General features: G+C 41.4%; 4 protein-coding genes across 4 annotated transcripts; 3 read left to right on the top strand and 1 right to left on the bottom strand.

Moving 5' to 3' along the window:
* Nucleotides 1-2,574: 2,574 nt before the first annotated feature.
* Nucleotides 2,575-18,350, top strand: fam53b (family with sequence similarity 53 member B). Its single transcript, XM_071462567.1, has 5 exons — nt 2,575-2,744; nt 9,366-9,597; nt 10,465-10,519; nt 12,479-13,242; nt 17,229-18,350. Exons 2-5 carry the CDS (start codon nt 9,508-9,510, stop codon nt 17,589-17,591), a joined length of 1,272 nt encoding a protein of 423 aa, XP_071318668.1. The 5' UTR covers nt 2,575-2,744; nt 9,366-9,507; the 3' UTR covers nt 17,592-18,350.
* A 5,972-nt stretch (nt 18,351-24,322) lies between these two features.
* lhpp (phospholysine phosphohistidine inorganic pyrophosphate phosphatase) lies at nt 24,323-44,523 on the bottom strand. The gene is made up of 7 exons (XM_071462568.1): nt 44,356-44,523; nt 43,880-44,067; nt 43,107-43,260; nt 42,959-43,022; nt 42,767-42,859; nt 40,529-40,620; nt 24,323-25,117 (listed from the first exon to the last, which is right to left on the bottom strand). The coding sequence occupies exons 1-7, from the start codon at nt 44,484-44,486 to the stop codon at nt 25,021-25,023; spliced, it is 819 nt and encodes a 272-aa protein (XP_071318669.1). The 5' UTR covers nt 44,487-44,523; the 3' UTR covers nt 24,323-25,020.
* Nucleotides 44,524-45,197: 674 nt separating this feature from the next.
* Nucleotides 45,198-53,614, top strand: oat (ornithine aminotransferase). The gene is made up of 10 exons (XM_071462565.1): nt 45,198-45,350; nt 46,982-47,195; nt 47,345-47,569; nt 47,666-47,761; nt 48,156-48,283; nt 49,095-49,217; nt 50,975-51,103; nt 51,273-51,386; nt 51,568-51,712; nt 52,300-53,614. Exons 1-10 carry the CDS (start codon nt 45,348-45,350, stop codon nt 52,458-52,460), a joined length of 1,338 nt encoding a protein of 445 aa, XP_071318666.1. The 5' UTR covers nt 45,198-45,347; the 3' UTR covers nt 52,461-53,614.
* A 37,005-nt stretch (nt 53,615-90,619) lies between these two features.
* LOC139608542 (carbohydrate sulfotransferase 15-like) lies at nt 90,620-122,980 on the top strand. Its single transcript, XM_071462424.1, has 8 exons — nt 90,620-90,861; nt 108,658-109,246; nt 111,484-111,823; nt 115,590-115,733; nt 118,684-118,840; nt 119,909-120,065; nt 121,575-121,722; nt 122,472-122,980. The coding sequence occupies exons 2-8, from the start codon at nt 108,806-108,808 to the stop codon at nt 122,669-122,671; spliced, it is 1,587 nt and encodes a 528-aa protein (XP_071318525.1). The 5' UTR covers nt 90,620-90,861; nt 108,658-108,805; the 3' UTR covers nt 122,672-122,980.
* Nucleotides 122,981-129,802: the final 6,822 nt, after the last annotated feature.

A 129,802-nucleotide genomic window follows, 5' to 3' on the forward strand; every position in this document is an offset into this window, starting at 1 on the left:
CAGTGACTTAAGGCCCCCTCACCTCACTAAATATCCCAGATTTTTACCCCTACAGTATTAAAATAGCCTGATCTAGGATTATTAGTTGTTTTTATTGGTTTACTTTATCATATAAACATTATAATCACTGTTCTGAGCTAAGCTGCCCTTTTTTCTTCTAAATAACTCACTCACACAGTCCTTCATGAACCGTTACTGGAGGAACAGCTGCACCTCTTTCAGATGCTGTGGAGGTTTTAGCAATGTGCATGCTTTGGCAAAAACATGGCTTTAGAGCCTCTTAGAAGGGATCTTCAAACCCACAGAGCTGTGCCAGTTCAATTAACGTGGCTATAAACATTATAGGCAAGGATTAGTGGGATAGATGAGAAGCGGTGAAATTTAGATGGCGTTCCATGTAAGCCATATGCTCTTTTTATGTCCTGACTGTAGTTATAGTATCCCATTGAGTAACGCTGGAGAATAATTTCAACCACAAGTTAGTGGTTAAAAAGTTAGTGTAAATGCTTGTACTTCTGCATTTTGACAAGTGGTGTCAGTGTTTTTCTTTTGCTCAAGTGACACCCTCTAAGCAAACATAAACTTTTAAGAGTTGACTGTATCTGGGATTTGTACCCACCTAAAGAAAGTGTCTGATTCTAAGAATGACAAACAGAAATACTATGTATACAATAGTTGTATTCTTCATTCATCTTTGGAATGAATGAACTGGACTGATTGCATTTGTTTAAAATAATGAATGAAAACAAATAATTAAATCTTAAATCATAAATGGGCTTCTGTTAGGAAAGGGAAGGATTAACTGTTCATTTAAGTTGAGGAGAGATGGCTCCTGTAACAGGAGTGCTTTAGCCATCTGTCTGCAGCCAGTGTGAAACACAGATGGCATTCAGCATTCTGCATGGGGTCTCAGTACTGGGACTTGGAGGCTCACCTCCTATTTACTGTTTACCATATGGTAACTACAGTTAAATTAAGACAGTCAAAGAAAATTGAGCACAGCAGCTATTACACTTTAGTTCGATCTTGTAACCTTAATGTGCCACTGTGATTGGTGGATACTGCCCCCTATGGTTTTGACAGTCGCAACACACACTGCCAAAGTTACTGAATTGCAAAACTCCTACTCCTGTATTATAAGCTGCTTTTATCATCTGCAGAGTCATTAGTGCTCTTTGGGACAACAAAACACAACATGCAAAGTTTGGTATGCCCTATATTCTACTGAATGCTGAAGGGGTTTTGGTAAAAACAACTTGTCACCCCCCCACACTGTACCCTACATAGTGGAGGAGACAAATCCTTGGTGCCCTTTAACACAAAAGGCAGACAGTCTAAAACTGAGAAGGACAGTACGACAGTCTGACAGTCTGGGGGAGATTAGTGGCACACAACAGATGTTACTCCTTGATTAACAATGGTGTCTGCCAGGGGTGAGCCTCAGCTCCCCACCCTTCTGAGCCCCACTGTGTTAACTTCAGCCCTCACAAAATAAATCAGCTTACTCTACGTGATGTTATGGGATGTTATTTATCTTTTTCAAATACACATTAACTGTAATTGGCCTATATCAGGCCTATGATTTAGCATTATAACCAAGTGTGTCAACCATGTGAGCTCCCAAATACAAGTTTAAATGTGATTACAATACCCAAACATGCAGAAACTACAAAAACACTCTGCTATTACACATGAACAAGCTGTATTGAGGTGGCCACCAACTCACATGCTCACATGATGATTAACAAGACAGAAAACACTACAAAAAAAGGCTCTAATGTTTATTTTCTTGTGAAATACCGGTTTTTCCTACTCAGACTTGCAAAAAGCATTCAGATTCAGTTTTTCCACAAGATTACTGGGACAAATCTCTCATTGGTGGATAGATTTTAAGTGTTTGGAAGACAAAAAAGTCTGAAACCACCAGCTTAAGTGGTATTAATATTATACACATGTGACTATACTGTAGGTACAACCATTGCACGGTGTGTGAATACCAAACATGGATGGTTAAATAATTATACATTGTATGCTGATGTACACTATGATAGAGGCAGACTTTACTTCCTGGAAAGAGAACATCTGTTTGTAATGACTGTATTGAATTTATTTAGGACTAACCCTTATTATACTGTGAGGGGGGACCAGCAATGTACATATAACACACATCTCGCCCTGTCTCCCTCTATGTGGCTCTGTAAATCACACACAGTTGCCAGGTTATCAAGTTACACCACTGTATATTGTGAAAGTGCCTTGTCTATATGCACAGCTCAAAACTGTGATTACTTTTCATTACTGCAGGGTGGCTCAGACCACTAGTTACAAGAGCAGGGGGGGGGGTGGAGCTCGACATAAAAAAGTAGCATAGAGATTAATATTTTTACTTTCTGCCTCCACGAACTTCGGCTGACAGAAACAGAAACAAGGGTGAGTCCAATAATGCGAGTAATTCGCGTCAAACTGAAATATTCAGTGGCACAAGCGACTCTTCAGAGACACTCCCGCCCCTGTCAGAAGTGGTATCGCCCCTGTATGTTGTCACAGGCTCATTAGCGTGCAATCTTGGACAGTAGTGCACTGGGGCAATGTTGTAGTTTGCAGGAGCAGGACGTGAGTGAACTGCTCGCCTTGCTTCCTGCCCGACGCCTTTTTCGCTCATTCTCTCCGCTAAAGCAAAACTAAAACATGGTCCAGCGAAACTAACCAGCTGCCGGAGACCAGAGGCGCTCCCCGTGATGCTTGTGAGTTGTAGTTTTTTATTTATTATTTTTTTTTTAAGTCAAATAATAAGTTTGTGTGCTGGCTAACTTCAGGGGCTGTAGCTAGTTCATATAAAGGGTGATGCTCTCTTGGGGTTTTGAAAGTGAGTGATTCGCATGAATGGGGATTTTTTTTTTATGATGACAGACGTAATTACAAATGTCCAGTAACAAAGTAGAGCTCTTTATGGAGTCCATGGAGTTAGTTAGCTTAGCAACTTATCCTCATGTGTACTGGATTAGCTATGTCCCTTTTGTCTTGTCTGGGTTATTACTTACATAAATGTTGCTTAAACTGATTTTGATCTGCTCTTTCCCCTTTTTATTACACGTGTATTACCATCCAATAGATTGATAAAGACATCATGAGGTGAAACTTTGTCAGGAAGGTTAATAAAACAAGTGTCAGCAAGTTTAAATAGGTTCATACATATGCAGAGTCTTAAAAATGATCCCTGGTTAACCAGATCTCATGTCACTATCATCTCGATGTAACCGCAGAAAGTGTGCTTAGCTTGTTTGCCATCTGCCAGTAAATGTAAACTCAATCAGATTAGTTGATAAAAGTAAACAAGTGTTCTTTAAATTTCACAAAGAGTTATAAAAAAAATATGTGATTTGGCTAGCTTTGAAGTGCAAACTGGGTTTTCACTCATGCATGGCACACATGACAAGACAGACCAGTGTTGTTTTGTGGAAGATGTATGAGACCTTTTTTAATACATTTATAAACAAGCACGGGATGCATGCCTTTATACCAGAGACCACATTACAGTATTTGGTGACCGTGTAATTTGTAATTGAATTTCTTAAGACCTCTATCTTGTTTGTCGCAGTTTGTGCCAGTGCACAGGAATGTTGTTGTCTTATCTTCACCCAGCCAACCTTCCCCTCAGGTAAGAAGACAGGGCTGGCTGACACACAATCCAAAAGATTCTGTAGTTTAAGTGCTCAGCAGGATCATAAACACAAGAGCTTGTTAAACCTGAACTCCTCGGTGTCCCATGGCCGTGGTTATGACTGCTAAAGTTCATGAGTGGCCTGAACATGCATAAATTATAAGCTAAACAGAGAAAACGGGAGGCTTACTGTTCAAGCACAAGTGTGTTATTTTACTTTTTGAGAATGTACATTTCATATTTTATCATCAGTGGCTTGTGGCCTTTCTCTCGAGTTCAAAATCCTGTTTGCTCTGTAGCCTGCGTGTAACATTCTGTGAGCTCCCGTCACACCAATTTCTTTGCCAAACTCATTTCCCTTTCATGAGGGATTTTGGAAAAGGGGTTTTAGGGACTGTTTGTGCTGGTTACTTGGACAAGCTCAGTTTTCAGGGCCTTTTCTTCTGAAACTGAGAGGCATCCACCTGGAGGGCTGGCAAGCTCATCTGAAAAACTGTTGAATGGTTTTAGCTGAGGTACAAAAGAGGCTGCCTATCAGAGCTTGAAGATGATTCCTCTTTCCTTGGTCTTATCGCTGAAAACATTTAACCACGTTTTAAGGTTATCTAAGATCCTGTGTAGTGTAATACCACTGTTATGACATTGTTCAATCACACTTATGTGGAAAAAAAAAAAGTTTTGTTCCAGGCTTTCTCTTGTTGTGTTGTATGGTCAGTGTAAATGCAGTGTGGGGGATGGACAAATTCCTGCATGTAAAACTGAAGAGTGCCCTTTCCCCTCCGCTCTTAAATTTGATTGAAAGTTAATTGGCCTGTGTCCTGTGGATGTGACTTACTCTTATTTGGGTCCATTTACATGCAATGTTATTCTGCTGTGGAAGTAGAAGGATGTTGTGTCTTCAACCCTTTGTAATTAAGAGAGTTTGTTAGATTTAGCATTCAAGTGGACAACATTTCTCTCCAACTTGGACAGGTTTGTTGAAAGCCTCGATTACAGAGCTCAACAAAGCTCTTGTTCTGGACAAATGTATACAGTGCAAGTGATTATGTATGAGATAATTAAACAGCAGGCCTGCTTTAAAACGTAGGCCTCCTTGGCTGCCATGCATAGCCATGCTGAGCCTTTGTGTTTATGGTAAGTGGGCAGCTGCATGCTTGTGAGACCTTGGCTGTACCCCAGGCCCTCAAATGAGCCCGATAACTACTATTGAAGCCTCCCGGCCATGCTCATTTCTGACTATTCACTCCCTGCTTTAAATGTAGAGTGTGCCTCCTGTTTGACATTGCCTAATTTCTGTGAGCATGCGGACAGCTGTGGGCTAGCCTGCGCCCTACATTGAGTTTCATAAATTTCTTTTCAGTCAGTCGGCCATAGCAAAACTTGGCGGCACCTGCCCTTTGTGGCACTTAATTAATGACAACACTAACAATGAAAGGTTTGGCCGTCCAACATCTTGAATTTTCACAGTGAAAATGATGCAACAGTGCTGCAGAGTAAGCAAAAACTGGTTTGCCGGTTTGTCGTTCAGTTATCCGGTCTTTATGTTCCCTGCATTTCTGTCTGCCTTATATGTCATGTTCTGTCAACACAGCCACCATTATGACATGGGAAACTGCTCAAATGTGCTTGAGTCCAAATATGGATTCTGCACAAGCCATGCAACTCACAGAAGTAGGCCATCAGAGCCAATGGCCTGGGGAAACAAGCTTTTTAGGAACATGCATATTTTCTCCCAAGGAATCCTTCTTTTGGAATGGGACAGCCAAACTTTTACCCACCATTCCTTTCACAAGCAGTATGGTAATGAAGAGCAGCACAAATCCCTTAGTTAGGTTTCAAATCGGGCCGTCTCAGGTGCTCAGCAGATGCTCGGATTACTGAGACGGCCACAATCCTGGGATTGTTGAGAGCAGGATGCAGATCCAACTGCCATGCCTGCAGGAATGTCAAAGGAGGATGTCTGAGAATTCAACCTAACATTTAAGCTCTTATGTTAAGTTTTGTAACAACTTACACAGATAACTTTTATAAAAACTTTTAAGCATGTGTAATAGCGCCAGAAATAGATCCAAAAGGGTCTTAAAAGTAGTCAACAAATTGTGTTATTAAGAAGCCTGTATGAGGTGCAGCAATGATATCAAAAAGTGTTTTCCACCAGCTGTCCCACCAGTGCTATAGAATAGATTAGCATTAACTCTAATTGTCAGTCAGACACAAAGCTGCCAAATCCTTATGTAATGTTGGCCTAACCCGTGGGATTACAGTCTAAGCAATGTATGGAAAAGCTGCTCTAATTGGGAAACAGAGCTTTCATGGGTGACCACAGTTTAGACGCCTATTGTAATGGCTAAGCTGACAGTTTGTAGTCTTTTTTGAACTGCACTGAGATTTAAGAGTCTTATAAAAGTGTCACATATGATAATAGCATTCTTGTGTCTGAACTTGTATAGAAAGTAAAGCAGGGTCTGTTCAGGCTTTCCGAAACTGAGCTGACTCCAAAGCAGGCCTCCGCTTTACATTTGACCCAGTCCTCTCTGTGGTTTCCTCTCTTGTCCTATCAAGGACTCATTTAGGCTTAGTGATAGTTTGCTACTTCTGACACCCTGAAGTAGTGATGATTGAAAGGCTTTTGGTAACCTCAAAAGGAAGCGTGGCGTCCGATCAGCCCGTCCAAGGCAGCGTTATTGTTGTCTGGCAGGAAGGCCTGCGCTGCCACTGTCACTTCGTTGCAGTCAGTCAGCAGCCTCTTTTGCATGTGATGGAAACGTCCTGCAACCTTCTTCCCCTTCTTAGCGATTAGACTTCTCAGTTGTCATGGTGGCTGCTGCTTCAACCCAGATAAAGAGCTATCAAGCTGCAGAAGCGAAGAGACTCCCACTGATTCCAGATAATACCGGCATCGTTATGAAGGTGATTCAGGTTTTGACGTCAGAAGGGGAGCAGCGCCCCTCGGGCAGAAATTCTAGAAACCTCATTCGGCAGATTATAGCTTCATCTGCATCTTTATACACAGCAGTTCATGCAGTATGAGTTGAGTGCATTGGGTGTATCCATTAAGCATTGGAAACCATACCTTGGCTTTTATATTTGGTTTACGGGTTTGTCTGTACAAGAGAAAACAAGCTGCCCTTTACCGGCACCTCTCAACATGTTTTCTATTCACAAACTGTCACCCCTGTGGGGCAAGGTTAGGCTTCTATAATTGTATGTACAACTTATGTCATGTAGCCAAGGAATGTTTATAATTATGGTATAATCCTCGCCCATTTAAAGTGCTCAGCTGAGATTTATGGGATAAAAATGTAATGCCCGAGCTTGAGAAAGATGATACGTTTTTGCAGTTCCCTGTAACTAAAAGTAATGGATGGTGTTTACAGTTTAAAGTTCAAATGTCAGGCTACAGTTCCATTTTTCTAGGGAAGGAAAACATCATTTAGTGTATTTTTTGTTAGGGTAAACATCATGTTAAAGAGCTTTCTTGTCTTTGCCAGTTTAAATTCTATGGGCGAGGTTTTTTTCTCTCTGTGTCAATGCCATCTGCATCCATCACTGAGTCATTAAGGGTAATATATAAACAACTGTTTCCTCTCCCCCAGCACGTCTCGAGTTATCTCTACTGTGAAACACAGATCTGTGTGGTTAATGGTCACGCACAGTGTAAGCTGGCCCGCCCTAGTCCAGCCCCGTGCTTTGATTCGTTCTTTTCTGTTCACCATGGCCATAAATTAAAGCTGCCAGACGTCCTTGAACCGCGATGATCTCCTCGTAGAACTCGGCTAAAAACATCCTTCTGTTGAAGCTGTTTTCCTGACGTGATAAGTGTTAATAATGGAAATCATAGGCTGAATGCAAACACCACCTCCAGTATGTCAGCTCCCTCTTGTCTTGTGATGCTGCCCCCCCTCCCTGCACAGACACAGACACACACACTCCACCCCACCACCCGCAACCTCTGATGTCGCCTCTTTTGTTTCCCACGGTGTCTCATCTTCTGCACAGAGTGCTCTTTTGTTTCACGTACACCGTCTCTTTCTGTTTCCCTCTTTTTTTCTGCATGCAGTTGTTCTGTCATTCAAACAGACACTCTCTGACCTTGCAGGCATCATATGACCAGCGTGTGGCCACTGCACTTCGTTTCAGTCCCCTACCTGACATAGGGGTGGGCATTTCTGGTCGTACAGCTCTAAAGTCTACATTGTTATTCTTACATATTAGAATAGATATGCGTGGGGTCAGGCCTTTGGACCAATCCTCTTGTCATTGTACATACCTCCTTTGCGTCATTTGCTCCTAAGAATCACACAATCATCTTTGATCAGTATATGACTTGGGACCATCATGTGACTAAGCCTTCCTCAAGCTGCTCTAAATCATTCACAGTCAAAATGCAGCTGCCAGGCTGCTGACTAGGACAAGCGGTAGGACCCACATTACCCATGTTCTTGCTTCCCTCCATTGGCTTCCTTTAAAAGTTCAGTTACATTTCTGATCTCGTTCCTCATTCCACATCTTGGTCTCAAATCTTGACCTTTCATACATCCCCTGCTCAAACTGCAAAACAAAAGGTGGTCGCGCCTTTGATTGTTTGAGCACCAACCCTCAGAGGACGTCTTCCCCAATCTATCAGATTTGCTTGATATGTGGCCTGTTTTAAGTGGCTTCTAAAAAAACCCCATCTTTATAGACACGTCTTTTTTATAGACCCCCATTCTTGTCTCATGGTTTGGTTTTGGTTTGTTATAGTTTGGTCTGTCTTTCATTGTGCTGTGTTTTATATTGTAACTTATTATTTTTTGCTTTTCATTGATATTTTGTGTGTTTATGTTAAGCACTTTGTAACTGTGTGTTTTGAAAAGTGCTATATAAATAAAGCTTTATTTACTTACTTAAGTCAAACTGACCTGGTGGTAGTAAAAATCTTCTGTGATGATTATATAGATTTTCATCTGTGATTAATCAGCTGTTTTACTGTAATTGTGGTGCAGCACTAATGTGAAGAGGGTTGTTTTGATAACCGCAAGGTCAGCTATTCCCAGCCAGCCCCTGAGGATTCAATTACACAACTTTGACTTTGCTCTATTCCTCTCAGTGTGCTCCAGTGTGGAACACTTTGAGGAAACTCATTCTCTCAGATGACTGATAATCCTCCACATGGACAGGCAAGAGCAAAACAAGGTATAGAGTTCCACTTTTGGTGACTCACTGGAGAGACCATGTGGAAGTGAAAATGCAGTGTAATTTCAATTTACAGACACCTACAGCATGCCTACGTCAGAGTGCTTGCTGGTAATGTTTGTTCGCTCGCTTGAGAATTTAAGGAGCTTGTCAAACCACTGAACTCCTATCTTTCACTTTTGTAGAGGTTGAACAGGTTGCCCATGTGGAGGGTAGATTCAGAGGAGGTAGGCGCGAAGGGTACCACTGAAAAGTTTGGAGCTCGGGAGGAAGCTATAGTCAGGTTGGATTCACAGCAGTTACAATGGACTCTATTGGCGTCACATAGTTGTTTCTGCAGTGAATCCAGCTTTCATCGTCCACCAAGGAGCAAGCTACAAACTTTTCAAATCATCACACGTTTCAGAGCCTCCACCCAGGGGATCTGTTCTCCCCAATCAAGCTGGATTGCTCTCTGCTTATATGGTCAACAGAATGCCAGAAATGTACTGAATTCTAATCCTGTGCTCATCTTTGTGTGTCTGATCAGGATTGGGCCGAGGAGTGAAGCACATTCCTTTAGGAGCTGAGGGCTGCTGTCTTAAGCTTATGAGAAACCAGCCTGCTCACACCATGCCCGTCAAGATGGCCTCCAGCTTTTCTTGCCCTCACTGGAACAACTTGGTACAAGGATGTGTGTTGCCATGGTAATCATTTTCAAGAAAACACTGGAAAAGAAGGGTGCCGACGATGTAACATCCAAAAGGACAGATTTGGGCCCGGTGAGAAGTTATTTTCTACTTGTACAAGCATTTTTTATTTTTTTTGTGAAATGTGTCATTTTGTGTTTATATGAAACCTTGCCAACAGGCCTCAACTGCGGTTGTCAAGGGGGAAGACGACAAAGTCCTGTTCTAATTCAGGAAATTGTTACCGGCCACTGATCGCTCCACAGCAGTTTTATGGCTCCAGATTTTATTTTCCATTTTGTCAACTTTAATCAGAACTTAAATTTGACTTTTAGCTTCCCTTGAGTCAAATTTGTAGGAAAATTCCAAAGTCTTGCCTTACTGAATCTCAGGAAGTGATGTTAAAAGAGCTATATGGATGTTGAAGCTGAAGTGACTTAGGAATGTTTTTGTTACAATTACTGATAATTGCATCATAATTGCGGCCAACTGTTGTCACCAGGGTTTTTGTCATCTGGTATTGAATCCTCCGTGTTCCATTTACTTAAATCGAAATAACAATAGAGTATTCTAGTTCTACTAGGCTGAGCAACTCTGACTCATTTTCTAATCAGCATCCATGCAGCAGACTCTTCTTTCTGCCAGCACAGAGTGAGAAAATTCCCCAACTAATATGGGCCGAGTTTGCCCTCTCAGCCACGTGAAATGAAATCATCATGCTCTGGGGCTGAGCGTCAATCAGAGGCATTTATGGTGGAACTCCCTCTTTGTTGATGGCGTGGTCTGCATCGCTCAGCAGCAAAAAATGTGCTACAAAATACACCCTTGGGACCAGTTACACATTTGACGTTCCAATAGTTTATGATTTTTACTTTCATTTATTGATTTTTTAAAAGCTTTTTCTGTGAGTTTCTGTTTTTTTGGCAAGCTGACGCTGAGTCCTTTTCTACATTTCTACAGTTCCAGGCACAGACCATGAGCCAGGGGACTGCACTTTTCTCTTGTGGACTCATGGGTAAGACTGTGTCATCTCTCTCATCCACGTACACATTCACACATGTATGGATGAAACAGTTAATTTCAGTAGTAATTAACCAAAGTAGTAATTTAGTAATAGTTTATTTTTCTGGAAATTCAGTCAAGAAACTGTTAATAAATGAAATATGGAATTGTCAGCTTTAAATACCTATAAAACAAGGTACTTAGTCACATTGATGCCAGTTCTTGTGAGGTTAAAATTGATATAAAATTGTCTATAATGGCCTAACAGCAGCAGACATATTAAAGGAATTGCTGCTTTTCTATGAATCACACAGTATAGCAGTGTTGCCGAGGGTTGAAATGTCATCTCACATTATATTTTGTCATTTCCCCAAACCCTATGTTATATTTCTTCTTTGTCTGGGCAGCTGTTGTCAGTCCGTGTGCCTTACATCCCAACTGTAACATAACCTGTTATTATGTACTTGGCCTGTCCAGGGCAGCTTAGAGGGGCCAGAAATTGTCCGGTGTTTAGTGACAGCGGTGGTTTGGAGGGAAATGTTGTATTGCAACATTTCAGGGAAAATATTGGCAGAAGTCAGTCTTTGCTAAATGTGGTTGATGGTCACACAGCATTATGTGAAATAGGCCTGAAAGGTGTTTCTGCCAACCTGTGTTAATGATTATGTGTCAGCGGCTTATCTCTGTCAGGGATCTCCCGTCACTCCTGAGTGCTTTGGAACTGTGGACATGACTTGAAAATTAGGATATGGATACAAAACCTCATATCCTTCATTTACCTTGCTGTAGGAGGAACAGCCTTCACAGTCACCGTATTAAAAGGTTAAAATGTATTCTGTCCTCATAGTAACTTGGCACTGAGTGTGTAAGACTGGCAAAGTCTTGGCACAGAACGCTGCAGTACCAGTAGGTGTTGTCAACGCTGCCCTTTGTTCCTCGTCCTGCCCGTGTACTGTAGATGGTATTTTGAGGATTTTATCTCCAGTAGAGAAGAAAAGACCTTTTGCATACCAGGGGTGGGCAGTGGCCTCGATGTTTAGTCTCTAACTCAGAGTTGACTGACCAGTTCAGTTGGCTGACCCATTCAGCAATTCAAGCGAGTTTCTGTTGTGACAATAACAGGTGCTTTCCTGGCATAGTAACTATGGTGCTGGCACAGAGACAATCAGTAACTGCAGGTCGTCAGTTGGTCTGACACAGATCTCTTATAGGACAACAGGAAACATGATGATGAACTTAAGTCAGAATTTTTACGATGGGTTATTGACATTTTTATCAAGCGTTGCTCTAGCAGAGACAAGGTTTGATATCGAGTCAGTTACACATTGAGCTCCGTTCCCTTTCCCAATCAGCTCACAGACTGTGACACAGCCTGGAGGACAGGATTTATTTTTAGTGCTAATTATACAAAGCAGTGAGTAGCGTCAATACAAAGTACACATGCTGGGACCAACACACTGACTGAGACTGGAGCAGTGTCATGGACGTTCGTGGCTCTATTGAATCTGATATTGTGTTTTGTTCTGAGGGGGTTTGCACACCCTGCACGCTGAGTCTGATGTGTTGTTGTTTAGTTTTTTAAACTCCAAGTGTAAATTTGACACTAGGAAATAAAATGAAGCCCCCGAGCAGTGATGATAATGATGTCACTGCTGATGAAAAATAGAAAGTGGGAGGGAGAGTTTAACAAGTTACAAGTAGAGCTGCAGAGTTACTTGAACATCTGCTGGCAGATGTCGGGAGCCTTGATTGATACATTAATAAAAATGCTGAGTTTGTACATAAAAAAGAATTGGACTGATTTCAATCACACACACAACTACACAGTATGAAAAACCCTCAAAATCAAGACTTCTGTTTTGGTGTAAATTACAGACAGAAGTCCGGAAATTATTTTCTATATTTTGGAACAGGGTCTTAACCCAATTTTGAAAAGTTATTGAGTTAAAATAAATCTGGTCCTTTCTTGCAGAGACAAGTCGGTGGCATGAGGTCGGTCATAGCTGTGCCATACAGCAGAGGCCAGTTGGAACCAGCCTGGAGAGCCTGTGGGACGTCCTGCCTGAGGTGCGCAAGAGCTCAGCCCACTGGGATTGGGATGTTGGCTCCACTTCAAGCACAATCACCAGCTTGTTGCAGGACCTCAGCCTGACTGAGGCTGCATCCTCGCACTCAACCGCACCCCCCAGCAAGCGGCAATGCCGGTCCCTGTCTTGCTCAGACGAGCTTGGCGGTTGCCGCTCCACCTGGCGCCCTCAGGGCTCTCGTGTGTGGACGGCGGTGGAGAAGAGGAGGTGCCACAGCGGGGGCAGCGTCCAGCGCAGCAGCGTTGGAAACATGCAGCTCGGCTTTCCAGCCATGCAGCGCAGCTCCAGCTTCAGCCTGCCCGCCCGCTCCAACACCCTGGAGCTGCCCTGCTTCGCCCAGCGCCTCCCGTACCCTTCCGCTTTCACTGGTCTGACACCCTCCTCCTCTATGCCCCTGTCCTCCGAGCCCTCAGCGCAGCCCCTCTACCTCTCTCATGAACAAATCTGCCTCCCTGAGCCCCGTGGACCCTCTCCACCCAGCTCCCCTGACTCCACTCCAGAGCTGGAGCGCCGTGGTGGACAGGGGGGTCTCCCCCGCAGTCGCTCACAGCCGTGTGTCCTCAATGACAAGAAAATCGGTGTGAAACGCAGGAGACCAGCTGACACACACAAACAGAGGCCTTCACTGGATCTGGCAAAGATGACCCAGGTTGGTGCTTAGAAGTGTCACACAGCAACAAACTGCTTTATTTAATCAGGACAATATCCACTGATGAAGTACTGCAATCTCTGCTGCAGTTTGTTTTAAAATATAATAAGTACATATGCTCTTGATGCTTCAAACAGTCTGTTTAACAGTATATTTAATGTTGCATCTGAGCATGTTAGATAATTTATCAGAAGCAACTGCTAGCTGCATTCTTTTATTGTTTGAACGTGCGTTCTAAAAGATCACTGTCCAAAGCTTAAGACAAGCCCCTCAGGAAATGGTCTTGCCAGCTGGAGGCTCTGTTAGGTCCATCAGTCTAACTAACATTCGCTGGTTATCCTCTGTTGTTGGGGCAATTTGCTCCGTCCATGTTGGATAAACAAACACTTCCAGCTAAGGTCACGCCATTGTGTCTGTTCTCCCTCAGCACACCTCAAAGTATTTCTGCAGGCATTGTCATGAAATGATGGTGATCGTTCATTCATGCAGGCCTGTTCTGGGTCACATTCCATTATGTGGGTTTGTATTTTTACTCGCAGAGCATGAAGCCAAGTATGCGCTTTTTAATGTGTTACTGGATAAAAGTGGGAAGCAAGAGGTCAGTCAGTGGATTGGAAGAGTTTGTACTCAAAGAAATGATCTGATGAAAGCACTGGCTTGAGCTGATCCACTTCTGATGTTGACTATGTTTCAAAAGACAAGTCTGTTTTATCTGCACGTCCTGGCAGACATTTGTCTTTTTGCCCCACAAGCACACACATAGTAAAGTTTCACACGTACACCGGCTGGATCATAAACACAGAGCTGGACTTGGCCCCTATGAGAAAGTCACCCAGAGTTCAGCAGTGTCTTAACAACAGCGCTGCTGTGACACGACAAGACGACGCCACACGCACTCCAAACATGGACGAGGTCAGCGCGGAGAAAAGAGCCCTAGGCGAGGCAACCAACAATATTTTTACAGAGGGACGTCAGGGTGCTGAGATTGTTAGCACTGGATTTTTCCTGCTGTTTGTGGATTGTGTTCCACGCTCTGCTGTTATACTGGTTTTCAGCTAAGCTCAAGGAAACCATTGATTGTATTATATATAAGCTTAAATATTTTTTTGTTTGTTTGATTTAAGATTTTTTTTAAATTTCTCTCAAGTGACTCTGGTTTAGAGGCAAACCCCGGAGAAAATGAGCTCTAGACATTTTGGCCAAGTTGCACAACTAAACCCATAACCAGTGCTAATAATTCAATCAGAGTTATTAACTGACCATAATTTTGAAAATCCCTTAATTATTTAAAGAGGACTTGTTGCTTTTCTTCTTGTTTTTTTGTGATTGTAAATTTTATATCTTCAGGTTTTGGACTGTTGATTTGTTTAGAACAACTAAAGAGTCTGACGTGTTCAGCTGTGTTGCGAAGGTTCAGGAAATCTCTGTGGAAAAGATGTTCACTTGTGATGATAGAGTAAGCTTGCTCGGCACTCAGCTCAAGGGCTTTATCGCGCTCACACGCGTCACCCTATCAGTATTCAAAGTCACCTTACTATTCAAGGATTGGTCACAGTGCTGAGTGTGTCTCTAAAGTGTCCTCTCATCCATACGCCACAGAGGTGTAGTTTACCCTGGGAGAAATCGCTACCCTCTGCGTGGCTCACTGCGGCTCCGTGAATGTCAGGAAGTGGAGCAGCTGTGGCAGAGGTTATAGATCGTCGCACAGGAGAGATGCGAGTTGGGTAAAGAGATATTGATTTCTGTAAATTCAGCTCAGTGGGTGGATCACTGCCACAACCAGGCCTCATGAGCTATTGATCAGCTTATATTGACGGAGAGTCAAGGTCAGTATGGATGAGGGGACTTTCTGCTCTTCTCTCCATTTCATTGGGATGGGGGGGTGGGGCGGTGGGGGGGGTGTTATAGTAGCAGGCAAAGTGGACACCAGCAGCACTTCTCATGACCCCGCTTTGTAATGTGGTGCAGAAAGTTGTGCGAGGACACTGTGCTCCAAGTTAGAGCTTTACTCGGTTTGGCTAATGTTGATGCCACTGTTTTGCTATATCCCAGACTACTCACAGCCTTATCAGTCTGGTCCCATGGTCTGGGCCAGAAATCTGACTGTTGAGAGTGAAGTGCAAATGCAGAGGGCAGCAATGTGACACCAGCCTGGTGCTGACAAATGTACCCGTTTGGCCAGAGCCAAGAAAAACAGCAGGGCCCCTTTTGATCTACTGCTGCCCGCGGCAGAGACCTTTCTCACTGCTGTCCACTTGAAAATGTGGATCATAACTTTGATTTTCACCTCCCTTCTCCTCCTACCTTATTCATAGCTCGGACTACCTTGGTCTCTATATCTGCAGATCAGAGCTTTTGATGGGTAATAAATCAGGACTGTGTGAATATTGTTGTGCTCACAATAGAGCCGAAAAGAGTAGTGGACCAACAGATAATCAATTTAGCATTTTAAGTAATATATCAAATAAAATCCCAAACATTTATGGCTCTAGCTTTTCTCAAGTGAAGATTTTAAGCTCGTCTCTATTTAGCCATGCTAGTTTTCAGCCATGCTAGTGGCATAGCTCAGTTCTGGTCAGTTGGTGCACCACTGTGGTCCTGACTGAAATGTCTCAACAACTACTGGATGGACTGCCATAACATTTGTGTCGTAACTGGCTTCTCCTTTAGCGCCATCATCAGCTCAGAATTTCTCTGCTAATTAGCAAATATTAGCACACAGGTACACTAAACAAACATGGTTAACATGGTAAACATTATACCTGATAAATATCGGCATGTTAGCATTGAAATCAAAGCATTGCTAAGCCGCTAGCATAGCTGTCCTGTAACATAAACAATTAAAAACAGCTCAGTTAACCATTATTTGGGAAAATTTTGTTTTATTACATCAATGAGTAGCAGAAATAATCACTACTACTACTCGTTTCTTTTGAATGTAGAACAACTCTATGTTGTGTTATTAGGGATTTTCTTTAATTGGAAGGATCCAAATATTTGCCCTTTCTGTATCTCTTATCATTATAAACTGAATCTCTTTTGACACTTTGCGCTCTTGGAAGTTGGGATGGGCCTTTGTCGTCTTTTTTTTTTCTTTTAATGAAACAACTTATTGAACGCTACAAAAAAAAAATAGATTAATCTTTAAACTATCAGTTAGTTGTAGCCATAGTTTGTACACTTGGCTGTAAGCTGCATCCCCAACAGTCCCATGCTTGTCAAGTATTACATAAGCACACAAGTGACAAGAGGTTTCACAGAGGCCCTATTCTCCCGTGTCCTTCTGGCCTAACACCGTAGTGGTTAGGCATGAGGCAGCTGTCCTGCCTTCTCCACATTAGCTGTACAGAATTGGATAAGCCTTCGGTCATAAAACCTCCCGCTCCAGCATGCACAGCTGTCACAGGACATGCCTGCAGCAGTGTTGGCACATGTGGATTTGCCTATGGAAGTTTCTGGGTTCCCCAGATGTATGTGTTCATTGTGCAATGCCAACGAAAGGCCAGCGGAGTCAAAAGGCCGACATTACTGATGTCTGCCCTCTGGGTATCTGGCCACTTGCTGCCTTGGCTCCTGTTGGACCTCAGCTCACATAGCCTCACTCATCCAACTACCAGTTGCTCCAGTTTGTAATGCAGGCTAAATTTATACCCTTCAAATTTTTGACTTTTTTATATTATAGTGGTTGTTGCCCAGTGTCCAGCTCTGACCTCACTGACTCACCCACACTATATGAGTACAGTAGAAGGATTGTTTTCATAAGACGGCTCTATGCGTTTAGTTTTGTTTGTGTGCTACTTAGGACACGGGTCATAGCCCCAAATGAAGGAAATGCTTTTGATTTCCTCTCCAAATATGTCATCACCATGGAGACTATGGACTCCTACCAGACCAAAGATTTGGCATATTTGTTTAAGTGTATCCTTGTTTCCGTGTGAACATAAATTTTATGCTTCTAAAAAAATTACCTTTCTTTCCTTCCACAGAAACTTAGGAATTTCCACAGTCTTAGCTGCCCTGGAATCACAGGCGAAGACAGCTGTGAGTCCAGCCAGGCCCTCCACATTCTGACGAGCAACGCTCAGTGCGACGCCGACGACTCATCAGCAAACGAACACGGCTTGGAGGACGCCCAGCCTCAGACCAAAGAGGGCGACATCACCGGGAACGTGCCGTCGGACCCCACAATTGAGGAGGTGGACTGGAACTCCACAGGCTGTGGCGATGTGACACCGGGGACAACGAATGGGAAGGACAGTGAGCCTCTGTGGGCGGGGCTGTGTAGCATGAGGAAGGACGTGTATCAGCTTGGAGGCGAGCTCGACATTGAGCAAATTGAGAGGAACTGAGCTGGACTGCCTTCCTCTTGGGGGAAGCTAATTTAGGGGACTGAAAGTTTATCACCAGGTGGTACAGTAAACAGTACTGATAGTCTTAAGGACAAAGCAAGTGGAAAGCTAATGCAGACCCAGCACTTGTCTTTTTTTTTTCTCAAGGAGAGACTGAGCAGGAGCTTCGTGGGCTAAAGGCCCATTTTTGGGGACTTTTTGTAGTCAGAGGCTACTCCCCCACTGTGCGGTATCTCAACTGTGTCTCAGGAGAACAAGGAAGTCGGGAGGATGGGTTCGGGTGGAGGAAATAGAACTGATATAAAAATGATGTATTAATGTTGGCTCAGAGACTGGGGTCTCTAATATTTCTCTGTAACCCTGATTGCCTTCACTGTACTATGTTTGGAGAGAATTCACAACAGGTTTGTACAAATTCTCTGCACTAGAAGGAGTGTCCGTTCCTCTGACGTTCTTCAGTAGTACGCGGGTACATGATGGACAGAAATGGAGACTACTTTGAGAGCTACTCTTAGTAAAACCCCTTTCACTCTTACCGAGCAACAAGCTGCACGCACACACCACCTGTAAAGTATATTGAAGAGCTTAACATTTCACACAGTAACATCAGGCTTCTCTGTGAGATCTATGCTCCCGTTTGTTTGAGAGAAACTTTGTGATGCTAATAGCGTTAATATTCTTTCTTTTTACGATTTGTAACTACAAAGTTATGTAAAACATGAGCATATTTCTATACAAATAAACACAGTTTTAAATGTGTCATTTGTAAGTACTTTATTTCAGCCTCTTCACTCACAAACTTTGGGATGCCAGCTCCGGACTATATTTCTGTCTATTCAGACAGAATATGAAGTGAATGGTGGATGTGGCAAAATTGCAAATGAACTCAAACGACAGCAAATTCTTACATATGAAATTGTGAAGGTTTGTGCTTTTAGATGTACAGGAAGAATGTTTGTATTAGCTAGTGGTTGAATATAATATGACATACTGAATTTAATATATAAGTATAGTGTATAGTGCATATATACAAATATATACATACACACTACACACTACTGATACATTATATTCAGTATGTCATATTCAACCACTAGCTAATACAAATACATATATATTATTATATTATCATATAATATAATAATAATATATTGTACTTTGAGATATTTATACTCTACTTGAAAACTCCCAAAACATACATGTTAATAACATATAATATAGATAACATAATAATGTTAATCTGTAATACTCTATATAATCAAATACATGGCACATAACACATTAACACAAGTACATCTGTCTGATGAAACTGTGTTTTTACACTGCGGTTTTTCTACTTTCCCTTAAGTAAAGAATCTGAATAAAGGAATTCTTCCATGAAGGTTACTAGCAGAGCACAGGCATTAACAGCAAGGTCATTGTTTGAGACGTCTTTAATGCAACAATGTAGACTGACCCAATTAAGTAGCAGGAAAAGACAATCACAACCGTAGTAATGGTACTACTGATGAGCCTGTGTTTGTGTGCTGAAGCGGGGAGTGAGTAGGGAGGACGCCAGGCAGGGGTGGGAAGTCCGGTCCCTGTTTTTTTTTCTGATGGCGGGTGGAGTGGTGGAGCTGAGCGGCGGTTCACCCCAGAGACCTCCCTCCCTCCATGCACTGGGAAACAAAAGGGGCTTTTTCTCTGAGGAGCAGAGTGACGTGGGAGGCGGCTGTGAATGTGGGCCATGTGTCAGGGCTGCTGCTGCTGCTGCTGCTCTGTTTGTCTGCTTCCCCTGACCAATTCTGGTGCCTGTGCACACCGTCATTAACTTTTTGATTCACTAGTCCAAGACGCAAACCCCTTCTCGCTGTTTGTTCAGACTTGCGACGATGCTTGTCATTCTTTGAAAGCATTAAGTATCACTGAGGTGTTGTAAGTCCCCTCATTAGAGTGGCAGAGTAATTTGAAGATTGCTTGACGTGCTCACAGGTTCAAATATCACACTGAGCATAACTGTGGGTTTCAACTTACCTACAAGGCCAAAGCATATTCTTATAATGGACTGGATTATTATGCTGTTGCATGAGAATGTGTATGCTTGCGCAGTGAGGTCATATTTACACTCTGCCTGTGGTGCATGCGCGCCGCTCCTTTCCACCAGTTAAGCCCTTTTCGGGTAATGAGTCGAGAAGAAAATGGCTAAAAAGAAACCTTGTAAACGTGCTGTGTGGCAGACCGACACACGGAGGGCCCCCGGCCTTTAATCAGCGGAGTGACAGAAGTGAAAGGAGGCTGTGTTCGGAGAGGAGATAGGAGTACAACAGGAGGGGCGAGCCATGCCAATGTTCTGCGCAACACTCGTCCACAACCCCCACCAGCACCCACACAACAGGGTGGTGGGTCATTCTTGAACTGTCACTGGAGGTTATGCACGCTCCTGTCTGCTCTAATGATCATTCACATCACACTTCATCCAGTGTTTAGGCAGCAGATGTCCCACAGTAGAGGAGATGCCCAAGTTTCAGATGCATTATTGGTGCATAACACACTTGTATGCTTTCCTGTAATGACAAGGTTACTTTAATGGTATTTGCCTCCACATGTTAACAATTAATATTTTAAAACTGAATTTTAAGTCATCTATTGGGGGTAATACCATTATTACAATTCTTTACAAAGTGCTATCATTTCTTTAAATGTATATATTAAAACGACTGCAAATGGTTTGTGATGTTGTTGAGATGTTCCGTTTTCACAAAGGAAGAAAGAAAATCAAACCTCAAAAACAGGAAAATAGAATTTTTGAAAATGACTCTTTTTTTCAGGAGTGGAACATCTCACATAAACGAAATCAAACAGAAAGAGACGTGAAACTAAATGTTGGCGTTAGCTCTTGGGTTTGCTGCCTACCTCCGCTTGGCAGCTCAAATGTGGTCAGGACGAAAAGCAATTTAGCAGTACCACCCAGCCACAGAACATTTCCAGTTCAGCAAGTGTTGTGTGAATTACTGGCGAGCAAAAACTTCACCTTGAGCTCTAAAAGAAGTCAAAAACCCTAAACTGCCTTTCTACTTTTTTTTTTTTTTTTTTTTTTGGCCTGTGTTCATATGCATTGAATCACTACACCACCATATTTGCAAGTAGTTGCTGTGTTGAATTTCACCCACACACTTTGTTAGATTCATGCAAGACCAAACCACAAACTAGCGTGAGGTACAACTGTCTTTTTAAAGTTCAGCCAGTGTTATGTCTGACGAGCAACAGCCTCCACCTACATAGAGGAGATGCATCGAGGTCACACAAGCCTTCTCGCATAAAACAGGCATCAATAGATCTAAAATTCAGTCCAGGAGGCGTCTCTTCAGCGAGATGACTAGGATCTAAAGGGTGAACACTCCGACTGAATCCTTTGCCTTTTACAAAAGGCAACTGGACACCCTCACAGGAGAGATCCCCAGCAGGGACAGACAGCTTTAAAATTGAGGTCAGCTGTAAGCCTTCAAACCTTTTGCAGACCAAGACAGTTAGTTTACACTGCATGGTGACATACGACCACCCTTTCTGCCAGATTATACATACGCACGCGCTTGGGTATGACATCATGGGGTCATGCTTTGTCTGGGGAGCCAAGCCTCTGAGGCTTTAGTGGACAGTTGAGCAGGGGTCATGCCCCTGGAGGGGCCTGTGACGGCTGTGGCCATGTCAGCAGAGCACAGACTGCTCTGTGTATGAACTGAGACACTTCTCAGATTGCTTGTAAAGACTCTGAGGGAGGAATGGGGTGGGGTCGCGGAGGAAATTCAGGCCTCTGCTTCCAAACCCGACAACCTCTGAAGTTTCAGGGCCCTCCTACGCCACCAAGTGCTGTCGGCACGGCTGCCCACGGGGGAAGGAGAGTGATGAAATGTGGGGAAACCATGTGGCTTGGCGAGTACGAGCAAAGAGGCCTCCACATGGAGCGGTGCTCCACACACAGAAGGGAGGGGACAAATAACTGGCTGCTGTCAAAACAAGCGCATGTTTCCACGGATAGCGGCGCATTTAGGGCTGCAGGTGTGCGGCGTTGTCTGGTCAGCTGACCCACCATTTCCTGTCAAACAGGAAGAACCAAATGAGAAGAGATGAAAGTTCAAGGTAACACACAGCTGGCAGTTGTTAAGGTGGGTTAATGCAGGTGTGTTACAAGAGCAGCAGTGTGTGTGCCATGTAAGAGGAGCCTAACCCAAACAGATGACATAAAAACCTATATGAATGTTTGCTCAGAGACACACTCCAGCACTGTGTGTAGAGTCTACTCTGTAAAGATGTGGAATGATCTCAGTGGCCCTAAGATTTTACTTTATAATCATATAGAATTAAAAAAAAAAAAAAGTTTAGTTTCTTATGTAAACACAAGAAAGAGTTGATGCAGCTCACTGATTCTGTTTCATGACATTGTTTTAAAAAAAAGAACCACAAGTTTTTTTTGGATTAAGTTACAACGCAACTTTGCACAGTAAGCGCAGTGTTGGCGCTGGATGCTGGAGATTAACCAGGACAGATTCAACACAGAGCCACATTCTCCTCTGCCTCCTGACAATCACACGCTGGAGGGCTTTGCGTCCCTGAGGTGTCAGTCAGCATCAGATGAAAATGAGATCATCAGCTTAATGACCCGGGGACGCTCTCGCACACGGTCATAACTGTGTCCTGGTGTGAGTGGAAGCCCATACTAAGAGATGTACGTCTAACTCAAGTGTGCCGTGAATCAAGTCAACTTCATGGGAGTGATTTTTGCAAGAAGTTCATGACTACGATTTTTCTGAATGAACTGATTGTAATGTATTGTTTAGTCTTTAAAATGTCACATAAAATAAGAATGAATGCTACTTTCAAGTTCCCACAGTCCAATGTGTTGTCTTCCAAATCCTTATTTTGTCTGAAAAACTGTGAAAAACCCAAAGGGATTTGTTTTATAATGATATGAGACAGAGAAAAGCTGTGAATACACAGGTTTGATGAAGACTTCTTTGCCAATATGCATCAGCTTGAGGCATCAAATGGTAAAGTTTGAAGTAATTTGTGCTTTTGCAATGACTCTATCACCGTTTTTATGTGAAAGCTTACGTTAGAGAAGCAAGAACCTATAAAAAAAACATTTTATATTTGATAAATTACTTCAAACAATGATTAAAACTGTTCTCTGTTCATTTTCCTGCTGATTGACTGAAGTGATTAAGAGGCCAATCGCTTCAGAACCGTGTTTACTTGAGAGCAAGTACACTTAATGCATGTCAGCAATGAGGTTAACCACGGTCACGTAACACATTATGACAAAACACCAAATGCAATTTGGACACAAAGTACAAAGGTGACAAATTAATGTATCAACTGGAAAATCAGCACAACAAACAGCTCCAGGCAGTCAGGGATTTGACTGTCCATACTGTCCTGTGGCTGTGAGGTCATACATGCCCAGACATGTCTCCTGAAAAGAGGCCATCTCTGTTATTCCAAAGATAATCTTGCTTTGCAGTGAAGGAATCAATATGCTGCACTGCAGGAGGAATATATCAGTGTTTACCCATCGTGGCAGCTTGCAGAGGTAAACTGTTGCTAATTTGTAACTTGTGTGAAATGGGTGGATGACCTCAGGCCGGCCTTAGAGGTGTGGTTAACGACCAGCTAGCTCTGGGGTGTGTGTGTGTGTGTGTGCTTGTGTTAAGCACCTAGTGATGATGAACCTGCCAAGAGGAGGTGCTGAAAACTGTGGCCTACATTCCTAAAAATTACTCCACTTCTATGAACTGGAGAATGACAAATAACCAAGTTAAAGCCAACTGAATTCATTCGAGAGTAGTCAAAAGCATGTTTAATAGCTCCATGCAAGGCCGACGGGCAGTAATATAATGGACAAACCATGGAGTCAAACAATGTGTAAGCTGTTAGAAACTGGGTACCAGCTGCTAGTACTTTGCCATGTACATTAATACGTATTTCCAAATCAGAAATAGGAGTGGTGCACCCAGCTCTACCACTGTTTCATAATCCTTCGTAGCATTTCATTACCTCTAATTGCCCAATAACATTCAAGCTTGTGTCAGCTAATGGTGAAGTGAACCAGAAAGACCTCAATGAATCACTTGGCAATGGGCTTTTGTTCTTGATGAATCTATTTGGTACACTGAAACCTCGGGGCAGCGATGGAGAATCGTTTGTTTTACGCCCCACTTCCAGAGGCCTCAATGATCCAGCTGGCACACAGGAGCCCAATAACCAATTCCCCCCCTTCATCATCTTATTTAACCTCACTATAGATACTAAAATGAATGCAATACGTCTAAGAGGTCATTATCAGTGTAACTATGACAGGACAGTCCCCATCAGAGGCGGTTTAGCAGTCAAGTAAATAAAGATAAGCAGTTGAAGTATATGCGATTCTTCACCGATGATGGAGGGCTCGTTTCATTTTTGTTTACAGAGGGAGAAACACGAGCTCGAGCACCAGTGTAATTCATCACACTCGGCTGAGTTCTGCATTTATCATCTCTCAGACCGGCTCACTTCCCATTTTCAGCCATTTGTTTTTGTAGAACAAAAGCTGCTCCGATACGGATTCCAGTTTAAACCAGAGCCAAGGCTAAATTTTCCCCAGTGCTTAGAGACCTTGGGCCTTTTCTTTTTTTTTCTTTCTTTTTTTTTTTTAAGTTCTGTGACAATGGCTGAGACAAATTGGCAAATTCAGGGAGACAAATGTTTTCAACAGCTCATAGACTACTAAAATAACTTTATTTATAATAACCAAAGCCAAATACTCACATTACTGACAACTCCCGGCTTCTTTAAGATTGTGCATGTTTTGTTTTAAGGGAGTGAGTGACAACAACATTACTTACATATAACAGGCTACTTACATTAATCAGTGCATGTTAAAGTGATCTACACCTGGCTTTCCATTGTGCATTTCCAGTTTGACAACAAACTGTCTCTGCTTACTGCAGCTCCAAGAAGAATCTGACCGTGTAACATTAGAGTCTAAACACACAGCTTTACTTTCCCCTCTAACTGTCAGTCAGCAGCTGGTTACAGGCACATTCATGTCAACTTGAGGTATCTTATCTACGCTAGTCATGTACTGGCAGATGCACAGTGCAGCTCTAAAGACTATCTCTTGCAGACCTGGGTAATCCTCCGAGTTTCATTGTAGTTCACACTGTGTAGACCACCAGATGGGTGGGTGTTTACCATATTTGACAGTACAAGGAGTTGTGACGGTTACAGGATATACAGTATTGTATGGCATTTTAGTTCAGTGCCGTTTTCACAAGTTTGTTGAAATACCTTGATGCAACACACCCTTCCCCTCAGAAACGACACTTAGAGCTATATGAAAATACTACCGCAAACCAGCCTGTGTCACCCAGGGTCACAGTAAGTGGAGGAGTTCCCAGTGTCCACTGCCTTCCACTCAGTGCCCCCTCTGACCGAGGATCATGTCCACAGCCCGGGCCAGGTTGTCCACAGTGCCGTTGGCCGTCACCGTTGGGTGCCTCTCATCACTGGGCCTGAGGGAGGAGAAGCAAAAGCACACGCTTAAGGACACGCAAAACAGGAAGAAACAGGAACAAACAAGTCGCTGCACAAGGCTCAGTAAACAAGAGGGACCAGCGGTTTGATGCTATCAGCCACATTAACAATACTGAGTGTATAAACTGGAAAAGAGCAGGACATGATGGGCTGAGAAGATTCAGGAAAGGCAACGCTTACACAGAACCGAGCAAAATTACTCTACAGGCAAGCTTAAGGGGAAAGTTTTGGTAATAAATAGCATCTATGTCCCCTCTGAATGATCATAAGAGCTCACTTATGACTTATGATCAACAGCAACCTAATAAAAATTTGGCTTCTCCATTAAATTTTTTGCCGTGTTGCTATCTCCGCACTTCAAGGTGTGTGTGCAGTTGCTTGCCAAAAGCCCCTGCAGTGCATGTTTTCTGCCTCTATCACCAGCGGTCACACAGTGTTCCAGACCTTTCTAGTACATCTGTAGGCAACTAAAATAGACCAACTGGGGACTTTAATGAGAACTGCTAATTCGAAAAATACCCGATTCTTAAAATAAAAGCAAGAGAATAATTTGGTGACTTAGGTCAGTGGTTTCCAACAAGGGAGGGTAGGACTTAATTGTAAGATATGCAATATAGGAATACGAAGGAGGCTTTTCAGCCACGCTAGCAGCAAGCCTCTATGGAAATACAGTTTCAACAATTGAATATATCATATTGAATAATTTAACTTCTACAGGCCACATGAAATGAGGCCAAAAATGTCAGGAACCACTGACCAAGGCTGTGATCATAATCTGGTTCCAACCTGGTTTCCTACATAGTGGAAAGTCTGTAGGAGGTATGGGACAGCCTTGCCTATCTCCCCCTCCCTGGCTTTTGCCATAGTTTGGCTCAGTGCCCAGTGATGGATGCAGATATGGCTGTTTAATCAGCTGGTAGGGGAAATGTGATCCATTTGGCGTGGCACCAGGCCCAGGCCGGCATGCAGGACCCTTTTCCTCCCCATCACATCAAAAGAGAGGAGACGCCCACTTCATTCATCTGCAGGACTGCCCACGACTCCTGCTCATTTATGAAGTGGTGCCTATAGATCCACCCTCGGCGGGCTGCCTCGACCGGGCTCTGTGTGCTGCCTCTGTTCCCCAGTCACGGGTTGGAGCTCCAGATGGGGAGGCTTTGTCTGGCCCAGGGTGTGCGGCACACACCACCATTAATCCTGCCCTCTGAGAGCTTGCAGAGGACCATTGCAAATATTTGTGAGCCGCCCAAGTGTAGAGACAGAAAGAAGAGGCCTGTGAGGGTGGGGGTGAGGAGAGGCGTTGAATACTGAGGCGGCGGTGAATACGGGGAAGCGGTGCCATGTGTTTACGCACGTCTGTCAGCCACCAGCGCTTGGGTTATGTGAGATGGTCTGCTAATGGTCGAGGTGTTATGTCTCCTGTGCTGGATTACTCCCTCACCCTTTTCTGCCCGGACTGATTGAGTTCACTCACGCACGCACAGTCACGAACACACAAGCGACCTAGTCACATGGCTCTTATGTTTCAAACGGTGAGGCCAACAGCATTGACCACACTGTCTTGCCAACCTGATGCTCTTTTAAATCTCCCTTTGCCTCTGCCTGTTAGATATGCATGCATGCATGTGTGTGTGTGTATTCATTTTGCTGCTTTCCTCCCATTGCCATGAATAATGTAGAAGTAACCAGGTCAATGTGACCATGCAAAATTCAGCACAATGCAGCTAGTGTTACTGATGAGGTAATCTGCAGCCCGCTGCGTGTCCTTCAGGTCAATGCAATATCAATACACGTGAAGAGATAGGTTTGGTCCCCAAGCTCGATGGACACTGCACAGCCTTCATGCAGGGGATGAGGTCAGCTATGAGGCAGGAGATGAAAAGCAGCCAAGAATTTAGTTCAACACAGCTGCTACCATGTTGAAAGACTAACAAACTTCACCAGAAAGTTAGTAGAGGATCGCAAGGTTTGGGTTTGCGAGTGGGAAAAGAGCTACAGAAGCAGTATAGAGTTTTGGATGGAGGTGAAGATGTCACCTTTGGGAATTTGGGATTTTTCAAGTTATGTATGCTGAGTATATTTTAAAGGACTAAAATAAAACCTTCTCTTTCCACACCACATTTCAGTCAACATATAATCTGATTCCCCATGTGCTATAAAAACAGGTACATTCACCTCTAATCCCCTACAACAGCTATGACATGACAGTGGATTAAACAGCTGTGCAAGCTGGACACGAGAACATGGGTATCATGTATATACTGCTCAGGCAATATAAGATCATAGTGGCTTAGAGTGTCATATGAAGAGATATATTACATGATACTTGGCTCTATAAAACACAGAGATATATTTTTTTAGAAGGACAGGCCGTGCCTCCGTGAAATGAAAGTGGATACCAATGACTCATACACCGAGTGCGCTTGTGTGTGAAAGTCAGCTGTGCATAAAAGACAAAGATAGATTAGGACTGACACAGAAATTTAGGAGAAAGGAGGTTGTTTAACATTGGGATTCTTTGTTTTGTGCAGATATATTCAGTTCATTGTCGAGGTGGCTGACCGCGGGGTGAAAGGCACGGCAGCCTTCCTATCACATTAATGCTTAACACACTGGGACAGACACAAAAGACACACACGTGTGCAAAGAAGGAAGCAAAACTGTCACACACCTGATTTCGATTTACACTTCTCTCTTAACCTCTTCACCCGTGCCGAGTGTACCTTTTGCCTGCCACAATGCAGATAGATCAGATAAGGCATGCATGGAGGCGCAGATGAGGAGTTCAACCTGACATGACACTCAGAGCAAGGTTTTGGTCTGAAGGCAGTGACAGAGCGAGCAGGCAGAGCAGCTTTTGGGAAACGTGGCTGGAAACAAGTCTGGTTCCCAGCAGCTGGATTTCAACACACAGAAATATCTTGGTTTTTTTTTTTTTTTTTTTTAGCAAACTTTAAGCTTTGAAATAACTTTGAATTCCTGTTGTTGGTATTGTAGATCTTCTACTGGGTGCAGGCAAAATATTGCAGACTACTCATAGAAACTACAGCTCTGGTAAGCAGCCTTCATTTTTAAGTAATAAGCAACAAGTAACAGCCCCAAAGAGGACAAATCGTTTGTGCCTAAACTACAGGTGCATTGGTTTAAGCAAAAGTATTTCAATGCAATGCAAGTGGGCATGTCACTGAAGACATAAAAATTATAATTGCACTAAGCTTTTACGATGTTATTTCCTGTGTAAAATCCTCTGCCCCAAATACATGAAACGGTAACACCCTCAGTATTTTGTAAAGTGTGCCGTCACCTGGCTTTACAACTTGGAATGACATTTATGAGTGCTACAGAATCGCTGAAAGGAAAAGATTCAGCCTGCCAGTGAGAGACGGAAAAACACTCAGCCCAGTTCATTGTGTAGAAGTGTGTTTTTCATACCAGACTAGTGAAGGCACCATCAGCCATAACACTGCCTTTTCTCACACTGAAGGCAGACTATATCACCATAACCCGAAGGAAAACACAGCCCGGCTATAACTACAGCCTTTATGTTCAGCCAAGCCTTGTGACATGAGATACTAACACACACACACACACACACACACACACACACACACACACACATACACTGGTGGGGGGGAAGGGGAAGGTGTGTGGCTGCATGTTTTCTGCTGCTCCAGTGGTGTTGCAGGAGTCTTGGCCTTGAGGGTGAGAGTGTGATCACAGTTCGACCCCTTCGGTTATAAATAAAAGGTCATGGGAGAGATTGATGGGAGAATCAGAAAGAGCGGAGGAGAAAAAGTAGAAGACTCCAGCCAATTGAGATACTCCAGCCTGGTTTTATCATCATCATCATCATCATCATCCACTTCAGCTTCACTTTTGCTCTCTCTTTTCTCATCTACCTGATATTTACAGAGCTGCAACAAGACACACATAACCCCCTTGAGGTAATACAGCTGCAGCCTCTCATGAAAACAGCCTAACTGAACTGGGGAAACCACCATGTTAAATGTGTGTTATGGCAAAACAATTGACAGATGCTAAGCTGGAGCCTTCACGTCCTCTACTGAGTTTGCGGCCGTGTAGGAGCCGTTATCACTTTACTGTACAAAGGCTGTATAATGTTGAGTCATGATCAGCAAACAGCTGCGGTATGGCTTTTCACACTTTACACATGCAACGATTCTTTCCATCTAGCAGGACACAAAGGGGATTCCCTGGTTGCAGAATGAAGAGCCACTTGATTTTTTTTTCCATCCGGTTGCTCTCTGAAAGCCTCCTGTGAGTGAGTGATGTCTGTGTGTGTGTGTGTGTGAGTATGTGTGTTATATTGAATGTGTGTGAGAGGGATACATAGAGAGAGAGTATCCTGAACTGACAAAACCACCCACTGGAAACTTTCTGTCTTTCCCAACCACAAACACATCTGAGGCTCAACGAACAGGACGTAAATCATAAACCTTCACCTTCTGTCTCTCAGAGACAGTAAAATGACTACACTAGTGTTTCTCAAGGTTTTATATCCAAGTCTTGTTTACAACGCAGCTCACAGTTTCAAATGCCTGCTGTGTGTATTAGATGTTCTGAAGTATTTGTGCTGCCTTTCATTTCCATTCATTTCCATATATGCAAATCAATTACAAAATTCTTGAAACAACCTCTCGACCAGTGGTTCCCTTTTTCTTTCTCAGACTAACACCCCATCATCACGTTTCAAATATGTTGTTATGAGTGGATTATAATCTGGATGTTATTTCATTAAATTAATTATGGATATTGTTACAGTAGTGTTCAGAGTGTGCTCATAGATTTTCATTTGTGGGAAAAAAATAAATAAATAAATAAATTCAGGGAATGGAAATGATGTGTAGAAAAAACAATGTGGAGCAGAGCGTTATGGTTTGCAAAATGTTCAGTTGTTGTGTAAAAAAAACACAGTTTGTAGTAACTACAAAGGGCATGCATAATGATTAATGTGGTCCTTTAACTTTACTCTAGATCTGGTGAGCCTCTACTAGCATAACATGCTTGAATCTAACCGATCTGTAGGCTGTTGCATTGTGGGTAATGCAGGCGCCAGGTTTTAACAAGGAAGAACAGCGTATGATATGAAAAACGATGATATATCTGCTTTTGCTGCAATGATTTTGATCCTTTATTATTTCAACTGTGCATTGAGTCTCACAATATTACAGGAGCTCAGTGCTAAATCAATCGAGAACTCTTCTCTTCTGTTATGTTTTGTGACGTCATCTAGGAGTCCTGAAATTAAAAGCTTTTATTTCACTAAAGCTTTATTATTATTATTTATTCATTAAAAGCTTTTATTTCACTATTAAAAAGTCATCACAGAATTTTAAACTGTTTCACTTGATAAGAGGAGTGGCTCTTGTTTATTTGACCAAATCCTTATAAAAGTAAACTTCCTTTATCATTTCACAGCTGTCCTATCAGTGTTGTGCTCAATATGCAGGGCTTCATGTGACCTAGATCTAACCACACGCTTTTCTTCAGCTTATTATTATTATTAGCCGTGTCACTGATGACTTGCTGAGCGTTCATTCGTGAGTGTGTATCTCCCTATCTCACTGTGTATGAGTGCGTTGCTGGAGATAAAGGACTGCTGAGTCACCTGCTTCTAATACAGAAAATGGAAATGCTCATGTGCAACCACACACAAACAGTTTGGAGGAAAGATGGCTCCAGAAGAAACCAGGCAGTGGCCCAAGTCCCCCCAGCCAAGCAGCCTGTCTATTGGTAATTGCGAGAGGGATTGGATCCCCATTGAAACAGCTAAGGGCCTGTGTTCATGTATTTAAGAGGCAGTGCTATGTTTCAGCCTGCCATCTGTGGGCTTTAGCTCTCCGATTCTCTCCTACTCTCACTCCTTTTCTTTCTTTCTCTTTCTCTCTCTCACGGGTGGAAAAGTACCGTCGAGGGGCTCGGTGGCCGAGGCCCGACCGGCTCCTTTGTCTCGCTGTGGGAGTATAGTCTCGCTGTGAAAAAAAGCTTCGGTTAATTATTAATATCTCATTGACTTATAACGCACGGCAGGCTTTAGAGGAGCCTGCAGGCAGGGGAAGCTGTCACCCCAGGGTAGTGAGGGATGGTAGGCCAGGCTCGGGCACCCAGTGGAGTCTCATCAAGCTCTTTAACCTCTTTGTGCAGCTACTGCCACATCTATCTAGGATCTCTACTAAATCTGTGGTGCCTTGTTATGTTATTATCTCAGGTATATCTGATCCAAACAGAAGGTTCAAATCACAGCTCAAATAAAAGAGAACAAGATGCTGTAGATTCACATGGGGACGAATCTTTCTTTACCCCTTTCACACTCATTTTAGTTTTGTGGCACACATGCATCAATAGGTAACTGATCATGGCGACCTAAAATGACCTCTTATCTGTTAAATGGATATGGTACAAAATAACAGCATCTTCCACTGAAAACCTATGCATTAAGTATCAAATACTCTCTGCTTGTAGGATTAAACAGTGTTGTAGGCAGCTTCATCACAAAGGATGGATCATCCTGGATTTGCAGCAGTTTTAATGGATGTCAATGGTGTGGGTGGATTCTCCAATGTACATTTGAATGCTAGGTATATTCCAAACCCTCTTGCCAAATATTTCTGACAAAACATTATAAAATAAACAGTTTTCATTGCTATCACGATTAGAGTGAATTGTTTGTAATGAAAGTTGACGGCAAACCGCGCTAGCAACAAACCACATGGCAATATACTGTATATGGCTGTGACAGCGGAGAAGTGGATTTTGCCACAGGACTGTTTGTAGATATTTCTATGAACATTTCTGACCTTCTTGCCACAAGTCTTTGTCGCCATTGGAATCCAAGTTGATTATAGCTTCTGTCTGTGAGTGACAGCGAACAAGCAAACCTTAAAACTATTGTTTTCTGGGGAATATTCTATTAAAAGCATAGAAGAATGAACAGAAAGACCAAAGAAAAAAAAGACAGTGCAGGGTTGGGTCTCATGCCAGCAACAGAATGCTGGCTGGATGAGGAACTCATTCCCAGAATTGATTGTGTTTACATTCCCCACAAAGCTGCCGATTCCAATCCATGGGAATGGGATGAAAACACAGATTAGACACTAAGTTAATTAGCGGGACTGTATGTCATTGTGGTAAATGCTGCCCTTGACTAGAAATATGATGTAATCCAGCCTATGTGTTTAAAGACAATTTGAGAAAACATCAGATCTTAATTTTAACGCTGCAAAAATTTTGCAATTTGTAAAAATTTCAATTGCAGCAATTCCAAGGCGCTGAAATGAACCACCCACCTTCCTCGGGACATGAATGGATAAGGTGGGAGAGTGCAGCCTGGAAAGAGATCCAACCAACAAAACCCAGCTTTCACGTGTTATCTTTTAAAAAGGAGGGAAATGGAAATGGAAACCTTACGCAACATGTATTTTCCTATTTTACCATGCAAATATCCTGCCAAGGCCCTGCCGCTGACTGACAAAGGAGATGCTGCTCAGACTCTGTGCTTATGTGCATTTTTATTATCAGCATTCTTGAATATCCTGCCATTATACCTTGTTTTGACATCGTGCACATTTGTGGTTTATCGCTGAATAAAGTTTTGTAAAACAAAATAAGAACATGACTTTATATACATACTATGATGATGTACTGTATGTATATTGTCTCTATTGCTCTAGGCCTGCAGTGTTTTACCTTGGGGACAGTCACAAACTAAACACTGTTTCCGAAATCTGGCTCTTTGCCGCAGAACAAACAAAACCCGACGGGTCACACTGCTCTTGATTTCAGTTCCTCTGATGACCCAGGGGGACCGAGACACAAAAGAGGGTCCCTGTGGATTCTGCCTCGGTTCAAAGGCCATATGGTGCACATAGTATGATTCAGTGGATTGGTGTAAACGGTCTGTGTGAGGCAAACAGACCTCAATGACGCATTCAGAAATACTGGAGCTGTCGTGTTGAGAAGCTTTTATGTTCACAGCCTCAGCAGAGAAGAGTTACGAGATAACTTCACTTCCTTCCCACACACACAAAACTAATGTGCTAACAGTGGTTAACAGGACAGGGTGTGGGACAGAGCTGTTGTACTAGACACTATAAAATGCCTACACTCTTGTCTACTGAGAAAAACAATTTGCAAAGGTTGAGACAGAGCAGAAATGCAGACAATCTTGCTACTCAAGCATAACCAACTCTGGCACATTAAATCCAGCTCTACAAAAGTTTGCTCCAAAAATGGAAATTAGAGGCATTCTCAGGAGTGAGAGCAATTTCAGAACTGTCTGGGTGATACATACAAACAATGCATTGAAATATAGTAAGTCACATACATTTCAGATGATCACTCCCTGTCTGACGGGCACACACCTGAAACCATGTACATTATCTTAGCCACTGAGGCTACAGGACACCGGTGGAGGACTGAAAGATAAGCTTGGCTGAAATACAGTATGTACCTGAGAGCCATCCCTGGGGCAGCGCTCATCTTATGAGGGAGATTAAGCTGCAACCACAGCCGTGCACAGAATACATGGCTGCCCTGTCAAGGTTCAGTGTCACAGATCTGCAAAAGGACAAAGCCCGTCCATAAACCTAACACTGCTGCGCTGTGTTCAATCTCATGTCTGTTTGGTTCACATGGACGGGGATCTGTTGTTTATGTCAGTGGGGGAGAGCGTCACCTTTCTGCAGACACACATTATGCTGTGAAATTTTCACACTTTTCCACAAAGCCTTTCATTATGTCAGTCATCCAATCTGTATGTTTATCCAGGGCAGACAGCCGTTAACTCGCTTTTGCATAAGAGAGAAAAACAGACCTATTATAAGTTGCAAATAGTGCAAACAAGATAAGAAAACTTAAATTAACACAGAAAAGCAGAAACTGGAACAGGTGATTGACATCAAACTAGCAATAAATAATCAATTCAGGGGCAGACACTTTAAGGCCTTTTTTTGATTAAGTTTACGTTCTTGTGAATGCATCTGATGCCCTGCCTTGCACTGTAGAGGTTAAGTTAAAGCAACAATGTTCAGTGCATCTTGCTAGAATGACATGTTGTGCGACCACTATATTATATTAAGCTAATAGCAAAGATCTTTCGACTGTGGGAGCTGTACCTCGCTCTTATAATCGGTTTGCTCAGGCTGATGGGCCATTTGCTTTCCAAATGAGGAGTCTTCCTTCTACTTGCTGCACTGAAAATGTTTTTTTTCGCATGACTTCATAACGTGTATCAGTGGAAATCTGGAATGGATAACCCACTCATTACACTTTACGTGCACAGGCAGTTCAGTCTGGGCTGCTGGGAGGGAGACAGGGACTCGGCCAGCGCTGGTCCAGGTGACTGATTCCTCTGGACCTGACCTGAACTGAATCTGATGATTGGGATGGTTTATTAGTGTCAGGAGATGTTAAGAAGGAAGTCTGCCCTGAGTAGTTAAAAGCTTTCAGTGCCCTCTAACTCAGAAATGAACTGGAGCATTCAGTACTACCACCTGATGTCTGTAAAAAAGACTTTATAGGTCCAATTAGAGGACCTCACTATGGCAACAAGCCACACACTTTCCACACTCATTCTACACCTATCTCAGACCTGCTGGTTCTGTTGACTCTGATTATAGCAGTAGCAGTTACTGTGATAGCTATGAGTATTTGCATACAGACCATCTGGTGAGAACTGGGTGTTCTAACTGATGTTAGTCACAAAAGTGCACAAAACGGTGTGTGCGTGTGGTTTTTTGCATGAGAATAACAGCTTTGTTGATAAGCAGCGGGTTAACCCCGTACTTTACACTGCATGTTACACAGTTCACAGAAATCATGGAGCGGAAAAAATGTTCATATGTATGAATGTACTGTCATAGTGAGACCATGAGCATGTAATGCAATTGTCTTTTATATATTCTTAAATCCTTCACTCCCATAGGGGAAAAAAAAGACAGTTCTTAATATTAGCATCCTAACATGCTAAAGCCACGCTCATGTCGCATTGTTCGGTCCACAATTACGGGAACCAGAGTGGGGAAAAAACTTTCATGTTAGTTGTCTGGATGAAGTTTGAAGTCAAAGATGTCAAGAATTTCTGACAGCAATCAAACCCCTCGAAATGTTTTTTTTAGCATGTTCTTTCACTTACATGCTAATGTTAGCATGTTTGTGAAAAAACACTGACAGATAACTCATCTGCAAGGTATCACGTGGCCACTGAACTCCTGCAATGCTCACTTCCTGTTGCGTCCCTCTATGACGGCTGCAGACAGAAAGTGCACGAACCAGGGTGTTGTTTCTGCTAAGTGGTTCAAAGTTTGTATCATCAGGGACTAGTTCTCTCTGGAGAGGCTTGATCTGGCTCGGTCTGCTTGGAAAACAGTTTCCCAACACTCACATTAGCAGTCAAGCGTTGGCCACAGGGAGAGGTTTACAATGTAGAACATTTTGAAGATGGTTGCTGCTGTGTGAAAATGTTTACTGTGTTTTCTCTGCCAGATTCCAACGAGAATCCAGTAAGGACTTCCTCTAATCCACTGGCCCTCATTCAAAGTACCCATACCAACACTGTGTTGGTATCTGACACATCAATACTGTTTTTTCCTCGGCAGAATTACAAATGTCAATACACCGCAAATCGAAAGCTTGAAATCCAACGTCTGATTATTACAGAGAAACAGAAAGCATGCCACGACTAAAAGATTCACAAACTCATTCTGTCAGCAAGGAGTTGCAATTATACTGGTTTGTAAATAGTGCAGGAAAGAACAGCATGATGTAATAATAATGTACATGACTTGCTTTTATGAAGCCCCAAAGATCCCCAGTTCTGCTGACACAGTTCCTCGGTGATAAGAGAACAGAAACAAAGAACAGAGGACCTGTCAAGGCCACAAACAAGAGTGAAGTACAGGACTGAGAGAACAAGGACAACATACTCATAATGTGAGAGCTCTGCCAGTATCGTTCATTGGTAACAATTTGACCATTAACATAGGAGGTCAAGTACTGTTTAGGGCTGCGTAGCATTCTACATTGTTAGATACCGATACCAAGGTGGCACTTAACTAGGTTTTTCTGTAAAAACACTCCTTCAAAGATATAAATACTTTAATATCAACAATGGATCAAATGGTGTAAGGGGTCACTCGTACTGACTAAACCACAGAAAAAAATTACTCAACTCTGCAGGGCAGTTTCAGCATCTATCAGCTCATTGTTTAGGTTTTATGCTGCAATTTTACTTTTACTGCTCACATCAACCTCGTTTCAACCACAGCAGGAAAATATACTCACTGTTTGCTATCTGTCCATGATCAAATGGTACGCTCAAAGTTAGTGACTAGCTGTGAACATTAGCAGCTAAAGAACCAGACATTTCCCTCAGTTGATGGAAACTAAACCAGAGCAAAAATGAGTCTGAATATTGGACTTGCATTTGCTAGGTGGCTGGAGACATGACTTTAAATGAATATTGCTCTGCCACCAAAATACCAAAACATAAATTAATTCAACTTTAATACCACGTTTTGTTCTAATTATAGACACTTTTCTATTAAACCCATTCCTTTTTAACAAAATTAACAAAATTCTGATATGCAACAATGTTCAGCTTTTCCTAAAGACAGAAGGGCTTTATCAAAGTGATCAACAATATAAATCAAGACATTGAAGATAAAGCAAACAAGAGCTAGAACCTAACCAGATGTTCCACTTGCAGGGGTTGCAGATACTCTGTGCTATGGACAAAATTCAGTATTGAGGTATTGAGATTTGATATATGCAGCTTTAATGTTGTGGCTAAATTCAACACATAACTCCAAAGCTGAAAGGCTGAGCAGGGGCTGGACAAGAGCGCAGTGTCGGCAGATTGTTCCCATGCAGCTGATTAACATCAGCAGTCAAACTACTCTACTCCCTAATTTCCAACCAGTTTTTGGTGGTAGGCCCCTCTTTGCAAACCTGTTCTACATTAAAGAGCAAAGGGTTCTCTGGCTCCCATGAGGGAAGTGCACTAACCTCCGCTCGTTATTTAAGAACAGGGGAAAGCTGACTGCTGGCAGACCACTCCCCTGACACTACTATTAAAATCACCCCTATATTACACCTATAGTCCTAACAGCCGTTATTTGTGGGCACTGTAATATCACTTTGCATAGAGCCCACGCTCCTGAATTTAATCTGCAGGAGCCATCGCCATGACATAATAAGCACATTCATGTACTGTGCATCATATTAAAAAGTACAGTGAGCATTAAAATGTGAAATAACTTGTTTCCATTTACTCAAACCTGACATCCTAAAATACTGAGAATTAAGTCTGAAAGTCTTATGAAAGGCACATTTTTAAGTAATGAAGGTAAACTTTAATAATAAATGCATTTGTATGCATAAGAGTTCAGAATGTATGACAATGAAAACATACAAAGTTTCTGCATCTTGCAGATCTCAATAAGGCTTAAAGAATTTCAGATCTTATGCAGTCTTTGCTGAGAGCACATCAAGTCAAAAGCTTTTTAAAGTAAGCTGATATGATTAGATTTGTCTGTGATTTGTATCTTTTTCCCTTCCTGTCTTGTCACCGGGCCTGAGGTATTTGAAGCAGTCTTTTCTCCAAGCGTGATGGGAACTGGAGGCCTGCGCAGCATCTGGTTGACTTGGAAACAGCTGTGTTTTCATAGATCTGACTGAGGGTTTATAGCTGCTCCCAGCAAGCCCGGGTTCACTGGGCCTGTTTGGCTAAACAATGTTAAATCTCACGTCTCCCCATCACTCAGGGTCCCACAGACACACTGTTAATGTCACCATTTCTCTTCCCATTCTCACGGCATGTATATATAGTCTAATAAGTGTGGGGACGGATGTGGGATATTATGAGGTGTGTATGTTTAATGAGTAAACGACAGCTCATTTTAGAGACACACATTCTCATTTGATGCACAATTTTTACTTCCTAGTTTAGCTTAGGTTCAGAAAAAAAACCCCGCTATCACAAAGATAAGTGTCTTCTGTTACTGCTCACATACAGACATGATGCAATATCTTGTGCAAGAAAAAAAAAAGTGAAACTATAACTTCAGAACCTTGACTGCAGTCCTAAATATAGCACTTTGGATTTCAGTGTTATTTTACCGTACTGTAAAAACATGGAGTCTGTTATATAATAACTATCAATCAGTAAGTGTGCGTATGTTTCTCAATCTAAACTCCATTCACCAATCAGTCCATAAATCTAGACCACCACAGCTGAAACAAAACACGTCATGTAACACAATACTCTTCCCACGTATGTTCTTCTGTGGGACACAGCCCACTCTTCTGACCAGTCTCTCTACTCTAAACAAAAAAAAAAAAAAAAAAAAAAGAACCCTCTGAGTTCAGCAGTGAAATCATTTTATCTGCTTTATCCTGTGTGTAGTTGAGTATCTAAGATACACACTGACTGTCAGAACACTGGACACACAACTGAGCTGCTGGGAGAAGTTTGCGGAGTCACATAAACCAGATGGATCCTGAGAAAAAGTTCAGCCTTCTATACCTGTGATGACTGAGACACTCCATACTGTTGGCTTCTGGGCACACATACTACAGCACAGATAAGCACACACGCATGCATGCACGTACACGCCAGCAACACACACGAAATCAGAGGAAAGTGGAAACACACACCCACATATTCCCGTCACTCACACAAGAATAACCCTGTGCAGACACAGGACAGGTTGTACAGTGAGTGACTGAGGCCTTAGTATAGGATTAAAGCTGACTGATGCTCAAGCAGATTACTCAGCGTTCTCTGGTCACATGACTGAGACCTGCATGCCAGTGCACAGCAGTGGAGCAGGTCAGCAAGCATGATACTCTTCAGACTAATCGGTGGTTTATAGCCAAACAAAATTGGAGCAATGTTAGGAAAGAGGTTTGATGTCCTCTACAGCAAGGCAGGAAAATAACAAAGTGTGTTTATTTTGATCTGCAACAATTTTAAGGAATATGTACTTTACTTGAGTATGTCCATCTTATGCAACTTCATACTTCTGTCCCACTAAATTTACGAAGGAAAAATTGCACCTTTTATTTAGCTATGTGCATCTGACAGCTGTAGCTACCAGTTATTGAGATAAACTCAGAAATTATGATGCAATCTAGTATATTAATCTACCTGAAATTACGAAGACGCACTAGTATAGCAGTTTACAGTAGAAGAGTAGTTAGTTAATCTACACCACAGCGAACAAGTAAAAGATTAAAACGCTTTGTACAAGTATTTATGAATAATTTATTTTGAAAGGGACGATTCTATGTGAGTACATTTTGCTGATAAGACTTTTTTACGTTGTGGTATTCCTACTTTAACTTGAGTAAATAATCTAAACTCTTGTTCCACTGCTGCGTCACAGTAAGTGGTGCTGGGTTTGAAATGAGATAAGGGGTGAAAAAAGGAGGTTTTGAAGACCAGCACCGCAAGTGTAAAATAAAAAATGTTCAGGATTTCTCCTCTATTTCTATAAATATTTCTTAAGTACACATATAAAATCTAGGGCTCTCGTAGTATTACATGCAGAAAAACCATTAGAAACACCAATTACCGTATGACTGTGAACATACATTATGAGGTACACCATATATGTGATATAATTTGTGGTTGCATAACAGTGTCCCAGTCACTTTTCCCCTTTCCTCATTCCATAAGCACTTCATATATCTTCTAAAATAATCAACCATATGTTTCTGTAATTACACCATAAGTAAGGCGCCCCAGTAATCTCCAGATTGGGGACCATAAATCTTTCAGTGACTACGACCTTGTGGTTGACGAGCATTCAACATGTGGAGAGAATAAAGCTATTTCTGGTGGATTCTCAATCAAATAAACAAATCTGGAGGACTGAAGAATGAAGTGGTTGGCTCACAGGAAGTCTGTGTGTTGTGGAGGAAACTCTGGGTCACAATCCTGATGTAAGGGTGCCCTCTGCTGACATATAGATGAATAGACTTTTTTCCTGATTTTGTAATATGGTCAGACAAGTTTCACAGTATATACAAACTGTAGTCAAATTTATTTTCAAAGAAATTGAAACATTTTGATCCGTTACTTAAGATTTTTTTCTTCACATGCGCTAAATCTTTTCTTAAAGCAAAAAGATTCGAAAATATATATCTTTCCATTTTTACCTCCAGGTCTAAAAGCACTGATTAATCCTGAAAACAAGCCGGTCAGAGATACCTCAACAGATAGTGGTTAAAGGATGGATTGACTGACAAATAGGGACACCTGTCACTGTCAGCGGTGGTCAACGGGGAGTCATGTTCAAGTTGGGATCGTGTCAAGGAAACCATAAATCACTCTAACGATCTATTGGTGGAATCAGGGCGTTACTGACCTGTATTTGCCTGTCCTGACTTGTACCCCTTTCATTCCACAGTGCTGGGCCCCACCCACATCGTTCACCAGATCGTCCCCGATCATCAAAGCCTGGCAGTGTAGGAGGGAGGAGTGAAAGAAAGGGACAACATTAGAATTTAGTGCTCTCACTCTCAGAGAAGAAAATTCATTTCACCTCTATGGTACCTGCAAGGAGACTGCAGGGATCAAATTACCATTTCCTTAATAGTACTTGTTGAACAAATTTATGAGTTAGTGACACTTATATGTGATGTGACTGCAATGTTTCAAAAAATTCGGATATGTATCTTTATTTTGCCAGCTGTTATCTCCTCCTGTTGTACCTGCCTCCCACCTAAGGATCACTGCACTTGGCAGATCCACTTCAGCTCGCCTTCCCTTCTCCTCATGTTTCTCATTAAAACTGCTCAGCTATCCTTTCCACTGACCAGGTGCTTCTTGTTCCATGAGCATGAGTTTGCTCCATTTACTGCTAGCGTGTAAAATTAGATTTTTTTTTTCTTTTAGATAAACTGTAAGGATTAAAAAAAGGCAGACATGGATAAGAAAGAAAAAAAGATCCACAGATCAGCCCACAACTTTAAATATGGAAATAGGAAGAAAGCATTGTAGGAGGTATTTTAATAGAAACTAAAATTACATTAGACTGGGAGCTGAAGGTTGCATGATAAGCTGCAAGACTGAATGCATGAAGGTTAGCATGGTTAGAGTTGACCACATGCTAATGGAAAGTAAAGAGCAGAACTAAGTACATCTTTTAACACTTATCATTACCATGATAAGAAAAAAGGAACTAGTTTTAAGTGCTGCTACAGAGCAGAACGACGGGTGGGTTTTATCTCAGTGTGAGTTTGTCAAGAGAGAATAGGAGGGGGCCGCGAACTGACTACTGTGGGAACCCAGCATCAAGGAGGTGCCATGAACAAAGAGAACCTAGCTTGGCTGTGTAGCAAGAGAACCGCCAGATCACAAGGTTGATTTTATCAATTCAGAAAGAACATAAAGCAGGAAGAGGATCAGGGTCAGGGAGAAAGCCTGAGTTGGTATAAAGAGCTCCTCAAACGCAGGCGGAGTGTTGTCTCAATTGAGTGTGTCAGATTGAATCTCCTAACGGGAGTCCAGATGTTTGTTCTGTGATAGGAATCAGACTTCTGATTTGAGATGGATTCTTGAGTTTTGTAGAGGTATGAAAGGAATGATACCGTTGTGCAGGAAGGGAGCCGTTTCATTAGTGAGTGACTCAACAAACAAGGAATGCTTACCACCCTCTCTGCATGAAAGCCAGGGTGAGTTACTGAAGGTTTGAGAGAGAGAAGCAGATGTAGCTATGAATATACCCATGATTCAGTGAAAGAAAGGAAATCCAGAGAGTGGATACAGGTTTAGAAAGAGTGCCAACTGCTAGGTCTGAATATGGATAAGCTTAAAAAGATGGTAGTGATGGTGCAGTTTCTTTAGATGTATTGAGATGAGCAGACACCAGGGTAAGACATTAAACACATGTTCATACACCACAGGCAACGTCTTGGCTTTTCTCCATGATAGCTTCCAGCATGTAGACACTGTCACAAGTCTTTTCCTGCTGCCAGTGGTTAAATACAGCAAACTATTAACTAGTAGGTGTGGCAAATAGTTTAATGTCTCTTTGATAAAAGTACAGCAGTTGTTACGCAACCCATATCTGACATGGCAAAAACAGGACCACAGCTGGCTGCTATGGCTAGGAAGAGCTGCAAAACCAGCAGAAAGACAGACATATCGGAGCAGTGAAGGCCATGAGAATTCAAAATAAAATGTACAATGTGTATGCACTGCATTTGTTCATCTACATAAGGGAATACCACTGGGCTTCTAATTGAGAATTGCAAAGCAGCATTAAGAAAACAAACTGCGTGCTTGGTTAGTTAACACTTAACAACACAGCCCTGTAGAAAGTACTGATGTCACGTTGCTTCTCTTTATCCTTCAACAGTCCTCAAGAGAATTCTTTCTGAAACTATTTGTGCAGGAAGGAGCCTTTCACACTTTCAGTGTCGTCTTTTCCGTGCAAATGCACAATTGCAGATGATGACACTCATAATGCAACATCAAGCATGTCTTGCTTGAGAGTTGACCAATAACTTACCCAGCATTTTAGCCTAGATCAAACACTGAAGTAATAATTGTAATTACTGCACACCAACCCTGTGCATGCAGTTTAGCTGTTGTTACATACCTCATGTGGTTGAAGCCCCATGTCATTGAGAACACTCTGGAAGAACATTGGGGATGGCTTTCCAATGACTTCAGCCTTTAAATCACAGGCATACTGAAGGGAATAAAGAGTTAACAATCTTAATATACAGAACAGGTGTTATCTATTCTTAATGAACATATCAATGCACAATATGCACCTACAGTACTGTACCTCCAGAGCCTTCATGTAAACCCCGACATCCAGTTTCAAACCATCTGTCTCCTTGTAGTACCTCCTAGAAAGACAGAAAACCAGCACAAATCATTTTTTAGTTCTGTAAGATGAGCAATATACTAAAGACAACTGAATATATGTTTACCCTTGGCCAAGAGAGAACAGCAGTGGCTTCTCCAGGCCTATGAGGACCCTGAATGCCTCATTCAGGTTCTGGTAGGAGAAGTTTTCAGCTGCGTCTCCAATGATCACGCAGTTTGGGTTGGTCTTGTCAACACTGTCAAATTCAGGGAGAACTCCTGTAGTAGAGTAAACACACAACACAACACAACACACAATTCACAATTTAACACTTAAAAGTGTCACAGAAATTACCTGTAAAACTCTTTAGGGTTGGGTCATTTAAAGGATAAGTTTGATGATATTCTATATTTTTCATACTGTCAACATATTTCATTAGAAGACCAAAACCAACACTATATTGTATGTAAGTAATGTATGTGTAGCCAAAGCCTGATTTATCTGATTCCTGTTTCATAACATATTATTCTTTAAAAATGAGTTACTTTATCAATCAATCAATCAATCAATCATACTTTATTTGTATAGCACTTTTCATACAATGAAATGTAGCACAAAGTGCTTTACCCAGATAGACTTTACTACCGCGTATATGGTCACTGTAGTTTATGAGTTAATCCCACATACTTGGTCCTGTTTTCTAAAAAAACTACAGTGTCCAGCTGCTTTAAGAAACTATAGGAGTAAAATAAAGACGTATATGTCTGATCTTATCATTAAAATTTAGCCTTAATAGCCATTTACTGTACGTGTGTTTTTGCACTATGTATAGGATGAGATGCTGAGTATAACCCAGAGATATTGCCATAGTCTGAGTTCTGACATGAGAAGCATTACCATCATACACCAGCAGGTGCGGCCGCAAACCCCTCTCCTTGAGGACTGCTACTGCTGCAGGAGCAGGAGAGAAGACCTCAGACACACAGATGTCAAAGCCCAGTCTTTGCAGCTTGGCTACGAACTTCTCTCTGGTGGCCTGGGTCTCATTGGTGCAGAAGCGCAGCTGCAGGTCAGACGCCTTGAGCCTTTAAAAAGGGGTCAGGGGGTCAGATTGAGGATGGGGCACACAGCTTATTTCAACACAGTGACACAGTGAGATATTGGCTGTTAGCACATTCTGGAAAAATATGGTGCAACTGCCTCAGTCTTATATGCACTCAGACCCCTTAGGAGCCTAAAAAGGATCTGACAATATCAATCAGTTACCCACTTAGTGAATAACCGAGTGCATGCACTTTGCTCCATGAGCTCAACATGCATGCAGCTGAAATCTCCCACAATGCCTGAAGCGACTCACTAAATTATTCACTCACTTCTTCACAGCTTCAATGGAACCAGGGATGGCCACTCCGTCGCCCTCGCCGCTGTCGTATAAAACGCCACACATGTCCAACACAACACCTTTCAAACTCCTGGCGCAGCCTGGCCAGCCCGAGTCAGCCATGACGAAGTGGGAGCCTCAGAGCGCATGCGCACAATCGGTGACAGCTGTCAACCTCTACAGCCAGCACATTTCCTTTTTTTTTTTAACCATACATATCTGAGGGATCTGTACTTTATTTGCGTATTTCCATTTAATGTAATTTTATACTTAGAGCTCTCCTACATTTATCTCTCAGCCGTGCTTTCTAAATTTACCTACTAAATGACACGACATTAGGAGCCTAAGATCACTAGTAGATTTTGACTGATTAACTGATTAATTGTCACGACAAGTCATTTTTCATGCAACAGTAGCTACGATTGCATGGTTTCAGCTTCTGAAATGTGAAGATTTGCTGATTTAGATTTTCTTAAAGTACAGTCAACTGAATCACTTTGAGGTTTGGAAAAAAAAATAATTAAAATAACAATTTAGAGAGTAAAATACTGTTTAAACATGAATGCATGAGTGATAATAATGTAATGCTATACCATTTCTCTGCATTGAGTACTGTTGTTTTTCATACTTTAACTACATGGTCTTGATTTTTTTTACCTCAATACAACACATTCCCCTTAATGCAGAGCAACAGAGAGCGGCTGACACCTGGCAGATGATGAATCAATGATAATAGTGATTATAAGTGATTTGGTTTTGCACATGGATGCATTATAAGTATTATACGTATATTGTATTATGTCTTATAATCTAATACATCCACGGTTTTGCATCATTTTAGAGGCGTGTCCCGTGACGTCACCGCGCGTCATCCCCCCCCCCCCCGAGCCACACGGTCACGTAACCAGCTTCAAAAACCGGACCCGGACAGAAATCCCGTTCAAGAGGACTTCAAGAGGGCTTCAAACTCCGCTCCACTTCTTCATGGTACTGTTTGACTGTTCCTCCGTGTCTCCTCCGTCCTATTTTTTAAAAACGCTTTCTGTTTAGTCGAGTGACAGCTTGGATGTGCGACTGTTAGCCCGCTAGCTGCTGTTGGCCGAAGGAGGCAGAGCTCTCTTGTGTGCGGTTAGCCTTAAACTTTAACACTCTTTGGCCGATAAGAAATTGGCTTTTATTTGTGTAATATTTAATTTAACCCGTCACAAACAGCCAGAACAAGCTTACCGTTATTTTCCATGATGTAATATCACATATAAATTGTTTGGAAGAGCTCATCGGCTTGCAAATACCATGGCTCACCTAATAGGAACTTGTACTTGTCTGTATTTAGCCCCTGGCTGTGATGCTGGGGGGTGTGAGAGGGGCAGCTCCCCGGCAGCCTATAGTGTCTCAAGAGCAGGTTTAATGGTGGGTGACTAGGTGTCAGATCATTTGAACAGGTTCACTGTCCTTGATGTAATCCATTCCAGGTGCTGTCTGTTTGCTCTGTGTATATAGTCACTGTACAAGGTTATTGATTATCACCAGATTATCTTTTCTGGCATGTTTCAAAACTGTGGTACTTTTCTTGCAGTTTTTTTTTTTTTTTTTTTTCTTTACAAACCAGAAGTCTTGGGTAATATTCAAACAGTTGAGCGACACCAGTCACATGCAAATGTAGACATCTTTTTATGTAATGCAACTACCCAAACGCTTTGGTGAAAGAAGATGAGTCACCATAAAACCATTCAGTGCCACCTCAGCCACCTCAGTCTGAAATATTTAAACATTTAGAAAGCAGCGATGAATTCTCTAAGTGATTAAAAGTGAGAAAAGCAGTTGGTGCCACAGTATTAGATGGTTATAGTGGAGGGCGATTTTAAAATAAGTGTCCTTTGATTGCGACCGGGTAGAAAAGTCTGGAACATCACAGTTGAGTTGCCACGCTGCTGTGGGATTATCAAATGTAAACCCACACCAAGCAGAAGTCTGTTCCTGTATTGTGTTGCGTGTGAAAGAGAAGCGTTGTTCAGCAGACCTGTAAAGCCCATGTGTTCTGTGGAATCTCACATACCAGTGTATTATCTTATTAGGCCTGATCTTTGTAGCTACTGTGCAGCTTTTGAGAGGGACTCCTTTGTTTTATTCTTTTGTGTTTTTACAGGTTTCAGAATTTTTTTTTTTTTTTTTTTTTGAAAAGGGTGTTTCTGTAATTTATTTGGCTGTGGGGAAAAGAACTAGGACGAGAGTTGAAACCTGACTTAAACCGAGTGTTTAGGCGAGTTTCTGAGCTACACTGGGAACATCTGCTAGTTGTGTGTTAGTGTCACTGAGGCTGTGAGGGCAGCAAGTCTTTGATCTGTTGTTTGCGCTGACCTACTTTACTAGTTTTTGACAGTTACCCTAAACCTGTGTGAATCAAGTTTTTTTGTTCTTGTATTAATTCTTTGTTAAAATGACTTTGATTTCAGGGATAAAAACACAATAAAGCTAACATCTTACATACATTATAGTTTGTTATAGATTCTCTGTATTTAGAACTTGTGACTTTTTTGTAAATTATCACTTGCTACTTGTAACATAGGAACTCTACTTTCTATCATAAATCATTTTTGTGTTTAATAATACCGTTATAGCTCCATACAACCATGAAGGGAATGATTCTCCAACTCAGCCGCAGCCTGAGCCGTGCTGCCCCTGTCCTCCGTCGAAGCGTCCACTCTGGCACACGTCCCGCCTCCAAACTGAGCGCTGAACGGCCCCTCACCTCAGACGAAATCTACGCCCGTGAGGACAAGTATGGAGCACACAACTACCATCCCTTGCCTGTGGCCCTAGAGAGAGGGGAGGGTGAGTTCAGAGCTGACCACTAAAAATAATGGTCAGATTAATGCATGGTCGACATTTGAGCATTAAACAGCGCTGTTTTTCCCGTAATCTTTAGCCATTTTCCTCAAGATGTTATGAATCGCTTATGAATCATTGTTTTATTTTTTTAGGCATCTATGTGTGGGATGTGGAGGGTAACCGGTATTATGACTTCCTGAGTGCCTACAGCGCAGTAAATCAGGGACACTGCCACCCGAAGATCATAGCTGCGCTCAGTGCCCAGGCCTCCAAACTCACCCTGACCTCCAGAGCATTCTACAACAACGTGCTGGGAGCCTATGAGGAGTACATCACAAACATGTTTGGCTATGACAAAGTTTTACCCATGAATACGGGTAAGGAAAGCACCAGATAGTGGTGCCAGGAGGAACATGTTCGGACATATTCATGAGTGCATTTGTTGACATTTGTTTTCTTTTGCAACAAATTAGGTGTTGAAGGTGGTGAGACAGCCTGCAAGCTTGCCCGCAAGTGGGCTTACAGTGTAAAGGGGGTTCCCAAAAATAAGGCCAAAATAATTTTTGCAAGTAAGTAATCACCTTTTTTAGAAGACTGCATCACAGTTTTTGAGTTTGCCCCATTTGTCACCTTACCCAGTGAATTATAAGAAAATTGGCACCATCATGTATATCTTTAATGGGTCGTCCTGTCAGGAGCTCAGTTAAACAGTTTTGTTTGCACAGGAAATTAGCAAAGTTAGTCAGAGATGTAACATTTGCTTAATTCTACAGTGAGCTAACATTCCTAGCATTAGCATGCACACAACATTTCCCATTTGCCACAGGGTAACATGACACCTGGGCCAAAGTCACTTTTATCTTAGACTAACAAATGACAGTTATTGAATTTTCTGTATTATGTAAAGATTTAAAATGATAACAATATGATTAACATGCCATCTCATTCACTCTTGTTGATTAGATGGAAACTTCTGGGGTCGCACCATGGCAGCCATCTCCAGCTCCACTGACCCCAGCAGTTATGAAGGTTTCGGTCCCTACATGCCAGGGTTTGAGATGGTTCCTTACAATGACATTCCTGCATTGGAGGTACAGGTTTTCAGTCTGTTGTCAACACACACAATCCATATGTCCTCCCTGTATGTTTACATTTCTTTGAGTCACAGAGAGGCGGGGCATTGCATGGACATTTCTGAGCTGTATAGGAAAGATTCATCATTTTCAACCCAGCTGTCAAAGTGCTCTGTAAATACCAAAATTTAGAAGATTTTTCAGTCACTGCACACCAGATGTTGGGATCCTTTATATAAAACCATACTTAAATGCATCTCATTCACAAAATAGAGGATTGTGCATGTCAAAGGCAACAAAAGCTTGATCATACTAACAGTCTGTGGTAATGTGCTTGGTAGATGAATCCAACATGAAGGACCTCAGAGTCTGCAGCTAATTTGCACTGCATTCTGTGGTTTTCTTTACTGGCGGACAAACAAAGAGTACATCAGCTGTTATGGAGTATACTGCTTTGGATTTTTTTTTTTTTCCAAATGATGGAAAATGTTTATACTTTATCCTGCTTTATAGCTGAAGATGAATCTTATTTTAATGTTATCCTGCTCCTACATGCAATAGTAATGTTTACTTGAGAAGATCTTCTACAGCTACGTTACATCCTCGTTGTCTCTGTAAACATAAGGACCAAATGACTGGCTAAAGTTTCATGTCACTGCTGATAGGCCTATCTTGTCAACTGCTGCTTTTCTGTGTAAACAGAAGAAACTAATGATTGGCTGAAGTAGCATGTATTTATTGACAGGGTTATCTTGGACACAGATAAAAATGTCTGACTAGTCTTTTTTTTTCTTTTCTTTTTTTTTTTTATATCCCTTCTTTCCTCCAGAAAGCCTTTCAAGACCCAAACGTGGCAGCATTCATGGTGGAGCCCATTCAGGGCGAGGCTGGGGTGGTGGTGCCCGATCAGGGCTACCTGACCAAAGTCAGAGAACTTTGCACCAAATACAATGTAAGTCAAGACAGTTCTGCTTATAAAACCCAATATTACAATCACACATTTCAAGGAGCTTTACAATCTGTACACCAACATCCTCTATCATAAATGACCCTATTCAGATATTGGTCTAAGGGAAGCAAGTATCATCATATTTCATGACAAACACACAGACAGAAGCATGAATGAAATGTCACAAGTGACCACTTAGAGTCAGAACATTTCTTATGAATGAAAACATAGAATAGAATAGAAAGCCTTTGGCCTGAACTACTGGGGGTTTTTTTCAGTAAAAACTACAAACAAAAGGGAATATTTGGCATCATCTTCTCTGACTGACCACTTATTATGCCTGAAGCTGCGATCTCTTAACACCAATGTGCATTGTGGCAACACTACTACAGTTTAAAATCATCAAGCTGTATTCCAGTATATGAGTGTACAGCACACCAATCTAAAAACATTTTGTGGTTTTTACCATGCTGCCTGGAGTACAAGTGCACGTATATATTTCCCATATGCACAGCTCTCTTTGGCATAAATAGTGTAGTAGTGCAAAAAAACATTACACACAAACACACATCAGCCAGCTCTTACAGACTGTCTCTTTCTGACCACCAAATTAATTGAGGGCAAACTACATTTTTTGCCGTTTATATAGGTTTTCTTATCTGGTATGATGAGCACAAAAGCACTGTGGATGACCTGTGCTTCACAAGCACAGAAAGGATTTTAGTCAATAAAGTCAAATGAAAAGCAGAGATGTTAAATTATTCCATAGCAGACAGACAGTTCGAGTCTGTTCAGCTAATATTTGCATTAATTGTTCTAATCCTCTATGCTAACAATTTTATAAAGGAGAATAAGAGTGATAGTTTAGGTTATTTGAATTGGACTTGTGTATGGTTATGTATCTACAATCAGTGAAATACCTGCAGGAGATTCAGATCAGTGTGCTCCCAGCTAAGAGAAGCAGTCATGGGACCAGCACAGAAGCTGAATGATGTCCTGCTGTGGATGGGGCCATCTGCAAAAATATATATATAAGCCACTTAAAAAATTACCCACAGAGAAAAGCTAATATCACTTTAAGTGTACACTATATCTTGAGCTTTTTCACCACTTTATCATGTTGTCAAACAGCCATTTACTTTAGAACTACAGTCTGTTAACGCACCTTCGGTTAGCTCGTATTACAATGCACTGTATTTCTCCTCAGATCAGTTGTGTGAGTCACACAGGGCTAAGCGTTGGTGCGCTTGTGAGTAGCAATAATTCAATGGTTGAAAAAATGTAGTTCCAAAAGAATGAGCTGTTTGATTGTAAGTTAAAGCAGTAAACATATTCCAAATGTTGTGTACACTTAATCTGACATTAGCTCTTTTTCTGTGAACCTGTTTTTAAGTGGCTAAAATAAGATTCCTGCTGCCTCTCAAAACTTCTCAAAACTAAATCGACTACAGGTATTACACTGCCTATAGATATGTACCTCACGTAACCCCACGCCAAATAACCCGAACTATCACTTCAACTTTAAATCATTTGATCTAATATGTGGCCAAGTCGACTTTAGGTCTTTGGTGTGGGAGACATTATTCTTTTCTATTATTTTTATCCATTTTAATCTTTTTTTGTTAAATCTTTTTTTCAACCTCTCCTTGCCTAGGCTATTTTCACAGAGGGAGTACAATCACAATCCCAGATGAATCCTCGGGCTGTGGTTAAAGCAGTTGCTTCACAGGATGACTACTAATGTCCTCTGATTTGTTCAGGTGTTGTGGATTGCTGATGAGGTGCAGACAGGCTTGGCACGCACGGGCCGGCGGCTGGCTGTGGACCACGAGGAAGTTCGTCCAGATGTGGTGATTCTGGGCAAAGCTCTTTCTGGAGGAGTTTACCCCGTAAGCATTTTTTTGTTGTTGTTCAGTAGCACTTCATTATCACAGTATAGATTTGTTTTGCTGTAGTCAAAGAGTCTTTGTGGACCTTTGGAGTCTACTTTTGTTGGACAGGAGTATGGCTCACAGTAGTGATGTAAGTGACCTTTGCATTAACTGATCTGCGTCTCAGGTATCTGCTGTGCTGTGTGACGATGAGATAATGCTGACCATCAAGCCTGGGGAACACGGGTCCACGTATGGAGGTAACCCTGTGGCCTGTCAGGTTGCTATCGCTGCACTTGAGGTCAGTGTTAAAGTACACTTTATCCTCTTCTTGTTTATCTTGCCTTTAAAAACTCATTACTTGTTCTTATTTTTTTGCCTTCGTTTTAACTAATTACATGGAGAGAATAGTCAAGTGTAAATTATACATCAGACATAATTTTTTTTTTTTTTTTTTAAACTCTTACTGTTCTCATATGCAGGTTATGGAAGAGGAGAAGCTGGCAGAGAATGCTGAAAGGATGGGAGAGCTGCTGCGGGCAGAGTTGAGAAAACTGCCCAAAGACATTGTGACAACAGTCAGAGGAAAAGGCCTCCTCAATGCAGTCGTCATCAAAGAGACCAAAGGTATGGTAATGCACAATTACTACAACAGCATCCCCAACAGCAAAATTAATGTAAGTAGAGACCATCGTGCAACGGGATCACACCAGCCACTTCGCCTGTCAACATGTTGACCCATGAGTACTCAGAAGTCATTACTGCATTAGAGTATTCAGTACTCATGAGTTGGGCCACACCCATCTTCCAACATAGTCTTGATTTTGATCCCAACTACACACCTGTCAAGTTTCAACAACTGTATCTTGCATGGTTGTGACGCTATCGCACAATCTGTCCTCAGACATGTAAACACCTACCAAAGTATTCAAAGTCGCTTCTGTGGTAATTTTCCACTACAGTTGGAGTCTTAAGGACCACATTTTTTCATGATGACACCACAAACACACACACACACACACACACACACACACACACACTTTTAACCAGTTAAAGGTGATGTTGAAAAAGACAATTTCATAGTTTTTTGGAGTGGATTTTTTTAAAGGCAGCTTCACACCTGCTATTCCTACTTGTAGATCAAGATTCTTTGTAAGACTTAATTTGCATCTTGCAGTCACTTAAATCGAGACCTGTTCTAAATCTTCCCCCAGACTACGACGCCTGGAAGGTATGCCTACGTCTTCGTGACAATGGACTGCTGGCCAAGCCCACCCATGGTGACATCATCCGCCTGGCCCCTCCCCTCATCATTAGAGAGCACGAGCTGCATGAATGTGTCGATATCATCCAGAGAACCATCATGTCCTTCTAAACAACTGCAATTCAACGATTCAGTAACACACAGACATCCTTTAAATTGATAATCCCCATTAACTGAAGCTATGGACCATCAAAGTCACTCTAAACATTTATCACTTGCGTTTATTTTTAAGCGTTTTTAAGATAGGGGGCTCTTTGAAGGGCATTACTGTAGAAATACAGTATACAGAGACTGTGTATGGAGTGTGCTTCTAAGAGGATACACTGACACTTTCGTACAGAAAAACTGCTGTAAAGAAAAGAGTTCTGTTTAGACTGCCTCAGGAAAGACTGCAACACAGGTGGAGAACGTCAGTGGTTTGTTTTAAATGTTTGAAATTTTACACGGAATTCATCTCAATAGATGAATTTTGAGATGATTAATTCAGGGTTTTGCTGGTAATGAGTGATGTAAATAATAAGTGTTCTGTCATTAATGAAACGTTTTAATTTTAAAAACTTTATTTCTTCAATTTCTCAAGAGACAAAGTTACATCTGAAAGACTTTTCCAAATGATGTCGTGCTAAAAGTTGAAAATGCACAGAGGGAAAGACGGCTTGCTGAAGTGAAAGCTTGTCTACAGCATTTATATAGTTTACTAGTGTAGTATAAATGATGGTTTACAGTTACAGTTCAGTTACAGTCTACTCAGCTACTGCTGTCTGCTGACATTCACACACATCTATTTAAAGCCCTGAAATGTATATGAAGTTTTCAGATTCCCGGTCTTCAGAATTTCATAAAAACGTCATCATTGCACTAAAACTTTGACAATGCTAAAATTTTGAGTAGTTTTCATTTCCAGTACACATTATGAGCACATTACATGAAGCTGTTTCATTTTAATTTAGCATAAATTATTACTGTTACTTTGGAAGAAACACTTTCTGGGAATTGTAGTCCATGAACTTAAATGCTGAAATAGAACAGATGAAGTTTTGCTCTTTTTGTTGTATTATTTAGTATATTTTATTTCTATAAGGGACATGCTGTGTGTGACAATGAGTGCTAGGAGGACTCATGCTGCTAGCTAAGACTGGTTTAGTTTCAAGTACTTTCTAGTGAATGTTTTAATTGTTGCAAAACAATGTTACTTCAAAGGCTGTTTCATCTTGAAGTTGTTACATAATCCATTGTTCCTTGATTAAAAATTTTTGAGGTCTTCACTCTTTTTCTTTTTTTTTTCTTTTTTTATTTATGAACATTTTTCATGTTATGGGAACACCAGGCAGGGGTCAAACATAACAAAAGGGAAGAAAAGGACCAAACAGATATGAGGTCATGAGATGATAAGTCAAGAAATATCATGTCACTTACAATACCTTAAGAAAAAAAAAAAAACGGTCTCATTGGCTAAATAAACTCACCACAGTCTTCACTTTTGTCTCTAAGCTGTTTGTCCAAACCAAACAAACATCAGGAAGCAGGTAACTGCTGATTAAATTCTGGAACTTGATCATGTAAACTGAGCCTTTCTGGATTAGGAAGGTTATTGAGTAAAATTCAAAACAGGTCACTTTACTCCAGATTGTGCTCAATATCTGAATATTTAAGATGCCTGTGTTCTGCTTTGATGTCATTACTCACCACAAGGAAAAGCATACATTTAATTTTCGGTGCCACATTGTCAGAAACTGTGCACTTTGTCCAATATTTTGCAATAATTAGATGTAACACTAGATGGTGCTGTGCTCTCACTGAACTGTACCTGAGCATTGGGGGTAGTTAAATGAAGTACCACATATAAACACAAAGTAGAGGAGGTCTTCAATGCAAAGCTTGAAGTAACAGGAAGAAATGTGGGGATAAGATATGAGAGCTGCACTGAAGATACATTTCAAGCCTTGGGGATAAATCATGGCATAAGGTTCCTGCATCCATCTGTCAGTCTGTCTCAAAATCCTGCAGACCAACAGTACGCTGGGAGATTTGACATGTTTGACACTCGTCATGCCGAAGAGACAAACTGCATCTCGTGGCGACACCTACAGGCTGTGTCCACATGTAATTTCAAAGACAACAACAACATGAACAGAGGCAGTAGCAGAATTAATACTGCAGTACAGGTCTGACACGTATGAGTTAAGATATCACCACTGATGTAAACTGAATTGAGAGAAAGAATGAGATAAATAACTAAAACTCTTTTTTTTTTTTTTTTTTTTTTGAATGTTGAATGTGAAATAAGGACTTGCTGGCAAACCCTCATCGAATCATTGTGGGAGAACAAACTCAAACTGTGAGATCAACAGAGCCTGACAGGTTCTCATTAGTCAGCAGTAATTAACAAACCACATGGTCCCCCATTTTCTCACTCTGCTTATTTAAAAGCAGCAAAGTTGTTGAGAAGAACATATGCGAGAGAGAGCAGGTTTCTATCAGAAACAGGTGCACCAGAGGACATATTACATACTGTTAAGGATCAATGAACTTCACTCTAATTACTTCAGGCCTTTGTTTGAGAAAAAAATCTCCATTCAAGGTCTACTTACTAGCATTTCACTGAGCTTTCAGCCACACATCATGGTCTTCTTCAATGGATGGGGTTTACAACAACCATCCACATGAGACATAATTGAAAGCTCCTGAGCTAATTATGTGTTTTGTTGCATGTTTTGCGCGTTCATCTTTAAAATGGCTATAATAGATTTATTTTCATGAGAAATTATTTAGTAAAAACGTGAAAACGTACCGGGGATTATTGCGTGATTCTGTGATTTGGTGATTGGCCGGTGAACACAGTGAAGCATTTAGCAGCTAAAGACTCAGATATTTACCTCAGTAGTTGGTTGAAATGAAAAATAGCTTTAAGAGAGTGAATGTTGGACTTACTTTCACCAGCTGGACAGAAATGCAACTGCAAATGAAAGATCATTTTGCTGCAGAGATGGTGGATGTGTAAATACGCAACCATGTGCTAAACAGGTTTGCAAGCATCAACTTAAAAGGTAAGTTACGTGTGCAGAACTTGTTTCTGCTACATGAAACTGGCCAAAAAAAACAGTCATTGTAGGTTTAATGTAGCTAGTAATTACTGTTGTCAAATAAACGTGTCGTGAAGCAAAGAAGATTTTGTATAAAGTAACATAACGTGTAAATACATAAATATACTTTCCACCATTAGTTACAACCCTCAGGCCATTCAGGCCAAATGATCAGATTTTTGTTTTATCGTTCGTGCTGTCAAAACAGGGCTTGTTTTCAGGGTTCAGGGTGAAAGTGCACACAATCTACAATGTAGGACACGTCATTATTTCATATGAAGCGGAGCAGAGAGATGACTGAGGCCCAGAGTTTGCTTGTGAAATATGAGTGGAATCCAGTCTGGCAGGAGAAACGAGGGTTATCACTGGGTGACATAGAGCAATGTGCTTGTGTCCTGCGCAGGCTTTCACCCTACACTCTGCAGAGACCTGCATCCCACTCTGCCATGACAGGAAAGCGTACCGTATTCCACAAATGAGCTCAAGTTTTGGCAGGGGAGTGACAGGCCACAGGCTCTGTGAGGATCTGGGAACACCGAGGTCCAGGCTCCAGCAGGGCTTTGACAGCCTCAGCCAAACCTAAAGACGCTCCTGTAAAGATACTTGATTTTCACCGCCACACACTCAGTGCCAACAGTCAGAGCCTAGTCTATTCAAGCGTGTGGTGCAAGGCTGGCTTCAAAGACTGGTGTGTGTTCCACCACAATTCCTCGGACCGAGAAGGTCAAGAGGAGCTCATCCAGGCTGGATAGCTTCTCTCGTCCCACTCTTTCAGCTTTTTGTTCCTCTCCTCCTCTTTGTCTTTCCTCTTTTCTCTGCCTCTCAGTCTCACTTTTTTTTAATTTGTTATCTCTCCCTGTGTCCTCTCTCTCTCTTCCTGCCCCTTTGTCCCTCTCTCAGCCGGCCCATTTGTATTCATCCCTTACATAATAGAGAAATCAGATTGTGGTACTTAGCAAGGATGTAATCAAAGTACTGTGCCTGAAATTTAATTCAGGTAAAGTTGCAGTTAAGAAGGATAAATTATAAAGCTCTGTATCCATTAAATGTGTAGAGAATAAGGTGCCAGCTTGAGAATTATGACTGATGCAGTGCTAGAATAGGATAAGCTATTAATTTTTTCCCGTACCACCACAGATAAATCAGAGAAACGTTGGGCTTGCCTGCCAGTGCTCATATTAACGGGCCTTTTGCATTAAGTTTATGACATCTGAGTGCACGGATAAAATACATGTGCATCTTAAAGGGCAAATGACACATAATCCTTACAGAGTAATGTTCACTGACCATTTTTCTCTTCCTCCATGTGGCTCTTTGAGTTCGCACCAGAGGGGATATATATATTGATCAAGTACAGCAAGGTCCTCAGAAGGACGTGTTCCTCCCTGCAGATCTGAGGCACATTTGGCAAATGTGACTCTCAGACCAATCGTTTTAGTTGTCACACCCTCCCCGATTTATTTCTGGGTCGTGGACACGTGTGCGGTCCTCACGAATCTTTACAAAGGCAAACATGACACGACCACAGTCGCAGAAGTCTCACCAGATTTTCACGATCTCTACGTGTTATCTGAGTTTTCACATGCAAACGACACATCACAGGTTTAGTATGTATTCATGTAGAATACCAATGGAACAAAATACACGTTATGTTGACATATAAGAACAACATACTACAGGAAATCAATTATTCAGATGAGAGTAACATGGTGTGGACAAGACTCATTGGGTACAATTAAAATGGAATTTCTTTTTTTGATGGTGCAAAAAGAGAAGAGAAGATTTCAGATGCAAATTCTACCATGACTTCACCTGTTTCAACAGCCTTTGTTTATCCTTAAAAACCTCTATTGTAACAAGTGAAGCTACTTTGAAAACAAGTGAAACAATTTCACCCAACTTTAAATTAAATTTTTTTAATTTAATTTACATGTTCCCATCCAAGGTCTCAAGCACATTCCATTTACATAAAGATCAATAGGAAACTGAGTGTCATCCCACTGCATTGATCATTCAGGAAATTGTATAAATCACCCTGAAGAGTGACGCATTACATCTCTGTGTGCATCTCTGGCTCCTGTAGTACTGAATGTAAAATGTTCGGCTTTAACTCCACTATATGCAAGAGGAGGATGACTCATCTGTCTGTTGTTCATGTCTCTGGACATCCTCTCTTCACTTTTCATTAGAAAATAAACTCAATTACAAATTCGTTTAATTGTATTATCCGCAGCTGGGAACATAGCCGTCCGTGTTTTTGACTGGAAAGTCATAATTAGACTCAATGGACTACCACTGGTTGAGCTTTGCTTCAGTATAATGAAAGAGGAAAGGTTCACAGCAGAGGTAAGCGACAGTTAAAACCAAAACCCTGGGTGGTGAGTCTGTTGCCAGAGTGTGATTCATTCAACAGACTTTCAAATTCATGTCAGCCAGCACTATCAGCAATTCAAAAAGACGTATAAAGAACATGAAATATGTGCATAGGACTAACTATAACAAGAGAGATACTTGAAATTAGTTCATTTCAGCTGAGACATTCCTATTTTCCCAAGGTCCTATGTTCTCCAAATTTATATAGCACCTAATGGGAACCTGAAAAACCCTAACCCTACACTCAGCTTTGTATTTGCTTAACCTGACATTAGCTATTGTGGGAACTTGTCAAAGGGGTTTTCTGTTCCCCAGCATGGTTGTATGACTCTCATCATAACAGGCCTACACTTGAAGGAACTTGTCAGCTTATTAGGGTTGTGATTCAGGTTGTTGTTCTAAAATAAAATAAAATTTAAAAAACTGGATAATATTTATGAAACACAATAGGAGGGTTAATGTGTTTTAGCAGAATATTGAACTGGGGAACCTAGGACTCAAAACCACTGGATAGTATCTTGACTATGTTCATATTCGGCAACCAGAGTTAACCTGAAACCTGGATAAACTTTGATACAAACTTCCATGTCCTTCTTTAGTACTCATAGCAAATATTGGCATGCCAACACGCTAAGCTAAGACGGTGGGCATGGTAAACATTATGCCTATTTCAAACATGTTAGCGTTGTCATTGTGGGCTTTTAGCTCAGTGCTAACATCAACATGCTGTACACAAGATCAGAATTGTTGCTAATTGATTTCAATCATTAAACATTTTACCAAATGTTGAAACTTCAATTAAAAGTATGGTCACTTGACTTATAGGTAGCTGGGTTTCTGTGATGAAAAGAGCAAAATGACTGAGTTCACTGCAGAAAATAAGAGAGAGTCTAAGCTCATTTGAGTTTTATTATGAGTCCAAATAAATATGTTGCTGCACAGAATCTGTTTTAGAGTTTAAGAGAAATTCTGGAGGTGCGGTTAAATGTGGGAGTTAGCAAAATACTTGTTTGAGCCATGTGTCTTATTCATCTTCTTTTGACATCGTTGTATGTCTTTTAAACAGTTACAGCGAAAGCTGTGTAAAGTACAACAAACAAGTTAAAAATACATTTGAACAAAGGAAAAACACAATGGGGTGATATTGGAGTCATATCTCTGGGTTTTCAATCAAGGTCTATCAGCTTGGGGAGGAGTTCTTCTGCCCCCAAGTGGCCCAAAAAAGGAAATAAAATCAGTAATCAACTTTAAATGTGATGTAATTACTTAAAATGGATTATAGGTAAAGTGTGTTATCCTAATCTTTGTTTATATATGTCCCAGGTAGTGCAACTTATAACTGGAGTGGCTGGGGTTGAAATTGCATTACTGATTGCAGTCAGTTTCAAGTGCAGCTACTATTCCAGTAGGAGGTACAAGGCTCACATGTGGCAGCCCCGACACTGAGGCCACAATAAAATGAGCACATGCTGCTACTTGTGACCATAAGATACGCCTCCGGGTAGTTGGAGGATACATAAGCCGCAGACAACACCAGTCACCATGGCCTTGCCTTTTCTCCACCCTCTTCTCTCTTCAGGTCAACCAAAGTGGCAGTCGGCGAACTCAGTCGAGGCCATACACAAACTGATGCTCCGTAAGGACTTGGCTTTACGCTGCAAAGTCGCCACAACAGCTGCAGACAAAGCCTCAGTGTTTATAGAGTTCATGGCTGAGGCTAGGGAAGAGGAGGAGGCAGCAGGAAGGAGGAGGAGGACGAGGGGGAGAGCTTTGGGTCTCAGCTTCCAGTGTTGGAGGAAAAAAAATGACCAGGGGACCATAATGGTGCCCACAGGAATTCAAGTCTCAGGCTTAAAAACATGGAGCGGTCATTCTGCGCATCCTTAGGAGAAGATTCAGACAGTTCACATAATAAAGGAGAAGCTGTATGACACCTGGGGGACGAAGAGAAAGAAGACTAAATTGGCCTTGTACATATGGTGCGTGTTCCTCCTACAATGGGATGGGGTGTATTAGGCTGTGTGAGTCAAGGTGGTGAATCAAAAAAAAAGTGTCTGTGTGTAGCGAAGCAGAGGTAGGAGGAGTCCTTCTCCCAGGAAGACTGGCAACGTGAAGTATCACAGTTGGGTTGGGCAAGCTGCCACAGAAGCTCTCAGTGTCATAAAGAATAAATCATGGCGCTAAGCATCGCTGTGGCACTCTCCGTCTGATGCAGCATGGCTTCTCTGTGAACACTGGAGCTTGGCAAACATGATATGTCACTTTTTAACTTCAGCAGTTTTTGTTAACGTCTTTCACGTTGGAAGCCATCAAAGGTGCATTAAAGTGGTGCAATAATGCGCAGGCCCAGTGTTGTTAACGCCAGCATGGTGCAACACTGTGTAAAAAAACAGGCTGCCCTGAGCCCAAGGGCGAAAGGGCTCTCCTCTCATCATCAGGCTGAGGTGTAATGAATCAGCAGTGTTGTTCCTGTTCAATATCTAAGCTAATTAATTACTAATGAGGGATGTCGAATTTCATTTCATAAACCCAGTCATTAAAATGCGGTGGAATCAAGACTGTGGAGTGTCTGGTGTTTTGTCAGAGACAATAAATGAACTGAGACTGGTTGGTCATTTATTTCCACAACCACAACACTTTGAATGGATTTCAGCCACGGGATCTACTGGACAGTGTATGGTTTTGTGTTTTTCTCCAGTGCACTGCATCATAATTTCTTACGGGAATGGACATGTATTCCTGCACCAGTTTAATATGGAATTATTGATTACATTACATGAAAATCAGGTGCAATACTGTTGTGAGGTTGGCAGAGTTTTCTAGCTGTGAAAGACATAAAATTAGCAGTGACATCTGCAGCAGACAGAAGCACAATCACAGTGATGCTTGCTAATTAAAAGCTATATGCCATTTTCTTAAAAGCAATCCCTCTTGACACATGGTAGGTGGGAAGGAACACACGCTGAAAAATGATTACAAGAGCGTTTGACATGCAAATGACAACTGAGTCTCCTCCTCAGCTTGTCAAAACATGACAAAATGTGTGACATTCCTTATACATGTGACTGAATGTGTGGGACTCAAATCACATCCCTCACCGGGGGGGCGGGTGGGGGGCAATGATGAATACAATCAAACAGTCGCTTGCAAAATTCTGTCACTACAGCTTTTCCTGATTTCTAAACTTTCATTTCTGGCTCATGCACCTCCAGAATTCAAAGACGTTCTGCAGAGCTTTGATCCTTAAGTGTCCTCCACAATCCTGCTGATGCTGCACATTCAGACCTCATGGTATGTTAGCAGCACTCCAGTCCTCCACTGGGAAAATTTAAAGCAGCCCCTTTGCCTCGTACTTCTCCATGCCACAGCTCCATGCCCGGGGGCTATCAGCACACCGAAATGACAGCCCAGCACTAGACCTGGGGTTGCTGCAGGACGACAACACAATATCCCCTTGTTTTTGCAGCAGCCTCGGGAGGAATTACCCGCCATGCAGCATGCCGACTCTTCTGGCTTCATAAAAATCCCTCTATTTTCATTAGAAATTAGCCTCTGTGTTGGAATTCACAGGGTTGCGGTCAGCTCCAATATACACGAAACATGAAACTGAGCTAAATTAATAGAGAATTAAATCATTTTTGACGTCTAGGTCATTTAAATAACTTTCTTTAAATCTGAAGCAGATCCTAACCACAACTGGAATATCGTTGAAATGCTGTTTTCAAAAATGTTATTTGCAGAGATTTAAAAAATGTTCACCCCTTGATCAAATTTAGCCCCTCTCTCTCTCTCAGACTTAATGCTTCTCCTCTGGTTAGAACACGTCTAGCTTGAAATCACTGACCTTTTTGTTAACTGCAATTTAATGGGGTGATTTGGTCTACTTTGCTCTGTTTTCAAAGTATACATCCATCTTCCTAAAAGTGTTGACATTGCAATAACCCTTCCTTTCAGCAGTCTCCTCACAATGCTTGCTTGCTTACCAGCGAAACACCAAACAAGCACAACCTTGACATTTTCGCACACCACTTTATGAAATCCATAAATTCTGTGTGTTTATGATCGGGCTGTCCAGTGCTCATAATGAGAGTCGTGAAAGGCTTGCCTGGCAACACTTTGACCTGCTGGCCAAAGCAAAACATACAGTAGGTTCTAGTTATTCAACGGGTGATGTCACGCCGAGGTATTGACTCGGATTGGTTCTTTCCGTGTGCATTAGCCTTACATAAGTCTCAATGAAAATGTCACTCCAAGAACATAAAACTTTGTCAGTACAAGGACAGATGTGTGCCTGTTTGTTTTTAGTACTATTCCTGAAGCAGCCAGCAATAATGGTGTAAGAAGACTGCCCCCACCAGAAAAATGACGCCTCCATGAATCAATGGTTTCTATATTAAAAATTGATTGAATGTCTACATCTAATGTCAAAGGACTCTGTAGCTGCACTGAGCAGAGGCTTTTAGCCTCTTTTAGCCTGATAACTGTGGTTGGGTCAACAAAGCATTATGGGAGACCATGGTCTGCAGCCGGCCACCTACCAATATTGAATTATTTTAACCAAGACACTAGAAATGTTCCATTTTCTCCTTACAGATACTGATTCCATTACCTCCACTTGTGTATCAGCTGATACAGAGTACTAATCCAATACTAATACATTAAAAAAACGTAATACCTGTACTGGCTCTACACTACTAACCCTGTAAGGATGTGATATGATTGCTGTCATTGCTTGGCTCACGCTAAAACATGAACATATCCATGAATATTCTCTTTGTTTGAAGAGATCACAGTTCCAGTGATCAACTGCTTATATGGATCAAAAAGCTTGGGGTAGAATCATTCCTCCACAAATGCTGTTTAAATTAAGAATTATCAAAGAATTCAGAACTGTTGTAGCCTACTACTGTAAGGTTTCATATGCTGAGGCTCTCCAATTTATGCATAAGACTGCCTCTCATCTCTTCTCACCGTTTGTGTGTATCTCAGTCATTGAGTCACAATGATTGGCTGAGTAGCATCACATGACCAGTGCCGCAAAGACTAGAAAAGCTGTGCCACTAAAAACAAAAACCCTCTGTGCTTCCCCGGCTGTGGATAGGACAGCATCTGGGTCTGAACCCAGACCATGGCCCACCTATTAGTGACCTCAGCCAACATTATGCTTGTTACCAGAAATCAAATCTTCCCTGTGCAACGTTCTGTGCAGGCTACTGTTTTACAGCAGTGAAGAATTGATTTCCAGGAAAACTGGGGTTTTATCTGGGTGTAAAACTGTTAAGTTTACCAATACATTATGTGCGAACCAGTATCAGAGGCATCTCCGATATTAACAGAATCGAAACAACCATACAAGACACAGATCTTTTCCTAACCTCATCCAAGTAGTTTTCATTCCATGAACCTAATAAGACCTTAATCATAAAAGTGTCAGATCAGAAACTATATAATTTGTTTTTGAAAGTATATATCAAAATGGTTGTTTTGTACAATATTGGAACTTGGAACGCAAGGGAATTCTAGAGGCGACTTCCAAAGTTGGTGGAAAGATGAAAGTGGACACAATCAGACGTCTTCGAATGACATTCAAAGTGTTTTATTTTGGTAAAAAAGTGGCTGAGATAAGAGGCAAAAGGAAAACGATCTGGAGGGAAACACACATCCTCTACACACTAAACAGATGCCCTATTCTACACAAACTAGCTACCACTAAAGTCTGCACAGTCAGTTCACTGGATGTTTGTGGTGTCTGGCAGTCAAATTTGCCCAAATAAACCAAGGCGAAATTTCACCCTAAAGGTACTTTAAGCCAGCTTTCAGACCTTGGCAGAGCAATATGCAATCAGACACCTAAGAGACAGAATCCTACACTGTTGCATATTGGGCAGTCACCTCCCCACATTGTGGCCAGTCACCTTTCTGACACACAGCTCAGTGGTTTGTCCCGAACAGACAGGGAGGCTCTGTAATGTTTCATAATCAAGCTTATCCATCCAAGCGTGGAGAGCAGCTGGACTGAGCCGATATTAGTATGCCCCTGGTGTGGCTTGGTGACAGAAGCTGGAGCTCGCTCTCTCTCACTCTCTCCCTCTCATTGCATGGTGTCAGATGGAGAATTTTATGTGACAGAGGATGGAATGAAATGTGCTGGCGCTCTCCAGCAAACTCAGATTGGCTTTGTGTCTTTTTACTGTTTTGAGATAACTGCTGGTCAAAGCGCACATCAGTCAAAGCTGGGGAATACTTGCTCGGACAGCTTGTTTGCAGATGCAAATGTGATCTGATTTGTGGGAACCCCAACACAAAATTGGAGCACAGGCTGAGATCAAAAGATGGGCAGAGATTTCCAATAAAAATGTGTGCAGTTAGGATTTTAAATCTAGTTCCTGACAGTGAGTTTGGAAAAGCAGGTGGGCTGCTGGTGTGAAGTCTTGCTGTAATCTGACAGACTGTGATAAAATCAGGTTTGGCATTTGGATTGCTGTACCTGGAACAGCTGTCTCTCCCCTCCACCATGACAGATGCTGCAATTAGTGATAGTGACAACTGCCAACTGCTGACATGGCTTTGTATCACCCACCCATCTCCACTCTGTTTGTACCTTTTTTTTTTTGCTGAGGGAACCATTAGCTTATCTCGATACCACGTTTCCATCAGAGGACAGCCAATCACAGAGGCAGCTCAGGCTCAGACAGGCGTCCTCACTCTGCGGGTGATGACTTGACACTAGTCGATTTTCAGAGCTAGATTGAAACACTTTATCCACGCTGGTACAAATGCAGATAGTACCACAGCCATGGAAAATACAGTTTCCCCCCATTGGCTGGCAGGTGAATCTTCGAGGAATCCTGCTATCCTGTATGACAAAGATCCAGGAAGAACAGTTTAACCATTCTTCTAAGTTAATCCGCAAGGTATGTTAAACCATTGTAACAGCTTCTGCTTCATGATAAGTTGGTGGAGACCTAAGACCTAAGAATCATTTAACAAACAAACTTTGAAATCAATGACAACTCTAACGCATCCCATTTAGCTTATGTCACATGGCTTTATGAGAAGGGTAATACACAATGAAGTGTCCTGATTCAATAACAGACTCACTTTGTGGTGTTGTTTGCCTCCACCTCATCTGTTATTTTCATATCATGTTATTTAATGTTATGTAATCAAACTTCCACTAAATTTGATAGTCGTTTCCAGATGTGTTTTTAAATGTCATTCTATGAATGTTATATTACAGACCATTACTTTTACTTGAATGTTTTCTATTGAAGCAGTACTGTTGGCAAAAGAAATGAATACTTGGACACCTATTCTGTCTTGACACCTGTGATTTAGAGCAAAAGTAAGTATCTGAGGTGGAAAAGAAAGTAAAACCAAAAGGAAAACCAATGATTATAACACCTTCCACAAAAATCTTGTTGTTGTCCCAAATGGACCGCAGTTGAATTTGCATATAAATCTGCAGCCAGAAACTATCCAGCAAAGGATATCACAATTATAGGTGCAATGTGCTTCCCTTTTTAAAACTGTTTTTTAAAGTTACTTCAGGAACATCAATTTCAAAATGTATCAAACTGTTTTAGATTGAAAACCCCAAATAAAACAGCTATTATGATGGAAAGATGTTACACATTACAATACTTCTAACACAGTTCTGTGTTTTTTTTTTTCCAACACCATGCTGAAACAATGCTAATTAGGATTTAGTGACTAATTCTCTCAAAATCTGTTTTGCAAAGGCTTATTTTTCTCCAGCACCTGTGAACACCTCTCTCCATAAACGTGCAGATTCACTCACAACAAAACTATTAAAAAAAAGTTAATTCCTATATTTAAAATCATGCAGCAGTTTCTGGAATTTACACATGCCATTTCACAACATGGAGTAACAATTTAACTGTGATTTATTGTTGTGAATATTATTGGGAATGTGCATGAAAGCTCAATAGCATGGATTTAAGAACAAGCTTACTATTGTGTCTCACAAAGCTCACTTTCAAGCTGGTACGCTGAATGTGAACACATGCCAAGAGCCAGGGAAAAAAAAACGCAAGACCAAAATGGCCCTACAGTGGATATCCTTCTTTCTTCCTGCCTCTCTTCTTGTCCATCCATTAATAGTGAATTCATTGGTTGCCAAGTCTGGGCCTGGAGTCCAGATAGATGACGGGTAATGTTATCCACCTTGACATTTTCCCAGTTAAATGTAATCTCTGGAATTTAAGCAACATTTCTTCAGACACGCCGGCTTTCCAGCAATCCAGTTTTTCTCCCTTTTTGTATTGATTTAATACAGAGTCAGGAGTGGTAAATCCAGGGGTAGAGGAGGGGAACACACCATCACAGAAGCATGGCTTTTGAGGACATGCTTTCACTGTGTTAGGCCAGGATTTCTAGTGACAGAAAATAAATGGGCTGCATTTTTCCACCTCACCTCTGCATGATATTTGAAATAGCAAGAGAGAAGCTGAATGATAAGGAAAGGATGGAGTCAACGACTGAGTGAAAATTGTTGTCTGCTATGATGAGCTGTAGAAATGGGCAGACAACAATGACTAGGCTTCTTGGCATTCACTCTTTTGACACACTGAGACAGAAAGGCATCTTTCACATCTGGCCTTGTAAATACTGAGAGTTTGTATGATTCAGAGCAAAAGCCAATGTTTTTGTTGTTTTTGCAAAGCTGTGAAGAAGAGAACTCCTGTTGGACTGATGCCTATCTTTTCTTTTTCACCCAAAATAACATGGGAATAGAAGAAATACACTTTCCAAGAGTACAAAGAACTTGTCAACGTCCTTGGAGGGAGAGAGAAAAGAAAGCTGCCGAGCTTGTGTGGGTAGCATTAGTGCAGCATCCATCCCTGATGGGAGGGGGAGACTGTAGAGGACCCCAGCTCTTTGTTAGGATGTGAAAGATGGACAATGCCACTACTGTGTGCTGAGAGCAAGAGCCATGCCGCTGCTGGTTCAATAAGACTGCCAAAGCTTGTCACAATTATGCCTTTCTTTTGTTATAGTTGTCCTTTTTGTATAATTTCCCCCTGCCTCCCTCTTCTCCCTCATTGCTCCCTGCAATCTCTTTGTCTTTTTTTTAAATCTCACCTTTCACAATGATGATTTCTCTCTGCACCTCATCTCCATCGAGGACCTGATGTCCTGCAGTAATACACCGGGGACTGCAAACAATCCAATCATCCCACAGTAATTGCTAATATTGTTTTTACATTGAAGGGCAAGACACTGCTCAGGGAGTTGGTGTTGTGATTCTAAATGTAAAACTGGTCAAGTCATTTCTCAAATTTCTCAAAAAGATTTGAGTCAGACTTAAGTCACAAAAATGAGGACTGGATAATTGACTAACTTGAATGTTTTTGCTTTCAAGTCTCAGGTCAAATGTCAAGTCTTAAGTTTCCAAGAGTTGGGCTTGTCTCAACTGACTTTTGACTCAACACCTTGGACTTGGACTTGATGATTTAACTTTTGACTTAGACCTGTCTCCATTGATGATATTGGCTTGGGCTTGTCTTGAAAGTTGGACTAGTCTCAAAAGGGTTAAGACCTGACCATCTAAAGTGACTAGAGATTCAACTTGAACTTATAAATCTCTGATGACCTGAGACATGACCTAAAACTTGCTGTGATAGACCTGCAACTTGATTTGGACTTGTCTCGAATAACGTTAGACTAGACGTGGGTGTTGTCATAAACGATGTAACACTTGGCTGATTTTGTTTGGTTTTCTCTTAAGACGTGACATGGACTTCACATGAAAGATCTGATACTTAACTTGGACTCATCTGGAACAACTTGGTGGTTAAGCCACCAGCTAATTTTTTTGACTTGTTTGAAACTTGCTGCGACAGACCCGAGATTTGACTTGGACTTATGCTAAAAGACTTAAGACTTTACGTAAACTTGTCTTGAATGTGTTGAGATCTGACTTTGACTTTCCCCCAAGAACATTAAAACTATGGGCCACAGGGTGCACATTTAGTGTACATCTTGATACCAGTCAGCCTGTGAATATATGTATAGTGCTTCACAGTCACAACTCTCTCAAGAGATCTGCTGATAACTTGGGCTTGTTTTGAATGATTTGAGACTTAATTTAGACTTTTTTTTACTTCTCTCTTTGACTTGACCCAACAGATTTAAAAACAGCTCTGGGCCACAGTGTATTCAAGCTGTGGCCATATTGAGAGCGGTCTGCCTGTGGATTTATTTACTTCAAACACAGACACGATTCTCTGAAGAGAGCTGCTAACAAGAGAAAAAATGTGGAATAGCATGTACAGTGTATAAAACAAGGTAGTTGTGCTTGCGCTTTCATATGCACTTGATGTACTAATGAAAAAAAGGATGCATAAAATGCTTCACATAAATGTGGAAGCAGCCAGCTGTGGAATATGGCAGGCTTTAAAGTGAAGAGGGTATTTTTTATTGAACAAAGCCAAAGACGACCGCTGAGGGAAGCGTGTGGCGGCTTCGTTTTACTTCAAGAAACTTTTAGGAACAACCCTTGAGCCTCATATTCAGCACACTATAAAATGTGAATAGCTCTCAGATAGCGGTGCCGTGGGAAAAAAGATGAGAATTGATATGAGAAAGGCATGTGTGTGTATATGGGTGTGTGTTTGAGACAGAGAGCAAATCTAGTGAGGAAAGTGAGATCAATGACTTGTATATCTCTCAGTTGCAGTCTAAAAAATAAGGTACATTTAATTGAGTTAGTGAAATGAAATGCTACTGCAATATGCAGGGTATTGATTTTGTTTCTGCATTCAGCTTGAGTGGGGGTTTGTTTCAAATAAGAACAATACTGAGAAAACACAGATAAAACTGCCAGATCTCACAAAGACAAGGCAGATCTGAACAGAGGATGGAGTTGTTGTCTTTGTGAATCTGCTTTGTCATTGCTAAGAAACCATAAAGCTGCATGAATAAAGCTGGAGGAAAATAGATGGGTTGTTAGATGAGAGAGATTAAAAGAAAAACGACTATGAATGAGGGGTTTCATTTATATTAACACTATTGACCATTGACTGATACAGCTGTGTCGCGAGACATTTGCAACTTTCTTTTTGTTTTTTCATTTTTGCTGTACTAAGGGAATCTGCTCTCCTTCGAGACGCCTCAGGACATGAATACTGCATTTAGTTCAACCCCAAACAATGACATTATTTATAAAGGCAATCATCATCAGCCGTGAAGTGAACCCTGTCTGCCTGCACCGAGCAGCTGACCTCCAACAGTCAGCTTTGTGTTTCAAAGTGAAGCTTTTTGTGGGTTAATGCAGCACAGATTCAATCAACGCATTCCTATTCATTTTTTAATTTGTTACAGTGTCAATTTATTTAATTGCGCCTCCTGTGGTGTTTAATGATTTGCAAGATATACTTTTTCCCATCATCCCCAGCTGTGTTAATAAGTCCCGGTTCTGGGCTATTTGTTCCCTCAGCAGTTTGATGAAGATCTCTCCCCCTCCTTCCAGACTGTGTTTGTATCGTCATTGTGTGGTTGATGAAGCTGTCAAAGAGACAGTGTCTGGCCAGAGTGATGAGACGAGACAAGGGCGATGACTTGCTGCAGTCAGGCTCACCTGCAGCCACTGGCAAAGTCAGAATGTGTGTGTGTGTGTGTGTGTGTGTGTGTGTGTGACTCATGTGTGTGTAACTCTGTAAGAAGGAAACCTCGGTGCTATCTTTCATCTTAATCCTCACAATTTCTGTTGAGAACAATTATAGTCCCTCAGTCATAGCCAAATAATTTGGTCTCAGGGGTACTTCAGTTGCTTTGCTTTTATTTACTTCAGAAAATATTTTGACATTCACTCTTCTTTCACTGTGTTAGCTCTGGAGTCTGGCACATTGGATTTTGACTGAAAATATTAAAATGAGGGCATAATGTCCACTGTTAGCTGTAAATTGAAGGTGATCTCATACATACTAGGTGAACCATGTAGGACCTGTAGCCCTATTATTGCTGAAAAACTGTTCAAAAATTTGAAAAAGAAATTATGGCACTTTGTATAAAAAGGGCTACTCCTCCTAAAACTGATCACCTAATGACATAATAATAATAATAATAATCATAATGACACAAAGAAGAGGAAGAAGAAGAAATGTAACTACACCTGTGTTCTTGTTTATACCACCAGTGATGGATGCTTCACTGGAGGCGTTTAAAAGGACTATTAGTAAGTTTTCTCTGCAGCTGAATGGGGTTTCTTGCTAGTAGCGGGTGGTGGTGATTGTCGGTTGATAAGAACTTCAGCCATTGTTGCGTATATGAGAGGTTATAATATGCCCTCTGAGCAACACTATGTTTTCAGGGCAGATTGTTAATGCTAACGTTGGCTAATGTAGCAACAGCAAAATAGCTCCTTTAAGTTGGGGTTAAAATAAAGTGTTACAGAATAAGGAATGTGTTCATGTTAAAAACAATAAACATCTGCTGATTATCGGACATTTAAAACTCTCAGTATTAAATTAAATCAATCAAATGTCAACATCGACTCTGGCCAAAAGAAATCAAGTATTAGTTGGACTCATTTTCAGAAAAAGTGATTAAAAGAAAAAACTGAATCTGCAAGAATCAAATCTCTGAGGTGAATTCCACAGCTGGTGTCATTGTTTTATTACAAACCTAATATGAGCCAAAAACAATGGAAAATGTGTGACCAACCCAATTCTTATGGACTGCACTGTATGTGTAAAGTAGGTCAGGAGAAATGAAAAGTGGAGCTGGGGAGGATGGTTGGTGCGAAGTGATGAATAGAAGAGAGTTCAGCTCAGTGTGAGTCATCATGGGTGGCGAGGTGGTAGGCAAACAACCTTCCTGTGTCAATAATGAAGGAGTGACTCTGTGAAGAGGGGAGCCATCACGAGGCAAACTGTGAATTATCAAGTCACAGCAGCTCACAAATGAAATGGAAAATAAATACGTCCTCACCTTAGAGCAGTGGGAGAGACACTCTGAGAGGCGATGCAGAATTCCAGTTAATTTCCACACACACAAACACAAACAGCACAAAAGCGTCTAGCTCAGACCTCCTTAGTGACTTTAGGTCGTTAAGGTGCCACACTAGCTTTCAGTGGAAACAGCCCACCAGGGTTGAACGCCTTTCTTAATGAGCCTCTGCACCACTGTCGGCACCACAGCACATGTTTGATGGCAAACATTGTAATGCATTATTCTGTTCAAGTGAGAAACAACAAAAAGTGTGGAGGGGGGGAAAAAAAGCCGAGGACACACTGTCAGGCCCTGCGAATCCAGAACATGAATAAAACATGAGCAGCAGAGCGGGGAGGTGTCTCTCTGTGGACTTTTTAGAAACTATAGCAAGCATTGGGTGATAATGCACAATAGGGGACTTTATGAACAGTTCATTTTCACTCTGCAGGTATTGTGCTATACATGCAGACCCATGGCTACAAATACACAGGAGTTTGGACTGTACATGGAATAATGAGAGATTCTGTAACTGCACTGTCTAAGCTTCAGAGCCTCCTGTGTACGTTATTATTAAATATATTTTTTAAGAGGCCCAGAAAATGAATTGTCTCATTCAGCTTCTTACTGGGAGTGATGGGATCCTACATGAAACTAGGGGTGTTCGATATTTATTGTTGTTAACTTGCGCCTCATCTCTGGAGCCTGAATACGCATGCGCACTAGCACAACTCACGAAGCCACAATGTAATCAATACGTGTCCTGCTATTTTACACTGGTAATTGCAAAGTGAGAAAAAAACTCAATATTGACAGCTGCCTCATCGTTAAAACAACAATTTTGGTATTTTGTAAGCAATATATATCGCACACGTTCGCATCGTTTTTCTCTGTGCTTTTCACTGGTTTGAAGTGGGCATGACTCCGTTTTTGAGTGTTAAACTGCTAATAAATAATAATAACAAGTTTTGAATTTTTTTTTTTTTTTTTTCAAACTTTAACTTTGAGTGTTGCTTATTTAGTCATGAATATTTAATGTTCTAGGGAAATTCAGAAGATGAACAACCAAGTTTTCAGGGGCTTTAAAATCTGACCTTGCGCTTGCATTAGCCAGTTTCATTCCATAAAACATAAGTCTGTGCCTGCATCTCTGACTCTGCATATCTTTCCATTGTTTGTACGTGCATTATGACTCGATAGTCACCAGAATTCCAGCAACAATCCTCATTCACAATAAGCAAAATCAGATTTTTGTGTACAACCATGAAGTGTGATTTAATCTCCTCTCACGTAATAAATGTCATGAGATGATATGAACCACAATACTATGATGAAATATTAAAGTGTAGCCGTAGCCCATGGGTGCTTTCCTGACTGTCTAGCTCCGTGAAGGTGCCACGATTCTATCTGCAATTTTCCTCCAACCCCGTGAAATCTGTGAGAAGTTTGCTTTTCCACTCTGCTCACCTGCACCTTGGTGACAGGGCTAGCCAGAGTTTACATCCATGAGAGGCCCCTGGTTTTCATATTACAACATCAGAAATTCCTGCGGGCTTGTTGCACAGTGCTCTGACTGTTCAGAGCTCCTGCCAAGTCCATAGTAACAGACGCACCTATATTTAGACGTGTTTATGAGCTGTTGGAAAGCGCTTAAAATAGTTTGGAGGGAGACACTTCTATAATGCTGCCCCACAGGGGTCCATGAGGCTTGTGAATATCAAAACTGCATAAACACAGCTCTTATTGTACCATAACCAAGTCTTGGCACTTGAACATGGACATGATTGTTTACCTATTTGTCTGTGGCAGTTGTGAAGACTGAATTGAAAAACCTCATTGAATAATTTACTCCGTAGTGGTTGCCAAACAGGATTTTTCCTGCTTTGCTGGTAGATACAGGAGCTTTTTAGTCTGTGTTTATGGGCTCAACTCGAGCCAAAACACTGTGGACTTTTAATGTAGCCTTTGCACCAGTCCTCTTATCTAACAACTCTCCAATCTTGTCCGGAGGGGAGCCTGTAGCTTTAAAAAAAAAAAAAAAAAATCTGGTACCAGGCCTACTGCATACATACAGGAAACAGTGACTGACAGTCCTCAACATCAAAGGTTTAACCCCTAGTCACTGTGAGACAAGAGGTTCAGAGGCACAGGCAGGGGAACATCAAAACCCCAGAGTCTCCAGCCTGAAGTGCACACACACACACACACACACACACACACACAAACTCACACACACACACACACACACAGCTCAGATAGATGTCAACCATCTTTCTACATTTTAGATGAGACTTTGAACAACCTGCACAATCAAAGGCTCAAACGGAATAACAACATCACGAGAGACACATGGGCTGCACCTTCAACAATATACATTTCTCTTGAAATTTTAACTCTCACATTTGCAATAACTTCACCACTAACCCTCTGGAGCTTCTTTCCAAGCTTGGCATCAGAATGAAACAACATGCCATTGTCTCCATCACTTCCCTGGGTGATACTAAGTATATGTTTACAGCCTGTCATGAAGCAATCCATCTAATGAGGCATTACGTGCACTGTTGTGCAAACAAAACCGTTACGCAAAAGATAGTGGAGCTCGCAAGTAAGTGAGCGATAAATCCCAGATCAGACCGCAAAGACAATTGCTGTTTAAGCATGGAAAGGAATCAGAAGACTGCTGGAAGCTGAGTTAATGATGTGGCATCAGGAGATAAACTGGTGGTTTGAGCCAATAACAGAAATTCCCACTATTGTAAACATAGGAGCGTATCAAAACTATATTTAGACTGAATTCCATAGCGCCTGTTTGGATTATCTCTTTGTTGATATTATGGATACATATCACAGCCAGATTTTCCACTGGTGGATAGAAAAATGTAATCAATCCATGTGCTGGCAATTTTCTTGACAATCCACTCCAGGCCACTGATCCATGCCTAAACAGAAAGTCTCTCTCAGTCTAAGCATGGTGTCCGCAACCGCAGAGTCGATCCCGAGCTGCTAAACACCTGCTTCATACACGCAGCAATAACCTTTAACCAGCTGCAGAATGCACAACTAGTAAACATCGAAATTCAGCCTGAAAATTGTTTTTCCACCTGCAGAAAATCACAAGGAGGTGGAAATTCAGGCGTGTGCAGATATTGGGAGCAGAAAGGTGGAATGGTTTTTTGGGGATTGCAATGGTCTCAGAGTCTCGTGGTGGTCCGGGCTCTGTGACCCTTGCGTGTGATGGTGTGAGGGGACTTTTCAGACAGCGCCTAATATCTAGCCAGCTGGAACCAGCTCCCAGAATGTTCCTGGCTTGTTCACTGTGCTACCAACAGTGAAGCCAGCGCCCTGATTGCCTCCCTCCCTCCCTCCCTCTACCTCTTTGGACCTGAATAGCTGCTCCCGTGAAGCAGTGAGATGCTGATTATGTTGAGCAACACGTGCTGGGAGAGCACCAATTACCCTGATGTGCCTTTTCATGTTTGCACATTGTTGAGCAGCACAACGGCTGGAGTCCCAGGTGTACACAGCAGCACACAGGAGAGGCAGCGGCAGTGACAGCAGAGGTGACTTTCTGTGAACGGATGATAGGGAAAGATGGAGGGCACAGTCATGACTGTCACAGGAAACATCATGAATATGAATATATGTAGAGTGTATCCCAGTGAAATAGGTTTCAGCCAACTGTTGTTATCCCTTCATTGAGTCAAGGTAATAAAGTGAAAAGCAGCAGTAAAAACCTTTATTTTTCCAATATAACATAATCTATGAAAACATTTTCAAGGCAGCAACTAATGATTATTGATTAATCTCTTTATTATTTTTGATTAATAATTTAGTACATATAAAATGCCTATCATAGCCCAAGATGATGCTGGGAGACTTGTAAGAGACACATTAAAAGAATAATGAATGCAATTAAAAATTAATGCAACTGACATTAAGATATCTTGACTTTTAGTTGCTAGCACAGTTCAATCTGCTAGAGGGTGGATACCCGACCCGAGACCATAGACTGCAAATAAAGATGGATGTAGCCTTCGTGATGACACCCACAGGTTTCTAGAGAATTTTAATTTGCTAGCTAATTAGCTATTAACAGGCTAAGCTAGCAAGCCAGGTACGATGAGTGCAGACACAGATACCTACTAATTAGAGCTAATATATAACATCAGACTGGGGTCGGGGTCGGACAGAAATATGCAGCTCGAGCCGCACTTTTCAATCTCCATCACCAAAATGTTGGATCCTACATTTTCCATACTGCAACAGTATCTTTTGTTAGATTTCCCATTAGTATTCTGTTTTTTGCATGACAAGTAAACTAAACTTCATTTGTTAAATCAATGGAGTGCCCCTTTAATTTTCAGTTATTTTTAGTTATACCAAAAAAAATAAAAAATCCTGCAGCTACTTTTCACTCTTTCACCTTTCAATCACGGGGTTAAAATTCTGGCCTGAGAGCACATTTCATCTTCACACATTAGCATCAACCCCACATCACAATGCCTCGCTCAGCTTTCCCAAATTGACTGTGGTTTAAAGTGACTGCAATAAATAGATGACCTGGTGTCAACTCCGTACCAGCACCCTGACCTTTGAGATCCTCTGCGCCGTTAATAGTCTCATTGGCACTGAGCTGATGCAGCGTCTCAGATTCCCCATAACACCAGAAGAAAAAGAGGAGGGAATATGCAATGGGGAGCAAATAGCACCATTTGAATTCAGCTTTGGTAGGCTGTAATTTTATTTTGCAGCTGTATGCTAGGCTGAAGGATAACTGCTTTCCATTTTGTGCATTAAATCCTTTAGTATCCATTTCAGAAAATCAGCAAACTGCAATGCTTTTATGCAGCTTTATATAATGAATACATAAAAATACAAGTTGCTACTGAATGCTGATGTTTACATTGGGACGAATGAAAAGTAGTCAGCCGCACATTTATCCGTGTTAAAGTCCTTTAATGCTACAAGATTAGGCTGACTCACAGAGAGCATTTGTGCAGTTACTGGGGTAATCATATTCCCATTTGGTAGAATCAACAAGCAGTGCACACATAGAGTACTGTATGTTGTGATTTGTTATTGTCTCCACAGCTTCAATCAAACAATTCAGGTAATCAGTAGGTGAAGCAGGTCCACGCTGCCATTTTTACTTCGGGTTATAAAGCCACTTATTTGCTTCTAGGCTTGTCTGGAAAAAAAGATCAATTTAATTTCCGAGGGTTGCTGGAGGTGGTAACAGCCATAAAGCTCTGTGATGCTTCCCACAGGGATCCAGCCCATAATGCCCCTATCTAACCTCTCAGGCTGAAAAACAATCATGTGTGAGCTGGAGGTCTCTCTGTGCATCTGCCTCCAATAATAGCGCCTGTCGGCCAGAGGCGCGTGAGTGGCGGCCATGCTGGAGGGCTTTAGAGGAGCACGCTTTGTCCAGGAAGGGCTGAAACACTCGAGCAGGGGCGCAAGCTCAAGCAGAATTATGACACTCTGAAGGCATGGCAAAAGAAAAGGACCACAACAATAATCTTGCAGCAGAAGATGCACTGATGAATGTACTGGATGGAAGCAACAAAGATAGAACTGAACAGTGACGTCCATTCAAACGCTTCATATGTTTTACGTGAATAAAACAAAAGGTTAAAACATGAATCAGTGTATGTTTCACTTTTAATGCAGCAGTCAGTAAACTGTTCCTCTGTCCCTTGTTCATCACCACCACCTGTGTTGTACTGTGTATAAAGTATGTTTATGTGAGGAAGCCAAAGAAAATTTTCCACATTTAAGTTCCTCCTAAAAAGTCGTTGCGGGTTTAAGGGAATATTTAAAAGCACGTGGCAACAGTACATAATTAATCAGGCTCAAGTAACTCTGACACATCAAACCACTTCACTGCTGCGTGTGTTTGAAGACGTGCTTTCTCCTTCACATATAGCACTTTTCTGCCATACACACTGTCTCGCACCTAGGTGTCATTACCCATATATCTAACCCAATGCAGGCCGGAGGAGCTGGGAATCGAACGACCGTCCGTCCGATTAGTGGACAACCCTGAGGGAAATTGTATTTTCTAATCGTTGTGTACCCAGTGGTGTTTTTAAATAAGCTGATACTGTGATAAAGAGGGGGCAGTTGACATGCAACAAAGACCCCCATCTGATGGATTTGAACTGGGGAGTTTGCGGTAATGCACACCCCTGAGGCCTCTGCTCTTCTTTTATTCATTTTTTTGGGGGGGCTGGCTTTTTGTTGGTGTGCTGGCCTGTGACAGTGAGTGGCAGTGTGATCTGAATGCTTTGTCCACAGAAGAACAGGCAGAGACAGGTATGGCAATGTCAAGGAGTATTTGAAAAATGTTTCCACAAGCCTCTATTGAATTTTCTCTTTTTTTGGATATGGCAATTTTTCCACCTCAGCCAAGCGAAAATAATGTTTCTTTCAAATTTCCACTAAGGTTTTTTTTTTTCCATGTACAAATTGAAAATATGTATTAAAGCAGGTGAATAGAAATGTAGCCACAGTCCTCTGCAGCAGCCCTTTTAGAACAAGATAGCATGCTGGCTGTGTCTTTGCCGTTTACCTACTGAATACAAATGGGAACTTTTGAGTATGATTAGGGGATGAATGCAGTAAGAATGTAATAAAACATTTCTCACCAGGTTAGCTTTTGAGATTCAACGCTGAAACCACTCCAATGAAAATCTGGGAGCGCGAACAGCAATGAGGAGAATCTTCTAGTGTTCATTAAAGGTGTGGGGCAACATCTGTTGAATGTGAAATAAGCGCTTGAGCTATTGACTGAGCCTCTCCGCTGCATCAAGAAAAAAAAAACAAAAAACAATGCTATGAGTAAATTTAGACTGCATCATTAATCAAAGAAATTGCTTTGATTAAAGATTTCAGGCTGGGAGACTGAGGCTGATAGATGGTGGCTTTTTAAGGGTCCGAGAGCAGCAATCCCATGTGTGATATTTAGATATAAATGGAACAGACAAACACAAGGGATTAACCACAATTAAGGATGCAGCTTCATGAATATTCAAGAGCTGAGGTTGCAAGTGTAACAGAATCTGGCTCTTTATCAGCCTTATGCAGATACCTACCTGAGGCTTTTTAGGGACTTCAGAAGCCTCTTTTGATCCTCTCTGGTATCTCCTCAGACAATTTATTTTTCCTCAGACTTTGACTTTGAGATTCCCGTGGCAGATTATATTATATAAAACATGTGGGCACTCTTGAACCTACTCTAAGTGCCTGCATGCCTCAGGTAATGTATGAACAATCCTTACCAGACTCATTTGAGTGTTTGCTTGTTTTAAAAGCATGTAGATACGTGAGAAATAACAGGTACTGGCAGGAAGCAGCTGATATCTGCCTCCATCTTATCGTGCGCCAACATCCTGTGCATGTGTGACGGTGTTACCAAGCGTGCAGCATCTGCACAGTTTTACCCTGAACATGATGAGGAGCAAAACAAAGTGTTCATGTTTTCAAACACTGTGCAGATGTTTTCCACCAGCGAGCCAGGCAGAAGGAGACAAACGTGCTAACTTTCTTCACAAACAAGCAAGTCTGTCGATCCTGCTGTTAGTCACAACCAGCAACTTTGTTTTCAGGAATTCCCGAGTTCACGCGTTGCCATTACAGCTGCAAAACACAACACTGACCTTTTTCTAGGATGAATTGAGCAGGAAACTCTGTGTGGATGTTCTGAGACACTCTGTACCAACTACTCAAAAACTTGGCGACCCTGAAAGGGCATCAGCGCTGACCAGAAAGCACTTTCCAGTGGAATGTGGCCTTCATACTTTCCACATTAAAGGATACATGAGCACACACAGAATGCTCAAATCCACATCATCTTATAGTTGAAATCGCGCCGACAGGCAGGAGAGCCTCTCACTGGTTTGTAAGCAGACCTGTTTCCATGAGCACGCCATGACAGGCCACTGCAGCACAGACGATTGATCACACCTCTAAGAGAGCTGTGAAGTAGCTATCATACTGTGCGTAATTACACACTGTTGTGACACTAACAGCTATGTATTTATTTAAACAGACTTTTTTTTTTTTTTTTTTTTGCACCAAGACTCCCCATAGTTTATTCTAAAAGCTTCTTTTGAGTTTGTTTCTTCCTTAAAATGTGGCAAGGAGCTGCTGTAGTCTGTGTATAATGTGTCTGTGTCTCTGCTCGTCTTTTGAGACTGCACTCGGCTGCAGATTCATTTGCAGTGTCCCCTGTCTACCTGTAAACAAAAATTCTCAGCAGGAGCTATAAGATAAGGATAATCTCAGACACATCAACTGCAAAGCACACAGCGGAAATGAAATGTAAACCAACTCTGGGTCATAAACAGCAGAAAACAAAGAGGGTAACAGCGCAGAGGCAGGACCTGTTTCAGATGTGGTTTTCGGTTTAGAGAGCATTTCATCAGATCTGATTCAAGTAATATCAGCAGAAGAGTAATCACCCCACTTAAAACCACCCAACCGCTGACAAACAGGCTTTTAATGTGCACGTATATGTAAAGTGAGTCACTCTTGCATGGAAAATGTGAGGCAGTTGAGGGGAGTTTGAGCCCACTCTGTCTATGTTGTGGGACACAGAGCTGAGCCCACTTTGAACTTTATGCCCCAGTTTCTCACAGCAGGACACAGTAGGCATCTTCCCACTGTTCCCCCATGAAAGCGGCTCGGACCGGCCATTATCCGCCAATAAAGCCTTTGGCTACGCTGTATGGTGGCCAAAGCCCTGGGGGATGAGATAAGTCGTGAGGGCGAATTTGGCTCTCAAAGCTGTAAATCTTTTTAACATGCCCTCCTCCCGGCTCATGTTTGAGACTGTTGCTGTCTGAGCTAATTGGTTGAGAGGACTCTCCGAGCTCACAGCTATGAAAGGGAAAATGAGCAGTGGAACCTGACTGGCTTTGCCTGCACATATGGGAGCCTGGAAAATAACAAAGAGTTGAAACAAGGGTGAAGACATTAAAGAGAAGGAATAATAACAGGGGTGTAACAACATATTGCGACACCAAAATGTGTTGATATGCATTTTGCACCAGAAAAATGGATCACAATATTAAAGCAATGGTTCAGTATTTTGGGAAACAGGCTCTTTCTGAGACTTAGACTGAAACCATATCTCAAATGACTCTGAGTGCATGCTTAAAAATGAGTCCAGCAGTCAAATTTGTGCAAATAAGGCAATGTTAAAGCTGAATATATTATTCAACTGCTGCCTGAAATAGTGACAGGGTAATAGTCTTAGAATATGTAGTTGTCCTTCCCCAGAAAGGTAAAATCAGTCTGTGCCATGAGATTCAATTTAACACAAAGTCTACATGAAAAACTACTTTGAACTAACTAGGGCTAAGAAAACTACGCTTTTTTTATTCTAACTTAATATAATATCAAACCATGAACTGTGTTGTGTGTCGCACCAAGATCTTAATACCCAAAAGTTAAGATAGAGAGATGATGGCAAAAAATATGAATCTGAGCAGGAAGTGTGCAAGAGGCCATGTTTTGGAAACAGCAGCTTTGAGGGGAATAATGACCCTGGACATGTGCCCATGTCTGTTTCAGTCAGCAGACCGTGTGCTGCTGCTGTGAGAGCTGCTGCTACAACACCTGAATGAGTGTGAAACAGCAAGCTATCACAATAATGCTCAAGAGAGACGAGTTGTGTGTGTGTGTGTGTGTGTGTGTGTGTGCAGATCTGTGGTTTTCCCATTGCTTGCCCTTACTTGAAATAAGCCAACATGTCAGAATGAAACAAGACAAGCTGTTTTTGATGATGAGGAGCCCAAGTAACCCCCTTTGGCAGCTTCTAATTTGAGCTGGTTTTAATTATCATCCCCAGGGGAGTCACATCTGTCTGAGAGGTCATTGTCTCAGACTTTACTTCAGATGGGATTTTTCACTTTGACCCAAACAAATGGAAACTAAACAGACATGATGCATTTAAAAGAAAAAAAAAATATTCGTCTGTTTTCCCTGTTTTACGTGATTGGTAACAAAAATAGCTTTTGAAGACATCACCTCGGACTCTGCGCACTTGGTATGGGTATTTTCCACTATTTTAAAGACTGGATAATTATTCAATTAAAGGTAAAACTGTGACCAGAGGAACCATAAATGAAAATGATCATTACTTGCAGCCCGATCCAAACTCCTCAGTACGGTCAGTAGTGTCCTGCCTGAGCAGTATTTTCCATTTAACAGGTCAAAGTGAGCACAATATGTATTTCTGCCAGGTTTTTTGTTATGAATACTCTGTCTCCATTCCATTTCCTTCCCCTCTTTTTTCTTAACTCTTGCCTGATCCTCCCATCCCTCCTGCTCGATATACTTTTTCAGTAGTGAATGAATAGGACTCAGTGTTAATAGAGGATGTGAAGTCACCCCCTTGGCACAGGAACACAGGTTGGCACCTGGACGGAGCAGCTGTCTCGCTGTCTGTGACTGACAGATTGCAGCCTGGGAACCTGGACGGGCAGCCACACAGCCGGGCAGACAGCGTCCTGGATACAGGCCATTCAATTAATCTCCACCACCATCAGCCTCACAGCCATTTTGACTCAGCCGCCGTTTTGGTGCAGATTTACTCACCTGTGCTCCCACTCCAGACCAGTGGAGTGGAGCCCAGTTGGACAATATCCCCCTTTTCCATTTCTACAACTGAGGAGAATCCCAGACGCACGTCCAAATCCTTCAACAATTCAGATTGAATGCTGAATTGCGCACAGCACTGTTTGTCTCTTTAATTTAATATATCGACATTGAATAGGTCCCATAACTTAAATCCAGCAGGATGTATTTCTGCTGTAATTTGATCAACTAATCTGTTGCACAGAGGTTTCTTTTGGCTCTTGTGTGGATATGAACGTCTGTATTTTCTTGAATCCTTAACCTCAGGACTCTGTCTTCCATTCTGCACGGAATCTAAAGTTACAGTGCATGTCCCCATGAATGAATTACTGTCTGTCAACCTGCTGATCCAAGTCACTTTTCATTTGTCTTGGCGTTGATTCAAATGGTGAATTTGGATGATGAAGAGTGTTTGGGTTTCAGCTAAATTTTCGAGAGCTTAAATGATGAATCGATAAGCAGGCTGGAAATGCACTCGCGGTTTTTTAAATGGGTTGTTGAAGAAATTCACTAAATATGCTAATGTAGTGCTAAACATTTCCATGTTTCAATTTCTCCAATGTGAGGATTTGCTTGCCACTGTGAAGTGAATATCTGTTCATTGCTAATGAAAACATGCATTATGCACAACTTCTCGCCAATTACATTCTGATGTAAATAATCAGACATCTTCAGTCTTGTTTAACACCAGAGAATTTGTAAAGGTTTTTCACTCCCTGTTAAGCGCTATCGTCCCTTTATGAACAACCTAACCTTGTCCAATTTTATGCGCTGCTGTGCACAATAGACCCAGCACCTGCTCTCACTTTACTCGTCATTTAGAGATGTAACAGCTTGCTGTGGCTCATAAGTACACACATTAATGGAAGTTATCTTCATGATCAATCTGCATCTTACATTTCCTTGGGAAATATGCTCTTTGAGAATCTCTAGCGATCACAGTGCTAAAAAATTCAATTTAATTTCCTATCTCTGCGCACGTTGGCTCAGGCAACCCGCAATATTTAAACCCATCAGAACCATGTTAAATTCTCCTTGGTCAAATGTGGAGGTGAGCAGTTGTAAATTATGATGCAAGATGCAAATCTTTTACGTTAAACCAATTATCTATGTTTGATCTGTGACCGGAACCGAAGACGCCTTGAGGCTGTGAAATTAGCTTTAATCACACTTATTTGCATGGAAATGGATATTGATTGGTGGAAATGGCCACATGGCTATGCCACTGCCGTGCCCACTGAAAAAACATTTCTCATTCGCTCCTTATTCTGTGCTCTCAATCACAGGATAAAAACATGATTTTAAAGCTAAAAAACGCACAACAAAGTGTGTGGGTCTTCTGAGCATGGATTCCATCGGCGGGCGAGAGGTATGCAAAGGTGAGGATATCAAAACCGCTATCAAATTGTTTTCATATGAAGCAGAGGAAATGTGATCCCCCGTGGTGCACACCCTGAAACACTGAGCACAAGATTTGAAGTGAGCTGAATGAAAAATAACATGTGCATCCACGCTCTGGCACACAGCAATGTAGTGCAAAATTCACAACTCGGCATCACTTCAAAAGCCTCTATGTGGTCTCCCTCACTTCAAACATAAACATCACAAAAATATTCTCCTCAAGCCGCGTCTGTGCCGTCTGAATCGGCAGCACCGGGTTGCTGTTGCCTGTCAAACAACTAAGGAAATATGCTGAACCCATGGCAGATATAATAATAATAATAATAATAATACTGATTTGACTGACAGGTTTTCATTACTCTGTAATAATTACTTCATTGCAACCCTCTGGGAGTCCACAGTTTATTTACATGACTGTGTCATTTAAAAATCTTATTAAACCCAAGCAAATTATATGTTCTTCTATTTACCTCCAGCCATCTTTCAGTTCATGTTTGTGTCTCAGTTGCTATTTGAATTCCTTTGTTGGCTCATTAAAATCCTCACTGCCAAACCAATGAGGTTTTTTTTTTCTTGGCATCTGGCATGTTGAAAATTTTCCTCAGGAACACATGAGGTGCTAGAGGAAGAATTTTTTGTCCACCAACAGCGTTTATTTCCAACTACATGGAAATGTACATATCTCATGTGAAAGCATGTTTCTCTAATACATCCCAACAATAACATGTGGAATTGATATATGCTATAATATCATAATGTTATTAGATGAGCGCTGATGCTGATTGTTAGAGGATATGGCAATAATATACTGTGTGACCATAGAAGAAAATAAATGCATTTGTAACCACGGAAACAGCCAGAGAGCGTTGTATATGGAGGCTGAGCCTTTCAAACAATATCTGGGTTGTGAAAGCCAGGAAAACGTGACAGTATCATTGCTAAGTTATACATTCTGTCCGCATCGCCCCATCCCTCCAGCTCTCGTACTGACTATCTGCGTTATCTGTAATTCACGTACTGTAACGTGCCTTTTTCTTTCTGAGCAAAACCAGACAATTAAAGTCTTGAAAGAGAGTGAACTGAAGGTTAAGACGCTGACAATTAGACTGCTCCTATTCACTGAACTCCTGAAGCCTATAAAGTACATCAGTCTGTGTGGACACATGAATGAACAGGTCTCCAGTTTTCACTACAAAGTCTTTTCATCACTTCACTTTAAAGCAGAAACATTCGCGGTGAGGATGGTTTTCGGCCCAATGTTTGTTTTTGAAAAGCTTAAGTTGTGTGTGGTTGTGTATGAGACATTGAAAAAAAGGATAATTGTGGCTTGTCTACAACTAATGATTACTTTGTTAGTTTGTTTTGATTTATCGTTTAGTTTATAAAATGTCATAATACATGTCATCTCGGTGTCCGCAGAGCCAAAGGAGTTGTTTGTTTTGTCTGAACAAAAGTTGTGGGTTTTGTCTTAACAAATGGCCAAAACCCAGTTATTCTATAACAATAACAAAAAATTCCAATAAGATGGAAAAGCAGGAAATTTGCACATTTTCGGTGCTAAAAGCAACAAACATTTGGCATTTTGTTTGACAAACTTAAACAATTAAATTGTTTTCAAAATTGTTGTCAGTTAATATTCTGTCATTTAGAGCATTAAGTAGTGATCATTTTCAGCATCAATTGATCTGCCAATTATTTTCTTGATTAATCAATTATTCATTCAGTTTGTAAAATGTAAAAAAAATAAAAAATAAAATAAATAAATAAATAAATAGTGAAAAGAAAGCCTTGCCAACTTCTGGGCCCATAGCAATGTGTTCATATTGCTTGTTTTTTCCCACCAACCTAAAGACATTCAATTTAATATCATACATGATAAAGAAAAACAAAAAATCTCAACATTTCAGAAGCTGGAACCAGATAATATTTGACATTTTTGTTTCAAAATAGCTGCAGACTAATTCTCTTACGATCAAGTAATTGATTAATCGATTATATTCCACGGTCTGTTACATTATACTGTGTTGTGCACCCTTAAGGAGTGTATACCTGTGTATTTCTTCAAACTGTATGTGTACTGTTATTAGAAAATGGCTGTTGACCCTGCCTGGTAAACTGATGTATGGCATCCTGTCCAGCACTGCAGGATTAGGCTGTACTGGCTCTCTCCAGAGAGAGGACCTTAAGAAGAGAAAACAACAACTTTTCCACAAGAAGCAGCTACAAACACAACCAGGCCTACATAAATCAAACGTGTATATCAAGGGGAAAACTCTTGCGTTTCCCCTCCAATGACTTTTGGAGCTTAGCTTAGTCTACAAGTGACGTGGTTTATTGATTCTATTCAATATTGCAACAGAAATATAATTTTTTTCCCATTCAAGCACTGATGTGAAAAGAGCAGCCTCCAAACACTCACACAGAGGTATTACGAAGATGACGGAGCGTGGCAGCTTCAATCAAAAGTCCCTGTTTGCTGAGGTGCTGAGGTGCTGAGGTAGCACTGTTCTCTGTGGAGACAGGTACTGATGTCTCCCTCTGATTGTTGAGTGAAATGTTTGAGAGCAGATTATAGCAGATTAACACGTGCACTAATGTTTTCTCTTTTGATCTAAACTACACAAACACCAGCTTTAGTCATCTGAACTTAGAGGACCCCCTGTTCCCTAGGAAAAACCTTAACGGATGGTGATAAATTTAGCCCGTTTTGTGTCAGACCATGGGGGAATTTTGCATTATTTATTCATATGATGTTAGCTCATATCAAACCCGACTTGAAAAAATTGTGAGTTTATTTAAGATCTCTGTAATTTCACGTCTCTTCAACCAGATCTGAGAATTTAGTTCTTGTCAGATGCACACTTCCAAAAGATGGCTCTGGGGATTTCTGTACCGAGTTAACCTTTTAGAGTGGAGAGAATTTAACAAGCGTCAAGTTTAAAACCACTTTAAGGACAAGGCTACTGATACTGCATATTCTTCTTACTGTGAACAAATGTGTTTTGTCATGTTTGAGGGGAACGTAGTTGCTGTCTGTTCAGTAGTAAGTGCACCTGAATGTATTCCTGTAGCACCTACTATATTTTTGTATTGCATTCAAGCCGTATGAAGGTGGTGGTGGTGGCAAGGTGGGCATGAGTGAGTTTAGCCAACAAAAATAGCTGGGTTAAAGGAGTATTCCACTGATTTAGTATTTCTCTTCTACAACATTGTTGGCCTACCAAAGAATTAAAACTGATGCAGCAGAACCAGAGAAGGAGAGTGAAGGACTGTACTGAGCATGCTCCATGGGCAAAAAAAATGGAGGCTTGAGGAAGCCCATGGAAACATGATGGACACTTTTTCAGCAAATGTGCTCAGGAGGAGCTGGGTGCAGAACTCAAAGATGCCAGCTACTCACTTGGATGAAAATTTCTCGCCCTGCTTCCCTCACCTGCATGTTCCTGCTCGGTCCACAGACTTTACATTGGGATATCATCATGCAAATAGAAATAGCTTTTCCAGGCCCAGGGAATGTACTAACAGAACCTCCATAGATTAAAAATCCATAATAGAAAAAATGACCACTGTTGGAGGTGTCCAGACAACAGTTTTTCTTTTATGAAATGTGAAAATTACTCTTTGGGCCACAGGAGATTTCTTTGTTGCAATACCAGGAGTGGCCACTGGGAAAAATTAGCAGCAAGGCTGAGTAGCTCTACCATATTCATCTTTCTTAATACATCCACGGTGCTCAGTGAGCATCTCTCATAGGAATGGCTGGGGCTCCGGCACCTTTGAACACAGTATTAATACTAATAATAATGGTCATCAGTCAGAACTGATGTTGCCTAAAGTAACACTGCTTTAGGAGCTACAAAAGGTATTTATATATTTTTCACTTATACAGTACTACTCCCCAAGATCTGTAAACAGATGTGTAAAATTAGTGGAATTACCCTTTAAGGACAAAAAAAGATTGTATCTTTGGTAAATGTTAAACGCCCTGTGTTGTTCTTCAGGTCACTTTTGTCTTTTTAAGAACTGAACCAAGAGCGCACTTTTTCACTCGCCTTACCCAAGTGTTGATGTGAGTGCCTCAACACAATCAATGAAAACGTTAATCGTGTTATAGTTGCTACTTGAGGGTATTGTACTGCAAGAGTGGATATTGTAGGGAAGGAAAATTCAATATGTTCATCCACCTTCAGTGGAAATTAATGGGGTATGGGCTGAGTTCCACTGACAGGATAGAAAAGTCCAAAGGTGCTGAGATATGGACAAATGCAATGATAGTTTTGTCTTTTTAATGTGATTTATTGGCAGTAGGACAGACAGAATGGTGCTAGCCTCATCCTTTGAATGCCAAATAGATTAAACATCAAGATATAAGATATTAGGTTAAGGTTTTCCGAGACTGCTGTGCTCATCATCTAACTTTAGGCTAATAACAATCATATTTTATCATACTATTCTTCATATATCCTTACATTTTGGCGGTTTGTATCTTTATTTTTCAAGACAAATCTTGTTAGTGTTGATCTTTAGGCAGAGTGACCATTTTTCAGAAGTATTTTTAAAATGTTATCAGTTAAGGTGAATACAGCCATTTTTTTTTTTTATTATTTTCGAAATTGCATTCCATCGTTTTTGTTCAGCTGGTACATTGGTGCTGAATAGCTTGTACAAATATCATTAGGGTCAGACTGTAATCACTGTTCGGTTTTGACACACACAACGTGGAATGAAAGAGATCAGCAATGCCCGGTCTGGAAAGAACCGCACGGCAGCAGCTGCCTCTGGGAGTTCAAACCAGACTTAACAAAACACATTTACAAAGAGGACAAAAATAAAGACATTTCATCCCGTCTTCATCCCATTTCAATGGAAGCAGTGAATCATTTAGCCATGAGGTCAGCATTCCCTCTTTCCTTAAGAAATCCCCAACATGATTTTATCAGACATCTTTTCCACCCTTTCTCACTAACAGGCCTGTGTAAGAGCCATTCTTTCTAATCTCATTTGACTATCCTGCTGGGTTCTTTGTAACATTTTAAACTGTTCCCATTATGCAGAAAACAGAGAGAGAAAAAAAAAAAAAAAAAACTCAGAGAAACTGTGTTCGAGCTGACAGTGGTGCTGTTCATAAAAATACTCCCTAACAGAGGGACTGTGGGGGGTCTCGCTCTGCTCAGAGACTCTTTGCTGCTTTTATTCCTCATGATTTAAATTGGGATGGATGTAGTTTCCTCCTGTCAATCCAGGTGGGAAGGAAACTAAAATATCACAAATCCTGAGATGGATGTTAACCTCAAAGACACAAATGAGTTTATTCTGGGGAATCTGCCTGACACCACTGAGTCATTTTTGACTCAACTACAAAATAAAAGCTTTTCAATTTGATTCATTATAGCTCCAATTTCAAGGACATATGAAACCTTGGACAACCCAACTTCAGAGACTATTTTGTGGTTCTTTGATCAAATTTAAAGGCTTAAAAATCCAGTAGTGTAGAGGGAAACTGCCACACTGAACGTGATTTGCTGGCCACCGATACTGTGTAGAGATGACACTGATCTGACACTGCCAAATGTTAGCACTTTGATCTTTGCCATGCCTTTTTTTTTGAGAAAGCAATACTGGAATGTGTGTGACGAGACAAGAAATTGAACGCTAGAGCCGAACTGAATTACCTGAGGTTCTGGTCCAAATATCTGGTGATTTAGTTCTCTGTAATTGGTTTGGTGAAAAAAAAAACTTGCACAAGGGTCTCAGGGACAAGCAACACACAGACCCACACTTTCTTCCCAATGTGTGTGAATGAAGCACACAAAATAAATTCGCAACTGTGCAGTTTTCTAAGCTCATAACACAGATAAAACAGACAAGACTGGCGACTATTTCGAATTTGTTTTCTTTTCAGTTAATTCCACTGGGCTTTAACAGAGACCGTGGCTGAGACAGGCCGTTGCTGAGAGGCATGTCTGACTGCAGACATGGGGACCTGCTGCAGGCGGGGAGACTTATATGCTCTGGATGACTTGCTGAAGAGACCACCAGCCATTACACGAATCACCTCATCACCATCATCATCAGCGTCTTACTAGTTGGCCGCAAAAATTCATATTGCGAGAAGATGAAATTCTTGAAAATCTATAACCTCCCTTGGGCTACTTGTTTATTGCAATAAACCAAAGGAGATCCACTGGCAATAATGGATGCTGGCGGCTTTTGAAACTAGCATGTGGAAAACAGCAGCTTCATGAGAGCCATCCCAGCACTCTTGATGATGATGATGACGACGACGATGATGAGATGGCATGAAACAAAATATTCCCCATCCACCTCTCCCAGACGGAATGCAGCTACACCACAGTCAAACTTTGATCGGTGTAGCTGCTGAATGGATGTGTCAGGATGAATCATCTCCCACATCCCCGGTCCACATGCATCTATCTCCCTGCTGGACTTCATCAAGATAGAGTTGGGGGTTGGTGTCTGTCTGCTGCTGAAACACCAACAGATAAACACACCACACTCTCAAATGAATGTGAGATTATTGAGCTGTGCTTTCCCTGGTAATTGCTGTGCATTCAGTTTTATTTCTTTGGCTAGGAGGCAAGTACCTTGGTATTGTCTGAAATCTCTAATATCGAGCTCCTGCAGTTTCACTGTAGATGCCAGCAACTCACTGCAAAGTTAAAGCAGAGCAGAGAAAACCTAACAAACATATAGGCATAATACTGCCTCCTATAAATCCTTCTTTGCCAGAGAGCAGCAGCTGTCTAGCTGTCTCGGTGGCCTCTTTCCCCTCCCCCACTGTCACCCCCCCTTTAACCAACCCCTCTGTATGCGCTGTGAGAAAAAAGCTCTACAATAATCCAGTGATGGTCCACTCGAGGCTTGGGCAATAAAGGGTTTATGGTGTTCTTGTATTTACTTAGTTCCTACAGAGATCTATATTGCCTCTGGTGCAGGAGCTGAAGATGAGATCAGTAATTGCTGAGCCTAAAGGGTCAGTTCATCAAACATAGAAAAGACATTTTCTCATATATAATGGGCATGCAGATAGCTTTAGTTGAGTTTACCTGTTTTTTGTGTCTGGGGTTTCTGTCCTCAAAGCACAATGGATGTGAATGTAACTTGTGTGACGCTTATAGCTTTAAAAAAAATGACATTAAAAGAGAGGCTGGCATTACTCTATGTTTTTCTTATGGTCAACAAATCTTATGAAAAGACCAAAACCAAAAAATGCGAAAGTCTGGCTCTTGAATCTTTCCGACCTCTCCAGCCTGTCTGGATTCCCTGGATAAATCCCATAAAAACAACCATCAATGTGTTCATCACAGTTAGTCAGTTACTTTCCTACTGACTGTGGCTCTCAGTCCTGAGCCCACTGGTGTCTACTGAGCATGTAAATCTTAATATCCTGTTTCATTACAGTTTTGTTTTTGAATGAAACTAAATAATAACAAATGAAATCCCATTCATCTCAATTATATTGGGACGGAGTCAGAAATCTGAAACTGATATCTAAAAACCTGACCAAATGAAACCAGAAATGCATGCTTGACTGGATACCATTAAGGGCAAGTGGGAAAATATGATCTTTTTCGATTTGAGCGAACTGTCCCTTTAAATGTGTTTATTACCATTATATTATACTAGATGTAGTTGTCCTGTTTGTATAGAGACTATAGGCCACCAGTTCTTATTGGTTGCTCCCTACCCTTTTGCTCCCCTTCACCCCTCACCCTTACCACCCCAAAAGTAGGCAGGTAGAGAGAGAGAGAGAGAGAGAGAAAGAGAGAGAGAGAGAGCTGACTCCCACCGTTCACATCGGGGAGACAGAGGGAAGCAGTAGCTGTCACTGCGCAGAGAGTCTACAACTTGTTCACATGTAACCACCGGCGAAGGGAAGAAAACTAAAAAAATAATAATAATAATAATTACACGGATTTACAAATGCCATTAATCCCGTGGCCGGCGGCCGGAATGGACACATACGAGCCGGCTATGAGAAGTTGTTTGATCCGAGTGGTCGTGTGAGCGCTGCCGGCTCCAGCAAGAAACTCATGGTAGGTTTTATCATTTCACACAGTGTGATTTCTCCACGCTGGCTAGCCGTGTGCATTTGTGGGCGCATTTATTTCCTGTTTTCTTTTTTGTTGTTGCGAAACGTGACATGGCCCCGGTCTGCTCCGTGTCGCTGAAGTTCATGCCCTGGGCTTTCAGGCTGCACGACTGGGTGTCTTTGGAGCGAGTGGGTGCAGAAATGGAAAAGTTTTTTTTGGGGGGTGATTTGACTGCGTGTGTATGTGTGTGTATGCTCTGTATAAAAGCGGGAGACATCGCCAATATAACGGGCTCCTTTCAGCGGAGCGGCTCCCGCTGCCCGTAGAGAATGAATGGGTCACTATGTATTCTGATCAAACTCCAGAGTTGACTCAGTTTTCCTCGGTTTTCAGTGAGAGAGCTGCTTCTGCTTCTGCTTGTAGAATTAACAACACGGAGACTTGCAAGTCATGGAGGTTACCAATCAAATCAATCAATATCGGAACAATCTAATCACCGCTGGTTCTATGAGGGAATGCATTTATTCTAAATGGTCCTGAGTCATTTATCTTCTTGGCATTTTCTTTGTGACCGAAATGCAGAAATGTTTGGCTTCCATTCATGAGATGCGTTGTTAGGGCTCTTCAGCCGTGAGAGCCAAAACAAAAGGATTTCCTGCTGACCAATAGGAGCACAGGAAGCCTCAGGAGGGATGGAGTGGTCCTCTCTTCTCTTTGTCCTACCTGAGACACCAAACAGACCACAGACTGCTGGGAGGCAAATGGGAGACTGACTGGGAATATTGGCCAAACAAGATACAAGTGTCATTTTCTTTTCTTTTTGTCTTGTTCTCTTCTTTTGATGAAATTCTGCCTGGTTACACACACACACACACACACACACATCTCATAGTTCCTATTCAGATAATATGAAGACTAGTGTGTTGAAGCTCCGTGGAGCCACTGAAGCACCTGCCACTTAAACTTCCCACAGTTCACTTCACACCACAACATCCTCCACTGCCTCCCAGCAGTTCACAAACCAGGGCTTTCTCACCAGGCTCAGCTGCATACAAATGCATCTCAAGACATAAACACCTACATCTACTGTATGCGGCTGCACTATGGATTCGTGTGAGAGCTGATAAGTTTTTGGTTAATTGTAGAAACGTGCCCTCAGGCTGCATCCCATCACTGTAACGTCCCCCCGACTTCCCCTCTTCACTTTCAAGTTGAGTAAGTTAATGTGCAGAGCAATACAAGGGGTTTTTAATTACTGCACTTCAGCTTTTCAGTCAAGCACATGGTTGCTGCTTGCCAGCACCCTCGGCATAAGGATTTCAAAACAGAAAAATGAACTTGATCTGAGGGAAATAAAAAATTTTTTAAAAAAAAGCGTGATGAAAATGCACAAGTGGTGGGAATTTGTACCAGAGCAGGAGCACTGGATTAGTTAATCGATTAGTGGAAATTAATCAACAATGTAAATGTCTGATCTACATATTGTCTGGGTCCAGCTTCTGAAATGTGAGGGTTTGCTGCTGATCTCTGATTTGCATCATTGTAAACTGAATATTTTGGGCGTTCTAAGTGGACAAAACAAGCAATTTGAAGAGGTCACTCGTGGGCGGTGTGTAGGAACTTGTGATGGGCATTTGTCACTGACTTGTTCTGTTGGTTTTACAGATAATGAGAAACAATAATTACATTCAGCCCTAAAGAGGACTTAAAGTATGAAGCACATTTTCCATAGTGATGCACGCATAATGTTAACATGGCTAGACGTGTGCACCCTGTGAGCGTGCCATGTTAGAGTGTGCAGCTATTTCCTTGCAAGTTGACACAGAGTGTGTGGGAAGCTGAGACGTAGGTGTCGTAAATGTGGTGGGGATCCTCTCCCTCACTGCACTATATTATTATGCAGCGAGTGGGATGCATGATTGGAATAATTTAAATGCCACGACTGGGTGTAGTGAGCATGGCCTCTCGCAAGCAAGCTGTGTTTGAGCCCGTTTTTATCTCCCCCACCGCAGCTTTCTGTGGAGTGACTGAAGCACTTTGATGAATTACTCTGTCCGAGATAAGTTGAGCTATAATATTTCTGGCTGATTGCTGTTGATTTAGATGCAGCGTTGACTTGGGTCTTTGTAGCGGCTTGATGAAGCATTCATTTAAAGGCACTAGGAAAATAAACAATGAATCACACAGCCACACATTGTCAAATCTCCATGTGAAGCAGGGCTTTGTGCGACATGAAAGAGAGCAGGCGAAAAGAGACAGAACTATGAATGAATCATGTTCATGTCATAACTTCTATCAGTAATGAAAAAGAAAGATGTTAGAGTTTTTCCAAAAAGACTTTGATTACATGTAAATGTGATCTCACGAGGAAGCGTGGCTTTTAGGAGACAATTTCCATCATTGGTTTTCATTAGCGATTCCAGTGATAATGCCTCTCTCAGTAATAGACCAGCTGTAGACTCTTAATTATTGCAATACAGACAAGGAGGGGGATGTCTTTGTTATTGAAATCTTTGCAGAAGATTTCTCAGGGGAAGGTTATTCAGTTTAAATGGCCTTTTTAAGGCCACTTCATCATGAAAACTGCGGAGAATTTGGCAGCATACACGCACTGAACTGTTTCCCTTTTCAGATACATGGATTTAAGGTCATTAGACGCTGACAGTGATAAAACGTATCGCCATGTTTGGGCAAATGAAGAGACACCGACTGGATTAGTGGAAGTTCAAATGTAACAAATGTTTTTTTTGTTTTTTGGGGGGAAGGGGGGCTTTTGGGAATTAGCTGGCATTATTTGACCATCTTGTACCCATGTTGTTACAGGATGTTTTTGTGTAGTTTGCAAAACATGCACAGTGCATTTTGTGCAGCAGAGCAGTTTTTATTAGCAGGGACACTCAGGGTACAAATGAAGACTTTCTTGTGATTTGTTCTGCATTTAATGTCACATAGATTTAACACACTGGTGCTCTTGTTTATTCACAGTTTTAATTTCCAAAAAGGAGAATGCCGTCTTTATTGCAGTCCATAAATCTTAGGAAACGTGCTGATTTGCATCTAGATTCATATTCTGTCAAGGCCCTGGCTGCGTTACGCTTCATCAAAATTAACGAGAAATCAGAAGCAATGATAAACATTGTGCTGCATGACCTGACTCGCTGCCAACTTCCTTTTGCTCCACATTTGCTTAATTTGTTTTTTTGTGTGAACACAGGGTTGTCTGGGACATTTTGCACCAGACAGGGCAATTGACTGTCCCAGAGCCTCAGTGTCTCACCCCCCTGACTAGTCCTTTAGATACCCTGCCTTCCCTCATTTTCCTGGTGACTCACACATTCTGGCCTTGCTCTGATAACTCTGACACCTTTTTTTTTCCTTGTTTGGGTTACATCTCCTTTTTCAGCCTGTGAGCCTGAAGCAGCACTCTGTGTTTCTCAAATGAAGCATTTGACCTCTCTTTTAGGGGTCCTTTATTTTAGTCACTGTTGCAGAAAGCTCAGTGTCAAATATGTACCAGGGGCCACTGTGTGCAGCTCGACAAGGCTCCTCTGGGGCACAGGCCACACAGACTGTCCAAATGGACCCTCAGCATATATGAACATATTAACACCCAACAAGGTCAGCCAACTGAAATGATGTCCTCTTGATTTTGTGGCTACACTCAGAATGGGCCCTTTCCTTTCTTTTACCCGTCACATTAAAACAAAAAACACACTTTCATAAATTGCACTTGAGGGCATTAAGCAATTTTGTTAGTATTTGTTTTGAAAATTGACCTCAGATAGTCACCATAGTCCCTCAGTGCTTATAAATTATTCATTAGTGTTGGGACAATTAGTCAAGTAATCAACAGAAATGTGAAAATCTGCAGTTTTCCTCCATTTTATTATCACTGTAAATTGCATCCTTTTAAGTTTTTAACTGCGGCTGGGCAATTAACATGAAAAAGTATCAAACAGACATTTAGAACATCTCACCGACTTCATCTTGCTCATGTCAATTAATACTTTCCCCAGTTATTACGTTCATGACCTGTCCCCTTAAAAAAATACCACACTAATACGTTTTGGTTTCAAAATGTATCACTGTTTCTACATTTACGCCTGGAACCCAGTATTCAAGCCCTTAAAATGGAGACTTTTGGAAAACGCAGCTGGTTCCGTTTCACTTGAGAAACCTCCTGATTGGGTCTTTTTTGGGCGTTTAATGAGCATTCTTAATGTTTGGCATTCTACAGAATAGTTAATTTTGTGGTGGGGAAAAAAAAAAAAAGAAAATCAATAATTTTTGGTTACAGTTCTGTTATATGAGGGTTATCATTGATGGATAACGAAGTGAATACTGCACATGCTGAACCGACTACAGTGGATTTATACATCTCTCATCAGTATGCAGTTAGAGGGTTTGCATCAACACAAACAAACCGGCCTGTCAGCTGCTGTTTTGTTCTGTGTCTATTTAAATAGTTAAGTCTTAGGCTATTCAGCAGCCTATCAAAAAGATGTCAACTCTTTAAAGATGCCATCTTTAGCTTCCCACCTGTCATCTGTAACCCTTTGTTGCATGAATGTTTCATAAACTCATGTTTTTGTGAGCTTACATCTAAATGACTCCTGTTTTCGACTGAATGATCTGTACAGACGACAGTATCCGGCTGCTTTCCGGCTGTGCTGGACTTTGAAAATAACGGTGCGTGCAGGCTCCCAGTGATGGATTGATCCTCCAATGAAGTTATGTTATGTATTGCTGATGAGAGTAGTGGATCACCTAGCAGGATTTATGTGGCTGTGGAGGAGCAGCCACTCCAGAAGATGCTGTCTGTCTGAAGCAGCCGTCTGAGGCCATTTGTCATTGTGACTGATGGGCTTCTAGTGATTAAGCTAACATGCTGACAGACATTAATCTGCTCTATCTCGTGAATGACTTGCATGGTTCTCTTCTTCAATGTTATTGGGTCTGGTAAACAAAGGGAAGAATCATTTTAACAGCATGCAGTCACACTGAGACACATGGGACATTAATAAATCCCTTTATAAAAAAGTTACACGTAACAATCTGCATGTAAATTCAACCCACATATGCTACATGAGCCATTTCTCAAGGACACTTTACTCCAATAGCACGAGACCCTGTGTGTAACATCACCATGATGGTGGGACTTTGGAGTGCTGAGTAAGAAGGTAAATCTGGCATCCCGGAGTTGCTGTGTGCAGTTGCCAAGTTGGGGGTCATTGCTTGTATTAATGATGCATGGGAAACTAAACTGGCTTTTATTTCCCTCACCATCTGTAGCCAGTTGTGCCATATAGATGGGATTCTGGCGAGCGAGGACAGCCCCCTTATGCAGCTACTGGTTTGATTTATGGGACTGTGTGCTATGGGGGATAATATTACTTATGCAAAGAAAATTGTATGTTTACAATTTTGTTAAGATCTCTATTTATTGTGAGCTTACTGGTTTAAACAAGAGATTTTCAAATTGCGAGGCATACCTGCCCAGGGGGCCCAAGGAAGAGCTGAAAAGGGTAGTGGGGGCAAAGGGAGAGATGTAAGATAAAGCAATGCAGCGTGAGGTGAAAGGCAATTATGGTACTTTAAACCCTAGGTGCCCAATTTTGCCAAATTTGTGTCAACTTTCATACTACTCCTGAGGCATATCGCCATAAAATTTTAAACATACAGACATGTTACGCATATTTTTAGATCCAGGAGAACTGATGATTTCTGAGGATCATTGGCTCTGATGTCCATTGCAAATTTGCTTCAATAAATCTGCTTAGAAATCATAGACAAAAAAAAAAACACTCACTATCACTCCAGAACTTGCCTGAGAATCATCACATTTTCACATTTTGTTCAGTATCAAAGGAGTCCAGTGATATTTATCTGTACATCCATGCTGGGAACAGGAGCTCCTATAGTTAATTCTGCAAACTTTAATCGCAGCAATTTGCCAAAATGTAACCAACTGTCTCAATTTGTCTAAAGGGGCCCACAGTGTCTTACTGCTGCAAGAAGCTCCTTCAGGGACGAGGTTAGTAAAGATGGTTTGGCATACAGAGTGTAATTTGCATCCCGCCTCCTACCAGCAGTCAACATTGGATTCCATCAGCCATGACCATAATCGTTCTCTAACCAAAAGTACTTTTAGAAAACGTTCACAGTTTGGAATGAAAAGTTTGGAAGACACTGATATACAACTGCTTTCCTTGTTTTGATATGAAAACATGTTGGTAAATGACTCAAAAGATTTTCTGAAAAGAAAGAAATAATCTAGCAGCACATCCCCAGTTCGACTCCTGCCGGGCCAGACCATTTACTGCATGTGACTCCCTTACTCTCTACACGGATTCCCTGTCTTCCTCACTGCTGTTGTGCAATAAAGAAATGAAATGAAAAAATAAGGTGGGGGAGCCCTATCAAACCTGGTACTAAAGTAAAAGCAGACATAAGTTTTTGGTTATTTTGTATTACTGGAAAATTTCCACACATGACTTTTGAAATCTATATTTACCCCACCACTGGGTCATGGATGCTTTCATGTGTTGTCATGGAATCCCTCAGTTGAGGCTTATTATTTTAGGTTAGGTTAGCAGAAAGACCCAGTATTAGTGGTCGAGTGTGTGTGTGTGAGTGAGAGTGAGTGTGTGTGTGTGTGTGTGTGTGTGTGTATGTGTCTCCAGTATCTGTCTTCCAGATGTCACTCTAATGGCCCTCAGGAAAGACCTGTGGGGACCTCAACAATGTACAGCATTGCAGAGAGGGTTGTTCATTTTCCCAATTACCTCCGGCAACTCTTTTTAAATGAGCAACTGTGAAACTTTTCAATACCACAGCCATTCCTCTGTACTGTGCTGTCTGTGTTTTTTGTTTTTTTTTGAATGACCTAAAAACCATTGAGATTGTTCATAATAATTTCACACAGCTGACCGCTTTTCTGTAGAAGTACAATTTCTGTTTCCTCCATCTTCCAAGTAATGTCACTGAATGTGTGGTTGAGGTCGTGATCATCAGCACAAACAGCAGCGGCCCTGGAGCTCATTTAACCCTAACAAGAGCTCTGGTAAACAACAAACTCACATTCACTTGCCACCTAGCCGTACGTCTGTCTGAGTTCAAAGGTCAGCATCGAGTTCCGTTTACCAGACAGCCTTGAAATGTCAAGCAGAAGCGTCAGACGCACCTGCAGGGTTGTTAGCATTTTTCAGGCTTTTTTTCTTGGCAGCGAAGAGACACACTCCAACCTGGCCAGGGTCACTAGGAATTTGTACAAATGTTGTTTTCATCGATGCAGCTATCATTTTGTGGGACAATCCCTGCCAAGTTCATTTGGAGCTTTGGAGTTTTATATCTGTGCAGGCAGCCGCAGCCAGTATGAACCTTTTGGCGAACTTCAGACATTTTTTACACACACTGCAAGATGGATGTGCTGTTGTAGTTAAAACACCTCCACCTCTTCCTCCATTTATCAGGATGTGGCCAAGCAGGTAGAATTGTGATTAAACTGTTTCTACTTCCAAAGCATACTGAACGGGACAGATGTATTATTCTGATTTATGCTAAACCTGACACTCTAATTACAGTGTAAGTGATCCCTCTGTTAAAAAGGTGGAACATATTGGCAACCTTAAAAATGAAGATACTGTATAAATTAATCGTATTAAAAGGAGACCTCTTTATTCTCGCCCTTAATTTTTTCTGCCTGTCTCTTAAGCCTTGAGAATATGTCCAAGCCTTCATTATCGTGGAGTCACAGAATGTAGCAGGGAGAAGATAAAGCACAGCATCTTATAAGATGAAAATCCACAGGCCAAGTTAATATTATGGATCCGCTGGGATGCCCTTGAGTAGCCTCCCTGAAACTGTCTGCATCAGGCTCGCTCTCGAGCAACGGAGCAGTGAGCCAACATACTCGGTAATAGCGGAACGTTTTGTTAATTCACGTTTACTTGGCAGTCATAGGCCAACACTCAATCCGCGCACATATCCCTATCTGGCAGGAGGCTCGGCACAGTTAGAGATAAAGCTCTGAGTGTTAACTAGGTGTGAAGCGCTACTGCACAGGATTACTACACGTCTCCTGGAGAACCTTACAAAAGCGTGGAATTAGAGGCAAAACAGGAAGCTGTTCTGAAAACATCACAGCCTCGGGAGCTTCTGCTCTTCCTAATTAGCACGCAGGCAGAAGTCACAGACTGAAACAAGTCAGTCAAATTATTAAAGACTACGCTTTTCCATTACCTGAGTGGAGATGGCACCTTGCAGGGCGCCAACGGTATCCAAGTTGTATCTGCAGAGAAAAGAATGAATCCTTTGTGAATCCTCACAACTGCAGGATTTGAGAAAGATGTCGTTTTTTGTTTTATTTGGGTGGCTACCCTGGTTTTCCTTCAGCCTTAAGTGAGCACGTTTATTTGATGCAAGTTGAGAAAAAGCAGCTCAACTGTAAAGAAAGTTTCTGTCAAGCCTCATTTGATTTAACAAATGAGCTCTTCTTTGGTTTCCATACTTGGCCGTCTAGTCCTTAAAGACTTCAGATTATATGAGTCCAGGGTACCATCACCATCTTCATCTGTCTACTGTGTGACTCCTGAAGGTTATAAAACGCATGTATCTACTGAGAACAATGTATTACAAGTAACATGACACATCCCAAGTGTCTCATTCATTCTGTAGTGATAAATGAAAGACTAATAACACCTCTACAAATCACAAAGCCGTCAATCAATCTTTGTGTTAACCTAGTGATACACAATGCAGAATTTTATATAATCACACAGTTGGGTGCTAACAAGCTGAAAAGTGTTTGCTAATTAGGCTTAAGTGTGATAGATGTAAAACTATTCCATTATGATTTAATTAAATTCCCCAAGCTGGAGCCAGTATAATTGAGTATAATTTCAGTGCTGTCCAAGTGGTTTGTCTGCATGTTTAAAGACATTTTTAAAACCTTTTCATAACCATTTATTTATAACCACCTAAATTCTAAGGAGGTTGAGACTGATATCAGAATAGGTAGAAATAATTCTGCTTAACAGAATTAGGTTAATTGTTGACCCCAATTTTTGTGTTTGTGCTTGTGGATGATCGGCCAAATGTTTGTTGAATGTCTTTGGCCACTGAGACATTTATGTTCACTGTTAAAGCCTTCTGTTGGGAACATACATCCTGAGCACTCAGATCTATGTTCTGAATTTCACAACTTTATTCGCTCTCATGATAGTCCCATTGTGTTTACCAAAATATCTACTGTATTTATGTGTTGCACAGATGTGCCATAAAGCGAGATTTTAGTAGTGGTTTACCGACTTGTAAGTGATTCCAGAACATAGAACAGTGTTTACAGATGTGTCCAACAAATGTCAAGGGCACCACTGGGCAACAACATGTGGATGGAAAAATACCCTAAGACTGTGATATTGTTTTCAGTGTAAATATAGTCTTAAAACTCCTACCCACAACATTTTTTCAGTGTTTTTCATACCGGTGTTAAGGTTTTCCCCTAAATTTTCTGTGAGCCGATTTGGATTGGAGCCATTTATGCTGCTCCATGGGCTCAGAGGCATTCCACTGGAAACAGTTAACATTCCCATTGGATTAATTACCAACTGCTTTTCCCCCAGGTCTGTCTGCGTCTTGTCAAAATGGAAGATTAACAGTAGATTGAACTTTGGTCCACATGTAGAGAGCCTGCCTGTCAGGTCTCGTAAAGAGAGCACGGAGGCGAGCAGGAGCAGGTGACGGTGTGGAACAAATGAAGAGGTGACTGTCTGAAGGAAGGAAGTGGTCAGATTACTTGCAGCATCAGCAGTGGTTTTCAGTGTTGTCTTCAGTGTGTGTATCACTTATTCCCTTAGAAAAAAAAAATATTTATGGTTGACACTTGCCCGTTCTAGTTTCAGTGTTTGTGGCAAGCCTTGTTTTTCATCCACCTTCCAGAAAAACAGATATGTTGCCGAGCTGCTGATGGTGCTCGATATAAATGTTACAGGCTGCAATTGCCACCCACATTACTGGCGATTTAGAACACGAGAGATGGACCTCAAGGGGACTGAGAAACCGACTGGCACATCTTTCACAAATCCCCAAAACATCCGAGCCTCCTACACAGCACTGAGCGTCCACGAATTGAAGTGGTGTTTCTCAACTTCTGGCCCACTTTGCATTTTTGTTTTTTTCTACAGATTACAACACATTTCCTCTGTCAGTCATCATTCTGAAACTCTGTCTTTGCTATGCCTTTTATTTCAACCTACATCCCAAACCCACTCCCAAAGACTGATTCAAATTTCACTAACAAAGAACATCTAGAGCAACATCCGCTGACATAAAACGCCAGACAAAAGATAAAATGGAGGAACTGAGTTAAAGTGACTGGAAGATCACTGCTAGAAAGATCTCTAAAAAAAAAGTCTCCAACTGCAGGAACAGCATGAAAATGCACACAAGGATGTCTCCAGAATTATTTGAATTCAGTGGGGTATAAAATTTAGTTAAATAATAAGTTACACACACATCACATTTAAGTTCACCCTGATAAATTATTCATTGCAAGCTGATGTGCGAACACAGCACTGTTTTGCATATGCACCTCAAATTTGAAGCCGTTTCATTCACACAAGAAATCCTTGATTGTTTATTGTGTGAAAAGATGCAGCTCTTCAAATGTAATTGCCATCTTTTATTCATAATTTGATGTAAAGTAGGTTCTCATTAAAGAGGAGATAGATGAACTTTCACCTTTCCTCTTATCTTTGAATTAAAATTTTTGGTCCCAATTTAGCCTCATTGTATGCGTTCTCTGTAGAGACCAGAACACTCCATGCTCTTCACAACATATCCATTTACAGGATCAATAATTTAAATGGCCTCCATTGTTTTTCTGCACTTTTTAATGACACCATCATAAGCACTTACCCACCTCAGAAAGAGCCCAGGCTGTGGGAGGCTGCCAGTGAAATTAAAATAATGAATAAAAGATAAGATGGAAGAAAGTGCTGAACTGGGACTCCGCCTGAGATCCCAGCTGAGCAGCAGTTATGAATCCAGGGCAGAGGTCACGTTTCTCACCCTCCACTGCAGTGACAGTGTCTGAGGACTGTGTTGATAATTTGACCCGGCGGCTCCTTGGTCAGGTCACGGTCAGTTCCTGGTGTCTCTGGTCTCCTTCGGGGGGGGGGGGGCTTCCTGCCTGACTTCCTGGAGATTAAATTCTGATCTCTTGGTCAACAGTGTGTGTGATCTGGGGGAATGTGATGGATGTCTTCTCCCTGGGTAATATGATCCATGAATCCACTCTGAGTCACGGTGAATACTGATCTTTCTCTTGGTTGCTTGTGTTACATGGTTATGATTTACATTATTGGATTGGGCTGCAGCCCCTGGGGGGGGGGGCATTTGACAGGTCATACGGCTCCTGCTTGCTCTATTATCAGTGGGCTTTGTGGTACATTGTACAGATGTAGCACAATTCAGTCCTACTTCCAGATGTTACCCTTGTACTCCCAAACCACTGTAAGCATTAATTTCACGCCTCAGTAGCTTGCTTTGGTTCTCGCTTCATTTACTCCCAGCAATGATGCTTTTTCTAATTGACTTCATTTATTTACATAGATAGTTCATAGTTAGGGCTTATTTATCATGTATTTACTATCGGTATTTATTTTGATGATTAGAATGGGATTTCAATAAGTCAATAATACAAATCCCTGGATGTAAATCAGGTTTCAAACACACCAGCACAAGCACCAACTCCATTCTACTACTTGAGGCGTGTGCAGTGTGAAATCAGATCACCGTCGCAATTGTTTTTGACTGACTTCTTTTATTAAAACAGAGTGACTTTGTTTGGTTGTGTGCTAGACTGAAACGCTTGCCGCTCCTCTGTTGTATTTCTGACAGAGTGGCTGCTTATAAAGTGACTGTTGTGGTGTAAAATCACACTTGTTGTCACCACGGTTACCACAGGTGTCAGCAAATAAATCAGTGCTGAAATCTTAAAAAGGTTACAGCTTGTACCTACAGTTAAAAACTATTTGAAAGAATGAGTAAATCGTCAAAGTAAGCTCTGGTTCCTGTAAGATCCCCTGGCAAATTAAAACAACCTACTGGTGGAAGCAGAGTCAGGGTGATCAGCAGCTATATTTCAACAAATCATGAGGTTGCTTCAGTGTCACATGTCAGGCCGAGTCTCACAGCTGTTATCACCCTTGCAGCGGCCTCGTGCTGAACTTTAATTATTGTGAGTGGCCTGGTGGAAAAACATTTTTCTCCAGCTGACACAGAGATGACACCCCCTTTGTTCTTCCCTCTGACTGCCTCTGTCTCTTGCCCCGACAGCACTTCCTGTGTTGTTGCTGGACTTCGCCCACAATCCACTTCCCAACTCTTGGAGATGTGAGGAGGTCACAGTGGTGAGGATGAGCAGATGGTTTCTCAGAGATGGATATACAGTAAATGCATGTTTAAAGCCCTTCGGCCAGTTTTATCTTTTACAGACAACTCATCAGTCATTTGTGGTGAAAAAAAAAAAAAACCAACACATGTGAAACTGCCTGAGTCTGCAGGCAGTGTTGACATTCGGCTTAAAGTCTGAACTGCGCCATTAGATATTTTTGCTCTATTCCTCTTTTTTTTTTTTTTTTGTTTTGTTTTTGTTTTCTTTTGCTTATCTTATTTGCTTTGGAGGATCTGAAAGTGTTCCCAAAGGGGAAACAGCTTGACGATGTTTTGTAGAGGGGCTTGTTCCTTAATGACAAACCATTTCTTCACTGTGACGGCGGATGGTTGAAATCAGCTTGTGAGAGTAGGTCGACAGCACTCCTGGGTAGCTGCACACAAAGACTCAGTGGACAGAATGTGCTGTTCTATTCTCAAGGTCCTCCAAGTCTCTTCATCGCAGGGTTTTCAGTCCACTACCTCATTTTGTGCTCGTGTTTTATATTCCCCCACTCCTTGAATGAAGCAAAAGTACCTGCCCTGCTTGCTTGCTTGCTTTGTCTCTTTGCTCCTGCTCTGTGGTTGTGAAGGCGGGCTAGCAGCAGATTGTTGTTTATGCTGTGCACCTTCAACTTCATCTTTTTTTTCTTTTTTTTTTCACTACTATCAGCGATGATACTCTGTCTTCAAGTAAATTCTATGTTTCTGGCAACATGGGGAGGCAACAATACTGTATGACTTTACACACATGCACAATGAATCAGAGATAATCACTTGTTTACATTGCCTTCTTGTTTATCAGTCCGTATTACATAACCCACTTTGTGCCTTGTGCTAGTACTGGATACTGCGCAGCCGAGAGAGTGTGAGTATGCATCCTCTTTTTGTCCACTGACATCTTCATTTCACTTCTCCATCGTCCAAACTTCTCTGATTTAACTCATGACTACAACTGGATACGAAGTGAAAAATTCATATTTGAAGATTTAACCATTTTTCCATTTACTCTTCGTGGTTATATGGATCAAGATTGCTTGAGCTTATCAACTCGCCTCATACAGCATTCCACTGTATCCCAGTCTCCAACAAAACCTTTGATCTGCCTGTTGCTCCTGTAGATAGGTGAAGTATAAGCTGTCATGCAAAGTAAACAGCACTGGATGATAAGAGATGCTCTGACATTAAGGAAGACCCCCTTCCTCTGGTTCTCTGAGGGCGGACATACATACTGGGGCAAATTGTCTTACAGAATGTCTTCAAGAGTTTGCGGCACTATTTTTCAAAGAGAAAACATGCAGGAAACTTTGGATTTCTGCTGTAAATGAGTTAGGGTTATGCCCAATAGAGAAAAGGCCTTTTAATCTTCTCCAGCCGTCGAAGATGAAGACAACAACACAGGGAGGTCTGTGAGGATAACCAAGATATTGTAACTATTTTATGTGATGTGGAGCAGTGTTCTCTGCAGCATGAGAGAGAGCTGGCTCTTTTGGTTTGAATCAAAACAAAAAGGGGCATTACAGGGGACCATCAGCAGGCCATGCAATTAATTTTCTCCATTTGAAATACCAGAGAGCCGAGGAAGTAGGACATTGTGCTCTCCACTGCACAGACTCCTTCTCCAGCCAGGTATAATAATCATTCATCGCTGTCGTTTGAGGAATGAATGACGAAAAGGGCCGTGGAGTGTTTTTGTCATTCCTATATTGCAAGAGCATTTATTATGGAATATGACCACAGTTGATGGACAATATAGGAAAAACTGAACAATATTTCTACCCTACCTTGTCTGTTGTGTGTCACTACTTGGCCCCTTTTTGTCTTCAATCAATCAATGCCAAAGAAAGCACACTTTCATATTCACAGCGTGAGGAAAGCTGTAATATAACTCTGAAATTTGATTTACTACAGCAAATAGCTTAATAATGGTTAACAACAATAGATTTAAACTGGTGCTTCTATTAAGCACAACAAAAGATAATCTGTCCATCTACACCGCAGCTCTTCACACAAATAATCAATCACGCTGTACAGGCAGCGGTAAACACAAAGAAAAGAATTGTTAGGCGAAGAAGAAAAGGTACACAAGAGAGCAGCAATTAGCTGCCAGTGTGTGAGACTGGCTGGCTTTTTCAGAGCAGAGATGGACAGCTAGGAGCGGGATATACAGCAGACTTGACGAAAAAAAAAAAATCTGCTCAATTGCCTGTTTTACTGGTTTATCTTTGAATGACAGGGTAGACAGCTGTCTCCTGTTTAAATGGCGTTTTTTCCTTACCACTGTCACCAAGTGCTCGCTCTTGGGGGGAATGTTGTCTTGAGTTTTAGCTAGCTCGGTCTGCATCCATGTTTGTTGTGCTCTGAAGTCCCGTTTGATTGCACAAGTTTCTGTAAAATCCCGAAACCCTAGAATCACCACTCTGACATCATTAAATATGAGTCAGACTAAGTGTGTGGTCCTGTGTCTTGGCTCAATTGCCTGTTGTGTGTATTTTTAGGATTAAACTATTTTTAAAAAATTGGTTAAAGCTGTTATGTCTGGTCTCCTATGTTTTTTAAAATCAGTTAAGATTTGTAAATCCCCTTGAGTATACTAAGCCTAAATACTCACTTCTACATTTCCATGATCTTCATCAAAAACAAATATTGACCAATATATCATATCCAGTTTTCTAAAAAAAATTCAGTATCGGTCAGGCTCTAACAGAAATACAAATCCTATTGCGATTATTTAAAGTAAAAAGAAAAAGCACATTATGCCAGAGAAGGAGATACACTAGCCAAAGGGATATTTCACAACCTGGCAACCCAAATGTTTAGTGCTCACTACTGATCTTTGAGCATGTTGGAGGTGTGGGAATAAATGTGGCAAACATCCGTCTTCGGTGAGGAAAATGTTCAAATCCACATGTCAGCCTAAAAAGGTGGATGATGCAACCTTGAGTCCTCTTTGTCCACTGCCCTGCAGCCATATTTCTTGTCAAGTTAAGCTATTTCATCATATTTGATGGACAGAGGCAACATATTTGCTTTATGAATAGAGCAGGTCTGTCAAGCTGCCAGTCGCCCACTGCTACACTTAGCTGACTGATTGATTCAGATGCGAGTTCCCTTGAGAGTGACATTCTCTTGTCAATGACACAGTCTTTTTTCTCAGTTCCTATGCTCTCGTTTTACCTCCCTCCATCTTTCAGTCTCATGCCCTCATCTTCCTTCCTCCTTGCTATGCTTAATAGCCTTGAGCACGAGCAGCACCCCATTGACTTCGCTTGATGAAGGACGCAGACAGTCAATAAGTGCTAATGGCATGACGACTACAGATGAGCGCGTATGCTCATCAATAGCAAACAGTGGGCTTGTTACCAAAGTATAATCCTGAAAATGTCATTCTACTTTTAGCACTGTGATTACACATACACGCTAGAACTGGACATCTGACCTGCAGTAATTACATTTTTTCTTAAAAGCAAACCTCTTCGTTTTTCTTAAGCTTTCATTGCTTTGGAAAGTTTGAGAATTAGAATATTTAAATAACAAGACATACATGCTTTTTTCTGGTGAACTTCATGCAAGAGAAGCACTGATACACCATCTACGATGTGTGGGCAAACGTTAATTGAAGTAGCAATCGTAATTTAAAATCCATTACTCTCACTCTCATATTTCTTTTCCGTAAAGTGATAAAAATAATCCTGCTGCAGAAGATAGGTTCATTTTCTGGCTGAAAGCAAAAAACATTAATATCTGACTCTAGTTTCAGCTTTATTCTTAGATGTTCTCTTTTTTCACAGACCGAAGTTGCAGTCGGACAAACTTTCTTGAGGGCTAGAAATCTTTTCAGAGCGGGGCTTGTTGTTTTTTTTTTTTCTCCACCTGTGTCCTGGAGAGGCATTTGCTGAAGGCTCAGCTGAGGGTAAATGACACTTCTTGGACAGGTAGGCCAGTGCTCTCCGGCCTCCCTCTTATCAGCTCTGCCACAAGCTCCACGAACACAGAGTCGTGCAAAGGGTGTGTGCGATGGGTGGCGGTGGTGGTCGGCGGGTGGGTGTGGGGCAGACAATATCAGCAGCGGTGAGAAGCAGCGATGACTCACTTCCATAGAGCCCTTATCTTATGATGTATGCGAGCTGGAACTGTTGCAGGTATAACATACATCAACCTCACGGCTGTATGCATGTGCAGTTTCAAGTGTGAGGGTGTGAAACATTACCGGAGGCTTCAGCTAGTTTCCCAGACATCGAACTCATCTTTTCAAAAGCGCCCTAGACCCTCAGCTCTGTTGGCTTTTTGTCATTATGCTATATTGTATTTCACTGCCACCATGTTGGCTCAGCTCCAGACACAAAGAAAGCCTCAAGGATAAAACTAGACGTTGCTGCTGCAGGTGCATTATCATTAAAGATCCCCAATTCTTTCACCCCTTAGACATTGGCCCTTCTTTTATCTGTGGGCGACTGTTGATCCATGTGACTTCACAGTGAGGAATACCATTTTCTGATAATATAATCCCTTCTCCAGCCCAAACCGGGTATCTCTTATATTCGTGTCTCTCCCCAGGAGAGTCTGACATGCAGCCCGGTAGTTACTAGGCTGAATGCATCCCTCGTCCTTATCGCTCCCTCCATATTGTGACTGCAACACACAGGGAGGATGGCGAGATGGACTGTGAGGTTGGGGAGGGTGTCGCTATGCTATCCGATTAAAACAGGAAACGTAAGAGGAAGTCAGTGAAATCATTTAACCTTGCATAATGTGATTTTTTTTTTTTTTTTTTTTGCAGTTATTAGTCACAGGGAAAATTACTGTGACATTTCGAAGTCAATTCCCATTTAAAGGATGACTTGTTAGTTCTCATAAGCAGTTTGTCTAAGTTGTCAATATTTAGAGCAGACACTGTTTCTCTCCGTTGCCAATTTCTTTTTCTTTGTACAGCCTGAGGTTATATTACAACAGCTGCATGATCATTTAACTGCGTTCACAAAGCAGCTTTGAGATCACTTTGAGACTAAGGGATGTGATGACGAGTTCTTGAGGTATAAACGTACAGTGAAACTAAAATGAAAAAAAAAAAAATCCTGACCTTGGTGGCTAGTTCCCAAAGGAAGCAGATACGAAATGCAAGTCAGCACTTAAACAGGATGTGAATGTCTATTCTTTGCCACAGTGTTGCATCAGTGGAAGTTCTGTGGTATCTGATCCCTCTTACAGCTAGTGTAGTCGTGGGCACCTCAGCTACACAGTAAAGCGTAGATGGTGACAAAGAGTTATTTCAAAGATTTCTTGGAAGTTGCTGCATCAGCCCAGACATGACAGCAGGTCATCTCTCTTATTTCTCTTTTCGCCTTCTTTTTTTACTCTTACCAGGAAAGTGTCAGTGGATGAGGTGGGCTGTTCTCCACAACCCATCATGGACATCAGCTGTTGGCCCCATCTCAAAACCTCCTCTCTGGCTTGCTCCTGCTCCATAACGCCTCCCCGCGTCTGAGCCGACACTTGGGACCCTGCCGACACCATGACGCAGATGGACTACAAATACAGCCTGCTGGGCTCAGCAGTTGACGACTACCGCAAGAGGCCGTTGCTCCTACAGGTGGATGACACGCCCATGAACCTGTTTGCAGTCCTGGAGGTGAAACGGGAACTACCGAGGCGCTGGAGCACCCTGGGCTGCTTTCGCAAAATCCGTCTCTACAGCTTCCTCTTCGGCCTGGCCGTCACGTTCCTCATCATGGCTTCGTATATTCTGACAGGAGACAAGAAGGGCCTCCTCCTAACCCCTTCCCCTTACCACATCAGCAGCCTGGTCAGTCCAGGACCCTTTGCCTTCAACCTCTCCTCAGTCAAGGACTATGCACATATCAAACTAGTGGTCAAGTCCATCACATCCAAGGTGGAGTTCCGCAGCAGTCGACAGATCCCGGAGTTTAAAGCACTCGTTAAGAGTGAGCCACATGTGAGTACCCAAAACACACTGTACATCTGCCTTATTTCTCATTTAATATATTCAAATAATCTTAAGGATGCAAATCCTATCAAAAATATAAATGTATTATCAGATTGATTGTTTAATGAATACCTCAGTGTTTTTTAGTGTAAACGTTATCTCTCTCTTCTTTTTTTAATCATAATAATACAAACTTGGCCCAGCATGATATTGATCTCTATTTTAATTGACAATCACAGACGTGTCCCAAGGCGTAATTAAATGCTTAGTGAAAAGGTGATTCAAATCAGTATTCGTGTCTACATGTTTTCTACACAGGGTTCAATACAGCAACGCTGGTGCAATTCCCCAACGGCTGCAGTTTCTAATTTAATTAATAAAGAGATAAACCTGCTCTGAAAACCTTGTATAACACTTCATGTCACAGCAGTTAATTGCATATATGTCTCCACCAAATTTTTTTCTGAGGGGATTTAAAGCTCAAAGTCATCCCACAGTCATCAAACACATTGGCCCCCGTGGCTTTCTCGTAGTGTCCGTCTCACCTCAAAGCCTGGTTCAATTAATTGTTAATCCTAATGATAATGGCTTGTGCCAGGGCTATTTGAAACACAACTAATTTCTTACTGAACAGGCTAATGAATAGGAGAGTGTGACCGTGGGACAATCAATACCACATCTGTGGATGGATCTGGCATTAATTGTCTTCCTCAAAGTAGCTGTGTCTCACAAGCAGCGGGCGAGTCGTGGCAACATGGGCCTCTGTTGTGTTTGATCATCAAAAACCCACTTTTGAGTTAATTTAGAAATGTGAGTTGGAAACGTTGTCTCACTTCTACACTTCAATATGAAACAGTTTTACTCCCCCAGTGCAGGCTGCATGTATGTTTATTTGCTATCAGAAAGCATGAGGATAGATTATGGCTGGACGATATGACTTCAAATCAATATCACGATTATTTCAAACGTTTACCTCGATTATGACTAATGAGCGATTACGTTGGCGCCTATCGGTCTCTCTTGTTTTTTCGAGCCATGCACTCTTCATACTCGGTAATGCGATTGTGTTCCAAGTGATTAAACTAAGTGCTAGTTTTACCTTTGGTCGCTACCAATGTTGCATTCACCACCAGCAGTCATGACTGATAAGACCTAATCAAAGTCTCTGTTTCTACTACAACTCAATGGTGGAGTTTTCAAACTAAAATGGGACCAGCAGTGTTTGAAAAGTGCTTGAAAACTCTGGAGTAGTGTGGATGCCAGGTGTGAGTGTAGCACAAACCTAAAATGTATTAGTGTGGATTTAGCCTGAGGCTCAGTGTTTGCCAGCTTCGCTTTGGGTGAACGCTGACCAACATTACTTGGACAGGATGGAAGCACTGACTGAAAACGGGGTATTTTTTTAAGGGCACAGTTCATGAACACATGCATTGGGGAAAGTATTAAATTAACCGACAGGAGCAAGACTGAGTCGATGAGAGGTTCCAAATGTCCGTTGTGATACTTTTCCAGTTAATTGCCCGGCCCTAGGACAGATTTGCTTTTTATTTTGGATTTTTTGCTTGAGCACTTTCGATTTGAAATGAAACAATTACACTATAAAGGATGAAGTGTTGAGGGTGTGTACATCCATCCTGGGCAAACAATGAAGGACCTGTATCCCTATTATTAAGGGCAGTGTATCAGCAGTTGGATCTCACTGGTCATTTGTTTGAAATGCTGAAGACCAGACTGAAGATAAAAAGTCCCCCAAAACAAGGAGAAGGGGAGGCCAGGCAGAGAATCAGCAGGGTTGATGTCTCTTGAATGCAGCCTTCAGACACACGCTGAATTTCTTAAACATGAAAAACATGTTTTCAGATCACATGCTGTGTAGTCAGTTTCTAAATGCTGTATGACCACACAGTATGTGGATGTATATGTGTACTCAGTTGTGTCAATGGGCCTATGTATCTAAAACCAATTTATTTATCCCCATCATCGGTGTGTACTTTGATCCCACACAGTTGGTGTTTGCCTGCACCTGCCAAAACATTGGCCCACACACAAGAAAGTTTTTAAATTGTTCTCTAAACAAACCCCTTCCTTTACTGTATCCGTGAAACGACTGGACTGCATTTATCTTACACTGTGCAGTCTTAGCAATGATAATCTCAAGAGGCTTTGCCTGGAATGTTTATAACTTGTTTTTTGGGAAGTATGTTGACTCAGCAGCTTGACTCAGCTGCCTTTCTTTGCCTTTACAGATGTTTTCAGTTATCCCCCGCAAATTCCTGCCTGGTGTCAAGAACCCCTGCTGGTATGAGGAATACACTGGGAATATCACTTCGGACCCATACAGGACAAATTTGTATGCGCGCTACTCGAAGCGCTTCCGGACTGTGTTTCAGCACTTGAGGAACACTTTCCGAGAGCACTTGTTTCACCGTGACGGGAAACTCTACCGCATGCGGTGCCTTCCTTATTTCTATATCATTGGCCAGCCAAAGTGCGGCACAACGGACCTGTATGACAGACTGAGGCTGCATCCAGATGTCAAGTTCACCACTTTCAAAGAGCCACACTGGTGGACCCGCAAGAGGTTTGGTGAGTAAAGAAAACTACAATCTGCAGTGGTGGAGGCCTCCAGGCCAGTATACAATAATGAGACAGAGCCCAAGAGTATTAGAAGTGTGAAATGTGACTCTCTGCAGTATATCATTTTGGCAGAGCCATACCTGAGGGAGCTTTAGAAAAGCACTCAGTGAAAAACGTTTGAAGGGGTCTCATCCTCAAAGACAGGCCTGGTCTGTTTCACAAACGTGATTAAATGTATGTCCTGTATTCGTACTGTCATCATATTGTTCAGATGTGTGGATTGTGGTCACTAAATATCATAACTTTTATACACTTTTGTAGTTAATTGGGTGGTAAGTCCTTAGGGTATTGACTGACAAACTTTGCATTGTAATAACAGATTTTCCGACATCACATTTACCAAAAACTGTTACCACAATGTCTTTTTAGGTGGAACTAGCTGGATGTGAGCCCTGAATGTGATGTGAATTAAGTATCTCTGATGCACACAGTTCAATCTCCCAATGCAATTAACTGAGAAATGAATTTTCAAGACCCCATCTTGTGCTGCGCATGAGAATAACCTTAAGCTGTTTATTTTCTACCTGAGAGTTGTTAGCCCCAAATTTACAGCTCTAATGGTGTATTTACAATAGTTATTGCTACCTCCATTCAACATTTTCACTTCTAGTCATCTTTTTTCTCTTTCCCCCCACTTGTGTGCTTAACAACTTTCACATCTTGATAGATAGATGTTTGAGCTTGTGCGGTAATGGCGCTCATTAAGGGCTTAACCTAGGACTATACACAGAAGGATCTAGACTAACTGTGTTTCACCATCATCTGTGACAGATTTATCTCTGTGGCTGAAACCCGCTCATGACGAACACATCAAGGCTTCTCACATGTTCTGAATCCACATGAGGGTGGCTGGGTGCACCGTTTCCTGTGCTTGCTTAGCAAACCTTCACTCCTTTACAACACATCTCCAAACCACAGATTTTGCTTACATCAGCTGTGAGCTGTCGTCTCATTTTACAGCTTTTTTTCTTTGCGCACCATGGATTTTATACTCTCATTTAAACAGCAATAATCTATTTAATTAGACAGCAAATCATTTTATAAGGGAGGTGTGCATGTTTTATAAAAGATTTTCATGCTTTCTCTCTGTATTTCGCGGGTTTACACTTTAGCATTATCTATTAATCACTACGTTGTCTCAGTTCAGATTTTTTTGAGACGCACATAACTTACTGCCACAATCCTGCCTTACACTGTTGGCTCTCATTTTCATCCTCTGAACAGGTGGCAGTTTGTCATTTACTCAAACAAAGAGATAAACCCTCAACCTGTGCATTGAGAGGTAAGAGCCGCCTCACAGCAGACATCTGGTCGTACGGCGGCTCTGCCATCTAAATGTGTGAAAGCCGTTATGTTTCCTTCACCATGAGCATCTGTGATGTTAAAAGAAACCGCCACACCACCACAGATGGGATTAAAAGCCATGTGAGATCTGGGAGTAAGAGGAAGTATTTGCCCAGAATATCCAGCTCTCACTTAATCTACGTGTGCTTTGTCGCATCGCTCCTTTTGTTTGATTCAGTGACTTTTCTAATGATGCCTAAAAAAGCATTTTCAATCTGTTCTCCCCTTAGATCTGAGAGATTTTTTTCAAAATCAAATATAGTTGATAATTAGTGTCCAGGGTAAAAGTAACAGTTTTAAAGTAGGCTAAGATTCTAATTTTGTCTGCTCCCAAAAGAAAGAAAGCCATCCCCGATACCTACATGATTTTTTTTTTTTGTATCTTTTATAACTGAAACAGCCATTAAGACTCATGAATAATGTAAAATCTTCAGCAGCTCAAGAGGCAGGCATCAGGACTGTGAGTCAGTCTGTGTGTGTATCACTCATGTGTGTCTGCAATTGTGAAGAAGTATGGGAAGAAAGAAAAAAAAAAAAGTGATGTGAAGAGCAGCATTTTCGACTGTAGGGCACCGATGTGCCTCTCGTCTGATGGCCCCGTTCAAAGTCAGCTCAGCTTGTGAAATAAAGTCAGATTAGATAATGACTTTATAAGGAGTTGAAAGATGCATACATGCAGTGTGCAGATAATCTCATAATTCTCCTTTAAGAACAGGAGCTGCAGTATCACATCAGCGCAGCATGAGGACTCAATTTTCATGGTGATTTCTCCGTGTGGATGAGCACTTCTTCTGCTCAGCAATGACTGATACATACATTTTGTCTTGCCCAGAGTCATCTGTCTAAAAATTACTTAATGATTTTAATAATTTTACTGGGGTTTTGGCATGATACTTGTTGAATGACATGCAGTATTGGCCACATTATTTTTTTTGAAAATTTCATCCAAATTCTCACTGCAAATATCAAAAGGAGGCTTAAACTGTTGTAGCCAAACCGATCCTTTTGAAGTTCATCCAGTTGCTGATGATGCCCCTAATCCCTCTGAGACTCACAAACCCTAATTGGTGGATTGATCAGTCGGCATGCAATACTTATTTTAATGCACTGTGTTCAGTTTTAGTTGATAATTATTTGAACCTCATAAAGCTGCGGGATGTGGATGAGTTGTTTGTATTCATTCGTCAGCCTTGTGCTTGTGTTTTCTGCAGCCTTGTGATGTTGCGGAACAGGAAACGCAGCTGTATCCCAAGGACATAGGTCCCTCTCAGTTATTGTCCCCCCTCATTCCCTGTGCTTTCATCTTTGCTGTCACTTTCTTTCATTCTCTCTATCCCCTCTGGTGTTGCACTCAGGGCCATGCGCTGGTAATCAGCACTTTTCTCTTAAGACATCCGTCGCGAACACCAAATTCAAATGGTCTTGTTTTGTATTTATTTATTTCATTCCCCTCGAGGCTTCACTTAGCCGATGCTGTGAAAAGGTGATTTGATGCTACCCACACTGCATAACTTTCTTAGAAGAACAGTTGGAATCTTAAACAGATGCGTCTGCCTACAGTACCCATCAAGAAACACAGACTATTTGAAAATCGAGTGACGCTTCATTCATATCAAAAAGCGCGGCGATGAAAAAATAAATAAATAAATAAATAAAAAAATTGGAACAAAAAGCCCTGAAGCAAGACACACCAGCGCCATCACACCTCATATGAGTGTGACCGTTCTGGATGAATAATGATGCAAGCTGGCTGTGAGGAGAGTTTACCAGAGTTTTCTAATCATGTTTTCCTCCTAACTAGAGAAAGGTATTTTACTGCGACACCATCAAAGCATCACTGAAAGTAACAGACGCCTGAGCTACCTCATTATCCTTATGCTGCATGGATATTCCTAAGTCCACTGAATCACCACAATTGCCTAGTAAATTGTAATTATACTGTAGACCGCAGCAGCTCAGATGGAAAACACATTTGCTAGTCTTACATTTAAAGCATTAACTTGACATCAGCCCTTAATTGGAAACACTGGAAGCTGAGCAGAGACAGTATTCCCTGCTGAATTTTGGATTGGATCTGATTTTATTAGGTCACCCTGTAGTCAGGACAGCACAGAAACACCAACAACTGTTGTTAGTGTGATCACAGGAAGGGGAGAGGGCAGGCAGGAATAAAAACATGCTTGGTGGATACACACCCATCCCAATGCTGCAGATTCCCACCCAAACCATGTCTAATCTAAAACAGCTTCATAGAGAAGCCTCTTTCTACAAAATATAAGATGTGATAACTTGCCAGCAGGGGTAAATATGCACTGGAGATAACTGCACCCTACAAGCTGTGTCCATAATCACCGTCTTCTTCTCCTGCCAGGTATCATTCGTCTCAGCGAGGGTTTCCATGATCGATACCCAGTGGAAGACTACCTGGACTTGTTTGATCAGGCTGCTTACCAAATCCAGGGCAACCTCACAGTGAATTCCAGTGGAAGCCCCAGCCAGCCGAACATCATCATAGGTAAGCAAAATGCCAGCCGATCCACTTTGGTGGTTACATTTCTTAATAAATACAAGCAATTGAAATGTCCTGAATTCATTTAATTGCACCTCAAAATCGAGTTTTTGAACTAATTCACTTAATCCCTATTAGCATATGCACTTTTCTGTCCATAGCATCCTAAATTACCTATGTTAAAAGCCTCAAGAACTCTGGTTTTGAACCAGGACCTTCAGTATTTGCATCAAGTTGCTTGTGAACAGTAAGATGTGTCAGATTTCATAGGCTACAGTTGTCATTTCAATGTGTCAGACACAGTACATATATAATCAACACTTCGGTAAGGATTGACAATATTAAAGACTTTTGTGGACTTCTGAAAAAAGACTAGGACTCCACCAACCCTTTGCAAATTGCCCAACACTGATCTTCATCCATCCCCAATCTAACTGTGAGTCCATTTTTAATCACATTTAAAATATCTCCCCCAGCTTTAATATTAACTTTAAGCCAGACACGAAAACTCAAAGACGGCTTTTCACACAGCAAGCAAAGCACCATTTGACTCAGCAAACCTTGAGAGTGGCACATTATGACATGATTTTTCTATTCCCATAAAGCACCGCTGATCTATTATCTTAAGAAGTGCACATTAGAGGGAAGCTAAGAGAACAAGATACAAATGATAGCATATAAAACACGGTCTACCATCTTACTAATCAGATCTCCCAGCGGTTTTAGCTGCACAGACATTTCCTGTTCGGTGTAATTTCTGCCTTCCTGTTTTGTCAAAGTGTAACATCATGTCAGAGAGCAGCTTTTGCCCCACTCCCTCTGCTGATTCATATTAGTTACTCAGGTCATGTATCAGCGATGGCCGCAATCTGTGTGTGGAACGTGGACTGACACTACTCCGTGGCCTCATCAGGCTGCAGCCAATAGCATTTGGCTCGGGGTGACCTGACACTTCCCCGCAACTTCACTTGTAATCTCGCCTCCAATATTACAAAGCTGCTATTAAAGCGGCAGGTAGCACGGCTGAAGCACAGTGCTGCTCTGTAGCAGCTTCTCTCACTCCAGAGAGTGACGGTGATTTTTAAGAGAGCCAGTGACTCAGCCCTAAAGAGAGGTCTAACAGCTTAATAGTATTGGACTTCCTTCTGCTTCACTTAGCCACTGCACTGAAGTGCTGTAGAAAAGATTTATTGTTTTTTTTTTTTTGTGTCAGGAAAGCAATAATATCCGCAGCAGGGTGGAGAAGTCTTACAAACCCCCTTCCTCTATCTGCATATCCTGCTTCCAGCCCCTCTGCTTCCATCTGTCTCTGTATTTTCCCAACGTCCAAACACGATCTCAAAGAACTGCTCAGCCGCAAAGAAAAACTGATTTAAGTCTTCAACAATAGCCTTTTCACACTGGACTGAGTTGGTGCATTGAGCGCAGCTTAGCATGCCGCCCTGTTTTGTTTTCCCTCTTTAAATAAATAATCCTTGTAAGGGGGGAGTGTGCCAAAGCCCCGCTCAGTATTCACACCATGCCCTGGGAGAGCCCAGCAAGGTGCAGGCCTGTGGCCAGGATCTTGGGCTTTTGACTCTCCTCAACCACCGGCCAAGACCAAGCCGCTGTGCAACACCAGAGGCACGCCGGTCTGGCTTCTCCATTTGTTTGCCCTATTACGGACTCTCCCCGTGGAGTAAAATAAGGCCTTTTAATGGACATGGAGACCTTTAAATAGACCTGATCACAGTGTGTATCATTTTAGGCGTAACAGCAGTAGCAGCGATCCTGTTTCACTCTCACCGTTGTCATCACAGAAAATAGGTCCTGGCTATCATCCCTTTCTCCGGGAAGAGGAGGCAGATAAGGCCCGCGTTGTGTTCCCTCCAAATACATCACAGCTTCACTTCACAGATAAGAGGATAATGAAGGCACAGACAGCCTAATGAATCCTGGATATCATTTCTCAGCACAGCCCGATAGTTTCTGCTCTCAAACAGTTTGAGGAACGATGGCTTCTGACTTGTTATGAGCACCACTACGGTTACTGTGTGGATTGCAGTCATTCCCCAATTTTGTTCACAGCTGGAGTTGTAATTACTCTCACTTCTTTTGTTTGTGCACTTGCTCAGAAATCTTTTTTTATTGACTGTGTGAATGTGTGTCGGGAACACGCTGTGTCTGATAGTTACACTGTCGATTCAGAGGCAATTATAGAAACAAGCTGAAACAAACTTCCACATACTTATGGCTTATTGCTGTATCATTTATGAAGAAACTAATTGGGGAATTTATCTATTTATATTGATTGTTTAGTGATTAAAAGCCAGACAAAACATTCAATAATACGAATAAAGGTGAATATTAGATCTTGAATAACTTTTGCAGCACCAACACTCAGTTTAACCATTTTACTGTTTTCTTAAATGCTTTGATCTTTTTGAAGCAAGAACATGAAGTTGAATGTTGGTTTTGTATTAAAGCTGCAACTAACAACTATCATCATTATCAAAAACTTTTTTCTTAAAGTGATGTCTTAAGATTGTTTGTCTTGTCCAAAACCCAAAGATTTCCAATTTCCAATAATTTAAAAAAGAGAAAAGCTACACATCCTCACATCTGAGGAGCTGGAAGCTGGAAATATTTGGCATTTCTCCTTGAAAAATGACTCAAATAATGAGTCAATTATCAAAATAGTTGCAAATTAAAACTTAACTCAATTGACGTCATTTCAGTTGTAGTTAAAACCAATCTGCTGCTTTGAAAACATATTTGGTGAAAATCTATAAAAACTGGAAACAATGAACCTTGAGTATATTCAACTACACACACATCAAATGCAGCGCGAGACAGTGAGAAATAACTACAAAAGTGTCTGTGCTTGTGTATTTTGTTTTGTCTCTGCGTGATTGTGTATGTGTTTGGCGGTCTGTTTGTGTGTTTTTATTTGAACTACTGTGGGTGTGTTCTGCAGGAGAAGCCAGCGCGTCCACCATGTGGGATAACAACGCCTGGGTGTATTTCTATGACAACACCACAGAAGGGGAGCCTCCCTTTCTTATCCAGGACTTCGTTCACGCCCTGCAGCCTAATGCCCGCTTCATCGTTATGCTCAGGGACCCAGTAGAAAGGTGGGAGCGATCTGTTTCACTGCCCTAAAAAACCTTTCACGATACAGATCCGGTTCTGACGCGCACCTGCTGCCTTTGTGCCTCCCTCATGACTGTTTATAGTGCAGATATAGACAGATACTTTCCTCCGTTTACAGGCAACAAAAGACCTGTGGTCACAGAAGATGTGTTGCCTTCTACTCAGTCTGCCTGTCACATAAGTTTCATTATGATGCCTTTATCAGACACGTGGAGAGCTTTCTGCTGAATGCCTGCGAGGCAATTCTCTTTAAACTGGGGATTACTTTATGCTGTTAATGTCGATTTTTACTTAAGAGAATGTCTGAGCATGCTCTCTATAATTGCCTTTGTCTGTCAAATCACAGCCTGTGCAGCCTTTCCCTACAGCAGCTCTAGGGGAAATGAATTTTTATGATGCAGGACTTGTTTACAACCTAGGCATCTCCTCGGTAGAGACGCTGTCTACCTTTATATGGTTCATGGGTCTCGGCGTTCCTTTTTCATACAGGCTGACATCAATAAGATAACACTTGCAAATGTCCTTTGGTTTATTACATGGGGCACCAGACACATTTACTGAGTCATTAGAGCTGAGATTAGCAGTCAGGCAAAGAAAACTTCACCAAGATCTGAGTTTACTGTCAATACATAAAGCTCATTATTTTTGGGATAAATATATCAACGATAAAAAAATATATATATCATAGTTTTTGTTTTTTGTTTTTTACTGAGAACCTCTGTTGCATAATCAGCAGCTCACTTGTGCTTTCTCCCATTTTTTGTCTTTACTTTGTACTACTGGAAACATTTTCTGAGCTGTCAACATTGCAGTCTCGTCTTGTTTATTTTAGTGATCAGTGCTTGTGTTGCTGCAAGAAACATTTATTCATGATTCAAAATATGGGTAAAAAAATAGATTTAAACCCATCCACTTCTTTGAAAAACCAGCATATGCCTAAGAACTAAAAACAGAATCAGCGTTACAGTCTGTGCATCCAACAAAAGGTGAAATTTCATTGTCTGCCTCATGTTCAAATGTGTTTACAGAGCGTTTCTGTTGTCTTGCAGGCTTTACTCTGACTACCTTTACTTTGGTATTGCCAATAAGTCTGCAGAGGATTTCCACGAGAAGGTGTCAGAGTCACTGCAGTTATTCGAGGGGTGCCTTACGGAGTACACAATGCGGTCCTGTGTGTACAACACTACTGTCAACAATGCCATGCCAGTGAGTCCTCCCTCCTTCCTGCTTTTGTCTTCCAGCCCTGCTAAAAAAAAAAAAAAAAAAAATTCTAGTGATCTAGCATCTAGTGACCAGTGTATTAGCTGGTGGGAAGAAAGACAGAGAAAAGGAATGAAAAAGACAGATGGAGTGAAATCAACACTTCATTAGCACATGCTAAAGCTTGCAGGGCCGACTGTATGAAAGGGATTGGCGACACCGTTGAATCACTGAGGAGTGCAGCGACTACAGCCTCTCTTTGTACTAGAAAACCTAGTTTACCAGCTCCCTCCTTACTCACAAAACAGTCTAAGTCTAGTGTCAGCCAGTGCAGGGCCCCAGTGTTAGGCCCCTGGCCAGCTTTTCCAACAGTGCCTTGAGGCAGACTGGCTGAGAGCGGGAGGAGGGGGAATCTGGCCCGTCCTTTTTTGGCTCCCCCTCCAGGCTGCCTTGTATTCAGAGGTCCTCCTCTCCAACTGCCACTGACAAGCTATATGGCCCTCTGGGAGCATGCTTGCTCTCTGCCGCTGGCCTAATTGTCCATCCACTAATATCTCCTCAGAGTTATTTGACCATGTGAAAAGCATTACAGCTGTTCTTACAGCAGTCTGTCATGCCTGTGGCCCTACGATAAGTTTTAGGGCTCAGATTAGAGTCCAGAGAGAAAAGACAAATAAACATCAGCATGAGAAGATGGTTGACCTTCACTGTTACACCAAATTGATTTAACAAAGGAAGAGTTACTTGGCTTGGCCTTCATTTCCTCTGAGAGGCCTTCCAGTTTTGCTAAAGAGGCAAAAGGACACAGATCATTTCTTTGCCAGTAACAAGGTATTTTGTTTACGCCTACGCTTCTGCAATGAACTGTCACAAGGGAATCTGAAAATCCATTTCAGCAACAATTAGGCTACCTGCAAATGCTCCGGTGAAATCTCACAAAAGATCAGTGGCTAATTTATTTTTTGGGCTGCAACTGACGATTATTTTTAATGAACTGTGTGATTGGCCAATCCATAAGAACGTCAAATAATAGATGAAAACGCCCATAACAAGATCCCCGAGCCCAAGCTGACATTTTCTAATTGCTTGTTATGTCCGAATAACAGTACTAAATCCAGAGATATTGTGATATAAAATGAGAACCAGTGAATGGTTTGCTTGGAAAATTATGATTAATGAATCACAATCATGGGGTGAAACAAAATAACATCACGTAGAGGTACTAAAGTACAGACCTGGTCCACTGGTGGGTAGTGATGCAGAATCTTTCTCGTATCTCTAAACTCCTCAAGCCATATGACATCAGCACATGTTCTCTTACCAAGCATTACCCAGCTCAATACATGTGGGGAGATGAAACAAAAAGCTAGGGGAATTCCCTCCCTCCGTCTTTCCGCCCCTTTCCCTGTTCATCTCCTTAAAGAAGTTCAACCATGCATGCAGTCTCTATGTCCCTCGGCATAGGGGGAAGTTTCTTGATTGCCTCTCGTTGATTCTTTTGTTTTGTGTCCTCAGGTCAGATTGCAAGTCGGCCTGTACATTGTGTACTTAATGGACTGGCTGACCGTCTTCAGCAGGGAACAGATTCTGGTCCTGAGGTTGGAAGACCATGCCTCTAATAGGAAATACACGATGCACAAAGTCTTTGATTTCCTTAACCTGGGTGAGTGACCAACACGTCCCAACACTGAGTGCACACATTCCCTACAGGAACTCTGATTAATACAATACAAAAACGGATCACTTAAGACAACTAGGGATATGTAATGTTAAATGCAGGTCACAGACAGTATGGATTTATGGATCTAAATGCTAAAAGAAATGCACAGTGAGACAGACAGATTTGAGAAGTTGAAAGCTCAGTTGCTTTGCATTGCATTTCTACTTTCAATTGGAAAATAGAACCATGTCTTTTTTTTTGGTTTGTGTGGAGTAGAGCAAGCGTTGCATTGGAAAATTCTGCTGATTCTTGTGTGTACAGCTTGGTAGCTTAGAGAGGAAAGTTCAATTTGCTTCAGATACAGTTCTGAACTTTCTAAGACCTTCCAAACTTTCAGTATCAAAAGGTGCCAGCCTTTCCTTTGGGTGCAATTGAATTGATCGCTGTTATTAACAGGCCTGTGTATATGTGCAAGAGTCAAATACAGTTTTTCCCTGTCTGCCCCTTGGTTCTGTCTCACTGTTTCATCCCACAGTTTAATTGCCCCAAAGCTCAGACTTAGCTCTTCAAAGAGCTGCAGAGGTGGGATCACCTCCCAAAGTGTCAAATCTTCTGCTCAAAGCGCTGCTGAGACATGGTGGCATTTCACTGTCCTTTGCTGTATTTTCTTCCATTTGTTTAGTGCTGTGGAAAAATCTGATGTGGCCAAGAAAGAAGGGATGTTGAAAGAAGTATTTTTGTGTGTTTTACAGGGCCACTGACAAAGGAAATAGAGTCAGACATCACAAGAAGTCCAGCATCAAACACCAGGAGGCCAGCTGACAAAAACCTGGGACCCATGCTGCACATTACTAAAGAGATCCTGCGGGATTTTTACACACCTTTCAATGAGAAATTGGCCAAAGTGCTGCGCAATGACTCCTTTCTCTGGGAGAATAACTCTAAACTCTGAACAATCCACCCCCCTGCTACTTCAGAAGAAAAAAGAACCACTGACGTGTCAGCCAGCCCCTTCATTTGAGTTTCATCTATCTCAAGTGCCCATGAAAAATCAATGTTTTTTTTATTTAAATTATTTTTTAAGTTATAAAAGCAGAGATGAATCAAAGATAGAAAATAGCACAAGCGAGCGTGGTGATTTTGTGTGTGTGTTTGAGTGAGAGAGAGTGAGTAAATATAAGAGAGACAGAATTGTTGGCGGATCTTGATTGTTTTTCTTCTTGTGACCAGGTGTATAAAATTAAATAGTGAATTCAAAGATTCTGTGTCCTGTGTTCTATTTTGAAGCTGGGTTTGATTAATCAAAAGATAGTCCGCTGACGAGATGAGAGCTCACAGTTTTCATTCTTTTCATTTTTTAGCAGATAAGAGACTTACATTGTGCTTTCATCATAATATATATAGTGAGGAGCTGAATAGCAGAGCCTGTGATCAGACCACAAGAGACCAATGAAACACCACCACCCTCTACTGGAAGATACATGTAGTTGCAATCCTAAAATTGCCTGAGTCTCTGCTGACACCAGCAGTAACATACAGTACCAAAATAAAATATCTAATAGGATAAATTTTTCCAAATGCAATCTTCAGTCAGGGAATTACTGTATCAAGATATTAGAATGGTAATTACTGTAGATTAAGCGAAAATTAACTGATGGTCATTTGATTTTTTTTTATGAAGTTGAATGAGAAAGTTTGCAGAGGCAGCCATGTAATTACTCTGATAAAGTCTTTCCTCTCTTCTACTGAAAGTTTGTCACACACACAAAATAATTAACAACTAGTAACAATCTTAATTAAAATGTTTGCAATTGGATTTGAGTCTATTAAATCTTGTGAATTAATTCAAAGACTACTGAACATCTTAGACAGAGACGTAGGTACCCAGAGGGATAAGAGATAACCCGGAACAAACCAACAGCAATTCCACATGTCTAAAAGCACGTGTGAAACACTACTGAACAATTTCAGTTCAGGTCAGGATGATATGCAGTCTTTTGCCACATTCCCAGTCTCTACACCAGAGGGCAGAGTATACTTAAGGATGCCTACTTAAGAACACTTGCAATGGCATTTAGTAAGTTACAGCAATAGTAAAATAAGGACATTTCTCCAGCTTCAACAATGTCCAGATGATCTAGTGTGCTTTAAAAACGAAAAAGGGTGCTTCAATTTAAAACAGGACAAAGGAGAGCAGAAAAAAAGAACTTCCCCGAAGAACTTCTTTCCCAAACTACACGTTGATACAAACTGACCCAAATAACACTGGCAAACTTTCTTTCATAATTAAGTGGAAATCTGCAATCACACAGATTTATGAAACAACATGAGCCATTCTTCGTGTTGCCATTTTCAAAAAGGGAATACAGCTCTTGCACTGTACAAAACACCAGCAGCTTTGACTACGTCCTCAAGGCAATATGACTGGAGAAAAGAGGTGACTGTAAACCATTTGCATATTTTGTTTGGAGTTGGGACAGTCCATCTGGCTGGCTGAAGAGGTTCCCTTTTGATGAGAGCCTCTGACCAACTTCAATTTCCTCGGAATTCACAAATATTATCAAAGCGTCTTTCATCCAAGTCTTTGCTGTCTCAGAATACAGTGACTGACAGGAAACTGGACAAATACTACTGCCGGAGAAAACTCCAGAGAAACATATTTAACCCAAGATCTCACTATTTCAGATTTTTTTTTTGCCTCTGTGCTGAATTTTAGACTCAGTATGCCAAAAATACAACTTGTTGTCATGGCAAATGACAGTGTTTTTCAGATGCTGGCAGTACTCTAGCTGTCTGTTGGACATCCAGTTAACCAGTTCGCGTGGAACAGATTTAAAATGGCAATACAGAGCTGATATTTGGCATCTAGGCTATAACTTCATCATTTCCCACAAGGATACACCAAGCTCAGCATAATGGAGACTATGGAATGATGATAATAAACATAACCCCTGAGGAACTTAGCCTCAGAGCATACAGGTGCATAATATGGTGGAGGTGGGGTTTATGAAATGCTGCAGCAGTAGCAGCATGTATATGCAGTGCACAGCAGAGTTTGGAGCATGGGAGAGTAAAGGGGACCTCAGACTATGAGGGATCAGAGCCTGTTTGGTGAGCACCTTCAGTGTCACCCAACAACAACTCATCTACAGCAGATAATTACTCGCTTATTTTTTTTACAAGGAAACTAACATTAAATAAACAATAAAACAGCAGCTCAGCGGATTCATTTATGACATGAATAGCAAAGCCAATTGTCACTCGAACCCTTTGAGTTTAAGTATTTCTCTAATACTTAGCTATATATGAACTGTGTGTAGAAAAGGTGAATATGACAACCAAAGTGTGACAAAGGGTATGGTGAATTTCCCATGAGGCCATCATTAAGGGGACATAATTATACACATGGACTGCACAAGACAGTAGTCGTGTTTACATCCCTAAAGCCATTACACATTATTATCAAATACTGCAGTGAGCCAATAGAAACCAAGTGACAAATAAGCACCACAACAAACACACAAACATCAGTAAATCAACACCACGATATTACAATGCATGTGCAAATCAGCAATCAAGACACCACAGGTTCAGCCACAGCAATTATGCTAATTCATTCACAATTAACAGTCTACAAATCTAAATACCTCACATGATAGCAATATAAATGCAGGAATTAGGGACACAGAAAGCTGGCAAGAAAGTGCGAGGGGTGGCAATACAACAGCCAGCAGCGTTAGCAGCCTAGCTTACTTACTTTTCATACATTAGCTTACTGGCTAATGTTACATTAGCTTACTGGCTAACGTATGAAATACCAAATGAATGGAGCAAAGACATTCAAAACATTCAGTACAATTGTCCTGTTTGCGCAGACGCACCTTGCTGAAGAGAAGACGCGGTAGTTGTCCTCTCTGCGACCATAAATCCTTCCAAAACAAAAAGTTTGGTTCAGAGAGCTAGCTAAAAGCTGCCGGTGCTAATGCTAGAAAGTAAGATCCAGAAATGCCAGAGGTTCTTTTTTTGTTTTGTTTTTTTCTAGGGATGTTTAAAAACATTATTTGGAAGTAAATCATTTGTATGGAAGCCACGAACGGCCATACAATTACTTTTTTAAATGCCATGATGTTGAGATCTTGAGTTTATTTATCCCGAGATAACAAAGCTTGCATTGTCATGGTAACAAGTTAATTTATCTCCTTATCCTGGGAAAATGATAACAAGATAATCAATCGTGTTTTCTCTAGATTATGGGATAATTATGGAGAACTTGAAAATGAGTTTCTGGTTCATTTCAGCCTTCAAGACGACTCTCATGACTTTCAGGGATAATGTGTAGTTCTGTTTGCTGCAGCTAAGGCTGCTACATGATTTGACATTGTCATCTTCAATCAGCTATCAATACCCCATCTATGCTCTCATAAACATTAAGTAATAAGAAAAATATAACAGATTATCTTATCAGAAGATAACAAGGTGGTCTTCTCAAATTAGGGAGATAAATGAACGAGAAAACAAGCTTTGTTATCTTGAGATAATGAAATGATTAACTTTTGATTTCAAGATAGCAGTATTACAAAAATAACTGCAAGTGTGAATCCGGAAATTTTGTTGGTGAGTGAATAAAAACTAAATACCCTCACTTTTATCCAATCACTCTGCTCAAAGGCCTGATGTATGTAGACTTATCTTATTCTCTAAAAGTGTTGTCACTATGGATTATTCAGAGCAACTGGGATATTGTATTATGGAAATGTTCCATTAAAGGATACAAATGCCACAAAAAGACCAACACCAACAACAAACTGACTGTACCAACGTGACTATCAAGCTTATTCCTGTTTGCCACAGACCTCTATTGTTGTCCAATATCAAAGCTTTGTTATCTCAAGATAAAACACATAAAAGAGTCACATCGTTGCACTGGTCCACACATGCGTCATTGCAGTGGGCCGGAGATTACTTTGCCTTTTTAAGAAATGAAACTTTTAAGAAATGAAAATGTCTTAAGTCAGAACCAGCAAGCTTGGGTCCGACAGGCTAGAAAGGTTGGAAATTTTTGAAAGACTATAAGATTCTGGATTTTGGTCTTTTCTGGTGATTTTTTGACATAAAGGAATATTTGAGATAACACCAACCTTATTCTTTAAGGAGCAGAAAAGCTGAAATTGATACTTTCAAGACTAAAGGGTTCCCAAGCAGTTCAGCCCTGAATCATCACGCGGGAATGACGAGGTTTGGGGGGGTTTCAGAAGTTGTTTAATTATGATGTATGTTATATAGGGTGTCTCTCAATACAGTTTGGAATACAATTTAATTCTCATTTCAACAATAAGAAAACTTCATGAGTTGCAACTGAATAAAATCAGTTTAAATAGGAGTCATTCAGTCAATAGAAGACCTCATCTGTAGATGCCAGCCGTATGATGATGGAGTCCCTGAACCTGTATCATGGAGGCAGGGCATTTCAGGTCACATTCATGAGGTTCATAACAGGATGTTGGATGGGTCGGGAGGAACTTTCTTTCCAGGTCCATTTCTCCTCTGTCAGTTTGGATAAACTCAGATGCAAGGGCTTTAGCATAGGGGGCTCTCTCTCTTCTCTGTCTTTTCCACCACATTTCTTTCCCCTCTTCATCAAGTCTGCTCAACTCCTCTGCTTTTCCTCCTCATTGCACTTTAGCCCCCTGTCAAATTAAACTTTAATGAAATTCCATTGTGGTGTACAACTACTTAATGAGAGGAACTTTTTCTACTGGTCTCTCAAGTTATGTCCCAAGTTTAAGACCTTTGACCATCACAGTCAGGGTAGAATATGTTGTCCAGACCACCAACAAAGTGCCGATTACTACAGCTCCAGCTCATAAGACTCTCATTATTCTTTCAAACGAGCTGACTCAAATTGAAAAATCCACCTTTGAATCACAGCTCTGTGTCTCATTGTTGTCGCTGATTAATGGAGGGTTTCTTCAGATAACAAGAAAGAAAGATCTGAATAAACAAGTTTATGCAACAAACATTTGCAATACATCATGGCGATTGAGTTCTCTGATAGTTTGCCAGTTATATTTGAAGAGGCCGCGTGAGGCCCAGTCTTGCCCACTGATGATGGAGCAAGCCAGGAATGCAGAAAACAAACACATCTTTATAAAAGCTATGGTCTCTATTGGGTGAGATTTGTCACTAATGATATAGTGATTATTCTCTTTTAAATTACACATAGTAATCCAGAAGAAAGCAGAGGATATTGAACGGAAAAGTCCTGCAAGTCCTATTCAGTTGTCTTTCCTAGCATTTGTGGGTTATTAAGGGTTCAGCCCAAAACATCTGTTAATGATATACAGTGCTATGCCGTTTTATCTTTTTTGGACGCATTTTGTAGACATAGAAATGGTCCCTGGCAAAGCTAGTAATTACTGATTGCCCTGCTTAGCTAAGCTAAGACACTATTGTGATGGCATTGTCAGACTGCTTGGAGTTACTTTTATGTTTTCAGTCAGTAAGCATTTTAGCTGATCTTGTAAAGATTGTTGCCCAGGCTCTTTTCTAAACTTGTTTGTTTTTTGGTATTTTACCTCAGACCTCAAGAACTCCTTCTGATTCATGTCTGCGTCCTAATTATTTGTCCTAATGGTTCTGTTTAACATTGGCAACTCCCGTTATGGCTGAATGAATCGATTCAGCTATTTTAACCCAATCATTAACAATGGAAGATGTGCTAAAACCAGATGTTTTCATTTGTTTTGTCTCTCCTCCCAGGCCTCTTGTGCCCCTTGTAGTTGTGTTATTGTTCCACAAGGTTCAGTGGATCCAGGGTCATTGCTCTGCATTAGCTCTCACCTCAGACTCCAGCCAAGCATTTCACAACAAGGGCAGTACAGAATTCTGATGTGGTTACATCTGTGCCTGAGCGGACCATCCTCTCAAAGCAGCAAAACTGCCAGATGTCCTACGGGGTGCCCGTAGAACATGGGACCACTGCTTTCCTGCTCACAGCTGCATTACCAAATTCATGATGATGTATTAAGAAAATCCTTGGTGTTTTAGAGATTGATAACCTTTTCATTATGTCATCAATGTGTCAGACTCATATATAATGATTTGTACTTCCCCTGAGACAATTCAGGAGAAGTAAAAGTTTGTACAGCATGAAGACAACTTGGCAATTAAGAACACACAACAGCTTAATGTTGCATCAACCTTTATTAGATTTGATTGTGCTCATATACAAATTAGTGGTTCATCATTATACACTTGCCATTCAAATTTCAAACTGACAGTGTTATTGGATGCAAACATCTGGCCTGTTTTGGTCACATCCAGCTGGAACCTGTCCCAGTCGCTTTGAATGTGGACAAAGAATTAGGAACACAGGTGTTCAGGAAGGGAGCATTTTTAGTGAGGAAACTGAGGGCGGTTGTGCTGAAAACCGTTAGGATCCAGGCCATCATATGGTAAAACTGACATCGTTACTGTGCAGTTTGGGGTCTTAGTGTGTGATACATAGATGAAGAGCCTTTTCATCACTCAGGGGGCTCCAAAGGGGAGACAATCTCAACAGTCTCTCCAAACCACAAAACTGTCCTAAACTGTATAGACTGTGACAAATGTAATAGTTTCTGCAGGAGTCATAAAATAATGTTGTGATTTGACAGAGCCAGTGCAGAAGTAGAAAACCACAAAGGTAGTTTGCAGCAAGTGTAAAACACAGATGTCTCAATTGGCCTGAATAAAAAGCTTACTGTGCACTTTGACATGTTATTGTTCACATACCAGTGAAAACATTTGCTAAGAAAAAGTAACAGATCTTTAGAGATAAAACCCTAGTTTTTGGATTTATTTTGCGATTGAGGGCTGCTCAAACAAATGCTAACTGCAAGGCCTACATATTATCACCTTTTATGTTGACTTGGCAAACTTAAACATCTATTAATTAAACATCCATTCGCATTAATTTGGAGTCATGCTTCTGGGCTGATGAACCTGAGTCAAATATTCACTCTGATTTTATCTCTGTGTTGCTCCTCACCAACTCCTGGGGGAAATTTCCGGCTCCTTCGCTGTTAAATTCTTCACTGTGTTC

This window comes from Trachinotus anak, unplaced genomic scaffold, assembly GCF_046630095.1.
Source record: "Trachinotus anak isolate AG129_WGS33_773 ecotype Australia unplaced genomic scaffold, CSIRO_AGI_Tana_v1 ptg000025l, whole genome shotgun sequence".
NCBI classification, from domain to species: domain Eukaryota; kingdom Metazoa; phylum Chordata; class Actinopteri; order Carangiformes; family Carangidae; genus Trachinotus; species Trachinotus anak.

What these genes read in the sequence shown, in the direction of transcription:
- fam53b (XM_071462567.1), top strand. Translation starts at nt 9,508, where the DNA reads ATGTGTGTTGCCATGGTAATCATTTTCAAGAAAACACTGGAAAAGAAG. An exon ending in AAAGGACAGATTTGGGCCCG is followed by an intron (nt 9,598 to 10,464) that starts GTGAGAAGTTAT and finishes ACATTTCTACAG; the next exon opens with TTCCAGGCACAGACCATGAG. An exon ending in ATCTGGCAAAGATGACCCAG is followed by an intron (nt 13,243 to 17,228) that starts GTTGGTGCTTAG and finishes TTCCTTCCACAG; the next exon opens with AAACTTAGGAATTTCCACAG.
- lhpp (XM_071462568.1), bottom strand. Translation starts at nt 44,486, where the DNA reads ATGGCTGACTCGGGCTGGCCAGGCTGCGCCAGGAGTTTGAAAGGTGTT. An exon ending in TTTACATGAAGGCTCTGGAG is followed by an intron (nt 42,860 to 42,958) that starts GTACAGTACTGT and finishes TATTCCCTTCAG; the next exon opens with TATGCCTGTGATTTAAAGGC. An exon ending in GTCAGGACAGGCAAATACAG is followed by an intron (nt 25,118 to 40,528) that starts GTCAGTAACGCC and finishes CTCCTCCCTCAG; the next exon opens with GCCCAGTGATGAGAGGCACC.
- oat (XM_071462565.1), top strand. An exon ending in AGTTTTACCCATGAATACGG is followed by an intron (nt 47,570 to 47,665) that starts GTAAGGAAAGCA and finishes GCAACAAATTAG; the next exon opens with GTGTTGAAGGTGGTGAGACA. An exon ending in TTTCTGGAGGAGTTTACCCC is followed by an intron (nt 51,104 to 51,272) that starts GTAAGCATTTTT and finishes TCTGCGTCTCAG; the next exon opens with GTATCTGCTGTGCTGTGTGA.
- LOC139608542 (XM_071462424.1), top strand. Translation starts at nt 108,806, where the DNA reads ATGACGCAGATGGACTACAAATACAGCCTGCTGGGCTCAGCAGTTGAC. An exon ending in GTGGACCCGCAAGAGGTTTG is followed by an intron (nt 111,824 to 115,589) that starts GTGAGTAAAGAA and finishes TTCTCCTGCCAG; the next exon opens with GTATCATTCGTCTCAGCGAG. An exon ending in CTCAGGGACCCAGTAGAAAG is followed by an intron (nt 118,841 to 119,908) that starts GTGGGAGCGATC and finishes GTTGTCTTGCAG; the next exon opens with GCTTTACTCTGACTACCTTT.